This window comes from Micromesistius poutassou (genome assembly GCF_964030765.1).
Source record: "Micromesistius poutassou genome assembly, chromosome: 7".
Lineage (NCBI taxonomy): Eukaryota > Metazoa > Chordata > Actinopteri > Gadiformes > Gadidae > Micromesistius > Micromesistius poutassou.
In genome coordinates this window covers 11,336,331-11,480,509 of record NC_140277.1, presented here as the reverse complement: position 1 = coordinate 11,480,509, position 144,179 = coordinate 11,336,331, and the positions used below count along the sequence as shown (strand labels likewise).

General features: G+C 44.1%; 2 protein-coding genes across 2 annotated transcripts in view; one reads left to right on the top strand and one right to left on the bottom strand.

The window, feature by feature from the left end:
- The window catches only part of valopa (vertebrate ancient long opsin a), a gene marked incomplete at both ends in the record, with an annotated part of 12,690 nt that extends 5,841 nt beyond the window's left edge, over window positions 1-6,849 (top strand). The window contains 2 exons of the mRNA XM_084470500.1: window positions 151-384; window positions 6,613-6,849. Coding sequence (XP_084326626.1) covers window positions 151-384; window positions 6,613-6,849 — 471 coding nt within the window. The remainder of the gene's footprint in view (window positions 1-150; window positions 385-6,612) is intronic.
- A 43,312-nt stretch (window positions 6,850-50,161) lies between these two features.
- Window positions 50,162-139,924, bottom strand: cfap46 (cilia and flagella associated protein 46; the record flags this gene model as incomplete). The annotated part of the gene is made up of 56 exons (XM_084470203.1): window positions 50,162-50,178; window positions 56,525-56,614; window positions 56,769-56,905; window positions 57,353-57,434; window positions 61,231-61,343; window positions 61,830-61,933; window positions 64,421-64,500; window positions 67,674-67,847; window positions 69,647-69,744; window positions 69,991-70,100; window positions 75,230-75,388; window positions 79,013-79,195; window positions 79,554-79,703; window positions 80,312-80,515; window positions 83,209-83,406; window positions 85,744-85,855; window positions 86,588-86,770; window positions 88,042-88,148; window positions 88,381-88,581; window positions 89,001-89,159; window positions 90,048-90,108; window positions 90,201-90,299; window positions 90,917-91,065; window positions 91,710-91,877; window positions 92,337-92,486; window positions 92,922-93,145; window positions 94,329-94,488; window positions 95,214-95,397; window positions 96,137-96,278; window positions 97,199-97,341; window positions 97,683-97,814; window positions 98,083-98,255; window positions 98,599-98,715; window positions 100,351-100,500; window positions 102,132-102,324; window positions 102,918-103,130; window positions 103,637-103,743; window positions 104,753-104,853; window positions 105,583-105,695; window positions 106,876-106,996; window positions 107,981-108,098; window positions 108,704-108,929; window positions 113,069-113,274; window positions 113,436-113,534; window positions 113,936-114,035; window positions 117,092-117,256; window positions 118,275-118,339; window positions 118,739-118,870; window positions 121,092-121,213; window positions 122,572-122,588; window positions 136,493-136,727; window positions 136,860-137,298; window positions 137,778-138,050; window positions 138,538-138,678; window positions 139,391-139,516; window positions 139,742-139,924. 56 exons carry the CDS (start codon window positions 139,922-139,924, stop codon window positions 50,162-50,164), a joined length of 8,208 nt encoding a protein of 2,735 aa, XP_084326329.1.
- Between the last annotated feature and the right edge of the window lie 4,255 nt (window positions 139,925-144,179).

The window sequence follows — 144,179 nt, the reverse complement described above, 5'->3', positions numbered from 1 at the left end:
ATTGAAGTAGTTAAGAGCGACGCCTCTGTTTATCAAGGTAGGCCATAGAAATTCGGGATGGAGCCCACCCTTTGACCGAGGGTCCGTCCCCCTGACCCCCACACTGCCTTGTCCCCGGCCCACCCTGCTTGTGTCACGCCCTCCCCCCAGGTGTCCCACGGTCGCCTGGCCACGGCCCGGAAGCCGGAGCGGCAGGTGACGCGCATGGTGGTGGTGATGATCGTGGCGTTCATGGTGGGCTGGACGCCGTACGCCGCCTTCTCCATCGTGGTGACGGCGTGCCCCACCATCCAGCTGGACCCCCGCGTGGGCGCCATCCCCGCCTTCTTCTCCAAGACGGCGGCCGTCTACAACCCCGTCATCTACGTCTACATGAACAAACAGGTAGCTGGGGCCCGGGCGCCCGCGCTCTGTGCTGTGTCCCTGTGTATGTGGGTCTGTGCAGGTGTGTGTGTGTGTGTGTGTGTGTGTGTGTGTGTGTGTGTGTGTGTGTGTGTGTGTGTGTGTGTGTGTGTGTGTGTGTGTGTGTGTGTGTGTGTGTGTGTGTGTGTGTGTGTGTGTGTGTGTGTGTGTGTGTCGGAGGGGGCGTTAGGGGATTGCGTGTGTGGTGGTGTGGGTGGCAAATGTCATCTATCTGCCTGAGTAAACAAACCTGTAGCGTTGGGGTTAGTTGTTGTCTCTCTGTTTAGTTAGTATGTGTGTATGTACCTGTGTGTGTGTGTGTGTGTGTGTGTGTGTGTGTTCCTGTGTGTGTGTGTGTGTCAGAGACAGTGGAGGGAATCTGTGTCCTACATCCTGAAAATGAAAGGACTGGAATGAGGTGGGCTGGTGAGGATGCCGTGTGGCCCTAACCCCTGGCTCCACAGCTGGTCACGTGATGTCTGTTCATTAAAGGATGGAAATGTGCTTTGCCCCTTGTCCATGACACCATCCACTGTGTGGATCGGTGCACACGTACACACCAACAAACTAGTTTACACATGTGTGCCAGATAGAGAGAACGAGCGAAATGCTGACCCAAGGGAGGCACGGTACCGCTGTTTGTACGGACCACATTAAAAGGCCTGTATTGAAGGTGTCGGTTGATGGAGTTTCTTTTACGGTTGTCGCTGAGTTTTAGGTTGTTTCTCAATAATGCATGGTGTATGAATAAATTTAATATGAAATCCAGAGAGTACAATTGTCCAAGCCTAGTGCTTTAATAATATATTAGCTCCCTCTGGTTTGCCGCGGAGGTTTGGAAATTGTAGAGAAGAATTGGTGCTCGTGGTCTGGTTTGTTAATTACTGTGCACTATTTGAGTCAGGACGCCAAATTACTCTGAACATTTAAATTGGGGGAATTGAGTGCCCTGACAGAATCACCTGCAGTTCAGATTATGCTGAAATACAACCATGAAATGTTTTACCTCCAAACCATATAATTACTCATAGACATGACTTAATTATATCCTCAGAGGCATTTGCTTAAACAAATTCAAGGCATTAGTAAAGGGCACGCTATTGAAACAGGCTTTGTCAAGGCAGCACAGCATACGGGACAAAGTCATGTATTTTCCTCCTTAAAACCACATCAAGGGTCTATAAAAGACTTCTGTGCAAATACTGTGGATTTGGAACATATTTAATCTTTTTTTTTTTTAATATTTAATCCCACTGTCTACTAGTGGTGCTCACTTTTTATCCCAGAAGGCTCCCAGATGTCCTTATTAAGGAGCCAATGGAATTATTTCAGAATTCAAACAGGCATTAGGATGTCTAGACAACACTTCAGTGACAGGGGAAGTCCCATGTCCAGGTGCAGTGTCCTTGAGAAAACATCCTTAAATAAGGCCACTTCTGCTTTGAAGCGCTGCCATGTAGACCCTGACCCACAGGGTAAAAACACACAGACACTCACACACATGCACTCACTCAAGCATGTCTCAAGGACGAAGCAACACTACTAGAGAGCACAGTGCTCACGTGTCGACGCGTGTATTTCAGCCAGTTTGAACACTGCTCCCCGGTTGTGAGGCGTGTGTGCATTGCACGGCTCTCTGTTTCATTTATGAGCATCCATTATAGGCTTCCCTGTGTGTGCAGTCACCAACCTGTCAGAGTTGTTTATCAGAATCTAGCGAGAGCCCCACACATCCCATAGGAGGGTAGAGCAGGGTCACAGGGTTGCCGCTGCTTGTTCTATTTCCTCTTTATTGGACGTGTGCGTGTGAGGGGTAGAGTGGGTGCTATGTGAACGGATTAAGTAACCTCTACATTCAGAAATGGGGTGCCGCTGAGTTGATTTAAACAATAAGGCCAGCAGGAGGGAGGAAGGTCTGGGGCTTCTAAGCGCAGTCAGAGCTGGCTCAACTACTTACCACAGTCAAAGGACGTCAATTCACTCTTTCTTTTTCTTTTTCTCCGCTCTCCTCTTATCTATACTGCATCTCTATCCAGTGCTCCGCTTCTCGTTCTCTACACTGATCGAGTATAGGGCTGTCAAGTTCTGGTCGATTGGTCGATTTTTTGGGTCAAAGTTTCATTGATCAGACAATCGCTGGTGTTACTTTCACAAGGAGAAAAATGCTTCTTAATCCATTATTTTTCTGTGGCGGGAGAGACATACCTGATATTTAGGGTTCCCTAACGCCCGTATTCCACCGGGGACGTAAGCGCCGCGGAACGGTTGCGTCGCGGAACGGCTGCGTCCTGTGCCCTGCGTCAATCCCCACCGGGCGCGTAACGGCAGCGTGCGCTGCCTTGCGAGCCAGCCGTATTCATGCGAGATCACGAGATCACGCGATAATCTTGAACGTTTTAACTGTGTGGATAAAGGAAATCCTTTCTCACATTGTCTTTATAAAAAGGATGATTGATTTCGTAAATGATTTTATGTATGCTCCACTTAGATAATAAGTCTCTCGTCGTCCATGTTGCCGACCCTCTGAGACCCTTTGATTGATTGACTGCTGACCTGGTGCCACCGGTCATGACATAATGTTGATGTGAAGTTGTATAGGCTACATGAGCGGAGTATTGTGTTTTATTTTGAAAATTGACCGGGTGCTCTATGGCTTTTATTATTTCACTTCCTGCCCGGCTCGATCTGCTCTGTGGAAATTGACGCGGTTCAGCAGCGGCTCGCGTCAAAATAGAAGTGCTGCGTAAAGATAGCGCTGCGGCGCGGTGCGCCGCTCCTGGGACGCCGCTGAGACGCGCCGCGGCGCGCCCGGTGGGGATGGTTTCATTGATTAGAGTGGCAGCGATCAGCAGCGGTGACCGCGGCGCAGCCGTTCCGCGGCGCTTACGTCCCCGGTGGAATACGGGCGTAAAGGGTTACCATAGGTAGATGGCACCATGGCCAATTAAGTTAAACTACAGATAATGTGCAGATTCTTTATTTTCTTTGGTTGACTCCAGCCCAGTTATGTACCAAGACTGGGGGTGGGCAGGAGGGGGTTACTCTACATGCTGTGATTGTCCCGAGGGTTTCCATGTTGTTTTGCTCACCCCACCCCCAACTACAGTTGTTATTTACTCCAGAATCTAGCCGACCACACACACACGTGCACACAAACACACACAGCAGGACATCTACCTGGTGTCACACTGATGTCAGCATGACAGGAGCCCAGATGGAAAAATGAGGCCTGCTCCTGAAAAAATGTATTTGGGTCAATTCTGTATATGCTTCAGGGAGGAGGCCAGGAGCTGCAGAATAATGCTAGGAGATCTGCTAGTGCCTTGCTCAATTTGCCTTTGCATAGGTGATTATGTTGTGCTTGGCTGGGGAGGCTCAGTGGAAGACGTACTGCTAATCTGGGGCAGGGCTGAATGGTTCCGCATTCACCTGATGCCAGAGTTTTTCTCGCTTACCTCAGAAGAGCAACCCATGCATATTTTCCACTTGCTTTATTTAACATGCTTAGTTTAAAAGTCATTTGCATACTTCTGTATGCACAGAGAATTTCTGATGTGTTTCTCTTGGTTTGTATTAAGTTTAAGTAAGGTTTTTATGCATTTTTGCATTCATCATTGTTCTATCTTTGTCTACGAAATCCATTTGAACCATTTAAATAGGTTTCCTTTAAAAAGCGAACGCTGTACCTGAAACAGAACCAGATCCTCATTTATCAATTATCTGTGTGTTCACGACAAAGCTTTGAATTGATCAATTTGTTCAATTTGTTCTGTTCAAATAATGCTTTTCAACCAACTTATAGAAATACAATTTCCTGGAAGTAACGAGATTTATAATACAATGGCGAAGTCCTATTCATCAAGTAGGCTTGTACAACAATTGAATCAATGAGATTGATAATTTCCCCTTAATTAGATGATTTGACTATGCTCAATTTTAAGTTGTGTTTGGTTATGGGTGTGTGTCTGGGTGTGTGCGGATGCTGTGTGTGATTGAATTAATATTGTATCGAATGAGAGCAGTTGTAGGAGATGTGTGCGTCAAAAGGCCGATCTAGCATTGTGCTGGGAGGTGGTGGGGGCTGCAGGCTGCATACAGAGGAGAATGGGGTCACACACACATTTTGGTGGTGTCCAAATCCTCCTCACCCTCAGGATTTTGGCCACCCTTAAGTCTCAGTGGAGTTAAGAGATATAAACAGGAGTATCCCAGCCCTCCCTAAGCTGTTTTGGGCCTGCAGTCCTTGATGGGATCATCACTCAGCTGACTCAGCACACAGTCGTTCAACTTATTTCCACACACCATTGCACAACAGAGCAATATAAAGAGTGACTTCCAAGCCAACACACCTTATAGAAGCGAAAGAGTGCAATAACCATCCGACAAACTACTCACCAATGATGCTGGCGATGCACGTCTCTGAGTTTAGAAGACTGGGCAGCCTCACTCCTACCCCCAAGAGTGTGGCCAGTGTCCCGCTAATAAGTAAACACTCATTTTATAGTGCTTTATTTTAGGTCAAAGTACCTTTAACCTCTGATACGCTACTGTGTGTGGTAGAGAGACACTCTCCTTATTGCAAAACGCACTGACCTTGACCACTGACTTCAGCTTTGATGGAGCATGGCAGAGAGTGTACCAAGAATTGTCCTCCACTTTCACAATAACTTATATCACACTCTGTGATAAATGTATTTTCTATATTTATTATTTGCATTTTACCGTCCACATCCATTCAACCAATCAACAATTGAAGAGTCTATTTCCATTTTGGTCATATTTATTCACACATTTCCCATGACGTTTAATGACCATTAACGGTCATTTATAACAGTCATTAGCAATCTTGTATAAAGTACTTGAAAGTGATACTTGAGTAAAAGTACAAGTATCTTACCAGAAAATGACTTTAGTAGAAGTTAAAGTCACCTTTTAAAATATTACTTGAGTAAAAGTCTTAAAGTACCTGACATTTAGTGTACTTAAGTATCAAAAGTAATTGTCTGATATAAAATGTACTTAAGTATTAAAAGTAAGAGTAAAAGTAAAGGTATTAAAAAAAAATGAGTTAGAGGGTTATATATGGGTTAAAATATTTCTTGCAAATACGGCCACGGGTGTTTAACGTTATCTTCGTCACCACCACAGAGTCTGAGTTCACCAAGTTCGCCACTGTAGTCGAGATGCTCGTCATCTGCTACCGGAGTGGTAACGTTAGCAGCAGAGCCTGCGGCAGGTGCTTCCATGGTGGCATCAATAATGTGACATGCCCGGACAAGCAGGACTTCTTCTTCTTCGCGCTTGGCGGTTGACATGACAACAAACGGACATTACGTCACCACTTCTTCTGATTTTAATTTGTAGTAACGAGTAACGAAGATGGTTAGGAGAAATGTATCGGAGTAAAAGTACACATTTTATTTAGGAAATGTAGTGGAGTAAAAGTGAAAGTTGTCAGAAATATAAATAACGAAGTAAAGTACAGATATGTGAAAATTGTACTTAAGTACAGTAACGAAGTATTTGTACTTCGTTACATTACAACACTGGTCATTAGTCATGAATGTATTATGGTAATGAGCTAAGCCGGGCACGAGCGATTAACGATTAATATAGCAAGGGAAGTTGTGCAAGCATAAGAACGCCTCATGAAAGCCAACTTTTTAGTGCGTACGAACATTCCTAGTTTAGGGATTTAGAACTTCTTATACAAACCATTGATAAATGGGGTCCCAGATTTGGTCAGATCCTAGTTTGGAAGTGTCGTTATGCAATTGTGTGCCATTTCTAGAATGCTGTTTTTCCTGGCGATGTGAGTAGTGTTTTATGTGTTATTGGCTTCAGGTTCTAAAACAGAAATGTTGGGAGAAGGACAGGTCATAATAGTAGAAAATTTTGATTCAAACTGTTTTAGTTTATGCATGTGTAGTTTGTGTCAGAGAAACATACTTGCCTTTTTTTACATTGTAATTGATGTAGCCTACTAAAAAGTGGTTGAAATTGACTCCCTATTATTCTTTTAACATAATATATTGATGAAGACTTTTATACAAATGTTGTGCTGTAGAGATATAATGACTACTTACAGACTAGACTTGATATCTTTGTTTTGTTTTTTCTACATGATAAATTGTCAGGCATTTGTGTTCTAACGTCATCATCTTAGTGCGTTAGATGTTAACGTTCTAAATGTTCCCTCTCTCAATCCAGTTCAGAAAATGCCTCATCCAGCTGTTTACCGGCAAGGGAACCATCCCGGAGAACAACATCAACCAGACCTCGGAGCGGCCCGGCTTCACTGCCGAGAGCCAGACTGGAGAGATGTCGGCCATCGCTGCCCAAATCCCGGTGGGGGGCCGGGCTGGGTCCTCCGGCGAAGACCCGCCGAGCCCCTGCAGCTCCTTCGCTCAGCTGCCCATCCCGGAGAACAAAGTGTGCCCCATGTAACGGTCATCCCCACGGGCGCACCTGGGTCTGTGTGTCTTATGTGTGTGTGCACCCCTCCATTGTTAACCCCATTGTTGCCCCTGCCTTGCCAATGTTCTCTGAACCCCCCCCCCAAGTTAGCCGCCACCATTCGTACACTGCACTGTTAGCCTAGTCTACCTAGTCGTACCCGTAGCCTTAGCGTGTCATCGTTAGCAGAGAGCCGCGCAATGGTACAGAGTGGTTGCTTTAAGTCAGGGAATAAGAAAGCAAAATCGACAAAGCAAACACGTTCTGCTCACCCTGCCCACCATCCCCTCAAACCCATCACAGACTCTTTAACAGCTGGGCTGCGTGTTGAGAATTGAGTTTATGTACTAACCAACACACAAAGGAAACATAGATAAGCTTTGATTCAGCATGCCAACACTGTTGATGGCTTGTCCTACTTGATGTGTGGGTACGCGGGGCCTGTGGGGTGTAGGGGCAACCGCTTTAAACAGAAGGATTTAAGGATCTATCAACAAAACTCCAGGGATAATTGGGCCTTTTCTGGGTTCTGTGTTTGCGTCGTTTCAGATCAGATGTGAGTAACAATCATTATCAAACATGAATGTGGCAGTTGATCCTTTAGTGGCTGTGCTGGGCTCCTCCAATGCAAAGGACACTGGCAGATGTGACATAACCCAGTTCATTAAGTTGGGAAAAGGTGACAGACACACGACATAGCAGGTGTTACATGCTGACATGTCAGAGTTCTTCATTGAGTGTGTGACACAGTGGCTGGTCTATACTGTATGCCTCGATTATTCTATGCACCACAGGTGTGCAGTCTCACCAGGTGAGGCTGCTTTAACCAACCATAAACCACACACTACACTACACAAGGAAGGATGGTTGGGGAACTTTAGTATACAGAAGCACCCACTGTAAATAGTTGCCTGCCAGCATGAGGAAGAGAGAGGGAGACAGAGTTCTTGTTCTTGTTGTAAGGGCACCAGCGTTCTTGCACATCACCTCACCAAGCTCTCCCTGCCCAGCATCAATCTGCAGTTATCTAGTGTTCTTCAAATGTCTGCAACCGCACTTTTATCTCACCACGCCTTCTCCTTTGAAAAATCTTCTCCATCCCCTGGCCTTAACAATGGCAGTGGCAGAGGGAGGCATTGTTTTGCTATGCTCTTTCAGTAACCCCTGCCTCACCAGAGTTTGCTTATAAATCTCAGAAGAGCCCCAAGGCGGAAGGAGGTCACTTGTGTGAATCCGGAATGAGGCGATGAGTTCTGGAAATGTCCTCTACCTGACTGTGTGCTATATGTGCTCCCTGGATGTCTGTGCACACATGACTCCTTGTCAAATCCTCTATACGCGGTGATTAGAAGATGTTTTGAATATGTAACACTGTTGTTTCTGCGTCATACCAAGACCCCCCTCCAACTGTGTGCGAATCTAGGGATACTTTGACGTGTAACTTTGGGAAATTGCAAGTATGTGTGTTCTGGGGAGATGTCTGATCAGGCCGGTCTTGCTCACAGAGTAAGTCAACTTAGTCATGGATTTCTGTGTTCTTGCCGTGCTGAAATATGTCTGTGTAGCATGTGTTGTCTTCTTTTCAACAAAAACTGTTTTTTTGTGGACCCTCACCTCAATTCCATCTGCTACCATTTGGGAACCCAGGTTTAAAGAAATGTATGTTGATTGATTGGTTGATTGAATGATTCTCCTATTGGTTCATTCAGAAAGAAAAGCTTTGCCATGAAAGTGTTAGACGATGCAAAATGTATCTATAATGGAGACGACTCGTATTCATCAACTAGAAAAAGAACAGCCTGACAAACCAGCCTGTCAGCCAACCTGCGAGTACATACATTATTGTATTCTCCCCATATTACTTTAGAAAGGAACACATCAGAAACGCGTCAAAAGTTGAATCTTTTAGCCATTACAGGACATACAGAAAATAACCAAATAGCACTTTGGTGTCCCAAATAACCTTTCAATACACAGTGTTACTGTCTATAAATGTACCCATTATCCAAAACCTAAATGCACAGTGCACTTACAAACACGCATACGCAATGCAGACCCACACACACGCGCACACACACACACACACAATGAGACTTAAGTCAGGGGGAGAGTGTGTTAAGGGGCAGGAGTGTAGAAAGATTACAGATTGCACTGCATGCTGATAAGTGGAGGCAGAAAATCCAATATGTACAGATAGGTAGAGTTCCCATAATTCTCCCATTCCTTGCCCTGCATATCAACTTCCTCTGAAAACTCCTTGTTGTGCTGTACTTACAAAGGTATGTTAAGACTTGTTCTGCTGTACGTTTTTGTATGTATGTATGCACGTTTTGTTTAGTTTTTTCTTTGTGTAAAGAGTATTTCTTACCATGAGATTTATTTACAGTTCCTAAATGCACGCTGGTGATGATGAACATGTCAGTATTAAAGTATATACATGTATAGATATATTTTTAAAAAAACAATTGTGCTCTGTGATTTCCTTTTGTAGTTGGAGAGTTGGATACAAACCTAGCAGTGTCAACTGAGCTAATATGTTGCCCTCACAATATATATTAACATCAGGGGAGGTGAGCTAATGTGTAGCCCTCACAATATATATTAACATCAGGGGAGGGTTGTACATTGAGCTAATGTGTAGCTAAATTTGCCAGTTTAATATTCTGGTAACACACAATTGTGTTCGGGCCAAATTTTACCCATTTCAAGTTTATATATTTCCTAAATATTAACAAGGCATTTTCTTTGGGAACAAGGCTTCAAAACAATTACAGGCTATAATCATAAAAAAAACCCATTGTTTATCAATAATTTGATAATGAATATCTGAATTAAATATTAAAGAGTGGGTGGATCTAAGGATCAAATGTTCCTCAAACCTAACCTCTTGGGTTGGATTAGAATGTTATATTGCTGCATGCCGTACTATTCCAAAAAAATATAAGTAAATATCGGTAATTATGTAAATACCAAATTACGTGCATAATTTGTAGATTACTGTAGATTCCCATGCTTACACATTCGAGTCAAAGGCTACCGTCCCCTGGGAACACTGTGCGGTACATAGGACCCTGATAACAGGACTTTGGGAAAACACACATGTAGTACAGGGGAACATAAGACCCTGGATACGTAGGAACGTCTACCTGATCCCTCTGTAACCAAAATATATAACGTTAGGGGGAGGGGTGACCATCGATCGAACCAGACGACCATCGATGGGACCAGTGTAAAGAGCTGAAGCAGGGCTGTCCGTCTCCATTTGTACACAGTGCTTATCCCCTCCCAAACAGTCCCCAGATCAATACCCGGTCATATGATGTATGTTCAGCCTTGTTGAGGGCGTCGCTGAGATACACATCACACAGAGATCGAGGGAGGTGTCGTAGTCTGTACCTTTACGTCACAATATCAGCCTTGACTGGAGAGCATATTTTGGTTGTCTCTATTACTTCATAACGTTGTTTTTTTTGCACTGAGTTTGTGAGGCTAAATAAACATTATTGCATTTTGCATTTCAGCACCTGATTTGAGAGTCGAACAATTGTCTTTATATGGACCACTTTGATGTCCTGACATTCTAAAATAAACAAATTCTACATACGTATACATAATCAATAACCCTAAGTATATAATTTCCATGTTATAACTTATACTTCTGTTCTCTGCATCCTTAAATGAGGGCTAAAATGTTAATTTCATTCAGCGAGCATTGCCAACAACATAAAATATGAATTCACACTTCATGGCTCAGCCTTCAAAGTGATCGGATGGATTAACTAGAACTGCATCTCGGGGTCATAACAAGTACAACTAGCAGCACTGGTGTCCTTGTAACTAATAAGCATTAGCCAGCGTTGTGGTTGTATACAGTCCACCATACAGCTGTGTGTATTACAGGTCTCTTAATACGCTGGGCTTGTAGAAGTGTGTGTGTAGAAAAACCACCAGTAGCCACACCATCATGTGAACAAACGAGATGCCGAAACATACAAAGATCACTAGACATAGACAAAACAAAAGCAGGGGTCAAACATAGAAGTCAGGGGTCAAACATGAGCTGAAACAGAAGACAGTTATTTCATCCCCTTCAAAAAGCCTATTACAGTTTCTCACAATTGCTTAAACACATTTCCTGATAGACTACCTTTCCCAAAACCCTAAACACAAATCTTAAAACTAATACACAAAATGCTAAATCCTACACTTCTCTTGCAAAAGCACACTTTGCCCTCAAAACAGTGTTAACTCTTCACTAAATGGTATTTTCTTTTCAAATGACAAACACATACATCATATGAGTAGACATTTCTAAGCACCCATTGAACACTGGTGTGCAGAATGGAAAACACTATAGTATGAATGGAAAACACAATATGAATGCTTCATCAGTATTATGCTGTTGCATGTTCAGTGTTACACTGTCACCCGTTGGATGTAGAATATTACCATATAATGTTTTTACGTATACTCAAATAGAAAACAACACACAATGCTTTACAGTAACAACAAATACTGTATTTGTACCCAAAATGTGCAGTCTACTGTAAATCACAGCAAACAGGATGAAAACGGGATGATATGAAAGAGATAACAGAAAATAGACAATACTGTAAACAAAACATCTGAATGAATGAATGAATGAATGATAGAATGAATGCATTTTTATTGGTCGTAACCAAAGGGTAGGGGCAGAAGCTTCAGCTTCACATTTTTAAGAGTAACAAACAAATGTCATACATACAGTGTGTTTGCATATACATGCATACAGTTACCTGCATAAATATATACATACATACATGCCTACACATACCCATAAGGTTAAATACTTATATCCAGTACATTTCCACCATAAGATGGATAAAATCCTAAATAATGATGATAACCATAATGGTGATGATGATGAACATTGTTATTCTCATTATGGTTATCATCATCACCATTATCAACATTCTCATAGAGCGATACTACTCAATGTCTGTACTTTAGTGTCATGTCTTTCTTCTGTGACCCTTCTATAGCAAATTGCAGATTTCAGGAAGAGTGTGCAAGATAGAGAATTGTGTGCAGTGTTGAAAAATGAAAAATGTGTGGTTTGGAATGGGAATCTGAGTCTAAAGAAGAAAATGTGCTTGGAGTTCTCCAGAATTGGTTTTGCAGTTGGTACATGAGTTTCAGGTTGTGCACATTGTGTCTGATGTTCCAATTAATGTGTTTAAACAATTGTGAAAAACTGTAAACTCAATTTAGTTTGAGCTGAACATTGAGGCAGTGAGGGGAAAGTACAGAGACATCCTCGGAATAGTCCTTGGATAGGAAGAAAGGAAACTGCCAAGGCTGAAGTCCACGCAACGGAATAGTTCGTTTGACATGTAGGCCTATGTATAAAATGTTAAAAAACACAATTCAGAACGGAAAGGTGGAGAGATTTGATCTTGAAGATGCAACCGAACAGAGACTGAAGCGTCAAAGCAGCCACCAAGTATTCCATGGCTCTCCCAGGGCCTCATGACGCACTCATGAACCCACGGCTGACACCACTCACTTCATCCAGCGACCGTTAGTACACAACCGTTAGAACTGTGTTTGGGATTAGGCAACGACCTAGAAGACATTTCTTGAGAGCTAATCAGATGTATGGCCTCTGAGGTGAGGTCCCAGCCTAAAATATCTGAAATCTAAAACATATTGCCTGCCCTAGCTTAAATAAGTAATGAGAATCTAAAATGCAGGTGAAGAGATTTAGGATAGGGGAGGAGGCTACCTGTGCAGATAAGTGATCTCAGGTAAACTCGAGGCACCTGCTGTGAAGAAACGAAAGTATGCGGCGTACCGCTGGTGACTGGGCCGGCCGAAGATCCCAACAGTGGATTAGTAGGACTGTGTTGTGTAAATCAATTGTTTTCAGAGTCTTCATCTTCCAGGGAAACCTTTTCATATTTAACTTTATAAACATTTTCAAAACATCAAAATTATTTTTGCTGAGATTTAAAGCTCTGAGTTGCCCCACACATTTAAAAATTTCAATAAAATAATCAAACAGTTACGTAAAATAACACATAACAGCACAGATAACCACACAACGCAATGACAATGATTCAAACAACTTGCAAGCTGCAGGGTTTCATCTGAAGCATCATTCACTATGGAAACGATAGAAAATGTTGCATTAACTAACAACCTCAACAGGTCTTCGACCTGTCAATGAGCACTGAGTACTAAATCTAAACAGGAAAACTTACATTTCAATCAGAAACTTCTCGAACAATCTGCACCAATTAGATCTGGAACCAAGAAAGTACATGAATTAATTTGAAGGATGATCGAGCAGTCATGATACTAGCATGTCTGGATGGAATTGCCATGTCGCCCCCTCCCTCCCTCCCCCCCTCCTATAGCTATCCTATTTTCTGGTTGGAGATATGCATTATGTGTGATTACCTCATTGTAATGTCAGTGTTATGACCATGGCTATGTATAATTTATCCCTTCCTGTTAGACGTCTATCTGTGTCTGTTTTAGGCCTGGGCTGAAGAAGTGTTAGCCAACTTTTGCCTTGGGTCACTCTAATTGGGTCTTCTAATATCATGAAGCTTTTGGTGATGTAGGAGAAGAACAAGCCAATCGTATTTATATCGCAGTATATGTCCTAAAGGTCAGTGCCAGGATCGGTTCTTCATGTTGCTCGAGTGGATACGGTGGATTATGGCTGTCTTCATCATGGCCCTGTCTGTATGCGTGTGCACGCATTCCTCCATAGTGACTGCTAACACGATGCCTTCTATTTGCACGTGTGGACAGTTGGTGAAGCAGTGGAAAAGGATTAAGAAAATCCACCCCTCAGGCTCCTTGCGCTTAATAATGTATCTCACCGTTGCTGACCTTCTCATAAATCACAGTGGATGTCCGGACTCTTATTTATTCAAAGTAGTGACAGGTGCCGTCCATCAACCCAGAGTGGCTTATTACCATGGCAACGGTGTGGTTATGCGACGATGGTGAGAGCTTATTGACAGCACTCAGCAGAAGGAGTGACTGAATAATGAGCCGCCACAAGCATCTATCAACTTCCACCCTCTCAGCCCCATGGCCCTCAGTAAGGACCAACACAAACATCCGCTCCGGGGGGGGTGGATGAAGGTCTGAGCCTTAACACCGACGTTGTGGAACTGAACATCTCCACACGCACTCACACACACGAGATGGGTGTGTGTTCAGAGAGAATTTATGCCGGCTTCTGGCAAGATTTCCCGACAACAACAAGCCTGATAAACCAATGGTCTGGTCTACCCTCCCTTGTCTGTTTGGATGAAAGCGGAACATGTTAATTTCATATTAACATGTTCCGCCCGGCTCGTCCAAGTTTACTTGGTTTACTTAGTTTACTTTCACATGAATACACATCAACACTCCTCCTCTTCCTCTCGCCCCTCCGTGGCTCCTCTGTGTGTGAGGCAGCGAGTAGGCGTGACCTGAAGGACTTGAGGGTAAGACGGTAGTGCTCCAAGGTGCACTTATTCTTACTGGGGGAAAGATGATGAAAGTCAAATAGGAGGGAAAGCCTTGTAAATACCAGTTCATATTATTTATTATGTAAGGTAAGAATCTGAATAGATATTTGACCTCGCTCTATTTCCAAAAAAAGTGATTGTTTTTTCCAATTTTATTAGGGCAAATATTTAAAAAAATCCATCATGGTGAGTTACGCAAAAAAGTTTGGCTTCAAAACGCACTTTGAGGATCCTATGGTTAAGTGTTTGTATGTTGTGTAGATTATCTATACACAACTTCCTTTCTAAGGTGGGAGATGATCAAGCCCTTTGTTGTTGATCATGTAGTAGAAGGTTACCAAGTGTTGTCCTTAAAAGCCAGTCTCAGGTAATCACATACATATAAATACAAAGTACCTCTAATCTTTATTTTAATTTGCTGGAGGAAATATTACAGGAGGGGATGTATTTAAGGTGGCATTTAAGGCCTGCAATGTTCTTATTGTGTTATTGAATTTCAATCACTGAAACAGTATTATGTGGCCCAGTACTGTAACCAGGATTAAATCAGCCTTCAACCCCGCCTCTATAGGCTTTCTCATACACATGACGTGTTTGTTCCCGTTATAGATCTTGGATGAAGCCTGGACCCTCCAATTTGGGCAAATTAATAATGTATACTTTTTTTTTTTTGTTCACTCACCCTGCCCCCTGGTGACTCATACCCCCCGGTCACTTAACCCTGGGTTTGGTCACAATGTACAATACCTACATTTATATTTACATTTATGACATTTAGCAGATGCTTTTATCAAAAGCGACTTAAAACAATATATCACTGTCGGTACAGTAAGGATGATCATAGAAACAAGTGCCAAGCACTTACAATCTCCAGGTTAACCCATTCCCCGTACAACAAAGATTGCTAGGATAAGATGCTACACAACTAAGTACTATAACTAAGTATGAAACGATATTAGACGTTATCATTCCTGGCACAAGAGCACTTTGTTAGTTGCGCTTGAAAAGTGCATCTTTAAAATGCATGTCATTATTCTGCCACAACAGTCCGACTCAGTGCGAGAGAAAGTCCTTCAGAACAGGTTTCTCCTTCTACTCATATACTCCCTCCATGGCCCTTTCAAGGTGCCAAACAGGCCGCCCTTCCCGTTGATAAACTCACTCTGTTGATTTGGGGATACTTCTTCAACAGCTATTCGTTTCCGGTCATCACCGTCAAAGTCAAACCTACTGGTGTGTCGGGGCGTATCATGATAATGACACGACTGCGGCCCAACGGCAGATGTGTGTCGCTTGGTAGAGACGATTCCTCACTGCCAGGCAACACTGCCAGGGATGTTGTGAGCAAGCAGACAGCGACCCAGGAATCAGCGGGTGGGAGAACGTTTACCGCAGTGATGTGTCCTATAGGCCGAGTAGCAGGCCATGGATTGTATTGCGTACCTGGTCTACAGTATCGCAATTTCAGTTCTCTTACTTCCGATGAGGGTTGTACATCCGTTAGCAGTCCACAGAGCGAGAGGAACAAGAACTTGAATAAGAATTTGACAAGGCAATGCCGAAACATGGAATGAAAACGGATATCCCTCTATTGAAAGTCATAAATTCAAATCCCATCAACTGCCGGATTAAGTTGGGTGGCACGCAGGGTGATTTGTCACCCCGTTACATGTGAAAGACAGAGTCACTTGGTACAGGGTGGGAGATATGGACCAAGACGTATGAAAAGTGTCAAGAATCATCCATCATCCAGTTCCCTGATCAATGAAAATTGCCACGTGATGATTTGCTTTGAATGTAGCAGCGCAGATGGGATGACATGCTCATCTGATCACACAGTATTTCATGTGTCAAGAGAGCAAGGCTGGGTCGAAAGGAAAATAGATGCATGCTTAATGGTTGTTGAAGATTTAGATTTAGCCTCTTTAAAGAAAAGGTAAGGCACGTTTATATTTACAGCCGCTTTTCAAACACACATTTTAAAAGTATTTCAAAGTAACAGCCAACAAAAGACAATGAAATCGATGACATTGCAATGCAAAAAAAAATTTCAATTTGACAATGTTAAAATACTAAATATGCCAATGCAGATTTGCAGGTTTGGAGCTCTGATTGAAAAGTCAATAGTGTGGAGGTAGACCTCATCATGTTCCAGAAGTTTGTCCCAGATATTTGATGCATCAAATCTACCATATGTTCCGAAATGAGAGCTCTAGTGAGTGACAATATCCAGGATGTTTTACAAAGACTAAAGGAGCTCTGCCTGTGATACTTTGATTACTGAACATTTGATCTCCAAACCCTAGGGTTAAACTAGCATGATGAATAGATGTTTCAATTCATTTTCTCAAAAAGCAGAACCAAAAGATGTTGCTGCTTGTGTGGTTGTTCATAATCATCAGTATCAGCGGTGTTTGAACATAGACATCTCGGAAACCTTTCAGTAGATGGCAGATAACCGAGGGGAAAAAAGAGGAAATGATGGTGGTTATGTTATAATCATACTGATTATGTAATTGCTGAACAAGTGCCCTGGTTTTCTGTGGATTAAGGATTCATAATATCCTTCAGTATAGATTAAACAAAAATGAGAGCCAGAAATAATCTTCTCTGATCAAACCATAAATGATGTACATTAAACCCATCAGTGTCCAACTATTTGTATGACTGCGGCCTCCAAAGACTGTGAGCAAAGTGAACAAAGCCATAGAAAAAAGCCCAGCACAGCCATTTTTTCCATCTCCATTAATTTGACAGCTACAGATATCCTCTCCCCCAGTCCGCAGCATCCAAGAACATAATGGCTTTTCATCTCCCTGGCACTTTTAAAAACATCATTAATAGATAGGATGTCATCAGTTGTTTTTTTTTGTCAGGACTTGTTTTAATATTTTATCTTGGAGGCGTAACATAAAGTGACAGAGCAATTTTTTTTTTTTTACTAAATGGGTGCCAGGCTGTAAGGCAGATGACACACACACACACACACACACACGCATGACACACGCACACACACACACACACACACACACACACTTGCATCACACACACACACACACATGCGCGCAGTCCCCCTATTCACTGTTGCATTAGTGGGATTCAGTCATAGGACTAAAATTAAACAAGGTGATGTCTGTGATGAATTTGTCCAGGAATAAGTTCTGAGTTTAACTACCTGTCTGATGAATTGGGCTCTAAAGTAATGAGTCCTTAAGGGTCATTACAGGAACATCCTCCTCACCCACACAGGGCTGAGGAGGTGGCATTAGTCAGTCTTCCTCATCTTTCATGGACTATATTTTTCCCTGTGCAGTTCCTCCCCTTGTTTCAGTCATCTCATCATCTTAGTTTTCAATAGAATTGCTCGTACTAATCCTTGGATTACATAATCAGATTACAAAATACCCTGATCCCCTTCTGTGCCGCAAATCCTTCTGCAGCAGTTTTCATTATGTGCATAATATAACAACGTTTGTTTGCATAAGAGAAAAAGTCAGTCGGAGCAAGATTAGCTACATTATAATGGGTTTTAATAGAGACATATGCATATTGAATGAAGCTAAGTGATAGACTCCACCTAGGGTAATAGGTCTTTATATATAAAGTCGATGAAGATGTATCACCATAACCTGGACCGAAATAGTCCCACCCTTCAGATCGTCCCTTCCTCCTAACAATAGCCCCAGTCTAATAGTTGTTTCCTAAAAATACCCCAGAACTCACTTTTAATCTGTCTCAGATTCCATTCATTCTTTAACTTTAGTATATCATCAGATTGGCTTAATCCATATTTTATTTATTTCCACAATCAAATATGTAGGCTCACTGCGACAAAACCTCACAAGGAAATTGAAAAGACTGTCGGGCTCTAGAGTTCTATTTGTTATGTTCGGAGCAAGGATTCTATCAACTCTATATCTGGGGACAAAATGCAGAATTGCAATGTGTCCACTGATCATAGAAACCGCCATAATGGTGGCTGACGACTGACCTTCTATCTCCCCTCTCCCCCCTCCATGCCACATACTAGCACCCGATCACCTGTCACTGAGCCCGACAAACCAAACCTGACCTGACACACATCTGGTGGGGGAGTACTTCTGAAACAAATCGTCTTCGTCGTTGACACCTTCACAAACAACCACCAGTGGGGAGAGAGAGAGAGAGAGAGAGAGAGAGAGAGAGAGAGAGAGAGAGAGAGAGAGAGAGAGAGAGAGAGAGAGAGCACATGCGAGAGAGAGAGAGAGAGAGAGAGAGAGAGAGAGAGAGAGAGAGAGAGAGAGCACATGCGAGAGAGAGAGAGAGAGAGAGAGAGAGCACATGCAAGAGAGAGAGAGAGAGAGAGAGAGAGAGAGAGAGAGAGAGAGAGAGGGGGGGGGGGGGTTACAAGGTGTGACCTGTGGCCGCTCAGAGCCAAAAAGAAATCAATCAGAAAGCCCGGCGAGTGCTCCAGTCGATTAGCAGAGAGGCCGTGCCGCCTGGCTCGCTGACTGGCGCTCGCTGCTGAGTGTAGGGCACTGCCAAGATAGGCAGCCGATGTAGTATATCACACCACCGCCTCGGTCACAATGTGGTGTCCTTGTGACTTCCTCCCCTCTCCCTCCCAGAGCTCTCCTGGGAGCCCGCATAGAGGAAACGTGACCACACAGCATGTAAATCATACGGCCAACATCATACACACAAAATACAGTTTGTGAGCTCAGGGCTGGGGACCATCGATACACCCTTGCCAAACAGTGCGCTATACCGGCCCAGGGATCTGTCTCTGTTTGGGGCCAGGTGGGGGTTAGGGGGGAGGGAGCGTGAGGCACCTGGTCAAGTGCATAGCTGGGATCACCTATTATAGTGTGAGTGCTGGGATTGATGGCTGTGACGATAAGGACTGGCAGGTTGGGGGGTGGGGAGAAGATGGTATTTGGAGCTCGACTCTCCGATGGTTTCGTTCAATCACAGGACTGGGGCCTGGATGGAAGAGTGTTCTGGTCCCTATTAATATCACTGATTCACTGTGGAGGCCTTTGAGACTGAGTCTTAAATATAGTGTGGAAGGGAAAGGTCAGAAAAGTTGAAGAAATTACAGAGAGATGATCTACAATGTTTGGACATTTTAAGTATTTTCTTGGCTCCAAGTTACAAATCCTCAATGAAAATTTGTCTTACATATCCGAAACCACCGAACAAAATGTAATCTGATATGATTTAAGTATCAAGGCATGATTACATTTAGCCCATTTCTCTTTTCCGGCTGTCTGTCTCCTCTCTTTCTCTCTCAGTCAGTCTCTCTCTCTCTCTCTCTCTGTCAGTCAGTCAGTCTCTCTCTCTCTCTCTGTCAGTCAGTCTCTCTCTCTGTCAGTCTCTCTCTCTCTCTCTCTCTCTCTTAGGCACCTGGTGACAGATGCAGGCAAATGAAAGGCATCTGTTCAATCGGCTGGCGAGAAGAGAGCAAGAGAGCAATGACCACTTACATTGCAATTATTTCCATGAATCACCTGCAACCACGCAGCAAGAGCCATGAGCATCAGAACCATGAACATCAGAGCGAGCGTGTTGCATCTGAACGGCCACAGAGGAAAACTTATTGCTGGAACTGAAATCATTGACAGATCAATATCTTTTGTTTGGATACCGGGCCGCAGAGTACGTTGCTATGCCTATGTACACTAGCTCATCAGTGATGCAGTCAGTTATAGCTTTGTTCTATTGTGCTGAAATCCATGTTTTATGCCTGAGTGATGTTGTGGTCTGTCTGTGGGTGTCATTGATTAGTGTCAAACGTTGAAGAAAAGGTTGCTTTAGAATGGATGAAGTTTAGCAATATTTTAATAATAGTTATAATAATCATAACAACAGCAATGTCTATGTGGAGTAAATCTTTAATGTATTTTTTTGACCACAGTAGTAGCACACAAATACAGACAGATTGTCATGGTCTGACTATTACTTTTGTTATTTCGATTCCATTCACCTGTCCACCAGATGCCCTTTTGTTCCTGCTGCCCCGCCAGCACTGTAATTCTGCTGTCAGGTAGTAAATATCATTGTCTGAGTACAAGCCGTCGTAAACTAAAGCCTGAGCATATTTGTTCGGGATCCCAATTGCTGATTGGATAAATACATTTACTTTTAAATGGGTGTCCCCTAGTACAGATAGGAGAGATCTTAGAGACGACCACCTTAGACTACATACTGCTTATCCGTGCACCAGAGTGCCCAACCAGGTGATCAAAGTTAAAGGTCCCATGGCATGCTATTTTATGGATGCTTTAAAATAGGTATTAGTGGGCCCCTAATACAGTACTTCAAGAAATTCAGCCTTGGTGCAGAGTTACAGCCACTACGAGCCAGTCCCACAATGAGCGCTCCACAAACGCGCCGTTTTTAGAGGCGGGTCAAGGTGGAGGGTGGGGGTGTGGCCCTGAGCAGCTTGCGGCCACGGTACCATGTGCTAGTGTTTACAGTGGAACACTGAAAACTCTGGGTGCTCCGGCGGGAGTCCTGGAGCTCTATATCTAAATAATATCATATTATATTTAGATATCTATATAATATAATATATATTATCATGGTCAAAAGCTGTTTGCGCCTCCAGATTATATTATGAATCTCAAACAACTGCGTCGGGTTCTCAGACGCCTCTGGTTCTTCTACTTCCACATCAGTATTAAGTACAGACTGAACCGCGAAATGGAGGAGACGGGGATTGTTGCCCACGATTGTTGCCCGGGGTTGTCTGCGTCGGGTTGGTTGAGAATGAATTGGGAACCGCGACATGGAGGAGAAAAGGATTGTTGCCCAGGATTGTCCGTCGGAGCCCCGCTGGCCGCCCCCGGGGCTGCCCGCCCAGCCCCACTGCCGCAGCAGCTGTCCGTCGGAGCCCCGCTGGCCGCTGACCACCCCCGGGGCTGCCCGCTGAACGCTGGCCGCCCCCGGGGCTGCCCGCCCAGCCCCGCCCCCGGGGCTGCCCGCTGCCCGCTGAACGCTGGCCGCCCCTGGGGCTGCCCGGCTCCGACGGACAATCCTGGGCAACAATCCTTTTCTCCTCCATGTTGCGGTTCCCAATTCCTTCTCAACCAACCCGACGCAGTCTAGTCTTTTCACCAAATGGGAGCTTTATGCAAGCTTGCGTTATTGTGTTGCGTGTTATGAGCCATAACACCAACAGCAGAACGGTTATCCAAATAACAAAGAACACTTGTGTTACAGTGTGTGTATTCACACACACACACGTGGCCCTCGCACGGTCCTAGCTCATTGTCTCATTGGCGGGCCAAATTCTCTGGGCGGGCCAAGCAGAGAAAGGGGAGGTAACCTGGTCCCGTATGACGTCATACGGGACCGGAAGCCAAATCGAAGTGTTTCAGCGATCCTTTTTTCAAAGACGGAGTAAAATAGCTACTTCTTGGTTTACACCTAATGCAATTGTTAGCTACTGGGGGACCATAGGGAGGCTAGAGGAACTCAAATTAATGTTAGAAAACCTCATGAAGTGAAGTTTTCATGCCATGGGACCTTTAATATAAAAGTGGACTAAAACCCCTTTATCACCTTCACAAAAACATAGGAACAACCTTTATCTTGACTTCTTATAGATTGGAGCTTAAGCTATATTCAAGTTGTACCAATCATTGTTATTGGTCCCAGAAGAGTAGAAGCAGGAGAGCCCGTCTTTTAAGGCTTTAAATGATCTATGGTCTGTCTGGATGAGTGGCGGTGGAAGAAAGGAGCATTCAGTGAATGTCCTTAAGTGCTTCAGGAACTCTTCTTGGCCAAAGGAGTGACAATGCCAAAGGTTTTGTCACATAATTTTAGCAAATAATAAAAATGAGATCATGGTGAATAATGCAAAGTAGCTTGGCTACAAAACATACTTTTAAAGATCCTATGGTTGGCAGCAGCTTCCAAGTGTTTGTATGTTCTGAATAGTATCTATGGTGTTTTTTGTGCGCATGGATTGAAAATATTTGGTGCAAGGCAAGTCCTTCCTAAGGTGGGAGATGATCAACCCCTTTGTTGTTGATCATCTAGTAGAAGGTTACCAAAAGTTGTCCTTAAAAGCCAGTCTCAGTTAGTCACATACATATAAATATAAAGTACTTAACATCTACTCTTTATTTTCATTTGCTGGAGGAAATGTTACAGGAGGGGGGGTATTAAAGGTAGCGATTATGGAGTGCGATGTTCTTATTGTGTTATTGAATTTACTATAACCAGGATTAAATCTGCCTTCAACCCCGCCTGTACGTGTTTGTTCCCGTTATAGATCTTGGCTAATGGCTTCACCACAATTTCATGAATGGTTTTAGCTGCTTTATTATGTTTGACCTTTCCATTCATCACCTACACAAAAACACCTCAGATTCCCAAAGGAGGGACAACCTTTCTCTTGACTGCTTATAGATTGGTGCTTGAATAGCCATATTCAATTTCATCAATCATTGTTAATGGTCCCAGAAACGTAGAAGCAGGAGAGCCCTCCCTCCGGCCTTTTAAGAAATACAAGGCTTTAAATTATCCTTTTGAAGGTTCAGAGTGAGCTCCTAAGATCTGTTTTGTGTCTGATTTGGTCTTGCTGGATGAATGGCTATGGAAGATAGGAGCATTCAGGGAATGTCCTTCAGTGCTTCAGGTACTTCTTTGGCCAAAGTAATGACAAAGGTCACATTTTCCCTCTTAAACGTTTTCTGAACTGTCTGCTTTAGGTACAATTGGATTAGTGTGTCAGCGAGCCGCTCAATGCCCTGGGCCCAGAACCCTCACAGCAATGGTTAATTCAGATCAACCTCTACAATTGCTCCTAAGGTATACTCACTGTTTACCTCCCAGTTCTGTAACATTCTGTAACATTCTGCAACACATTCTTGGGGCGAGGGGGTGGTTGTTCTTAACCATGTGTTTAGCTTTCTACATCATCAAGACACGCTTATTCTCTAAAAAGCATAAAACCAAACCAAAAGCTCTGTGTTCCATGAGGAACCTGACCCAGGAGGGTCAGGTTAAAAAAGAAAAAAGGAAACTTCTCTTAGCCAAACAATCTTATCATACATTTTCCCTCAAATCATTGACGGATCAAAATCTTTTGTTTGGATACCGGGCCGCAGAGTACGTTGCTATGCCTGTGTACACTAGCTCATCAGTGATGCAGCCAGTTATAGCATTGTTCTATTGTGCTGAAATCCTTGTGTTATGCCTGAGTGATGTTGTGGCCTGTCTGTGGGTGTCATTGATTAGTGTTGAGTATGGAAGCATATATGTAGTAAAATTCAAATGGCAATTCAAGTCATTACATTATGCAATTGACAATTCATTATGCAATTTAATAATGTAATTTGTAAATACGTTATTCAAAGTGTATTTTAATATGCAAAGTGACAATGAAATCCTCAATAAAATTTGCAAAAGTTATAACAATAAAAATAGAATAACATTTTGTCAAATTTTTTGAGTTCCTTTATTCAAATTGAAAAGCTATAGCGTCCCCGTGATTGCAATGCACTTCGCCACGCTCCGTGTGTTGCAAAATTCAAATGTCATTTCAATCCGCAAAACACTTTGCAAATCGTTTTGCAAAACGTTTTGCAAAACGTATCAGCCAATCGCGTCTGGGCGGGAACTACGTCACTTGCTCGTCAGACCAGCTGATCATCCACGCACGTTGCAATTTATTTTCTATGCCTAGCATTGTGCCAGATTGGACTCTTAATAGGTCTATGGTTTGACTGAGTTTATGTAATTATAACTGAAAATGGCGGAAAAGACGGTCTGGCAGCTGCTGCGGGAGGTCGCTACAGCTCTAGAAGAGCAGGGTTAGCTGCTCTGGTTAGCTGCTGCTCTCTAAGCTGGTCTGACGAGCAAGTGACGTAGTTCCCGCCCAGACGCGATTGGCTGATACGTTTTGCAAAACGTTTTGCAAAACGATTTGCAAAGTGTTTTGCGGATTGAAATATCATTTGAATTTTGCAACACACAGAGCGTCAGACCATTAAGACCCTGATAGGCCATTAAAACCCTGACACAGACCATGAAGACCCTGATTGACCATTAAGACCGTGACACAGACCATGAAGACCCTGATGAAGACAATTAAGACCTCTTTTGTTTGCATATGGCTGACAACGCAGGAATAGCCTCAGCTTGGATCTGTTGATGGGCAAACAAACTTTCATGACCGTACGTCAAAAGGCTGAGGAGGTATGAGTCTTTAAAGTTTTCAATTGATCGCTTTAGCGCCCCCTATTTTCCTATTTTGATGAACTTTAGCCTGGTTAACCTTGACCTATGCTTCTTTAAGTACACCAAGTTTGGTGATGATTGACTCTAGTCACCTAACATCGATTGGGCTAATTTGGACATCCAGCCGCCATTTTGTTACAGGTTTTGTTACAAATTTGGAGAGGTTGCATTTTCTGTTAATTGTTTTACCGCTCCCTATAGCCCGATTTAGATACAATTTGGAGAGTTTCATCTTGACCCATGTGCCTTTGACTATACCAAGTTTGATGATGATTTGGTTAAGTTAACCTTGCCTTTTGGCATTAAGTTAATTTTGGATGATTTTGAGCCTCTGGCGGCCATGTTGTTTTGTCAATCAACTTAATTTTAGTTGAGCAGTTGGAACTTTGGTCCCTAACAGCCAATAAGTTGGTCCCGCTCAAATCAAATATTCCGTCTATGAACTGTGGTGACTTTAGTCACAGGCCACGCCCATTTCGATACCACGCCCTATTTCAAAATATGTTATCTTGTTTAGAATTTGATTCTGAACAACTTTTGTAGTGGACTCAAGATCATAGGAGTCCAATTTGATGTTGATATGAGCATTTAACTCTTTTCGCGTTTAAACCACACCCCTTTTAAAAGTCAATGGCTCCTGGATGCTTTATTCTTTTTTTTTTTTTAAGAGATTGGTCCATAGATTATATGTGCCAAAAGATTTTTGTCTAAGTAAAAAAACCGGAAGTCATAGGTTCTTGAGGCATATTTGTTCACCATGAGAATATGTATGTGACGTCAAAGTTTCATGACTAAGTTAAAGCATTTACGAGATATGCTTGTTCAAATTTTGCAATTTTGGACTGTTGCTATAGCGCCACCTTTAGGCCAATCAGTGTGATATTTGCTCTCTGTTAATCTTGACTCAGCCTCTACAGCTGTAGTAAGTTTCAGCTGTGCCTCTACAGCTGTGTAAGTCAAACGTGGCAGAATAATAAAACTAACAATTACAATAGGTTGCCTTCGCACTTTGTGCTTGGCACCCTAATTATAACAACAGCAATGTCTATGTGGAGTAAATCTTTAATGTATTTCTTTGACCACAGTAGTAGCACACAAATACAGACAGATTGTTATGGTCTGACTATTACTTTTGTTATTTAGATTCCATTACCCACCTGTCCACCAGATGCTCTTTTGTTCCTGCTTCCCCGCCAGTACTGAAATTCTACTGTCAGGTAGTAAATATTGTCTATTGAGTACATTGAGTACTATATTGACTATAATATCCCAAGCGAAAAAAAAAAGTACTTTATTGTATTTCAAGTATATTTATATTTCCGATAGTATGTTGAAAATGTACACTTTTAACACACTTTAAAATAATTATACTATATTATACTTTATAGAAATATATTATACTAAAATATACTTTAAGTGAAATTAATGTGTACTTTCTAAAGTGTACTTATTTGAAATTTGTTTTTACACATTTTTGATCAATTGTATGCTCAAAATTGTCATTGTAACATACACTGAAAGCATATTTTAAAAGTACACATTTTAATATCAACACTGTAATATTAAGTTTGAGTGTATTTTAAGTTACATTTGAGTCTAATTATGAAGTGAAGTTATTCACGCTAGTACTTCAGGACATTCTTTTAGAAAGTGTTCAATAGTATTACTATGAAAATGCACTTAACCCATTTATGAAATTTTGTGCTGTGTGTAAAGTACACAGATAGCAATTATTGCAGCTGTTCTGTAATGTTTAATCAGTTTGGTGAAAAAAATATGATACAATACATCTTACACACAAAATGACATTAAACAAAACATTAAATGCACACTTCAAAAGTACATGTGCACAAAAAATGTGTGTTCTGCTGAAAAGCAAGTGGTTTAAAGTTGGTGCAGTGCTACATTATGATTTAACAGATAGCATCACCCATATTGCAACAGACAATACTGGCTAAATTATAAGCAAAAAAATGAAGTTCACTCACACTGTGTTAACTTAACATTGTCACAAGTGTTAAAAAAAAGAACATTTCATTGGTATTGTTTAATGGAGAAAAAGCAGGGCTACTGCAAACAAGACCAATTGGAGAGTGTACAGATCAAAAAGTCACTGACAGTATTCATGCGTATAGGAGTGATATGTAGAGGTCGTTTTGGCGTTGATGTCTGTAAAGTAGTAGCTCCCCAAGAATTTTAGTCTCTTTCAACATTGTTGGGAAGTGGAATGACATACATTTTGTCCTTGGACTTAACCATTACACATTTACGCTTGAGTGATTGGGGATGCACGGCAAATACATTATGGGTGTGAGACACCTCATTTATAAATGTGGAAGATATATTTAACTGAGCATCTCTACACACCTTTCCTCCACTCTTGGCAAGCTCTTTTACTAAAATACAGAAGTTGGTGGATGTGGATGAGGCCCCATCATCAGATGTAAAAGCCACCAGGGTCATAACTTTGCAGAATGTTCCATCATTTAACTGTACAACTGAATTATTTCTTTTTTTTAAGAGTTGTGTTATTATATGAATGATAAACCACACTGCTACAAATGAAACGGTCATAAAATAAACCTGAATGAACGGTCACTCCTATTAAACTTTCAATAGCCATCCTCTGCAACACAGATGTGCTAACTTTCTTTGGGCAGCCAAAACCTCTGACATTATGTTGAAACTCCTTTGATTTCTTTCTTAAGCTAGAGGTACTTTGAAGTTTGTCAAATAATGTCTTTATGCTGTCATTAGCATTTGCCATTGTAGTGCCTGCTTTTTTTGAGAGACCCCTCCACCGAAGGAATCTATTCACTATTTGTGTTGGCACATGTGTTGTTCCAATGAAAAACCTAAGCAAAGTCCCATTAAATGATTCAAATGGAAATGTGGATGTTGCCCACAGTGGTCCCCAGTTACGCACGCCTGCTGTCAAGTGCATTAATAAATGCACATTAAAAGAAGCATTAGCAGCACCATACAGTTTCTCAAAGTTGAGCACAAATTTTCGCAGAGCTTGTTCTGCCACATCCACATGTCTCACTTTGATGGCATCCTGAAGAAGAGTGTCTATCGCAAAAACGAATAAAAAAAGATGATTCCAATACTTCTTTTTCAGAATGCCATTCAAAACAGGCAATGCATAAAACAACAAAAATGACCTCCACTCAGATGCTTTCCAGAATTTTCTGTCCTTCACTGATCTTGGTGCCCTTGTGACCTCCACAGGTGGTTTAATGGCCAGCAATTCCTGGTCTATATCACTGACCTTGCTGCCCAAGTACCAGTCTTCATTATGGTGCTTACTGTCTAGCCACAGAGATGTAATCTGTTTAGTGACACCCAGGCAGACACTGTGTTGGTACTCAGGAATGAATCCAGTGATCATCTTGAAGCTCTCAAGTTCCATCAAAGGGGATGGGCCTTTCACACCCATTACTGGATTAGCAGGTGTTGCCAGCATAGCATGCTGAAAATGATCCATCTCTGTCCGTAAAGGTGGTTCTGGGGCTTCCCAGACATATGGACCACCACCAGTGTGAAGGCAGAAGTCACACCCATATTTGCCATTGAACTGTTTTGTGTTTCTCAGGAGGGGGCGAGCAATTGAATCTGAGGAGCACAGGAGTAAATGAACTTTGCTTGTATGCTCTACATTTTCAGAGTCCATCCATTTAATTCCAGTCTGTTCCAGTTCCTTGAGCTCTGCCACAAAAGCAGTTAAAAATGTGATCATATTTGGCTTGCTTTTACCAAACCATAAGCATGGTATACATATGTTGGCTTGGCGATCTTTTGGTGACAGCTCTATGATTTGACACTGAATTGGCCATATCTGAAAATTGCTGTTGAAAACTGGAATTCCATCACAATTCCACATTAGTGATATGTCATCAGCCCCTATTTGTCCACTCTTCTTGAGTTTTTCATATTCAGCCCCACACTGAATATCTGAAATAATGCCTGGAATTGATTGTCTTTCATTTAAATGCATCCCAGATTTTTCCAGAATGTCCACTATTTGGGTTGATAGACTAAGTACAAGAAAGTAAGACCCAACCCTTAAGTTTCTCTCAATGTCAAATTCAGCATTACAAGAAGAACAATCTTTTGGAGCTGTCTCACTGGGTCCCATATAGCTTTCACAGTTGATACAATAGAAATGGGGCACATAGTGGCCAAACTGTCCATACGCTTTATGAAAAAGATATGAGGTTGCTGGCACCAAGCCAGGGAAATGTTCATTAAACATTGTAAGAAGATCCTGAAGAGCTACTCCTGTCAAATTGTGCCTCAGTACATATGACATGAGTAAGAGCAGACTCTGTCCTTTTGTGAGGGGAGCACCTGGGTATACAGGATCGTCATCATGGTGTTTCTGTAATACAAGACAAGATTGCTCACATTCATACCTAAAACACAATAAGAAAACATAAGCCAAACTGACAGTGTTGTCCTATTAAGAGAGATGTCGCTTACATGTAATGTAAAATAACCAATATACAGATCATCTGTAATTAAATGGTAGTACCTTCCATTGGTTTGAATCTTGATTTCCGGCTTGGCTCCTCTCTTCCTCTCTGTGTTCTTGTCCACTTCTGTCATCTTCCTCTCTGTGTTCTTGTCCACTTCTGTCATCTTCCTCTCTGTGTTCTTGTCCACTTCCATCATCTTCCTCTCTGTCCTCTTGTCCACTTCCATCATCTTCCTCTCTGTGTTCTTGTCCACTTCCGTCATCTTCCTCTCTGTGTTCTTGTCCACTTCCATCATCTTCCTCTCTGTCCTCTTGTCCACTTCCGTCATCTTCCTCTCTGTGTTCTTGTCCACTTCCATCATCTTCCTCTCTGTCCTCTTGTCCACTTCCGTCATCTTCCTCTCTGTGTTCTTGTCCACTTCCGTCATCTTCCTCTCTGTCCTCCTGTCTCTCTCTATCCACTTCTTGGTAAGTATCTGCATTACTATGATCTGTAAGACAATTCTGAGACAAATATAGAGGAATTAAATGCAGCTTCAGTGTGGTTGAACATTGGAATATAAATATACATTTACTACTGTAGCATTTATTTCTCCTGAACTTACCTTTTCAGTAACTTTTCTTCTGTAAAGGGATGTTCTTGGAACTGAAGATGTACTGAGAAATCTCTTGTAGAACAATTTACTCTTTTTCTGTGGATACAGTAAAAACAAAGATAATAGGAAACCTGAACACGACTAGTGCTTTATCCACTAGCTAGCAGTAGTGTTGATGCATTACCCTTGATGACTTACAGTGGATTTGGGCAAACATTTTAGGATGAAGATACTGGAAGGAATATTGTCTTTTAGAAATATGTTAACCATCAGATAGGCTGATCTTATAGCTAGGATATTATGATATAGGCTACCAAAGATAAATATTGTTGTTTTTGAAAAGATGATGACAAGTTTATATCCTATTTTTTCTGCAGATGTCACAGACATAAGATATATATATATATTTTTAAGTGTATGGGGTCTGCAGTGCGGAAGTCTTTGACGTGAAGTCAATAACAAGATGATTTTGACGTATTTTTACCTCATTGCTAATAACACTTTAACAATAATGTTTTGATAGGGTAGGCCTACTATTTATCTTGAAACGTTTCACTTCATAATGTCATACAGAATACAGAATTAGGCGGGAGAGTAAAATTTAAATTTTCGTTGTAGCCCACAGCATTTCACCAATTTTTTTTTTCTTTACCTGGTTCGGTTGAAGTCTTCTGTATTGTGTTGTTCTTGGCGTCCCTGGTTGAGTCTCATCAGAATTCAAATGTCTCTTCAAGTTTCGTTTTTCTGGCATGATGATTTTGTAACTGTATTATGACAGTGTCTGACCATCAACTGCATCAGTTTCGTTTTTCACTTTCAGCCAATCAGAGCTGCGGACGTTCTCAACCGACGTCCGTTGCATCTGAGCTAGGTCAGATGCAACAGGTTGCAGGTTAGGTCAGTCGCGTGAAAGCAGGTTTGCAGGTGTTACAATGTTCAAATTCGCCGTCTACTACTTGTTTGATAAAACACTTAAAGTGGAAAGTACGTCGCTCATTCTTGGTAGCGACCAGTTCACCCAAGTGGCATCCCAGCCGGACTTAAATGACGATGCGAACTGGATTGAAATAAAATGGCCCACGAGAAAAGAACCAAACAGGACGGTGCCTGCTAAGGTGCTGTTATTTGGAGGCAAGTATGGAGAATACGGTAATGGGTAATAAGTATTCTGAATACCTATTATTATTTTTCCAACTCGGTCAGCTAGCTAGCAGTTAACTGTTTAATTTGGTCGTTGTTAGGAAAACTATCTAGGCTGAACTTATTTTTTGTACGCTTCTCGTTATATCAGATTCCTACAAAGAACTTGTGTCGAAGAAGAATTTATTACTTCTCGGTAATGATATCTGGGCCAAGGAAGAAAGCAGGGGTGTGCGCATGAAAAAGAAGATGTGTGAGACCGACGTAGTGAAGCCTAAAACGTCCAAACAGGTGAGTGCACGCAACGTTCCTTAATGCTGCGCTAGCTGACATGCTGTCTCCAATACTTTGGCTAGCTACACATCCAGGTGCATTTTCGTAGAGGTCTTGACAAAATTCAAATCATTTACCTAAGTAAAAAAACAAAACAGTTAAGCAATGCTAAAATTCTCCATTACAAATCATGCATGAACAATCCCACTCAAGTTAAAGTGCATAATTATGTGCAGTAAAATGTAGGTAAACTATCAAAGTAAATGCACTGATTTGCTCCCTCTGACTGATTTATTGTTATATATGACAACATTAGATGAATAATACTGAAACATCTCGATGTAGCAGTATTTTGTTGTTGTGGCTGCCAGAGGTCTACAGATTCAACTACTACGTGCATTTTTATGTACAGAGACACCAAATATGCTATATCTGAGGGGTGGTGAGATAATTAAGGGAACTTTAAATAAGAAGACATCTAAAATGTGAACTTGATTACACAAAGCTTTCTGTAGGAAGCCAACATTTTTACATCATAAACATTTTTGACAGGCAGAGCAAACCAGGATTAAAGAGGCAGCCAGGGACCAGGTGTTACAAAACCTGAAGACTTGCCTGTCTCAGAAGAGGGCCCTGGACACACAAGATCACCTCTACAGTTCTGAGAATGAATCTCCACAACGTGTTCATGGGGTAAGGCATGCTTCTTTCTTGAGCAGGGGGCTACAAAGTTTACAACAGCTGTGGTGTCCCTCAGACACTTCACTAAAAGGTCTTGATTTGAGGAATATTGGACAGAATCTTTTAGTCCTGCGAAACACCTATTCTATATATTCTATTATAACAACTCAAATTTCACGATATAACTAATCATTTTCCTACTTTTACCATATAAATGTTTATCTTCAGGGAAAGCGAGCAAAGAAGGCAGCAAGACGTGTGCTTTTACCCCTGGCATCCAGTCCAACTTCTGATGACACATGCATAGGAAGTCCACAACGGCATGACATTGTAAGTCATACTTCTTTCCCAGCTGTTGTGTACTCTCACACAAAAATTCTTTCTCTGTTGTATTGCTTTTCACAGCTATTTTCTCTTTTCACTTTTTAAAGTTTCAAGACCATGCCTCAGATGATGAGTTGGGTTTCTCCCCAGCCCAGAGAATGGCAAGTACATTTACATTGAATATTATATTATTACGGTAAAATTATATTATATTGAATGAATAGGTCAGGCAAAGGACAGAGATCTTACACCCAACTGCATGGAAAACTTAATCTCACAATTGTTACATATCTTATTTTCACATATAAACTCCTTTTGGCTGTCATGTGCATGCCAACTAAGCATAATGAATTTAATTTACTTTTATTTAATATATTCAACAATATAATCATTTTCAAACACCTTTCATTAATGTTTGTCCCACACGGTAGTGTGGATTAGAAGAGTGTCTTTTAAACATACTGTATTTCCTGTTGTGTTTATTGGGATCCAGAAAAACATAAAATAATCACAATTTCTAACATACAAAATGAACACAACATTTTATCTGCTGCTATTTCCTCCCATGATTCCGCACATCAGGTTCTGTAAAAGTCTATTGTACCTTAATGAAGTTTAATGTGATTCTAATCTCTCATTCTCTCTTGAAGAAGCTGACGGATGATAATGGTATGGCACCTGGAATTAATGAAATCATGTCATGCCTTCATGGTGGGTGTTCAGATTGGAATTAGAGGGGTTGACATGTCAGAACACAGTATGTTTATTAAACAATGGTGTTTCCACATTATTTATTGTCCTGTACTGAGTTTAAGTACCATTATTTTTACTAACTAACAAACCAAATGTTTTCCCACTTATTATTACATTCATCTAGACCTGCCAGAAATGATTAAATTAATGAGGGAGTGTGTGGAGTGTGTCCGGGCATTGATGTCCTCTAGAGAGACCCCTTCATTTGCAGCGTCATCATCTTCTGTGGACAGTGAAATTGAAATGGTATGTTATAATTGAGGGTTGAACGTATGTATTCATTACTTGACAGTTCATTCATAAAGAATTCTATATTTGCACTATGGACCTTTTGTCTTTGGCAGCCTCATCTTGTTGGTAATTGGATCAGCAATAAAGTGATGGGATTAATAAATTATATGTTTCACAAGTCTTATGAATTATCTTGCTGTCAGTGGGAACATCAACACCACTGGTCATAGCACTCCCTCCCTAGTGGTCTATATATACTAGCAGTGTTTCCAAGTAAAGATTGAATTAACATTTTTTAATGTTTGGATAATGTCTGTTCATTCCTCATAAGTAGGGAGAGATAATCTGTCCAATTTATCCTCTCTTTCTCTCCCATGCAGCACCCCTTGGCAGGCAGCACAGTGACCGTTTCAAAGAGGGCTTTCCTGCGGCTGAATAGATCTCGCATGACCATTTTTGCCCAGGAGCTGGCTGTCCTGGTATTCACAAAGGAGGGCCTTGCACAGTCCACCCTAACTGGAAAGTCTGGGAAGGGGGGGCCGCCAAAAACACAGCTTGATATTGAGAAAGTGCAGGCTATTACAGGTATGTAATTGTTTTGAGTTACATGTAGTCTATTTAAAAGCTTCTGTGATTTCTATAGCAGCGAGATCACACGGAAACTGACCACCACTAATTACTAAATACATGTTGGACTATTTACTGGTAGCAGTATTGGTATACCATACTGATAAAATTTCTCAAGAGTTTCCAGTGGTATGTGGTATGAGTGGTATTCCAGAAAGCAGGTTATGTGAAAACATAAGTGAACCCTGAGATGAGGGAAACTCTGTGTTTTTTTTTCCTGAATGAGAGGTATCTTGAACTCTGTCAGTCACCATGGTAGCTGACTCTGGGAACCTAACCTGCTCGCTGGCAGGTTTACTTGAAGAAACCCTGAGTCTGGCGGGGAATAATTCACATAGTTTTACAACAGGGGGATTATTTAGATTTGTTTAGATGAGCTCTCATTCCCTGAGCCGAACGGTACCACTTCCCATCAGTCCGTCATTTATCGGAACAATATTCTCAGTCTGGCTGCACATCGAATATCAGGCTACACGTCACCGCTGACGTGCTCTCAGATCTGGACCTCTTAATTTTTATCACTTTGCAGGTTAATCAATCACCTTCCAGCAGTCAGAAAAAGAGGAATTATTCACATTTCATTTGGCTTTCTTTATTTCCCACAGATAGCTACAAAAGTAGGAAAACCATCATCACACCATTGCCTCCAACAATGCAATTTCAAAGTACATGTTTCTAATTTGCCGCTGCATTTAGGATAATATTAAATAACTTCTAGTACTATCTGTAGATAAAAGTGTGTGTCTGCCTCTTGGGTCCTGGGGGTGAGTGACGCCCTCAGCCTCTGGTCACCCAGCGACCTGACCCAGGACCACCTCCTCTGCCTCTGTCAGACGTGGTGGAGGTGACCACCACCTCTGCCTTCTTCCACATGTTCATTTACTCAGCAGGATGTTAAGAGACAGGATGTGTGTTAATCAGGAGGTATCTGTTTGTGGTAAAAGCTGCTACAAGCTGAAATATCCACTGAATAAACTTTTACCTTGTTTAATATGCAGAATATGACTAAAACCAGAGTGAGGAGTAATCACAAGACTGTTTTTATAGCCTATATTAGGTTACGAGTTTGTTGAACCTCCTTTCTGGAATACCCCTTTGATGTACTGTTCAAAATACTATGAATATGCTGCGTGACTTACATTATCCCTTGTCTATTTGGTCAACAGATGCTGTTCTTCTGGAATTCCGACAGACAACTGTCTCTGATGTGCGCGCGGCCATCAGACGAAAATGTAACAATGAGCAGTTCAGCCAAAAAAAGGGAACATAATGTGTGGTGTGTGTTTCTGTATGGTGGGAGGGGTTAGGCAGGAATGTTAAGGAATTAAGGAATGTTGTCTTTCATTGTTATTTTTGTTGTGTTCTGTTAAGTTTATGTGAAATGTTTAGGTCTGCTGAAATGTTTAGGTCTGGTCTGCTGCCATAATGTAAGTGTTCATACATTCGTTGTATGTTTTTTGTATGTACTATATGGTACAAATACATAAAAATATATTTTTTCACCTGGAAGTAGTCCCACAAGTCTTTCAGCCTTTAGTACCCTGGTAATACATTTGCAAGTATGTGCAAGGTAAAAAGTAATATAGCAAAGTAATGATAAAGTATATTGACTATTAACTGCAAAGTATGCTTTTTTAGTAATTGGAATAAGCCAAAAGTATAATTAAGCATACTATTAGCACAGTAAGAATATATTGAAAGTATAAAGCTTATATATTTTTAAGACACTAACAAATAATGTTTTATGTACTTATAATACAAACAAAGTACACTTTAATTTTAATAATTAAGCATATATTAGTACATATAAAGCCATATGCTTAAAGTATACAAAATATACTTTGAGTTGTTCCACTTTAGCACATAAAAGTACACTAAATACACTTCAAGTTGAGCTTTTCTACAATTTAATTACAATTAAAATATATTTAGTACAAAATTAGTTGTTCCAAAATAGCATGCTTCAAGTTAACTAATCATGAAAACACTTGAAGTATAATGATGATTAGTGTGGCTTCAAGTATACAAAAGTATGCTAAATTTTAGTACACTTAGCACATTTATTTTTCAGCTGGGATTGAGTACAAGCCAGTCATGAACTAAAGCCTGAGCACATTTGTTCGAGAAAAACCCTGCTGCGCAGGCGTCCAAAAGATGATGAGGCTTTATTGATCCGTATTGTGTATTTCTGTGTCAATGGAGCAGCAAAGGTCAAGGTAAGTGACGTGATCCACTCTTTTAAGTGGAACACTGTGTATGTGAAAACTGGGGGGGGGGGGGGGGGGGGGGGTTGGGGGGCAAATTAAAAAAGGACATATCTAAATTGTTGCAAAGAAGTTGTAGAAGAATTGAAGAATAGTTAAAGGAGAGTTCTAAGGAGAGCAATGAGAGGATCCGTCGTTTGCCTATATTGAGATGAGACTTGGATGAGACTGAGAGACTATGGATGCCGCTTTACCTGTATAACAAGGGCTGACCCTGCATTTCACGGCATCTATAGTGCAGTTGTCAAGACTCTGTGAGTCTGTGAACACTGGCAGGTCCGAATGGACACCCTCTTCCTCTGTTCCTCTGTCCTCTTCCTCTTGCCTCTTACAATGCCCCCACTTGTCAGACACACAATCACACAGAACTTCGAAAATTAGTGCAACTTCACCCCTTCCGACTCACACACATTTAGACTGAAAGATAATAGGACTTAGACCTACTATCTTGGATAGTCCATCTCAAATGGGGTAGAAGGAATGTGGTGACCCAGCGTGTACAGATAATGTAATCCTGTAATATTTACCAGGATTAATCAGGGTTTCAGGACAGGGGGTAGAGTATGACACAGGGCTATGTAGCTCATATTGAACTCTTTATTGGCCCTAACATCCAAGACAGGCCGTGTGAAGCTAAAGCTAAAGCTGTACGAGAAACTATTGAAAACTATTTAGATTATAGAATACCCATTCATCTTTTAACTTTTAACTTTCATGGAGAAAACCTTACCATTAACGGAAAAATATATATCTCAAACCAAAAATAAATATCATATCTAACATTTTTCTCTCACAATCAATTCAATCGGAATGGCCTCATTTCAAATGACGAGAACAATTTAATCAATCACTTTTGATTATAAAAGTGGGAGGGTCATAAAAGTGCAAACTACTGCCCCACAACTTTACCGTAAAATACCAAAACAAACCAATGTATGAAGCATAATGATTATGACACACACCGGTACCTCTGTTGATCGCATGATTCATGAAACAGAGATAAGAGAAATTACTCCACTGACCTTCTTGTCCAACTCCTTTTTATTATTATTTTTTTCCACAAATAAAGTCCATGTGACCACGTGATGTCCAAGTCATCTTAACAAATGCATGTCCATGTTTCCGTATGTCAGTAGCTGAGTGTGTGTGTTCAAAGCATGAGAAGAGCAAAAGCAGTCTGTTTGTTCAGGTGCAAAAAAAAAAAAGGGAAGGTTTGTGTGTGTATGATTGCCTGTGGGCATGTAAGATAGAAGGGAAAGTCTGGCTCGCTTGGAAATGAGACCCTATGTCCAAAAAACTACCCCTTTAAGCATTTTGTCCATATGTATGAAAAGCTCCACTAAACGGCAGATTTCTCAGCGAGGATCAATGGAATCCTCAGCCCAATAATTGCTTATGGACATGCAACTTCTCCCTTCTCACCATCCAACGATTGCATGAGAGTGTGTGTGTGTGTGTGTGTGTGTGTTTGTGTGCACCATTGTGCAGGGGGCTTTTCCAGCGTAAGCATGCGATAAGATAAATCAATGGACATGGCAGGTAATTTCAGTGCTCAATTGTGCTAATTTCGATTTCCGATCAATGCCCCAACAGGGCTTTTCGCTTGGCACAGAAGCGTTCAAAGAGCTGTATGTATTCAGCTGTATGTATACATCAGACCACTGTCCAACACTGCGGAAACATTGTGCTTAAAAAGCTACAGGCTCCCTTAGTGCATCATTAAATCAGTGCTTTGTTGTAGCAACTTCTCGCATAAGGGATCAGTAAGAATATTGTTGCCCATGTAACATCCAAGGAGATGTCTAGAAGGCTGAATGTGAAGTCTGGTCAACACATTATAATGCTGCAATTTGTGATATTTGTGATATGTAAAGGCTGGAGGGACTATATATTCCTTACAAAGCATTTAGAATTGACATATAAAGGCTTGATTGATCAATTCAGGTAGTTAGAAAGCATTACTTATGACTTGTGTGAGATCTAAAGTAAGGAAGTGAATTTGCGGCATGAAAAGTCAAGGTAAACAACGCCTACTAATATGAATGCTCTGGAACCGGTTTTGCCCTTGTGTTGTGTTCACACTTGCAGATTGCAGATTGTCTGCATCTTCACCTCATATCTCCTGAGCCATACATTACGAGGAAGCCTTCAGTGTTCCCCTGGCCTGCAGGCTAGGGGAACTCATATTAATGTTAGAAAACCTCATAAAGTGAAAATTTCATGCCATGGTACCTTTAATAATGCTCTATGAACAAGCAATAATGCTACCATTTGTGATTAGTTCATTAGAAAGCATTAGTTAAGACTTTGTGGGAGCTTAAGTGAGAACTTTATATGCCCTACTAAGCATTTATAATTGACATGTAAAGGCTGGATCAGTCAATTGATGCTAGTTAGAAAGCATTATTCATGACTTTTGACTGAGCTCGTCTGAGTCGAGAATTCAAGTGTCATTGCAGCAGTACCAATGCTGACATAAGTCTCCCCTAAATTATTATTATGTAATTTCTGGGGGCCCAGTCATTAATATAAAAATAAAACGTAGTTTGATGACGTTTGATGATGTTCCCTCTGGGCTTGGCCATTTACAGATGACCAAATGAAATGCAACGTTCCCTCGAATAAAACCAATGATTTCTCGGGGTTTGAACATTGAAAACAAAATATATACCATAGGTCTAGTAATTTTTTTCAATATTTTTATGCAGAATTGTGACATAATATACCGCTAATGTCGCTAACTACCTAAGCACACCAATGTGCATAGTGTAGAGCGCAAGAGCGCCTGCCTGCAGAGCATCTGCCCCCATAATCAATGAGCACTTCCACGCCACGGTAGGAGCTCCAGCCCACCACAGGTCTATTTATGCCGCCTCCACCTGCCGTCGTAGAAAAATCGATTATCTTTGAAATCCCGCCAAGCATGCTCTCCTCGGAAACATGACATTTTCAAAAACCGTGCCATGTGAATTGTTATGTCAATTATTATCTCTGACCACAACATGAAGCATCTCACAGAGACCAAATGAGAATGTAGGAAAATGTTACATATTGTCACAATGCCAATTGACAACTGTGACCAGGTTGTAGCAAGCAGTTCTTTGGCACAGCAGAGACAGTTGTTGGTTACCATCTCTGCAGAGCTAGATTCCAATCCTGCAAGTGGTGATATGCATGGAAACCTATGTGAATAGTAATGTCAATGCCCAAAAAAGCTTTCTGTTTATATGTAAATATTTTTTGACATTTCAATATCCTTAAATACCAGGTTCCTGAAATTGCCGAAGGATCTCTTCGTACAGACCCAATAAAGCCTTTTGGAAAACAGTATTCACATAACATGGTCAACAATGACAACATTGCAATGAAATAATTGAGAAATGTAACGTCATGTGCATTATAACGCCAATTACAACCTCTGACCAGGTTGTAGCCAGCGACTTGTTAGCACAGTGGAGATGATTGGTTATCCTTTCTGACCTGGGATCAACTCCAGTGGTGACCATGTAATTTAGGAAATGTAACAATGTCACATGAATTCTAATATAAATTTTAATTATAATGCAGCTGTCAATATTTTTTTATGTGAACTGCCAATTACAACCTCTGATCAGGTAATGGCCAGTGCCTTTGTGGGACAACGATGATAGTGGTTGGTCATCATCCCTGTTGACCTGGATTCAACTCTCCATGTAAAACAAATGTAATTTTAGAAACGTAACAATGTCATATTAATTGTAAGGTCAACTATAAACGCTGAGCAGAGCATAGCTGGTTGCCCAGTTTCAGCAGAGGGCTCCATCCAATGGAAATGTAATGTAGCGTTTTAATCAATTATTTCTTGATTAACGTAGCACTAAGGATATCGCAAGAGGTATCATCATATCGGGGGGGGGGGGGGGGGGGGGGGTGGTGTCTACCGGCTATGGAGGTCAACCACAGATTCCATCAGGTAGTACTGGGAATAGATCCCTGAGGCTTTCGGTTTGATCCCCCATACCCTCGGCCGTCCTGTCAGTGTACGGTAGCGAGGTGCTGCGCCCCTACCTGCCCCTGAATTCCATGAATCTCCGCTCCCATTAGGACGCTTTGGTGAAATGCATCAAAGTGTTTAATAGGAAGATGTTGTACCTTTCAATTAATTAAATTAAATTGAGGAGGTGGAAGAGGCGAGGGCATGTGCAGTGTGTGATGAACAATGTCAAACACAAAATTAAGGAGTCCTGGTGTATCCGCCAAAACACTATATTCACACCATCTTCCTCTCTAATCCATGCACAAATACACACACACACACAAATCGAAGCAAGTCTTCTTCTAGCCTTCGATGCATCTTCAATGTAAATTAACAAACACACTTCTTTACCAGAATAAATGTTTCCAAGAAGCACATTGTTTGTTTCAAACACATCTGTCACTCAAGACAAACACACTGCTGTCTCTCTCTCTCTCTCTTGGTCATCCTAGGGGCAGTATGCGTAGTGCTCACACATAAAGATACACTCACGCAGTTTTGCTGTCCTGTTTTTACGGTTTCCTAGGGTAGAGAGAGAGAGAGAGAGAGAGAGAGAGCCTGCAGTCAATCCTCCTTCTACTGCCAGCTTTCAGCTGAACAACTTGGGGAGGGAGAGAGAGAAAGTGGGAGGTGGGGAGAGGGGGGAGAGAGAAAGAAAGTGAGAGGGAGAAAATCAGGGACGCACTTGCCATCTGCTGATCAGGAAGAGTCCCGAATGGCCACTCCATTCCAGACAGCACTGGCCGATGGACAAAATGACATGTTATGACATGTAACAGTCAGACGTGTTCATTTACGATTTCCAAGGGGTGCTTTGAATGGCCGCAGACAAAGTACTGTTTCCTAATTCATAAGAATGCAGTTAGCACTTTTAAAATCTGTTTAACTGTCACCCGTTAGGACGTTGTTTTAGGTGAAATATGATAAATGGCAAATACAACTTAAGAATGATACTGATTCACATAGTATATGTGTACAGCACAAAGATTATGCCTTTTCATGTCAAAAATAAATGTCACACTTTCTTATTATTGGTGACCACATCCTATGCTAGACCACTCTGTTTTAGCATTGAGTAGATAGAAAATAAAAAAGAAACACCTTTACACACACTTTTATAATTGTCAACATTTTGACAATTTTAATTAATATTCATATTGTGGCTGCAAAACACCCAGAGGATTAATTTAAGTTTTCAATAAACAAAAAGCGACTGCATAAAATTAAAACCTAATAAAATTAGGTTAATAAATAAAATAAACCCATAAAATTATCGGTTTAACAATCTGCCTGATAATGGATGGGGACAGAAAAATAAACACAGATTGTGATTTTCAAGTAATGAGTAAACAGGTTTACTTTGATTCAAAGTGTATTTTATACAGCCTAGACTCTATTGTCTACACTCCAGGTAGCTCCACATCTGCTTGATTTGTATATTCCTTCTCAGAAATGCATTATACAGTCCTCATTCAAACAATTCACCACCTGAAAAAACATACATATAAAACCAGCAGCCAGCAGCATCCACAAGTATTAACTGTTATCTGATTGTTACATTGATTGCTTATAAACCTTTTTCCAATTTTAAGTTCTAAGTTATATTATATAAGACACAGCTATATTGTAAAAGTGCACTTGCTCCTGAAAAGTTTGTATTTTATTTCCCTCCTTACAGCCTGGGTGTTTTGAAAGCCCAAACAAGACCTGCTCCATTTCCTGAAGCCCCCTTCCTGTCCCCCCCCGCCCTCCTCAACACAGCGAGGGCCATTGAGAGAGAAAAAGAGAAAGGTATTTATAAAGTAAGAGATTGGCGAGACATAGAAAGAGAGAGATCAACAGAGAGAGAGGCATCAACAGAGAGAGAGAGAGAGAGAGAGAGAGAGATCAACAGAGAGAGATCAACAGATAGAGAGAGATCAACAGGGTGAGAGAGAGAGAAAGAAAGAGGGCAGGGAAGAGAGACATGGGCACCTGGCGTCTGACACCCCCCAGGGGTGTCCCCTAGTGCAGCTTTTCGCCGCAGGCCACTCCTCCATCCCAATTGTGTCAACCGCGATGTCAGCCGGATTCCTTCGCAGACATGAGTGACAGGCGGTCGGCCAGCCAGCACCCCCAGGCGGTCTCTCCTCCACCACTCACATGGGTCGGATACAGTCTGCTGATGGAGTGCTCCTCGCTCTTGGAGGACATTCTATATAGCCTCGGATGAAGACTGCAGTTTATTTGCAAAAAAAACGATAAACATGGGAAAAAGAAAAAAAAGAAAACTGTCCAACGCCAGTGCTGTTCTTGAACACAACCTGATAACTCAGCGCACGTTATTCAGGTCAGGTGACGCAACATGGCTGCAAGGAGCTGAACAGGCTAAAACTTGTGTTGTTATAGTTTGATAGAATAGCGTACTTCAACATTTGCCATCTGGCAAGCTGTATGAATATGCACTTTTTGTTACGCAACAGTATCCCTGTTCAGTTCAATAGGTTAGTGTAGGATATAGAAGGTTATAAGCTATTAGCTTTTAGCCCGATTTTTCAGTCGCCGACAAGTATTTCAAATTGCAGACACAAGAATTATCTAGCTAGCACATTGGTTCTCAAACTGGTGGTACGCGTACCATTGTTTGAGTACTACATGGAGGAATCTCAGATTTAAAAAAAAAAAAACAATTATGATTTACAATTTATTTTAAAATATAATACTATTACGATTTTACTACAAATGAAAATACCTGAACCATGGCTCTCATTGAAATGGCATTTAAGATAGGTTAAGCCTTTCCTGTAATATTTTCAGCCTGTTACATAGTCAGGTTATAGCGCTCACAAACCTCCACGATTACAAGCTAAACTGTGACGGCAAGATATAAGAGCTAAAATTATGAATGGTTCAGAAAGGCTTCTCTTCGCTTGCCGTCATAAAACTAAATACAGGATGGATGCTGAGCCAGACCTGAGACTGAAGCTGACCTTGATTGATCCAGACATCACAGGACTGTGTTCGCAGAGGCAGGCACAGCCTTCTCATTAGGCTTATGGATGTGGAAGCTGTCAACATGCTGGCCAACTTTTAATATTATTTGTATTTAGCCTAAGATTTTTGGTATATTTGTTATTCATAATGTTCTCCCATGCTGTGTGTGTGTGTGTGAATGAAACATAGTTGTTATTCTTAATGTTCTCCCATGCTGTGTGTGTGTGCGAGAATGAAATATAGTTGTTTTTCTTAATGTTCTAACTTGCTTTGTGTGTATGTGTGTGTGTAAATGAAATACAGTTGTGATATTTAATGATCTCACTTGCTGTGTGTGTGTGTGTGTGTGTGTGTGTGCCTCCTGCGTGCACTGTGTGTGTTACTGAATAGGGCAGGCCTACTGCATTTTAAAATCGGTCATAAGTGTGGTAACACACACTGTCTAAAAAGAGGGAATCCGGAGAGGCACCACAACACCAATCAACAGAAATTCAAAGACAGCTACCACCTTTTGGCTGAACACCAGAAGCCTTTTACAGACTTATTTTTGAATAAGGATTTATTCAAGGAAGCAATGGCCGTTGACCCAGATACTGTGTTCAGCGACCTCAAAACAAAGACAAAGTCCAAAGCGCACTCTGTGGTGAACTGCTTGGCCCTGCAACGGTGACGCGGAGGGCGGAGCCACTGTCAGAGGACGTGGATGGACAAGTGTTGAAGGGCTTGTCACTCTGTGAATATTTTTAACTACAGTTCCACGAATCCCTGGACGTAATGGACACAGCTCAGCTGCTGCTTGTATTTGTCAGAATGGCCTTCCAGGCCACACTGGTGGTGAAAGTGGTCAACTCGATTCAAAACACTCATTGAATAAGCTAGATGCCGCTTGATCAAATCAAAGAAACAGAAACCCCAAAGACGGTCTCAGTATGTAGCTATAAGCCAAACTACAGAGCACTCACAGACCGTTCAGTCACAGCCATCACACTGACTTGAGAGAGTTACATGACGGCAACAGGTTTGGCATTCTGATGGCATTGTGGAAAGTGATGTTGCAAGATGGGACATAAAACTTCATTAATTATTAATTAATTGCACTGATCATTTTGCTAGCACACATCACAAATCTACTTTCTAAAATGCTAATGGTAAATAAGTATGTTGATTTTTGTTGTGTTTTGCTACAATGAACACAATTATTTCCTCACACAAATGGAAAATAGGCCACATTTTGTGTTGGAATCAAATTACATAATGAAACTCAGAATTTGAGGTATATTGTAGAATTCTTTAAGCAAAACAGTTATGGCCTGTTTGATATGCTAGTTAGTGTTTTCTTGGTTGCATCAATTTGACCATCCTTTACAAAAGGCTAGGTGCTTGCTACATATTCGGGTGTATTCCCGGTAGAAGCTAAAGGCTAACAACAATGCTTCCCTGTCCAATAGTAATTAGGGGAGAGGGAGGGCCATCAGTACAAGTACAATATTTCCACATAGAGTTGAAGTCCACATAAATGTAAGATCATTTTATGCATAACTACTTTGAGGGTTGTTTTATTTTAGCTCATGTTCCAAACATACATTTTCTGTGGCTGTATCCCTGCCCACAGAGCGTGTGTGTGCAGCGTGTGTTTCCCAAAGGCAGACCCACATCATTGGGATTCCCTTAGCAACAGTCATCAGGTCCTTATGCATTCTCCTTCACGTCTTTCCTTGACCTCGGTTTTCGGTTAGAAAAGGACACAGAGTGTGATTCTTTTGAGCGTGAGACTGGGACCTCATGGGGGCCATGTATTGTGAAACCCACGATGACTACAAGATACCTTATTACAAGACCGAAAGCGCGGACACAAGGAGGTTTTTGATCGTGACAAGAATAATGATCTTGTCTGGTAACCACGGTAGTAGCTCTTTAAAAAAAGGACAGCTTTGGTCTTTAATGAATCTTTCTATCAGATTTTCCATGATATGATCTTATAAATGTTTAACAATGCCCATGAATGGGCTTTTATGTTGCAATCTTGAGCAAACTTTGCCTACTTGTTTTATATTAAAGCGGGATTGAACCCAAAGTTTTTAAATTTGTCTTATGCGTGTTTACATGTTTTATTCATCAACACAAAAGTAATCTTTGCCATTTTATCAGGGTTACTTTAAAAAAGGAGAAAAGTGCGATGAATGCAAAGCTTAACTACCCTGACAACGTGTCCTGTGACACTTCTCCAATGAAGTCTCTGAGATGGCATGCTTCTTGTGTGTCCGGTTGAATTGAAAGCTTACAATTCAAATGAACCAACTCCTCCTGCAGTCCATTGGGATGCAAAGCGAAGCAAATCTCCGGACAAAATGAACTATTCACCAGCGTAAAAGCACAGTACATTTGAATACAATGGCTGACTAGACGTATGCTCCCCTATTAAGCTGTGTCCTGCGCTGTGCTCCTGTTTGGACAAAGCTTTAGAGATACAGCATAGCAAGCCCTGACAAACAAACCTCGCATCGCAGGCCCGTGTGACCCCGTTGAGCACCACACTCATTTGCGTCCTTCAGAGGAGTCAACAAAGAATCCCAACACTGTAGATACAACATACATTCAGGAAGACCAGGTGCTTTTGAGATTTAGGTTGGTTAAAAGGCGTGGGAGGTCTGATCTGGACTGAGAATAGCATAATCAACGGAATAATGAAGCCGTAAGTTCATCCAGAGCACCGGAGGAGAGCTTGGCCAATTAACACATTTCCTTTCTCCATTGATTTGAAGTTGTGCCACACAGTCTAGCCATTTAGTAGGAGCCTTCCAATCAGCCTCAGACAGCCACGAGTGGTCAGAGCAGTAGAACTGCTGTGCAAGCTGAGTGCTATCAAGGATGCCGATGGCGATAATGGTGGATTAGAAGGCATGGGCCAATCGCCTTGAGGCTTACACTATAAAAGTGTAGAGTATACACAGCAGAATGTGTTATAGAGTAGAACGAAGAATCCCATTAAGCAGAATTGAGAAGCATCCAAAGAGGCATATTGAGGCCTCCCTTGTGTCAATTTGCCGGAAATATGGCCGGCTGTCATCTGTGCTATGTGGGCTATGATTATCCCTAAGATTGTCACAATTGTGGTTCCAAATAAACGTCAGTTTATGTGTATAAAGTTAAACATATGTGTATTTCGGTTTAGGGTGTCTATTATATGTTGCGTCTCTAAAGAAAGCTGCATGAAGTAACGGTGGATTCCATAGCGGGGCCTTATGTCCCATCAGGGATGAATAGAAGTAATTGAGTCAAGCATCGAACATGCTTCAAAAAGGCAGCAACAAATCAACTACAATGCCCAATGAGTCAACTGTGTTCAGACTTGCGTCTCTTTACTTTTGTTTGCATGCCATCATCAAGCAGTGCACTGTCCATTTGGTCCTAGAAATGGAATAAAGACCAACCGATTTGTTCCAAATATTGTCAAACCGAGAATTGGACATTCTCTGATGAACAACAGTGGACATTCTCTGATAAACAACAATGATTGTGTGTCATTTGTATTCAGTTCCAACATTTCGGGATTTGCCCACATTGTTATCTTGCATCATTTGCTCAATCTGTCTCTATGTGATTCAGTGATGGACTTTGAACACTATTACCACTACGGTAACTATTACATTATTCGGGAAAAAACCCACCAAGACTCATCATACTCATCCTACTAGTGTCAGATGTATACACAAGTGTATGCATGACATGACCAGAGCTCTTTTTTTCGTAAACCTGCCAACATTTAAGGAGACGATTATAACTTCAAAAGGAAATGGTAATTATGTTTTTCAATTTTCCGGTTGTTGTTGTTAGGGGCCAAGGACCGCCTAATGGCAGGATGTAGATATGTGGCTGAACATGTCAAAAGGAAGATGACTCTATTATAACATACACTTGATTTGTCCTTGAAACATCAAATATACAGTGGTGGATTGTTTGGTCCATGCTCTCCTCTATTGATATACATGATTATGGAAATTGGGCGTTTAGGGTTTAAAGGAAAAAATATTTATTTTGAATAATTTAGCTCCTTGTATTGATACAGTGTCTGGCACGCCATGTTCCCTTCGCAGCACTTAGAAGTGACAAAAGGCCAGTAAGCCTTTACAGCCATAGAGTCCTTTACAGCGAAAATGAAAGCACATGTATGTCATCAGCCACCTGGATGTGTCTAGAAGCTTTAATTTTTAATGTGTGCTGGGTGTAAAATGTAAAATGTGCGCTGGGTGTAAAACAGAGGGCAGGCTTGACCCCTGCCTACATTGATATGGTGATGACAGATTAAATACAAAATATATTCACACTCGAAATACTATCAATGTTTAAAAGAGGCCAAAGGATACCAAAGAGCCCTAGCTACTATTTAGAACAGGTTGGTATTTTATTAAACATGAATGTAACAGGTAGCAATGTTTTTAGGCCAGCCTCCAACTTAATCAGCTGAAATTAAAAGATTTGTCGGCACGTTGAGCATATTGTTTTTGCATTAGTTGCGTGAGTCGATAGTTGTATTTGACCGTTTTTGTTGGATCGTGCGCATTGAATCGTAGCGCATTGATTCGTAACTGTTTGAACTGTTTGAGTGCCCTGTTGTTGCAAAATATGCACACCCCTGGAGCGTTATTGAGAATCAATTATTGAACAACACTGTGGTATAATGAAGATTTTTGGATGAGAATAGGGAATGTGAAGTGGAGGTGTATGGTGGTCTTGCAATAGAGATGGCGGCAGTTTCAGTAGTATTTGGCTGGAGTGAACCTTAAAAGCCATGGAAAGAAGTACAAATATGATGTACTTGGAACTTGAAAGTAGTCTTTAAACCTATGAAAAAGATGAGGGTCCACCCGTCTTCCTATCAAACTTCCAATAACAGGAAACAGTTATTTTCGCCATTGTTGTTAGTTACAACAATTTACAACGGCGCGTCCCAAACTCAATAAAAGACGTTTGTATCGCGGATACATTACCTTTTCTGTCTGCAAACAAACAACAGCCAAAGTGGCCAGCTTCACCGCAGCAAAGGCGGTCCTCAGAGGAAGTGTTCCGATAAATCAGGGCTGCGTTCCACCGCCACAGACACAGGCCTTGAATTGTGAAGAGGCTGTGGTTCTCCGTGGACGTTTCACACGGGCCGCATCAATCAGCCCCGCCTGTACCCCCGCCTCTGGGCTCCAGTGATGTCGCCTGACATTGGGAAATTCACAGTGGGGGGGAGGGGGGCGGGGGTTATGAATGCAGAAGTCCCCAGACCTGCGATGACCGAGTCTGACCCGAGCCAGCCAGAGGGGCGGGGGTGGGGGCATGAAGTGTTACGTCCAGCTCTGCCAGAAGGTGAGTCCCATCGGGAGAGGAAGTCACGTACAGATTGATGTTGGGCCTAACACTGTTAATGGGTATGGTTATTTAAGACTGGTTACACTGTTACATTGTTGCACACTGAAGAAGGCACACGCCGAAACGTGTCTGTGCAAATAAAAGTAGATTTATGCATTAGTGCGGCCTCCCTCCTACCTCTTTACCTGGGCCTATCACTGTGGTCATCTGTGCATGCATGAAACTGTGTAAAAAACGCTGCAAAATGAGGAATATCGTTAGTAAACATGCTACAAGATAAAGAGCAACTACAGCACTACAGATACTGACTGAGACACTTTATTGTTATTTGTTCTTCTTTGTTACTCTTTTTACTCTTATCTTATACTTTTTTTTTTTTTTTCATTGTTAAGGAGAGCTTGGGAGGAAACAAAAATGACGTCCATGAAAAGCGAAAGAGCACCGATCATGGACACAGGTTCATAACTGACTCAAGTTCCGGCCAGGAAGGGATACTGTTGCTGTACCTTCACAGGGAATCATTCCCTGGAACTCTTTACACTCATCTTTCCCCTGAACGGCTATCCTTACTAGATCAACTTCCTGGAAGTCATACAGTGCAATTCAATTAGCAAGTCTAGATGGTTGACACTAAATAGTTGACAAACCAGATGCCCTCGTGAACTTTGACGTTCCGGCTGTGTAAACAACATAAGAGGGTGTTTGGCTGTGTTTTTCCCCCTTAAGGCCTACAGAACAGCAATTTAGTGAGAGCGACATCTGTTTGCTGGCCAGAGGGCATTTAATACCATGTGCTAAGAGAGAGAGAGAGAGAGAGAGAGAGAGAGAGAGAGAGAGAGAGAGAGAGAGAGAGAGAGAGAGAGACCTAAGTAAGATAAGATAAGATGAGGTGAGAACACAGAAGGTGAGCTGACACCAATGAACACAGAGACATATAAATAAATATAGGCTAACTGTACCCGCCCACTCCACACCGCCCCACCGATACTCCTGCAACCCACAGTTAATATTGCATAATCTGCATTACACACAGCCCTATTCTAAACACACACTGCATCATAACACTATTGTAATATTCCACATATTACAATAGAGACCTATAGTTTATATTGCACACTTCACTATTCTAAACACTTCAGCAATGTAGACAGTTCATGATAATAAATAATCAATAAATAGATACCCCCCTTACATACCCACCCACCCACCCACTCAATATATAGTCATTCGGTGCTTGTAAAAACAGAATATATGGAACATAATGAACATAGTCATTGTGCAGGGAAATAAACAAGCCTAACTGAGGGATTGTTTACTTAGTGTCTACATGTAATACAGATGAATGACATCACATAACATCCATGAGCAAAGATAGAGCACCTATCATTGACATGTGTTAATGGTGTGACGTCAAAACTGACTCAAGTTCTGGCCATTCGGACGGAGGTAGGGTTGTTAGGGTGTTACGAAGGTCCCTTAAACACCCAACACAATAAAGCAGAATCCTATATTACTGTCCTTTGTATCTGTGTGCACCATGCCCATTAGAAGACATTAGTGTAATGCAGTGTTGTAGGCCTACCTTTCATAGGTAAACGCCATGTAACCAAGGCAACATAATGGGTTAAACAAAGAACAGTGATAGTAATACAAAATATAAATAAAAAAACGTGCTTATTGATGAATAAATATAATTCTTCTTAATTAAATTAGAGATGTCTGTTCAGCCAATTAGAAGACTAGCCTGGGAACCAGACGTGAGCTCATATTTCTTTTTGGTCTGCGCCCGTTGGTGACGCTCCATGGAAATTGAAAATGAACAGAGATGCATTGTATTTTTGTTAAAGTTGGAATCAGATCACGTTCACACCTGGTGCGAAGCGAATCAAACAAGAGAGCGGAACGAGACCGCAGTTTTCAAGCGGACCAGAATTTGTTTGTTTGGTTGTCATCGGAGTCCAAATGAGTGTCACACCACCCAAAGCCAACCTGGGGAGACTCCACAGGGTTTGGTTAAAAGTGTTCCAACTTGGTGCTCATCGTTCCCCTGGAAGTCTATCCTGGCTACATCATCCCACCCATCTTGGCTCATGGAAAAATAGCTTAATGCAATAAGCACGTCTAGATAGCACAACGTCCTTGACAATTTAAAAGGACCAATCTATATTATATACTTATATTCTGCTGCATTTTCGAGCATTCGCAGTTCTCCGTCGGGATGTTGGATACGCAATGCAATTCGCCGCCCCCTTATATGCTGGCTACTAACCATGTAACCATGTACTTCCAAAGCTTTCCAAATCTTATTTGGTGTTTTATTAGTCCTTAATGTGCAAAGTTAACAATGTACAAGGTAGGGTTAGGGTTAGGGAAATGATTTTGTTAGAGGACCAATCCCAGCCCTTGCCATTTCAGTCTGTCTCCGTCCATCTCCGTTGCCCTGACGGATAGTTAAAAAATATTGGATGCGCACGTAAAGATACGGAGAGGGTCTCCGACAGGCTCTCTGACGACGGAGAAGGCTCTCCGTGTCTACGTACAGCACTTTACGGAGTAGTATAAATCCACCTTTAGCGTTATTCAGTGTCAAGAGGACTGTGGGGGGTTCTGAGTGTTGGCTGTAGTGTTGTTGGTTGAAAGGTTCTGTGACACAGACCATTATAAACTGAAGGACCGACTGATTGAATGACGATGTAGTTGCGACGCAGACAATTGTGTTTCAATCTGAATACTGTGTTAATGAGCTGTTTGTGTGTGTCAAAATAAACGTCCCTCCTGGGGTTACACGGTGTATTTGATGCAGGTTTGACATTGTCAAAAGCATTACTCATAGCAAGTGGCTTGATAATCAGCAGTTAGTTTGGAGGCAGCCGGCTGGGCTTCAATCATAAGCAGCACGGAAGAACTTTGTAATCACAGAACAAAGGGCTCCACAATCTCATTGTTGATATCTGAGGATGGCAACATCTGGCGTTGGGAATGAATTAAACAGACCAGCCCTCTGCATCTATGCCGCTATATGGCACACACACCTTTCTCAGACTCTTTCGAAAAGCTGAGGAGACGTAACAAATTGTGATCCGATCGAAGACAAAGTGGAGATTGCAAATATCAATTGGCATTCATCCGCCCGGCGGGAGTGTTGTTTACCTTAGAGCAGGGATGCCAGGGTTACGGCCCACGGGCTGGAAACGGCCCGACTGTGCCTCACATCCGGCCCGCGGGTGATAAGGGGAATATATATATTTTTATTTTTATCTAATTTTTTTAATTTTATTTTTATTTAATTTTCGGTGGAATCCGTCAGTTGGTTTGTTGCTGCTGTTGCTGTGACATTGATCATGGTCTTCTCTATCACACCGATGTGCGTTGGTTAAGCCGAGGCGCAGTGCTCAAACATTTTTACAGATTACACACAGAGATAGCCGAGTTCATGCAGGGTAAAGGGAAGCCTGTGGTGAAATTGGACGACCCAGAATGGACCGGGGATCTTTACTTTTTAGTCGACATTATGGAACACCTAAAAGTGTTGAATGTTACTATGCAGGGCCGCAACAAACTCGTCACAGAGTATTATGATAATGTTCGTGCTTTTCAAAGTAAACTGGCGTTGGAAGACGCAGCTCTCCAAGCGCAATGCAGCCCACTTCCCCTGTCTAAAATCTCAGCCTGTCAATCATCAGAGTATGGACAAGTACGCAAACTTGCTTTCCGGACTCAGGCATGAGTTTGACAATTGATTCACGGTTTTTACTGAACTGGAAAAGGACTTTGCGCTTTTTCGCTCTCCATTCACGATTGACGCTTCCGAGGTCCCAGAGGCGATCCAAATGGAACTGATAGAACTGCAGTGTTGCGCACCGTTGAAGGATAACTACGCATCTGTTGCAATGGAATCATTCTATCAATCCTTCCCACCACAGTACCCAATGCTCACAGCCTTTGCAGGTAAAATACTTTGTATGCTTGGGACAACATATTTATGTGAGCAGGCCTTTTCCATGATGAATATTAATAAATCGCAAGTGCGCAATCGCCTGACACACGGACATCTGAATGATGTAATGAAAATAGCCACTGCCCAGAAACTGTCCCCCGATATGGATAAGCTGGTGAAAGTTAAAAGGTGTCTGGCTTCGACAAGTAAAATGTAGCTGAAGTAGGCTGGTCCCCCCATTTATCATAATCCAGTGTGATATGGGTGGGAGGGAATAAAAGGGGTTGGGGTTGACTGGTGATGACTGGCAAAGTTAATGTGCCTCATCTGTTGAGCCAATTTAATGTTTTTAGATAGCTCATATTTGGCTATTTTTTCAAAAACCTTTTTGTTTTACTAATTCCTACTGGATATTCAATCACATGGCCTATTGTTGGACTACTTTATTCTGGTGCTTACTTTCTGTGACTCGTTGTTTAGGCCTACTTGGCCTGGCCTTCTTTTAATTGGCCTAATTATGCATTGACGTGTTTTCATGTGCAAGCCTTCAATAAATATAATAAAAGTAATTAACAGTTTACACTTGTGTTAGGGTTAGGGTTATTATTTAAAGGAAATGTATTTTGTTGGCACTTAGTCTATTTTGTTGCATTTCTAATTTATAAATGTAGGCTACTTGCATGGATAGGAAAATGTTACGTTTTTAGGGTAACTGTCTCCTGCTTTAGGCTATGTAATTGTAGGCCTCATTGTGAGGCTATTTTGGTGTCAATGCAATTTCTTTTTGATGTGTAGGCCTTCATGAATAATTTCAAATAGCCTACCTATCCATGTGTTGAGTCAGTGTTTGGCCTTTTCAGTCCGAAAGTGAGGACCCTGAGGTCTCACTTGAAAAAAATCAGGCCCCCTGTCCAATATCACCCCGGCATCCCTGCCTTAGAGGTACAGAGGTCTTCCTCAGTTGTCCTTACTGAGCCCAGTCACTCCAATGCCTCACGGTGGTGTCCATTGTCACCAATAGGATGTAATATACTCAAGAATTACGACAATAAATAATAAAATACTAGGATCTAAGGCCGATCCCCCTTCCCCCACCGAATCATATTCCTCAGCCCCAAAATCCCATCCATACGATATGTGAGAATCTGCCTCTCCTTACCGCCCCTGAGCAAACGGCCAGCTCCAAGATTCTCCATACGTGACATCATCAGGATTCACACCTCACCCGCACCATTATTGACAGTGGATTGGGATTTCTGTGGACTCAGAAAGGTTGGAAATTTCTTCCGCCCAAATGAGCTTAATTTTCCAGAAGTAAACCAGAAAAAGCAATTATCCAGCAAGAAATATCTATTTGCCGAGGGGATGACCTTTCAGACCCTCAACAGCTGAGGCGGGCCCGACTCCATTCCCTTCCCATTTGGAGACAGCTCTACAATAATCCTCCCCAAGGTGGAAACACACCGCTCAGGTACAGGTATTTAATGTATAAAGGTTGGAAATCGAAGCTCACTCTAATCCAGGGGTGTCAAACGTATGGCCCGGGGGCCTAATCCAGCCCGGAGAAGAATTTATTTATATCTAATGATTTTTGAATAATTTATTTATATCTAATGTCTATCAGAACTGGCCCACCGGCATATCGCATTTCAGTGTTAACACGTTGATGTGCGTCTCGGCGCGGTAACCCTGGCGCGTCAACTCCGGCAGCCCATACTCCCGTACTCCACCCCCCCCATCATCAATTCCGCCTGTGGACCCTGTTATAATGTAATGTCCCCGATTAATGTAAAGCAATTGGCCCGCCGGCATATCGCATTTCAGCGTTAATGCGTAACCCTGGTGCGTCAACTCCGACAGATCGCAATCCCGCAACCCCCCCCCCCCCCCATCAACAACTCCGGCCCGCGACTTGTCCAAGACTTCAATTTTGGCCCACTGTACAGTTTGAGTTTGACACCCCTGCTAATCGATTCGGTTGATTCGGTTGTTGTCATCAGTGTTGGGGACGAGTTACAAATAACGGATTACAGTAACAATATTACTTTTTTGGGTAACAAAGTAAAGTAACGAATTACACTAAAAATATCGGTAACTACACTACTTTACTAGACTAAAGGAACGTGCGTTCCTGCATTACCCAAGCCGTGTTTGCCTGTGTAAAGTTCTGCTGCCGGTTGCACCAGCAGAACGTAAAGCCGATCATAAGTTCGGGTGTAAAGCTCGCCTTAATCCTACGCTCGACGTAGCTAGTTTCAAACTAAAGGTGTTCTAAATTTTGGTTGCACCACCATAACTTAAGTTTTAACGTTACTAGTAGTGCGTAAATTGTACCAGTGTCGCATTTAATGACTGTGTGTGTGCTGCTTGCCTCGGCACGTTGCCATAGTGATCGATTTGAGTGACGTAGCTGCTGGTGCGAAGGAGAGAGGGAAATGGAGGTAGAGACAGAGACGAGCGCTAAATTGCGGTTGTGTTCCCCCCCCCACTCAACAATCCCGTATAAGAGCATTTCTGTTTTAATTGTAGGGGACAAAGTGACCTTTATTTTGATAATTTTTTTGGAAAGTAAAGTAATAAGTAGTGAAGTTACTTTTAGAATACAGTAACAGGTAAAGTAATCTCATTACAATTTACAAAACAAGTAACAAGTAATAAGTAACAAATTACTTTTTTGGAGTAACTACCCCAACACTGGTTGTCATGCATCGCTAGTCCTTGTCATCATCGATGAACAATGTGGCAACATATTTTACCACTGGGAGAATGTCTTTGATTAAAACTCAGTGAGGATAATACCTCCGCCATTAGAATATAGAGGATTATAAGACTATGTTTGGAATTACATACTCCGATAACCCCACACCGTCCCCCCAAATGAAAAAAATTAACAAATCGACTTAATGGAATTAAAGTGAGCCATGTCTAATTCCAGTGATGCACCGCGCTTTGAACCGGGTGTGCAGTGAGCGAGTTGACACCGTGTGATACGACTGGCCCTGTTTAGGAGGGTTGCAACACAAGTAACAACATTAAGAAAGGTATGAGTTAAATATGACAAAGTGAATAGCATTTGAACTGAGGCTGGGGTTTATCTGATCCCCCCCTGGGCTGTGGGTGGACCACCAAACACAACACACCTGCTTTGCGTTCAGCATTTTATTTCCCATCCATAAAAATAAAGGAAAATGAAACCATAATGTGGGCATTGTCCAAGTGGCCTGCTAATCGGTGGTTTGGAAAGGCCAGTGTGATCACTCTTTCACCCTGAACGCTCACCTCCAGCATCACACACCGCATCGGAGAAACAGACTTCCAATCTGGAACGCGTGTGACGTCTCCGATTTGGAAAAATAATTATACGGGAACTACAGAGGTGTCAAAGATCAAGTTAAATGTCACAGATGAACACAGGAAATTACAATCATAAAAGAGCTAAAAAGCGGTTTATTGAAACACTATAACTATATGTCACTTTGCATATCACTACAATCGTCACCTTCATTCCTGGAAGGCGGCCTACCCTTTAGGTAAGGGAAGGCCCCTGAGAATAGGACGGCTGCATCCTATCATCTTCTTACCTCTTTGGTAAATAACTACGCTCTTTGCATTTGGAATGTTATTGTCTTTTGTCACACACATTTTACATTTTTATATAAAATACCAACAAAAAACGTCAGACGTAAAAAGGACCATGAAAAACACGAGCTAAAATCAGCTAAATGCCATCTAAAAACTAAACTAACTAGTGAACGAATGTAACTATGAACCCTGTTATGCATCGGTAACACACACGTCTGTACAACATGTTGTTTTCATACAAAAACTTGGGGCACCTATTCCATAAATAAACACATGGATCTAGGGAGGAATTGAGAAAGTGTGTCATTCAATTACCAAGTTAGGAATCCCATACAGAATACAGTTAAAAGATGACCTCGAAACATCTGCCTTTTGGTCCACACCAACCAAACTGCCACTGGCTGTAGACTCTGAGAGCGCCAGAGAGAGGGAGGCCCAGAAAGAGGGGGACAGTGGACATAAATAGATATTATAATAATATTTGATACATTATAATGATATTAATATCATATTTTTGTGCATGATGTGTTTGGGTAGTACTCGATATTGGAAAATATTGATTTATTATTTTTGGTTGGCTTACTACTACGGGCTCGTACACCACTACTAAACGGACAGCTCCAGTGAATGTGTTCTGTTATGTGGTACACTACACGTGTGTGGAGCTGGGGTCTGCCCTGGAATAACTGGGACCTACCGTTAGACAGGGGAGCACCACAGGGACTTCTGTCCCCTTTCCTCAGGGCATGGAGCGCCTGGCCAGAGGAGAGCCCTGCCGCCAGGAGACCTGCAACACAGTGGGTCAGTCGACAGCCCGCAGTAGACCCACAGCCCTTGTTACGAAGAAAGTGTGATTCGGCCTCAACGTGAATCCCGCTAGACGTGACATTTTGAATGGGGCCAGTGCTTCGCTCGTACACGTGTACACGCTTCACACCCACCGTCCAACAGGGCGGCCACGTTGAGGGCGTGGGTCCGAGGGGTGCTGTGCCACTGGTGCAGGACGACACAGCGCACCCCGCACAGGCTCAGGAGCAGGGCCGTCTCCACGGGGCCCTCCAGCGCCAGCTGCCCTGCACTGATGGATCAGAGAAGGTACACCTTTATGAGTCACCGGAGGGCCGTTGAGGTGTCGGAAACCAGCAATGAAAAGGAAACACTCTCAAGGTACAAGCCAGGGGAAGAGTACAGACGCAGACCAAGATGTTTACGATACAAATATAATAGGAATACAAATAGAGATAAAGTAAGACCTTGAGCAGCTGCCCTTAGATACCTGCAATGCACTAGAGAGAGAGAGAGAGAGAGAGAGAGAGAGAGAGAGGCTGAGCAGTGTGCAGCAATAAAGAGGATGTATTGAAGCGAACATACAGGCCAAGGGTCTCCTTTCATTCCAAAAAGAGACACCACGCCCACAACTCAGCAAACCATCGGTGCCGTAAATTGTAGCCTTTGCAGGATCTCCGTTAAGGAAGGGAAAAGTGGGATGGCAACTCCTTGACTCCATTCAAATCACTGTCCTTACCTTTTCTGCAGGTCCAGGTTTGACTGGCGTGCGGCGCTGGCTCTGTTCTGGACCAGGTCAAAGATGAGAGCTAAGTGGCACTCTGGAGGAGAGAGAGGAAATATTAATATATTGGCAGACAGACTGACTGAAGACAGAAGAATGACTGCCGCCACTCCAATAGAGGTGGTGTTTTCGAAATAATTAAATTAGATTTGTTGTGATAGCTGACCTGGGGGTCTGAGGGGGGTCTGAGGTGGTGAATAGCTATCTAGCGGTGTATAGCTGTCCAGGAGACAGGGCTTCCAAGGGAAAGTGCCAGGAGCACTCCTATATACTGTAGCTAGCGTTTGGTGAATATTTTGACACAAAGTGAATAACAAAGTACCATGGCCTAAACAAAAGCCAAACTGAAGCTCAATTAAACTGGAGATGTCTCACGTTTCAAAGTGTTCCCGATGGCATGCTGTATTCTAAACATGGGAAAACCATTTCTTCTTCTGTTCAAGGTCATGGTCACGAGCATTGGTGACCTTGAAGGCAACACTGGGAATAGGGCACGTGTACAGTAGAAAGCAGCATGGAGGCCACTGAAAATATGGGCAGGACTCCGCTCAGAAGAAGGGGTTGCGATCTAGCCACATATGGGTCTGGGATTGCACAGCAGAACCACAAGTGGGGGGGTGTTGGCGTCTGCGACTGTGTCTGAGGACGACACTGGCGTGTATGCATGGAGCCAGGTGGTAACCATGGTGCACAGACATCCCCTGGGGCCGCTAGGGCTGGTGACCTGAGTTTCTCCCATGTTGGGTCATGTCCAGCTGGTGAGTGAATAGCAGAATGCCATTGGTCAGCTACAATCAGCCTCCCGCTGGGCAGGGGGGATAGTGGGGGAGGGGCAGCCGTCGGCCGCGGGGCTAATGTTTTGTTGTGCTATGAAGTACAGCTGGTATTCAGAACAGGGTGTCAGTCGCACTATAGTTAGCAGCGCTACCGGCAGGCGCATATGTCTGGCCTGGGGCCACCGCGGGTGAGGCCAGAGTGGTATCTCTGTCAGTCACATCAAATAAAGACCAGCTATCATGTGGAGCCCAGCTAACCTTGCTACACTACAGCATAGCGGTAATTGGCTCAGGAGACGGAGTGGGTTGTCCGGAAACCCAAGGTTGCTGGTTCGAACCCCTGAGCCAGACACCTATCCCCAGCTGCTCCTCACGAGCTAGCAGTTGCCATGCAGGGTTGACACCGTCGTCGCTGTTGGAAAGTGTGTGTGAATGAATGAATGAATGTGAGGCAATAATAGTAAAAGCATATTAAGTGGCCACACGTCTGAAGTGTGCTGTATAAATGCTGGCAGTTTACCAATTACAGACAGCCTCAATACATTATTGGAGTTGAGAGAAAAAATAAGAAATAAATCGAATTGTGCTCATAGAAACAAGTTTTGACCTTTGATCCACATACAGGCGACATGGAGTCTAGGTTGCAATTTGTGTTGGGTGTTGGTGGTGGTGTGTTGGTGTTAGCACTTTTTACTATCTCTTTACAATATTCTACTTAAAAACTATAATTTTGCTATTTTATTAACCTAACTAATTAGTCATCCGGGCTTAAAGTAGCTTCCACTTAAGAAGAGTTGAAACAATGGCGTTGGTTGCTAAAAAGGGCACTACTTCGCCTAAATGGCAATTTTTTGGATTTAGACGTGATGAGAGTGGACAGCCAAGGGACACAACTGACTTTGTGTGCAAGATCTGCTCATGTGTGATCCGTGCAAAAGACGGGCAGACGACCAATCTACATGACAACTTGCGTGTGCGCCACGCAGAAGTTAATAGAAATGATGATAAACAAAATATCACGGAGCATAGAGCAGGATTGTGAACATTTACAATGTCTCATCTGCAAAATGTGTCGGCGTTGGCCGACTTACTTTTTAAAATTAGAATATTGATGCTGAGTGCCTCCTCTTTGCAACGGAATTAGTTTAAGATATATAACCATTTAATTTAACATACACGCACAAAAACTGCTGTTTTTAAATAAATATTTGGAAACGAAAATTCATGTATTCCGCAGTGTGCCTCTCTGGTATTGAGCGGGTCTGCAGGATCGCACTCTGCACAACCCAGTCAGTGAAAAAGTGAATGGTCACGGTCACGTACGCCTCCGTAGTCAACACTGTCCAAGCATCGTTGGTGAAGGAAACTTTCTCCGCTAAGGACAGGAGCTCACGGAGCGAGGCTGCTGCTTCGCTGTACATTTTCTCCATCCGCACAGTCATAGTTTGGCAACATGGCACTGCGTAATCTGGCTCGAGAAATACAATCAGATCGCGGAAGTCACGCCTCTGGCATAGGCTACCGTATTTAAAAGAGCATGCATATGCATTAGTTATATTCTCAATTTAATTTACAGAGCAATCCCTGCAAAGTTTTTAGAAGAGACTAGGATTAGTGTGTGTCTGACAGGGGGGGGCCTGTCATCACGATGGTGGCTCTCCATCGTGATGTGGGTCAGCCATCACGGCATCATCAGTCCACAACCCTATCGCTCACCATAGATAAGATGGCATCCCTTACTGTGTCCTAGTGGATGAAAATACTAAATATGTTAGTGCTATCAGTTCAAAAGGAAATTTAATTAAATAATACAGTTGAAATGGAACATTCAAAACAAAGCAGTGATTCACGTCAGATCGTTACAAGACAAAGAATACACTGTAAAACACTACTTTCAATTTGATAGATGCCCTGTCGCCAAAAGAAAACATGCTTATATAGCTTCACAGGAAAAAGAGGTCAGTAGATTACCATAGTTTTACAATCAGTACTTCATATATTTTTTATGTTGTATATTTGTTTTATCTTATTATATTAAGAAATTATTTGAATGAGAAATCAAATGTATGTTGTTACTCTCAGTAGAAGATGATCAGATAATGGGAGGATCTGGGAAGTCTGATTAGTGCCGTTTAAAAAAACAGGCAGACTAGTAATCTTTTTGATTCTGTATTGACAATCTGCTTTAAATTGATACATTTATATAACTGAACTGAGTTGGATACTTTTAAAATCTAGCCTACTCTGGCTAGGATCTCCAAATTGCCTACCCTAGCTTTAAATTATGAGTATTTTCCACATAAATAAAATTCTCCATCGGATTCCATTAATATTGTTGCGAGAGTATAGTTCATCCAGAGTGCAACAGTGAGACCTTGTTGATAGTTCGGGTGCAATAAAATATTCAAGTCAAGTACGTTCTTTTTTTTTTTCTTTTACTCCATTGTATTCTTGTGCTGTGTCGCTCACATGTGAAGCACTTTGGCTCCTGAGGCGACACCGATCGAATACACCTACAATAACAACTGCGAGAGCACCTACAATAACAACTGCCATGTCCTTGACTGTCAGATGGCAAATGTATTTGGTGCTGTGAGACTGTGTGAGAAGGAAACCATTGAAATGTTGCGTTGGGAATTGTCCATAATGTGTTTTGACACAAAATCAAACAACGGAAGGTCAAAAGCAACACACTGCACCTACGCCATGGCAGCACTAAGTCTTTGGACAAGGCCCCTCGGCCTGATTGACCCTGTGCACATCATCTCTGTGGGAATGACAAATGTCATTACTCCATAAGTGCTTGGGAGTGGTATCAAAGGTTACAGAGGCACTGTATGAATGCATTCACAGGCTCTCGGGGTCACCAGTGGCGGGTTGTGTCACCTGAAAATGTTAGCAGGTGACATACAGTCACCGGATTTGACAGAGCTTTAGTTTTGGTATGCATATACAGAACTCAGGACGAAGAGAAGTGGTATGGCGTTCAGTTTGGTTGGTGAGTGAGTGGTGTGGTGTGAAGGATTCTGTGGGTGGAGTAAATGAGGGGTAGAGTACCGGAGAGATCTATGGCCGCCAGCTTGACGGGGGGAACGTTGGCCATGAAGCGCTCCGTCCCCAGGTAGATGAAGCCGCTGCACCCGCTAAGGAGCTGCTCCACCTGGGCCATACTGGAGCAGCAGACAGAGAGGAGACGTGGAGCGGACACAGGGAACATGGCATGTGAACATGTTGCAAAGTTGCCATTCAAAAAGTAGATCAAAAACACTTTGCATCCCTGAGTGAGGTGGGAGATCAGTGTTTATAGCTGATTTAAAATGACTGTGAGACCATCAGATAATCCAAATCATTTTGTCTTCTAACAAAATCATCAAAAACATCTTGCGGTGTTCATGCCATGGTCAAATGGAAAATAAAACTGAAACCCAGGTGCTTCAGTTCCCGTTGATGGAGGGAGGTGCGTCATGATGACATCATCGCAGACCCCTCACGTACATGCCCTTTATCTGGAGTGTTGTGACATCATGAGCAGGAAGGACGGTGAGCAATAAATTACTTGACACTCACCTTCCTCAAGAGTGGAACATCCTGGCGTGTGTGGTTTCTTATTTTAACCCACGACCTTTGACCCCCGAATACGTCTCTGTGTGCATTACCTTGGGGTGTGTTTGCTGCTGCCCATGAAGCCGTCCCAGAGAGAAGCACCCTGCTGGCTGTGGTCGTCCAGAGTTACCTGCATCCTCTCAGCCAGACTGCCGCCCTCTGTGTGCGCACGCACGCACGCACACACACACACACATGCATACATGCAACACACACACAGAATCATAAACATATACACACACGTTCATGAATAGATGCATACATATTAAACACACACATACACACAAACACACACACACACAGAGTGAGAGAGAGAGAGAGAGAGTAAGTATACATTATTAGTGTGTGTGTGTGTGTGTGTGGAGTGCTGAGTGAAGACCCTTGAAAAGAGTCACTAAACTTCAGGGACAAAAAGTACACAAATCTTGACCAGCAAATTACGTGAAGGATGCTTGGAGGGGCTTCTTGCAGAGTGTGGAGTGTAGGGGTGGGGGCGGTTGACATGTGGGGGAACTGACTCTCCCCACCCCTGCAGAACATTAATCACCTCACGGCTCTGTCCCCCCACTGGCCATCAGAAGGACTTCCTGCCTCTGCTCCCCCGGTGCAACGCATCGGCCCACTACTGCCACGCTGGCCCCTACCTCCACCCATCATTCTCCTCCCCTCCACCCATTCCTCCCGTCCACCTTCCCTCCCCTCCCCTCCGCCCACTTCTCCCCTCAACCTATTCCTTCCCTCTCCTCCACCCTTCCCTCCCCTCCACCCATCACTTTCCTTCCCTCCACCCGCTTCTCCAGTCCACCTTTTCATCGTGCGCTAAATCTGAGAATCTGAAGAAGGGTGGCTTCTTAAAAGTAGGCCATATGGATTCTACAGTCACATGCCCCCAGGGCAACAGCTGGAGCATATGACTTGGATGTTGAAAGTGTGCAAACTACACACTTCTACACACACACTTCCTCAAGCACACACACACACACACAGGGTTTTATTCAGTGTTATTTTGGTCCAGATCTTGTCAAAAAGCAGTGGCTGTCTCCACACTTTTCAACGTGAAACTTTCTTCGTCCAATGCAATACAAACACGTATAGGCACATAAAGGTGGCAGTGGAACTGTGTGCGTGTGTGTGTGTGTGTATGTGTGTAGTCTAAGTGTGAAGATGTCATTTGTGATAAGACCACACACTTTGGGGAGTTCTGCAACAGTGTTCCCTGTGGGATAACCTGGGAGAGATGCCATCTACTTCTCTAATAATGGAACTTTGGGTTTTAATTGCCTCACTGTCACTGTAATAAACTTAATTAATCTCTCACTGTGTGCGAGCGAGGTGATCTTCACAACACACTGGATAAAAGTACATTTTCTTTTATGAGATATATTCATTTTTACTCACCGTAGTTGCTGAAGTCATTGTAAGGGTCGACAATATCTGAGGTGGTGAGTTAAGAAGAATGTTCTATGGAAAGAAAAAGTATGCCTCTAGGGGGTGACTAAATAGATTGCACAGATCCAATCTTTTGTTACATTGTGGTAAAAGAGATGTTTGACCTTCAAGGGGGTTACGATAGCATGAGGCCCAAATGGCCTGTTGACATCCTTTAGGCTAAATACATAGATCAACCAAACACTCAATCTGTCTCTCTCCACCTGTCTCTCTCTGTCCATCTGTCTCTCTCTGTCCGTATGTCCGTCTGTCTGTCTCTCTCTGTCTGTCTGTCTCTCCCTGTCTGTCTGTCCATCCGTCTGTCTGTCTGTCCATCCGTCTGTCTGTCCATCCGTCTGCCTGTCCGTCCGTCCATCCGTCTCTCTCTGTCTGCCTGTCTCTCTCTGTCCGTCTCTCTCCGTCTGCCTGTCTCTCTCCGTCTGTCTGTCTGTCCGTCTTTCTCTCTGTCTGTCTGTCTGTCTCTCTCCGTCTGCCTGTCTCTCTCTGTCCGTCTGTCTCTCTCTGTCCGTCTGTCTGTCCATCTCTCTTCAAAGGTCATAGTGTTTACTCTCTTTCCTTTCACTTGAGCCGTTCAACAAGCATTTCACGACTGTAACTACACTCCACGGCCCTGCCCTGTGTTCCTGCATAAGATATGGTCTCCCTCTGGGTAAGTCAGACAACCAATTCTATATGAGGTCAAACAACCCATTATTAAACTATTAGCATTTTTTATGACAACTCGTTATCAACCGTTGAGCAAGTTTCTAAGTTATTGAAATGTTTCAAAGAGAGTGAGTGTGTGTGTGCCAGCGCAGTGAGGTCAGTAACACTGGGATCAGTGGAGGCTTTGATACTGATAAAGAAAACACACGCTATAACTTGCTCAAAGTTATAGTGTGTAATGAACAACACATAATAAGCAGAATATTATTTGAAATCGACAGCTCTTGAAAAAAAGAATACATTTAAAATCCCGTGCATCAACTGGGAAAGTGTGGGGAGGCAGCACGCGGTTTACTGGAGGCTGGGGGAAAACACAAAATTCACAAATATGTATTATTATATTAGTATACAGATCAGCACACAGAATAATAAACAACATTATGTCATTGATTAAAAAGCCATACTTAAAAGCGAGGCCAAGGGAAAGTTTAATAGTTTCCGGTGCAGCCAGCAGGTATCTGGCGGAGGCAGATTAATTGACTGAACTCACCACTTTGATGGCTCTGCTTTGATCTCCCTTCCCCTTGGCCGCCTTCGCCCCTTTGGTCTCCTTTTTATTGTCACCTTCAACTGCCACAAACAGGACGCAGAAACAAATTAAGCACACACACAATTCTGGGCGAGACTTGGTTTACAGGGTGGAATTTATGACTAACTGACCTCCAGCTCTGTTTATTCTATCCGATGAGACAGTATGATGACCTGGCATTAAAGTTACATTTCTTCTTCGGGTACACTTTCGGAAGGTCCACTGTTCAAGGGGAAGGAAAATGGTGTGATCTCCTCATTTAGAACCAAACACTCCTTACTCATTGGACTGCTTGAGGGGACAGACGGAGTAAGACGCAGGACTTGCTCTGGGACACTGGGTCCCAGAAGATCGAGGTTGTGACAAAACATACGGCATACGGCAAAAAGTAAGCATTTGCACATGTTTGGGGGTAAGCTTCCCATCGCAAGCTCTCATTCCTCTAGGGCATGTTTCATGCAAAGTGCCGCGCGGAATAACAAATAGCACCTTCGGAAGTGGCCTGGGGTAGTACATCTTCTTGACACAATGGTAAAGTGTAGACGTCAGAATGATGGTAATGCTTTGTTGGAGAGGACAGGAGGGGAGGGATTCGTTTTTGTTGGTTTTCCATTGTTATCCTTGCTTTGGGACGATGGGTGATAAGGTGCCATATTTCTGCTCTCTCTCTCTGCGGTTGTGTAATATATGCAAACAAAAGTCCAAATATGTGCATTTGAGCTTGCACACTCGCAGACAGACACAGACACACACACACACACCCGTGCCCACGTGCTGAAAGATGGACACAGAGCACAGAGCGCGCACACACACACACACACACACACACAGGAGCAGACCAACCACGCAGACAGACAGACAAACACACAGTACCTAATTTACCTGTAACCTTTGAAAGCGCATCAAAGTTATGCAAATTATACAACCTTTAAAAAGGTAACGCCGTCTGCAAATCCAAATAGTGTTCACGTCATTAATAGTGTTCTGCCCGTTCTAAAATCTCAATCAGGAGAGGAGAAATGATTTGCCATGCGGCTGCGCCAGTCCAGACTCTTAGAAGAACTAATAATCAAGTCATCAAGTGGACTTGGTAATTGCCACACGGAAACCAGACGGACATGCTGTCATTTATTGTGAATGGTAATCTGCTGTTTAATTGACGACCGGATACACTGTAAGTAGGAGGCGGGAATTCATGTAAACTTACACAAAGCCTTTACATGACTCAAGAGAAACGAATGATTGCGCCAGTCCACAGCTCCTTTCTTGAATAACGAGGCGCTAGAGGAACATGCATTTTCTCTGGCCCCATGGTCGGTGATTCCTCCCAAAGTGGGACTTTTTGATTATTGTGTGCTATACTCTCTCCATTCACGTATTTATGTTCACTACTATATGAGGTGTACTACTGAATCCATCAGGGGAGATGTAGAAACACTTTTGGAGAAAAAGTAGAACATACATTAAACAATGATTAAAATGCATTTAAGTCATTGGGATCTCTCTCTCCGCATCTCTCTCTCAGTAGTTGTTCAGCAAAACACCCGATCAAAGCGGGTGCCGCCAGCCCTAACAGCATTGGGTCGGAAGGAAAGTTATCTGCTCTTGTAGATAGAGCACAGAGGTTTATGTTATAGGACAACAGAAGTACAATAGCCAAGTGAAAAAAGTGAATCATTTATGCTGATCAAGGCAACAGGACAGCTCTTGGACTTGTTTCATTGCCTATAAGTATCCAAAACAGATGTCTTCCCAAACCAAGCCGAACGATCAGAAACAAATGATTGTAACTTGTGAAGTAGGATATGGAATGGATACAGACAGAACAGCCCAATCCTTTCATATTGATTAAAGGAATCCAAAGAAAGTGAATTTCAAAGAAGCATTTCTTACTGTGCATTCTCACCAAAAGACCAACTTTTCGCCTGTTCACGCGAACAGGCGAATGTTGCTGCGTGACAAATCTAAATCTGTCGCTGTGCAGTTATGTGTGCAGTTATGTCAGGCGAACTTGTCACGCAGCAAATTTTGTCAGACAACATCTTTTGCCCGCCAACGGTGCTTTATTCCAATTCAGTCTCATCAACCATGGCCGAGATAACAACCATTGCATGTCTTTACCTGTTGTGGAAGAGGAAGAGACGTCGGAATGCCCGTCATTCATGGGTTCATAATATAAACCGGAGGCGCACACCGCTTTGTGGCGTGATATTATATATATTGTATATATTATATTATATATATATATATATATATATATTATATGATATTTCTATATTATATATATAATATCATAATATTATATATAGAGCTCCGGGAGTCGCAAATGGCAACAATCACTTTCTCCTCCAAGCTGCGGTTCACTGCGGAGTGCAGGGAACGGTTGGCCCAGCCAGTTGAACGCTGATTGGCTGTTTTATGTTACTTCACCCACGTTACCCACAGGGAGTGAACGCTTATTGGCTGTCTCACGCGAATGCCGCGGAAAAGTTGAAATATTTCAACTTCAGCAAATTTGTTGCGCTGCAAATCCTCGTGAACACACTCGCCGTTCACGTGGAAAAATGTTGCGCCGTCGCGTTTGGTGTGAACACAGTCAGACTCAAAGCTGGGAAATAAGTCTTTAAGCAATAATTGAAGTGTATTATTCTTTGAGTTAGCAATGAATATGTGAATGATTGAAATAAGGAGAAATAAGGTCAAATAAATGTAGAGCAGCAAGCGCACTCAACCGTTTTTAATGTGACAGAAATACCTCGTGGCCGACAGCCAAGCAATTTGGAGAGCTTATTTGCTCTCCCACATTTTAGAGTTTACAAACACTGCACACGTAATAGGCACCGAGTCACATGGGCATTCTAATTCATGCTCAAAGCTAGTGTGAGCTTGTTTGTCAATGATTGTAGACAGTGTTTCTGTGTGTGTGCTGCCTAAAGTTAGTGGCTGTGTTGACCAAACTATAGTTACATTGTTTTTATTTTAATATCTGTGTGTTTATAGTGAGTGTAGAGAGTGAGTGTGTGTGTGTATGTGAGAGAGAGAAAGAAAAAGAGAAAGAGAAAGAGAGAGAGAGAGAGAGAATGAACTATCTGTGAATATATGATTGTTTGTGTGTCTCAATAAAGAGCTGTTGGTCGAGTGCATATGTGTTTATTGCTGTATGTGTACTTTGTGTGTATATGACTGTGTGTGTATGTGTGTGTGCCTAAATTACCTTTCTCGGGCTGGTCCCGGTGCAACCGAGCGTGGAGGAGCTGCAGGGAGAAGTCCCGGGACATGGAGCCGACCCCCCGGCCCTGCAGGACAGACAGGGCCTCCAGCGGCAGCTCCTGCAGCCACTGGTCAGCCAGGACCACCACACACTCCCCCGGGGCCTGGGGAAGGCAGGCTGCTCCACACACACACACACATACATAAAGATACACACACATAGATATGTATACACGCCCACACACACACACACACACACACACATACATAAAGATACACACACATAGATATGTATACACACCCACACACACACACACACACACATACATAAAGATACACACACATAGATATGTATACACGCCCACACACACACACACACACACACACACACACACACACACACACACACACACACACACACCCACACACACACACACATATATATTTATACACAAACACACACACATGCCCCCACACACACACACACACACATAGATATGTACAGTAAACACGCCCACACACACACACACACACATTTCCCTTTTAATGTCAAATTTCTGATTGTGTATTTATTTGAGTACAACCTTCTCTGGCATGATAATGATAGTCTTTCAAAGAAAATTCAGGTTACCCAACATCAGACAGCGGTCACACCATATTCCCTGAGCACCGACAACATGTAATCTTCGTCCCTGACTGACAGCCACACAGGCTTTGAGCTATGGGGCTTTGTATGCAAGTGGTCCGGAAATTATAATGACGGCATCGAACGGCAAAGAAGACCTTGGTATAAATTTTGTGTATGACAAATTTACTTTAATATGCGAAGGTTGGGTGGCTTGGGGAGGCGGGGGTTACCTTCCTGATCCATACAGTGTATGAGGTATAGATTGCTGCAGAGTCTCAAAGGAGAGGGGCTGTTCGACGAGTGTGTGTGTGTGTGTGTGTGTGTGTGTGTGTGTGTGTGTGTGTGTGTGTGTACATAACTGTGTGTGTGTGTGTGTGTGTGTGTGTGTGTGTGTGATTGTTGATTGTGGCAACCCGGCCCCGTCGCAATCAACATGATGCAGAGCACCTGAGGAGCCGGGAGGAAGCCTGCTCAAAAGGCAGGCTTCCACAGCCATTCAGGGCTCTCTCGTGGCTGGGGTGGACGGAGAGTCCAGCTGTTGTGGCTGCGCCACGCAATCATCTTTTAGTTCTTTTATACTTATTCTTCTTTTATACTTATTATAAACGTGCCGTTGTGGCTTAACACCCAAGCGATTTGTGTGCTGTTTCGAGTAAGGCGGGTTCACTCCCCGAGGCGGGTTGCCACATATGGTGGAGAATGCGGGCAACTCGACCAAGCTACGGACAACTTTCGGGAGTGAACGACGCCGCCAGGGATGACGCCGCCAGAGACGAAGCCGCCGGAGACGAAGCCGCGAGAAACGAAGCTGCGAGAGATGCGGCTGGAGACGAGGCCGCGGGAGACGAGGCTGCGGGAGACGAGGCCGCAGGAGACGAGGCTGTGGGAGACGAGGCCGCGGAGACGAGGCAGGCCGGCAGCAGAAACAGCAACGCTACGTGACGCACAGGACCGCCGCACCTCCAAGAGGCCACCCGAGGCTTCAGCAAAGGGTGGAGGAGTGTGGCAACCCGGCCCCGTCGCAATCAACATGATGCAGAGCACCTGAGGAGCCGGGAGGAAGCCTGCTCAAAAGGCAGGCTTCCACAGCCATTCAGGGCTCTCTCGTGGCTGGGGTGGACGGAGAGTCCAGCCATTGTGGCTGCGCCACGCAATCATCTTTTAGTTCTTTTATAAGAAAGACTTATTATTTGATTAAACGTGCCGTTGTGGCTTAACACCCAAGGGGGGTGTGTGTGTGTGTGTGTGTGTGTGTGTGTGTGTGTGTGTGTGTGTGTGTGTGTGTGTGTGTGTGTGTGTGTGTGTGTGTGTGTGTGTGTGTGTGTGTGTGTGTGTGTGTGAACATATACCAGGTTGATCTTTAGCCAATCCCTTCTGTTTCTCCTCCTTCTCTCCAGGTCTCTCTGACTCCTGGGCGGACCCAGGAGGAGACTGCTTCCTAGGGTTACTGGAGTCAGAGCGGGGTACATTAAGACTAGGGGAGTGGTCCCCTATGGTGCAAGGCATGAAAACAGTAAAGATGAAGGGTTTCAGATGACAACCTTAAAACGTGCAATTTACATTACTCAAGTAAACGAAAACTACACTTAGTGACATGTTGCAGAGTCGTGCTTTGTTTTGCATGGATTATTTTTCAGAACAGAAATTGGTCAGCCGGCCAGGGATAGTTGTGTCGGCTGACTACATCACACACCTGATGCGGGAGCAGTCCAACTGAGAGAGGATGGGATGCAGATAGTTCTCCATCTCCTCCACGACAGCTCTGAACTGAGCCGCCCGCGCCTGTTCGCCGCTCAAGGTTTTCTGTGGGGTCACAGAGACTCGCTTCAGAAAGGCTGCTTATGGCAAGATAGAGAGAGAACTAAATAGGAAGAAATTTTTCGAAACCTTACTCATGGCCATTGCGGACTCAAGAGTTTTCTTTTAAATAATTAAATTAAACCTACTGCTCCGGAAGATTGGGGACCGTGCCCTGTCTCGTTGCCTTGCCGACGGGCCTCGTCCAAGAGGGACTCTCCGGTCTGTCCGGCGAAGGCCCGAACGTTTCCCTGCAAAGCCAGCAGCATCCCTGGGCTGACGAGCACCTTAGCCACCCTAGTGCATGTAAGCACTGCTGCTGTGACAGCGCGCGTACACACACACACACACACACACACACACACACACACACACACACACACACACACACACACACACACACACACACACACACACACACACACACACACACACACACACACACACACACACCCCCCACGTAATTATCCCTCGCTCAATCCCAGAAGAATCGCTCTTTTCTGTGGTCAGCATTGTGTAGCGCACGTACTGAGCAGTTAAGCAGCCCTCTTATAAGCACCTACCTCATGAGGACCTAATTTAGGGGATCCTAATCATAGAGCACATGAGAGCACATGCAAGACCTCATTTCTGACATATGAGCACCTGTCAAGAGTGGCACTTGATTTCAGCGGCATCAAAAACAAGCGGAAAACGTGAAAAGATGTCCATATTCGGCACCGCATTCATTATTTTATCCCTCTGTTTCAGAGCACAACACTGAATAAATCAGCACAGCTGCAATCCAGGGAGTACCAGCAGACTGCTTATTGGATTCCATGGACAGGCAATTTGGTGGTACAGCGAGAGGTGCTATAGAGAATGGCATGCCTTAGTGCTCTCACAGTTCATCCCAAGGACCTTGTGTCTTCATTAGGAGTGAACTCTCCTCTTAACACATCTCAGGCAGGCAGAAATGCAGGGCATGCTAATCTCCTCTCCTTCTATTCCAATGCTGTGAACAGCTTTGGCATGCAGGGCATTCGTTGGTTTGTGGTCACAAAAGTGAAAGCACAACCTGAACCATATGCACACACATACATGTGAAACAATTGACGGAAGTGCTCCTTAAAGTGCTGCTTTGTGCTGACCAACTTGCAGGCAAATGACAAACGCCATGGAGAGAATGATGTAATGTGTGATGTCTCACCTGTAGATTGCGCTGCCTTGCCTTTTTGATGATCAACCTTTTCATACAGTGCTCCATACAGTTTGGACCTCAAACACATACAAACAGAGAGGTTTTTTTTGACTATACACACACACACACACACACGTGCATTGTTTGATAATTAATTCCAAATACAGTTGCACAGTGCAAGGCTGTCTAATGATGTCTGTACCAGTGTAGCTATAGTAGCGCTATAGTATATAGCTCTATAGTGTGTGTGTGTGTGTGTGTGTGTGTGTGTGTGTGTGTGTGTGTGTGTGTGTGTGTGTGTGTGTGTGTGTGTGTGTGTGTGTGTGTGTGTAAGAGAAACAGTTGTCTGTAAGGAGAATGTTTGTGTGTGTGTGTGTGTATGAAAGAGAAACAGTTGTGTCTGTAAGGTGTGTGTGTGTGAGTGTGTTTGTGTGTGGGGATATGGAAGAGAATCAGTTGTGTCTGTAAGGTTTTTGTTTGTGTGTGTGTGTGTGTGTGTGTGTGCATGCGTGTGTGTGAAAGAGAAACAGTTGTGTCTGTGAGGAGTATGTGTGTGTATAAGTGTGTATGGAAGGTAAAAGAGAGAAAGAGCCTGAGCGAGAGTGAGAGAGAGAGAAAAAGTTAGAGAGAGAGAAAGAGCAAGAGAATGATAGAGAGAGCGAGCAAGACGGAGCGAGCAAAGAGAGCAAGAGAGGGAGTGTGTATTGTGTTTCTACTGTATGTGTGGAGGGCAAGAGAGAGAGAGGAAGAGTGTGTGTATCTCCGCTAGAGTGAGAGAGTGAGACGGACAGTACCTGTCCTGGTTGTGCTGCAGCAGCAGCAGAGTGAGGTTTGGCGGCAGCTCTCCCAGAATGCTTAGGTGGTTTGGGTTAATGGCCAGGTGGCGGTATGCCTGTGCACAATAGCAGTCGTCAGGGAAATACATTTCTGACTTAATATGACATCACAATCTTTTACCACAATTATTTAACTACAGTGGTGCTTTACAAGAGAAGCAGTGGCGGCTGGTCAATAGAGGGCGCTAGGGCGCCGCCCCTCCGTGAAATATTCACTCGAATATATCTGCCAACTTTGAATAAACTATTATACATATGAAATAAATCAACAAAAATACATAGAGTTTATCCTTGTTTAATTATGTGATAGACCGTACTTGCAACTGCCAGCAACCATTTAAATGCGTCTCAACGTCAATGATTTGGGCTAGGCTTGTTATTGGTCATTCGAAATAAAGCCCTCCTTCAGATCAGGGGCGCCGGCCAAGTTGAAGTCAATGTAAGCTCACAAACTTTTTGCTGTCTATCAAGCAGAGGCGGCTTTTCATTGGCGCAAAAAAAATCGCCATCGGGGCGCACCAGTGTGTGCCCCAGGCCAATGGCATGGCTTTTCTGTTTTTTTTATCACCACACGATTGGACAATTCAGCGAATCAATCAAATAGACTACCTCCCTCAGCAACACTCACGTAACACAACTACAGCATAGAAGAGATGGATCGCTAACTAGCATAGAGTTGTAAAAGCACTTTCCACCCATTTCAGTGGAGGAATTGGACTCCCCAAGCAATGTTATACTTAAAAGGAGCAAGTAAGTTACATATTAATTTAGTCTTTCGGCCTGTAGCATATAAACAATATAAAGCAACTGTGCCATATTTCTAACTGCATTTGAAATAGCCATTGAGACACAAAAATGGACGCTATAGGACAGTGATCATGATTTGCCTCAATATCATAATAACAACAATGGGTAAGCTTGTAAGCTTGCCCAGGCCCTGCAAGTCAGGATGTAGGCTATGAATCTGAATGAATAGTAGGTAATAGGTAATAGGTAGTGGCCATCTCCAAAATGCACCAGAATACAGGAAATCAAATCTACCAAATTATTTTTTTTCTATTACTGCGCCCCACCAACAATTTTTATCACCAGCCGCCACTGAAGACAATTACAAAAAGATTAGATATTCATTATTAAAGTAACTATTTTGAAGTCCCGGTAAAAAGATTTGTCAAGTCAAAGAGGTGAAACGCAAGACAGTTGAGTCTTCTGTAATGGATGACTCAAGTGTCTTCCATAGCTTGAGTCATGTGTAATGCAAAAAACACTTTTTTTTTTGTTTTAAACGTGGTCATTTGTCGTATATGATCGTCAACATAGTAATTTATGCCATTTTATCACTGTTACTGAAGTCCCCAATTTAAAGAAAAATATGGCATTCTGTACGTGACATCAGACTTTTCCGAAGTAGTCTGACATCATGAACCAAGGGGCACCGGTGTCCGTGAGAAAGTTGGGCTTTTCAGACACCTACTTTATAACGCCACGGTGTGTGTGGATTGTGACACTCCCTCTGAGCAGAGATGTATTTTATACCCGCGTTCGAGGGTAAGGCTTCCCGGACACATGAAGTATAACACTACGGTGTGTGGCGGATTTCATATACAACATTGTTTATTATAAGGTTCATAACAGTTACACAACGACGGGATGAATAAAGCATCATAAAGTTTGAGTGGGTCAGACTCATGACCATTGAGATAACATGCCCCCCTCTTTCCTCAAAATCTCAGCCCAAAATACATTTTTGAAAAATCATATAGTGTTTGAATTCCATCTGAAACAGTTGGCACACTGGCTCTCAAACATAACTTAGGTCATGATGCAATGAAACGTCATAACACAACCTGCCATAATTGTCTTATGCAAGGTAGATAATGTGGTATTACGTGAGTAAATCTAGAGTTACGTAAGAAAGAGAAAGAGTATAAGGCTAATTAGTTATTAGCTGTGCATGTAGGAAATGATTGGTCAGGGTTAGGGTTTAAAGGGCACTGTTTTTGTTTTGGAATGTATTTATAGTGTGACCAGGACTTGCCAGTAAAATATGGTTATGTTTACATTTACATTTAGGGCATTTAGCAGACGCTTTTATCCAAAGTGACTTACAATAAGTACATTTGTCATAAGAAAGTGAAACAATATATCGCTGTCGGTACAATAAGGATGTTCAAAGTACCAACTTGTTTTTTTATATATGTGTGTGTGTGTGTGTGTGTGTGTGTGTGTGTGTGTGTGTGTGTGTGTGTGTGTGTGTGTGTGTGTGTGTGTGTACGGCACTCATTATGCATACGCATACGCACGGGTCTCCTGGTGACCATGTTGTACTGTGTTATTACTACGCAGCAGAAGCATACTGGATCCCAGCAGGTGTTGTCCCAAGCCAGTGAGGTGCTGGCCCGGGCCATAGGCCTCTGTCTGCAGCAGAGCCTGTCCTCCCTCACCAACAATCGGTAGGTTAACCCATTCCCCGTATTCAACATAGATAGCTATGATAAGATGCTACATAACTAAGTACTATAACTAAATACGACATATAATAAGTGCGTACATTAAGTGCCAGGACTTACAACATACAACAAGTAGGAGGGGAGGGATTTAAGACCGCTCTGCATAGCCACCTGGCTATGCAGAGTCTAGGTGAACTCTGAACAGGTGAGTCTTGAGTCTTGTTATAAACTGAAGCAAGAGGGAGATCAAAGTTGGATGCATGGGGCCCTAAAGGAATGATTCCAGCCTGGAGCAACAGGTGAGTCTTGAGTCTTTTGCGGAAGCTGCTGAGGGACTCTGCGGTCCTTACATCGGCAGGGAGCTCGTACCACCACTGCAATGCCAAAACTAGACATATGTGTTCTTCTATGTCCACAAGAATCCACCGCACATTAGATATCTAAGTGGTAACCTGAACAAACTAGCTAAAGCTAAAGAAGTGTTATTGCATTCTAGTATCTTCAATGGCTAACCTAAACTCACAGGGGAGGTAAAAGCCAGAATTTACCCAGAAGTCCAGAAAATCACACAGTCCTACAACAGGTTAAATTGGCCCCCTGGCTCAATAATATTCAGAAATACAGAGTGCTTTAAGAGGAGGTGTGTGTATCATGGGAGAGGGAGCGTACTTGGGAGAGAGTGGCGAGATGATCCTTCAGTGCTCCCAGCCTGCTGCAGGGGGTCTCCTCCTGGGAGTGCTGCAGGTGCCCCAGGAGGGAGGAGAGACGTGAGGCCCTGGAACACGCTGAGCCCAGGACTTGAGCCATGGCAGCACTGTTGCGGCAGCTCTGGGAAACACAGAGCCCAACAAGCTTTATTTATCACTATTCGTGCAAAACCACAATACCAAGTGTTTAAACGGAGTGAAACACAACAGGAACACATGGGTTGAAGAATACAAATGAGTGGATACAAAGCATACACTCCCTGAGTTGATGGCCTACACTGATTTGTTTTTAAATCAAGTTAGAAGATACAGACCGTGGTAGAGGACTCCAGAATGAAGTTTGGTTTTCACACAGGCTACCAAAAGGAAGTGTAACGGAAAACAGTTGCACATCGTGTGACGCCTAGGCCTAACACTGGTCACTGCCGACGCACAGGAGAATCAAACCCCAGTTAAAACCATCAACATCAAAAGCATCGATAGAGCCAACCCTAAAAGGGGCAGGGCTAGTGGCAGACTTCCTGACTCAGGGGAACCTCCTGTCATGTACAACAGAGTTGTAATGGAGTGATGATTAGCAAGCAAAAAGAGGGGTTTTAAGAATGTGGCTACAAACAACCTTTTTACGATTTTACTGTCTCTGATGCTCTGTACGCCAATATATAACCTATTTCATAATAGCATACTCATGTATCATATAATCCTGATACAAGCAAATAATGTATATACAATTCATGTCAATATCTGAACACTTTTCATACAATATTTTGTAATTTATTTTTCCCTTTTATCGTATACAAATGAAGTCTTAAAGTTGTGCAACAGGTTTCAAATAGGGATGTGAATAACTAAAATTTTTCATGGTCGAATAATCAGTGGGTGGTATGAACGAATAATTGATTATTCGATTGTGCCGACATTCACAAAGGCAGCCATGGATCATCGGCAAGAAATCACTCAATATCTTTAACGCAAAAACACAAACTTTAACAGTGATCAGTGTTTGTGTTGTATGCATATATATTAATATTTATGCTTGTGTATTGTGTATATTGTTTTTCTGTACATGATTAATAATAATTTAAAAAAAAACTAATAGTTCTACAGAACCAACATTAGTTCCGTCCGTTAATTCTTGTTTATTTGAATGGGAAAAAATGTTAACGGTCCAAATGTTGAAAATCGGCTTTGACCCTCGGGAACGAATAATCGAATAATCGAATATTCTGACCTATCCCTAGCTTCAAATGTATGTTTTTGTTAAAAACTGAAGCAAGAGGGAGATCAAAGTTGGATGCATGGGGCCCTGAAGGGATGATTCCGGCCTGGAGCAACACACGCCCACATTAGGACCCACCAGGTTGGCCGAGCTAGAACAATGGAAATGCAGACTTATTGATATATATTGGAATATGCTCTTGCATTGCCCTATAAAAGGAGGGGAATCTAAGGAAGCGCTGAGGAAACGATTTTTCAATGAAGGAAGAAAGGACAAAGGAGGCATGCTGCAAGCTCCCTCCATCAGAAGATAAACGGTTGGAGGAGCTGATTTTTGCTTCTTCATATAAGACATTCAAATTAACCTCTTTTTGATTTTATACTGTTATTCAAATAAATAAATCCAGTCTCCAAAGGGCTTTGTCTAAAGTCATTACTGCTTTCTCCTGAGCTTACCCACCCTCGCTAAAGTAGACATACCCAACAAACAAGCTGTAAAGGTAAAATAACAAATAGACCTCATCTTTACCATAGGGAAGAAACTTCAGTCTGGATAAACTATGAGCTTCATTAAGAACAATTTTCCAAAAGCCTTGAAAAATCCACTATTAAACCCCTTTTAAAAAAGCAGAACAATTAAAAACAATATCAAATCAACCGTTCATAAGTATAACCATAGAGAAAGTTTTCCTCCAGCAATGATTTTGTGGCCTCAACAACTTCCAGTCAGGATTTCGACCCTTCATAGCACGGAAACTGCTGCTATTAAAGTGGTAAATAATATTCGCCATCACACAGACAAAATCCTAATATTGATGCTTTGGACCTTAGTGCTGCATTCAACACTGTTGACCACTCCATGCTTTTAGATGGATTGGAAAATTGAGTTTGGCTCTTCGTCACAGTCTGAAACTGGTTCTGGCAGGAACTACTTTGTCTCCATTAGTAATTATGTATCTGAACTAACTAAAGGCTGCCCCACACTACACGATTTTTTTATCTTATGCGATTTTTGAGTCGGAGTACACCCCACACTTAACGAGAATCGCAGCCGATTTTTGCTCTCTGATCCGACATAAGATTAGAACACAAGACGGAACACCCCACACTACAGGATAATCTTATCCGATTCTCGGCCGTGTAGGCTACGTCATCCAGCACGAGACAAGAGATCGAGAGACAAGAGATGGTAGATCTAGAGCAGCGGTTCCCAAACTTTTATTCCTGCGCACCCCCTTTACGTCCCAACCGGGTTGGCGCACCCCCGATCCCCACTTCAAAAAGAAGGAAAAAAAACGCAACAAAGCTTTGTTTTATCGCCATATAAAGACTCATGTTTAATCATGCGCAAATAACCAGAACACGCATGACAATAACAACATCAACAAATATACAACAAATAGGACAGCCAAGGGACACGACTGACGTTGTGTGCAAGATCTGCTCATGTGTGATACGCGCAATAGACGGGCAGACGACCGATCTACATGACCACTTTATGCGCCTCGCAGAAGTTAATAGAAATGATGATAAACAAAATATCACAGAGCATAGAGCAGGATTGTGAACGTTTACAATGTATCATGTCAATTTACAATCTGCAAAATGTGTCTGTGTTAGGATATTGATGCTGCGCGCCTCCTATTTGCAACGGAATTTGTTTAGGATATAAAAACATTTAATTTAACACACACGCACTAAAACAGATATTTTCGTTTTTAAATAAATATTTGGAAACGAAAATTTAAAAGTGAGAATTGAATGCGCTTTGGCATGATGGAGCACCTTCGGGTCAGCGTGTGTGTGTGTTTTGCGTGTGTGTTTGTGTGTGCGTGCGTCGCTATTATGTTGACTACACACTCAACATGCCGAAAATATCTAACATGTTGGATAACCCCGATTTTGAGATCGGGAGGTCTTAAGTTTATGAGATTCTATCTTAGAACACTACGGCAGACAGGATAATCTTGGCCGATTTTCGTCCCGATTCGGCTGCCATGGGAACGCCACCCCGATTCTCGTAAGGGGCAAATCGGCCCCGATATCGGGACATTTATCTTGTAGTGTGGGGTCAGCTTAAGGTGACGTGTGGCGTCCCCCAAGGTTCAATCCTAGCACCATCTTTTTTTCAATCTCTACATGCTCCCACTAGGCCTAGTTAGGCAAAATAACAACATTTCTTACCACTATTACATGGACGACACACAAATCTATATAGCCCTATCCCCAACTGACTATTGTCCTCTAGATCTGCTGTACCAGTGCATTGAGCCGGCCAATGACTGGATGTTCCAGAATTTCCAACAACAGGACAAAACTGATATAATTATTTTCGGTGCTAAAGATGAGAGACTGAAAGGTAGCCCACACCTTGAGTCCCTCTCCTTAAAAGAGATATTGGAGAGAGGGCGTAGGTTAACCGGTGACCGTTATGTCAGAGGAAAGCAAGAGTGATGGAAAACTCTGGGATCACGCTACTGTTACTGCACGACGCCGTACCGAAGACAGGATGAGCGAAGGCACATACCTGGTAGAGCGCTAGGTATTGACCCGTCATGGCTGGGTCCAGCTGGCCGTGACACTCCAGCATGTTGAGGGAGGCTTCGGCCAGGATGGGGGAGGGCAGGCCGTGCTGCAGACAGAGGCCTATGGCCCGGGCCAGCGCCTCACTGGCTTGGGACAACACCTGCTGGGAACCAGTATGCTTCCGCTGCGTAGTAATAACACAGCACAACATGGTCACCAGGAGACCCGTGCGTATGCATATGCGTGCACACACACACACACACACACACACACACACACACACACACACACACACACACACACACACACACACACACACACACACACACACACACACACGTAAAAAAAAAAGAAGATGTTTGTCTGGATACTGTTCCAAGGACAGTTGATCCGTTGATCCAACCTTGGAAGAAACAACAGTGTGCTCAGAGGGTGGGCTGAGACGTTCCTTCTTTCCTTGAGAAATAAGGATGTTTCCCTATGATGGCTATCAGAGAGCCTGGATCTGTACAAGCTGGAGGGTGGGGGGGGGAAGCACATACCTGCAGATCTCCACTGCTGGCAGAGCGGCCTCCTCCGCCTCCCTTCAAATCTCTCCTCTGAACGGAGGTGGCTTTACTGTGCTCCTTCTCCTCCCCCTCGCTGCCTGACCGCCCTCCTCGCTCTCTCTCCATCTGCACGTCGGGGTTTGCCTACAAGATCACAGAGTAATGAACATGATTTGCTGGCAATCCCCCCCTCCCTCCCACCCCCACCATCACTGTGATCTCCGACCGTGAAGAAAACCAGCCTCTCGCTCTTTGAATCCAATCAGCCCTTTCTAATCGTTAATACATTCCAGCGGCTTTCCTGTCCGTGTTGGGACTCCCTTATCATGTGCTGGAGACTGCCAGTTGTACACTACAACAGGGCTGGAATGGTTCGTTGATTCATCGATCAGCGGACCTCATCAAATCTGATTTGGATTATTGCTTAATCGTTTTTGTCATTTATGAAGTACATATAACAAAACAAGCTCAATTCAATTATTTGTTTCATGGATTATTATAAAAGATAATAAATAAATAGTTAGGTTTTTCTTGGCTGCTTTTCAGATAAAGCAGGCACATTCAACACATCAGATCATGTCATGGCATTTACCATTATTTTTTACATTTTATGGACCAAATGATTCAACAAAATGCATCTATGAAAGTAATCGTTAGTTGCAGCCCTACACTACACACCACGGTAATGTGTGCCACCGTGTCCCTTATTCTTGTCCCTAGCTCCGGGCGTATGTGGTTTGGCACCGACTTGCCTGGCTCGGCAGATCCCATTGGTCAGAGGGGTGGAGGGGGTGTTTCCGGGCGGCCAACAGCCTCAGGCACTTCCCCGTCAGGGCCGAGCAGAGGGCCCCGTCGGCCCCGTCACCACCGGCCCCGGTGTCAGCGCACTGAGAGTGGACGGCTGCCAGCTGGCCCAGGGCCACCTGCGCCAGGGCGGGCCCTGAACTGGCCCATTCCTGGACGCAGGGGGGCAGGGTGGATCCAATGAGGTTGATAGGAGAGGAAGAAGAGAAAGAGTTGGATATGAAGAGGCACACATTATATATGCGTATTAGTACAGAGCCTCTCATTTTTCGATTTCCAAGGTTTGTTATCAACAGGTGCAGACCCAAATTTATCTGGACGCAATTGGATAGAGCTACAATCAATCAGCGAAATGACCCAATAGGGCGCTCCTCTGGTCATTGTAATGAAAGCCGTCCCACATTAGATAAACGTCTGCTGTCTGCTGAAGTCTGAAGTCTGCTGGCAAAACAAATAAAACATGGGCTCTCAGATACATCTAGAAAAGGCCTAGAGGCAGAGATGTTTCGGTGGTGATTTGCACTACTGCCTCACCGCAGTCTGTTAGCTAAATACTCCTGCCATGGATGAGTGAGAGGGGAAATATCCTCGTGAGGATCAATAAGAGATGTACGACATACCTCACTTACTTTTGAATGATGCACCCAATTATTCCTGGATGTGATATTAGCAAGAGTTGCATGATGCAGTTTTTATAGATTCTCTCTGGAAATTCAATTTTAATCTCAGCATCGAGCGGTTGAAAGAAAAAAAAAAATAGAAACATAGAATTTTATTTTTTCATGTACAGGAGATATTCCTCCTTTATTCGCCCATGCACTCTCTCCGTTTGGTTGCCAGAGCATGTCTTTCATCCCTGGCCAAACACACTGTGCCAAATGGAAGGGTGACATCAGATTTTATTTTCTAGATAAAACATAAATAAATAAAAGATAAAACATCCATCAGCGCACCTGATAAGTGACATCAAAAGGGATCAGCCCGCCCCACCTCCCTCAACTTGCAAACAAGTTAGTCGATTGAGTGTACATCTTTCGCTTTGAACAATTGGACGCAGCCTCCATTGATATCCAAGCTCATAAAGAGGAACATGATTTAATTACATAAGCCCAACCGTGCCACGGGTGACAAATAAAGTATTGGCAGATCTGGTGGTTTTCTTCTGTTTGTAGGGCCATGTATTTTCTGTCAGCAATAACAGATGGAGGTATGGGCAGATGGCAGGGTGCGAATCACGGGTAACAACATCAAAGTGAGGACTTGGGTTTCATGTTGCATCGGCTCAATTATCGATCACTTCAGTGTGGCTCTGAAAGATAGAATATGTTGAGGGAAAGGGAGGAAAATACAGAGAGAGAAAGAAGGAGAAAGTGCACCTGAAGATCAAATATATTTCTTTTTCACTGTTATATGCAACACCCTGGGTGTTTTTTTTAATGCAGTTACTCATATTCCTGGACCCCCTCGAAAACCAAATGGTTAAACTCAAGGGGTGTTCCTTCAATACTTCAAGGTTTTATTTTAAGCCAAGCCTTGCTTGTAAACATCTGCAATGTGCATTCAATTTATACAGAAAAAAGGGAAAAGGGGATAGAGAGAGCGAGAGAAAGAGACAGAGAGAAAGACAGAGAAAAATAGAGAGAGAGAGAGAAAGCAAGAGAGCGAGATAGCGATAGAGAGCGAGAGAGATGTGGGGAAAGATACAGAAGTAGGTCATGGAGTGGCATGTACAGGTGTAACAGAAAGCTCAAGCTCATCAAACAGATGTAACAGGTGGAGGCTTAAACAAGGTGGAGGTGTAGGAGGAGCAGGTGACAAGGAGCGAGTGAAACGTGTGCTTACAGAGAAGCAAGGAGCAAGTAGTGTCCAAAGAGGAAAAGAGATCATGGGAACAGATGGAAAGACATCATGCTTTCAGACCGTTAGCCATCTGCCATACATGATTTAGCAACTGGCGATGGGGTTGTGGGGGGGGGGGGATAGGCAGGATGGGTGCTGGTGTTCTCCAAGCCATGTACAAAAGAAAGACCATTTCCCCCTTCATCATAGAGCCCCATCCATATTAGATGAGCACATTTCAAATTCACAGAGCGAGGGAATCGCTCAAGTCACCAATATAGATGTTTCTATCCAAACACGGGTCTACTTGCAAGACGCCGCTCAAAATGAAAGAAACCATTGTGAAACTCCCTTTGTTTTTTTTTGTAATAACGTTCTCTTGATAGGTGATTTAAAAAAATAAATGAGGTTATTCAAATCCTGTCAGATCCATCAAACACTGAATCAACTAAAATGACACTGACCTCTGGAGAGGTTCCTGCAAGATATACTGATTTATCCGACTCTGTCCTGCCTAATTTATAGCTCTTTTTATATTGCAGTTGTCTGCTTTGAAAAGAGTGTAAACTCTATCTCACATACCCTGAAATATACCCCATTCGGGCTATACCCAAATAGCCCGAATGGTCGAGAGTTGGGGGTTCACATTAGTTAATAAAGTCACCAGTCAAAAGTAAAAAAAAAAACATAATAATCAACTAATCCGTTATCAGAAAGAGAATGCATATCCATGTATGGTTAAGCTTGATGTAAAATATCCTCCATTTAACATATAAAAAAATATTAAATGAATCAATATGCTGTTTCATCCTCCCTGTGGGGAGGGCTGACCGTACCGCAAACTGCCAGTGGTACAAACAGTTGGCCTCCTTACAGAAACAATGCTGTGTGGGCGCCCACGCGTGCTTGCGTGCGTTCTTGCGTGCGTGCTCGCGTGCGTGCTCGACTACGTCACAGTCGGGGCAAGCTCAGCGTGGATTGGGGGGGGGGGTCTGGGGAGTCTGACCTGGTCTAGGCAGCCCGGCTCCGGTGTGTGACAGGTGAAGTCCTCCAGCGCTCTCTGTGCGGAGGTCTTGGCTCGGCAGGCGTGGGCCTGGTCCTCCTCCTCCTCGTGCAGCTGCTCAAGCGTGGCCAGACACAGCTCTGCCAGAGATAGCCGCAGGCGCCGCAGCCGTCGCACGGACACCAATGTCAGGCCGGGACTCTGGCAAGGGCAGAGCACGGCGCATTGGGGCACACACACACGCACACGCACACACACATACGGTTAAGATACACATGCAAGAAGGCATGCATGTGAACGCAAAGACATCCAGGCCAGAACGGAGCTCAGCACCCATACCCACACATTCCACCACACACACACAGAAGAAGAAAGTCAGGTAAGAAATTCTGTGTGTCAGACGTTTGAGACGTTTTAAGCGACAGTATGAATATTTATATCAGGAGCAAGACAATCGTCGTGGTTTGTAACTTTGGGATATGTTTTATCCTCAATGTCCACAGCCTAGATGCCTGACCATTACTTACATGCGACTGAATTCACAGTCAGAAATGTTGGTGGTAATCATTGACTAAAAACCCAATAAACCCAAAGTTAACCTGGGATCCAGCGTTCCTACTACACTCAAGCAGAACCTCTGCAGGGAGACGGTAAGGAGCCGGGGCTGGAACTAGAACCCGCACTGTGCCGAGTAACGACTTGTTTTCTGTTTAGTTGCGGAGAAGGGGATTTTTTAGAAGTGTATTTCTACAGTGGCCAGTCTATACAGTGCTGACTCGAAACTTTACATTCACTTTTTTACAGTTTACTACTGCTGGCCGAGTTTGTGTTCGCCAACCACATGCTAACAGATCCCCGCCTCCAGCCACTTGGTTTGACGACAAAAACAATTAGAAGCAGAAGAAACTGAAATGCCCCATTCACCCAGATTGGCAAACTCCTGCCATCAGTCATTTGAATGTTAAAGTAAACAGACGAGTCCAAAATAAGAAAACAGGCAGGTGACAGACAGGGAAGGGGAGGGAGGGGAGGCATGTGCTGGACTACTGCAGTGCACCGGCTCGCTCACTAACTAACTGGGCAGCAGCACCATCTGCTGAGACAACAAGGTTACAGATACATGCCCTCTGACAGTGTGCCAAGAGGCAGCGCGACATAACACCGCTTTCTTCAAAGCGATCTCATCAGAGAAGTCAGACAGGGTTCAGACAGCTTCAAAAAGAGAATGCCATGGTAGAGAGCCAGTCTGGTAGTGACCTCCACACTCCAGAGGCACCAGAGTCTGTCCCTGGGTGTCCTGCCATCCCTTGGTTCCGTCTCTAGCTGCAAACAAACATGAACCATGGGGGGCACGTTCTCGGTGATCACACAGATTAGAAGATGAAGCTACTGCACATTTAATGGGCCAGGGGCTTGCTCTCCGGGCTCGCCATGGTCTCTCGGCCTGTGGGTTTGCATAATGTTCTAGAGTGCGTTGAAAAGGTGTGTGTGTGTGTGTGTGTATGTGTGTGTGAAATCTAACCGCTGCAGCCATCTGCTGTTGACAGGTTAATCATGGCTTTATCTGGCTCTGTCAGAACAGTGCAGAGATCGGGAAAAGAAAGGCACAATTGATGCACACGCACAGACACACGTGCGCACACTCACACGTGCGCACACTCACACGTGCATACAAACACACACACGTGCATATAAACACGCACACACACACACACACACACGCGCGCACACACACACGCACACACACACACACACACACACACACACACACACACACACACACACACACACAGATGTGCCCAAAAACACACACACATGCAAAATAAACATAAACACGCACACATACACACTGTCACAGACAAAACATCAATTTGGCTTACTCCCCTGCATTCAATTAGAGGCAGTCAGATTATAACACTGGCAGAGTACATGCGAAACCTCATGAACCCACTTAATCCTCAGCTGTTCACTATTTTTGGCTGTGGCAACCAAATTAAGCCTTTAATATGATTGTCTGAGGGGGGAACAAAATCGCAAAACAGAGCAAATGCACACATGGCTGAAGAGAACTAATGTGTGCGCAGGTAAACAAAGGTGTTGGGTGCACTCACTCACAGCCTGGACCGCAGTTCCATGCCACGCTGCCAATACCAGCCCTACTCGACAGCCCTGAAAACACTCCCAGATATGTCATGTCCATCTGTACTACGCCCGGTCCTGCCCAACAATGGGAGACGGGAGGTTTGGAGGAGGTAAAGACCGAGATACCACACTGGCTGAGGAGGGATTCCGTCATGAGGAGAACCAGATGTGTTTTTTGTAACTGTAAACCATATCTGCAGATTGACTTTGCAACAAAATGCAGTTCTTTGGGTAACTGGGTTACGGTCTAATACCAGTGTGAATGATAGACAGCAGAACACAGCCGGTCCCAGTTTACCCAAGCACACGCGTGCACACACACCCTGGGGCCTCGGCTTCAGTTTTCACGCGCTCCACAGGGGGCTGGGGAAGCAGACACTTGTTTGTCTGACCTACCTCCTGCGAGGGGGCCCAGCTCCGGGCCCTCAGCAGAGCATGCTCCTGCAAGGACACTGCCTCCTGCAGCCTGCCTATGCTGTCCAGCAGGTGGCGCTTCTCCTCGTCAACACTGCCAGCATGCCTGGCCAAGACCCTGAGAGAAAATAAGGATATATATATATATATATATATTAGGGATGTAACGATACGCGTATTCGTACCGAAATTTTTTGTCTAACGGTTCGATGCACATTTCATTTCGGTACGTAGCGGAAAAAATTTTTTTTATTGATTATCACACACTCTGTGACTGTCTTGTCTTGTCCTGATGTTTTGTGTTGAGGACCACAATGGAAATAAGTCCTGGACTTTATTGTGTTTTTATCCTCAATTGTATTTGATGTCTTTTCATTTGTGTAAGGCATTTGTTTGATACAATTTAATAAATCAAATCCAAAATCGATTCCAAAAAAAACAAAAAACTGCTGTACCGAAAAACATACCGAACTGTGACTTAAAAACCGAGGTACGTACCGAATTGTGACTTTTGTGTATCGTTACACCCCTAATATATATGTAAAACAGTTTGTGATACTATGCCATAGAACTTTGCAAGAGGTCAGGAGAAAAATACAAACTATGTGTAAGAAATAACATAAGCAACATATATTTATTTTGTGTTTTAACACCTTTATTTACAGCTTAAACTAAATTAACATTACAAAAATTGTCCATGTTGTTGAACAGTAAGAATGTTCCTCACTGGTCAGAATATCAGTCCAATCAATCACAGGCACTAAGTCAACTTCAGCTCTCCTCCTCCCAGCATGTACAGATGCATTACAGTCCACTGAGTACCAACCTGAGTCCCGTGGCGTGCTCCAGATGGGCCTGCGCAGCCTGCTCCTCGTGGCCCAGTTCAGTGCTCTCCCGGGCAGCCTCTCCGAGAGCGCGGCAGGCCTGGGTCAGCCTGAGGGTTTCCCCGGCTGAGAGGGTCTCTCCGGGCCCGCGGTGGCTCATGAGGCGGATGCACTCCGCTGCACGTCTGGGAGCAGGAAGTACAGCACCCACACATGAGACACAAGGACTTGAAAATCCTCCTGGCCAGAACATGGCCAAAGAAGATTAAAAAGATGCAATCTGAGGCATAAAAAAAGGTTGTAGAGGGTTGTAGGGATTGTTCTCTCCCGGGCCGCCTAGTTTTCCACATGGGCAAGTGGGAGCAAGTGTGAAGGGAAATGTCAAATGGTTAAAAAACTCACACCACACTTGCTTGAGCAAGGGTGCGCAGCCACTAACACCAAGTGTTTAGTTGGAACACTGGTATTTTATTTAGAATTTACTGTTTAAAAACGTTATACCGTTCAGGTAAAAATAGCTGTGTTCACCGACACTTCTTCAGACCCATGGCTAAAGAAGGCCTGGGTCTATATGATCCATGGCATCGCCTTTGCGATTGCTGAGGTGCCTGATAATGCCCCAGGGTTATAAAAGGCCTTACAGTGAATTGGTAATTGATTGGGTTTGCTTTCCTTTTTCGTGACGTCCCTGTAGCGACCTCTGGTGGCCTGGCTGTGTCATGGGTGTGGAAGGCCGTTAAATGTCTATACCTGCTACTGAAGATGAGCAAGGAGCAAACCACTCTCAATGGAGGCGATAGTGTTTTATGGGCTGCTATTGCTTTGGTTCCGGCTATACGTGCGACATACCTCAACACTACTTTTCACCATCACCATCACTATTCAGCCATACTGTTCATCACACGGCAACGATAACACACACTTCCACAGGTGTCCTGGTGTACTGATTTAAAAATACGCTGACCTTAAATGAAAGGTAAATTAAGTTGCATCATGTCGGTCCCCCCCTTTTGCTGTCCAGCCATAGACCCCTTTTCACAGAGTCACTTGAGGACAAATACAGGTGTCATAACACTTATGGGTCTGCTCAAGCCATTAATAGACAGAGTAGACTATTAACCGTACCCTGGTTCATTCAAAAAATAGATCAATAATTAATTTTAAGAGCGACACCTGTGTTTATCCTACAATGATGCCTCTGTTTAAAGGGTCTATTGAGCCGGGTTGTGAGACATGCAGAACCCTGACTGACTTCTTGATCAAATTGATCAAAGCGTTTCTCATTGTGTAGGAAAAAATTGGAGAAATCATGAACAATGCTTGATAATGTTACAAGAACCGTTTTCAAAAACCAATCTGTGTCCACTTGAGTTTTAAAGGAGGCAAGTGTGAGACCCCCCTCCACCCTACTCCCCCCACCTCCAGGAGACGGGGGGCCTGGTTAGACGTGTGGTACCTTGTCTCCAGGGATGCGATCCAGAAGCGCAGCCTTGGAGCGCGGTTGGGTCGCTGGCCCAGAACGGAGCGGAGAGCTCCACAGCCCTGCTGTATAACCACGTCAACCTACGGAGGAAAGCCTAGTGTTACTATGATGGGATGGGGACGTATTAATCAAGGAAGAGAAAAATAAACAATAGCACCTACAACACAATCACTATCACATATCATATTGCTTTTCTTACCAGTTGTGCTACTTTGATTCTGATTGTATGTTCTGATGGTCCCTAACTTGTGAGTTTCCTTGGATAAAATCCTGACTTAATATCAATGTCTTTTAAAGGGGGTTATTCCAGACCTTTGCGCCCGCCTCCTGGCCTCCCAGGCCGGCCGTGGCTCGGACCCGGGTCAGTGTGAGCTGGTACCAGAACTCCTCGTCCCCTCCCAGGTCCTGAGCCCGGACCAGGAGCTGCAGGGCCTGGCCATGTTCCCCCTCCTCACAGGCCAGAGCCGCCAGACCCAGTAGAGCCCTGGCCTCGGTCTCCTGGTGACCCACTTCCTGGGAGGAGAAAGAGGAAAGATACTGTGAGCAAAATGGGCTAAATAATACAAATCATGTAAGTTTTGTCATATTTCACTGTTCATCATTGTTTGATTGTAAGCATGATATTACAACATATGTATATTATACGAATATATCTGCAATCTTTAAGAGTTTATTTGGCCTATATTATTATTTAGACCTATAATATATGAACTGAAAGTAAATTATGAAATTAAGAAATAAAAGTTTATCCCTAGAAATAACACATGTTCAGTGCAGCTCTAACCCTTTCTCTTCATCGCTTAATTCCTCAAAGTAATTAGCTCAAGTTAAAAATCGTTTAAGGCGCAGAAGCCCATGGACAAGGCATCCCCTTCTGGACCAGCCTGAATAATGGCTTTCTCCTCCCTGTCTCCAGTATGTTGTGGCGGTACCTTGGCCAGCAGGTGGGCCTCAGCCAGAAGCCATCTGGCTGATGGATAGAGCCCGATGCTGAGGCACACCTCGGCCTTCTCCAGCCATATGCCCTCAGAGCTCAGGTCAGCTCTCCGCTGGTGGACCCGCACCTCCGCCTTGGGCTCCGCTGAGGAACCCTGAAAAGAATGGAAGACTCTTGTGTCATATGGCTTTCATTTGAGACATAGCTTGTGGCTTAAAGATTAACTAAATACTTCAGGGATGGCACTGTCGTTGATTAAATCAACGATTGTAGTGGCAGCTTCTGATTGGCTCAATTAACTTTCCATTAAACTAATTTCTGAAACTCAGTCACACCCAAGCGTTGGTTGATGTTTGGTTATTATGAAAATAACACATTCAGTCTCTTAGTAGATTCTGATGTTTGTGTCCTCATTCAACAGACATCTGCTTGATTATGGCTGTTGGCTGGCATCATATTGCTCCGAGTTGCCCTTGTTTTTTAGTTGATTTGTTTATTTAATGTCAGAAGCAGTACATTTTTTTATTGTATTTTATATCACATTAATTTATATATTTTACAGTATTATTCTATTTATATTGGTTATATTTATCTATACAAATCAAAAGCCCATTTAGTTTCAGTGTGGGACATGGATCAATGTTAGCCAAGCTATCCCTCTCCTTGTCATTTGACATTGGCTTTCTGAATGGATTTTAGGTGACAAAGTCTTCCGATAATACATAAAGTCATAAAGCAATCCAGATGGTCTATAAAAACGTAATACTAATTCTTGAATTGAGCTGTGGAAATATTTCCATTTTTCTATCATTCCAGGGAAAAGTTGTCAGTGTTTCTAGACACATGTCTGAAAGATGCCAACTGCATTCAATATGCCTTGCATGTCTCAGCCTCTGCACGTTTGATCGGTTCTCATATTAAAATGTCCATCCCCTTTTTCTCTCTCATTTTACAGATGATAGACTGGTTTTAAAAGCCACTAGCAACTTAAGAAGAAGCACAGAACAATGCAAGCATTCAGCTTTGAAGTTTTTGTACTGACCTGTTTTGGAAGAATGTTTTGGCTCTTCCTCTGCCGGGCTATGAAAATGTTCTTGCGACACCTGGAACCATGTTGAATCATAACTGTTATATATAGCTTCAAAACGACACATATCAAGTAGTGTTCTCTTCATTACCATGGGGCTCAACCTACTCAATTAGTTCCTGTTCCCGGAGGCTACTGAGGTCCAACAGCTCATCCTGGTAAGGAGAATGGGCCTCCATACCCAGTTGACAAGAGGTCCTCACAATCCTGGATTAGAGGGGACATTGTAGATCAAGCATGGGAAGGCCTTAAGTTATCATTCCTTTCACTGTCATACACACTCTCAGACCCAACTGGTACAGAAAGCATTTTACTTTGGTTCTAATGGCCATTATTATTATATTAAGCATTATTTTTCAATGCCTGCTCTTTAATCAGCCCCTTTATCTAGATACAACTCTGGGTGTTGGATTATCATTGTGGGGATGTCCATAGCAATACCATCTTTCAGGCCTGCATCAAATCTGATATATATATGTTGGTGTATGACACACACAATAGTGAGATGAAGAAGGGATATGTGGGAGTGAGTTGGAAGAGTGAACTGTACGAGTAACATTTAGGAGTGAGACAAAAGAGTGAGACCTAGAATGAATGAGCGCAAGGAACGAGACAGGGGAGTACGTCAGGGGAGTGAGACAGAACAGTGAGACCAAGAGGCAAGGCAGAAAACTGAGACTAAGGAGGGAGCCAGAGGAATGAGAGTGAGGAGTGAGGAGTGCAGAGTGCGAGTGAGACAGATGAGTGGGACTGAAAAATGAGACTGAGCAGTGCCACAAAGGAATGAGACAGACAGAGACCGAAGGACTGCTGCTGAGGAGCACCTGAGGCGGTAGAGGTCAGACAGGCCCTTCCTGTCCAGTAGGTCGTGGGCGATGGTCTCGGCCAGGTGCAGCACAGGAAGGCTCAGTTGGGGCATGGAGAGGGAGGTCAGCTCCTTGACCAGGAGATCCAGGTAGAACAGACTCTGGGCCTGCAGTAAAACACACACACACACACACACACACACACACACAAAATGTAGGAGAGCAAGACACTCTGGATACAGCTTTGGAATAAACTATAATAATCATTATTATGGTAGAAGCCTGGGGACTGCTTTTGAGTAAATTACAAAATGCATCTTGAATGGGCGGTGTGCAGCACTCAAATTGGCCTATTTCCTCACCCTGCTTTCCCAACTTCCAAGGCTTTTGAAACAGGACTAACTAATTATATCATAAAAAGTTTCCCATCATGCCGAGGTGAAGGGACATAAATTAATACCAATCCAATTGATTTATAATCAGATTCTGTCTTCCGCCCATCCCCCCCAAACCACCCCCCCCCCAATCTCAAGTCATTGGATTATTTGAAATTCAAGGTCAGCATTAAAAAGTATACACGTCCTGTCATGTTTCTAACTGAATTAACCGAGTAGATATTCTGGACAGGGGGAGTGTGCTGATTAGCACAGACACAAGGTTACCTGAAAATTGCACCTGAAAAAATTACCTGAAAAAAAAAACCTGAATAATTTGTGGACCCCTTAAGCACATCCCATAGTTAAAAAAGGAAAGACGGGAAATGGACAGGTAGAGCATGTACTTTACATTCAGACATTGTCACAGCACTTGCCTGTTTGGGGAAGCTGTGTGTGCTGATGCAGTGGTGGGCGCCACTGGTCCGGAAGGTGTCCCGCGCCGCGTCGGGACAGACGTAGCGCGCCCACCCCTCCGTCGTGGAAGGGAGGACTAGCTCCTCCTCCTGGAACACTTGTTTAGGTTTCTCCTCTGTGGGGGGGTGCTGGTAATGTCCAGAGGAGGAAAACAGGGCGGGATGGTTTGTACTCTTTTGTTCCCGATAATTATACCGTTTGTTTACAAGTTTGATTATGGCATCCTATTTTGTCAGGTGATAATTATCAAGTATCAAGTTATTTATTAGTTATATTTTTTTCTTATTCATAGAAATATAATGATTTACATTGTAAAATGTATGAAAATGAAGAAATGTAAAATATAGCTGGGCTACTACTGTTAATGTTGAGGCTAATACAAAAAGGGTTAGTGAGAATTACACGTAGAGAATTACATCTATCTTTTGAAATGCCTCAACATCTCTGAAACTACAAAATGAGGGTACTGCTGTACTGCTATGTACTTGATGGAACCACACGCATGGTTTGTGTGCAGAGGGACCGGTGTGTTGTGTGTTGTGACGTATACAGAGCAGGCGTAGTAAGGGACACGTAAGAAAACATACGGGGGCCTGCTGTGCCTCTTTGGTCTTCTTCCCCTTGCCCTTATCTCGCACCACACTCTTCTCCTTCCTGGAGGTAGCAGAGCTGGGAGGCTCCACCGGCGGTGCCTTCGCCATCTCGTTAAGGACCTCACGCACCGTTGCCATGGACACCTGGGGTGACACATGCATACACACACACACACAGACAACCGAAGCGTTTTTATGCTGACTTGGTTTGTGTGTGGAGATAGCACCCCCTGCCTCTTCTCTCCACAGCATGCATTTTTCTAACACGCTGGTGTGTTCAGAGGTCAGTCTAAAACTGCCTTAGTTGAGGGAATTTGACAGTCAAATAGGATAAACACACTGACACACATCACTCATAATTTTAGTTGGTGACATTGATGTGTATGATATGTGACGTGATATTCATTGTATCACTACTGTAGAATTAAAAATGATGTTGAAACACAGTAAACAGTGGCTCTTAAAATGAAATGCAATGCAAATAAAATGTAAAGAAAAAATACTTGAAACCAAAAAAAGACGAGAGGATTGGAAATCCGACAGCTGGTAGAGAGTTCCAAGGGTCACGAGCTTCCTTACGTTCCAGGTGCGCAGGACGAAGACGTAGGCCCGGAGCAGGTTCTCCTGGTGGCCCGGGGAGGTCCTGGGCTCCATGAAGCCCAGCAGGGTGTGCGCTCTGATCAGCCCGTACAGACGCCTCACCTCCCGCAGCGCCGACAGACTGGAGGCCCCCTTGACCTCCGCTGGTAAGGGGGGCTCCGGACCCAAGGGGTCAGCGGGGCCCCTGTCCTTGGATGGGTCGTCTAGACGGGGCAAAACACATGCAATGACGTAAACCTGCGGTCGGTTTTACTGTGTGGCGTAGGATACAGCTGGCCGCGCCGATCGAGTCTGATGTCTTTTTTTAACATTGTAACAATGATTATATTTACATTTAGCTATTTATTTATGTAGCTATTGCTAACAAAGCAGAACTGCTCCTGTTCTTAAATGGAAGCATTAATTGCCACAATTAAATGTTGATTTGCATTTGCAATTTTAATTGGATGGCTGATACGGCATTTGCATTATTTTGGTATATGCTTTGGACCCATTGGATTCATTACTTCACCCGTTTGTGCTCAAGGTCACAATCTCTACACGTATGCCAGGAGAATCCCAGGAATCAAACTGGCACCCCTATTTATTTGCCCGCTCTATACCACCTGGGATATCAAAGTGTCTGTAGGCTGTAACTCTCAAAGGAGGGGGGAGGGGGGGATGCTGGTTCAGGACCAGCCTGACCAACCCCTCCTAGTAAAGCTCAGAGAGCTGCATGCTTCTTTGAATTGGCACTGGTGTGTTTAGTGAGGTGGTTCGCCCCTCAGAAACATTAGTACAGTACAGCCTACAGTATTTTCAGGAAACAACAACGACAACAACAAAAGCAACCTTGCTGTCTCAGCTCTCAGCAGGGTGCTCCCTGATCACCTACTTAGAACCCCTTGTTTTGGTGTCATAGCCGTGGTGTGGTACTAGTTCCTCGGAGCAACCGCGGCGCGTTCCGTTTAGCACAGCGGGGTTACTGTGAGAGACAATGGGGTTCATTGATGGTGTGGGGCGGTCTTAGTCTAAAACGCTTCCCCTCCCCCTGAACAACACAGAGCAATTATGATCAAAGGCAGCGCTGCTCGCTAGCCTGGAGTTAACTAATGGATTGCATGTTCCAACACAAGAGCAAATGGGGTTATGTTGCCAGGATTAAACAATATGATAAACAACAAAAAAAAACAACGAATTAAAATATGTAAAACAAGTGTTCGGCCCGTGCCAACATTCTTTCCTAACAAAGCTGTTAAAATGCGTGTGAGGGACTGGCCCACGAAAAAACAGCAATGATGGATATGTGCATTGAAAAGAGCATTCAGCCAATAACACAAAGTGAATAGTTGCCCTTCACCATTGAACACAAGGGGACAGTGTGATACAGATTAGTGCTATGGGTACCTGTCTCCTGGGCCGGTTCAGGGTCCAGCTGCAGGAGTAGGTCTATGGCCCAGTGGAGGTGGTGCTGGGTCGCCTGGAGAGGCTGGTTCTGACCGTACAGCCACTCCGCAAAATCCAGTAGGAGGTCTGCTTTCTGCCACCGGCCCTCCGCACCCTGCTCCTGGACACACACGGGAGTCACAGATATCTTGATCTGGGATTGAGTAGTGTACTATGTCATAGTGGGCCTGAAACCAAAATCTGAAAGGGGCAGAGTTAAGCCTTGTTTGCTGTTTAGTTACACAGATTTATACCGAACAGAAACCAATTAATTATACCAATTACAAGCTTACAGATCGGTCAGATTGGTCAAAACAAACATGAAGTGAAGGCAATTGAAATACCGTGTTCGCTAAGATTCAAGCTTCAGACTTTATATCATGAATAGGCACGTGCGTGAACACACGCACGCATGCATTATTCTCTCTGCTTTATGTAATAAAAATGTTTTCAGTGAGTGGTAAATATAGCTGTAATAAATGGATTCATCCAAAAGATGGTGCTACAGTTGCTATAATTGTTGGCAAGAACAACTGCAAGAAGTAGCCTAATCTTGTTCATATTTGACATATTTAAAGAATAGAGTGTGGGTTGAAGCAATGACGTTACACAAAGCTGGACAAAAGCATCTCTTCAACCCAATTAATTAAAGAGTAATAATAGTGGTATTACTGAGAGAGTGGCCATGGATCAGGAAGCATCTCCTAAATGAATGACTAAAAATTATTATGACTAAAGAGTCATAATAAACAGTGGTGTTACTGCTAGAGCTGCTGCCCCCGCGACCCGACCCCGGACAAGCGGTTGAAGATGAGATGAGATGCGGTGAGATGTGAGTTGTATTACTGAGAGTGTGGCCATGGAGCTCTGGAAGCCGGCCAGCTGCTGCTGGGTGTCGGGGGAACACAGTGCCACCTGGTGCCACACAGAGGAACAGACATGCCCCCCCTCTTCCTGGAACCTCTGCATGTCCGTCCCAACCCTCTGGCCCAGCCGTGCACGGACCAGCGTGCGCTGCTGCAACAGGAGCCTAGGGGGCAGTAGAAGCACACTTTCTCAGACGCGTGGAGAGTGTGTGAGTGAAACACTGAGGGTGTAGAGCGCAACCCCCTGCAGAGTGGGACTAGTGATAATGACGTCTGTGTAGCTACAAACTGAGTCACGGAGCAGCACTGTAAAAAGAGTGCTTCACTATCAGCAGGCTGGAAGGAAACTGGCGCTGTGAATTATCATTCATTCCTTACTTCCTCCATCGTTTCTTTCTTTCCCCATTCTGTATTTCTAATTCCCTTCTCTCCTCCATGCCTCTTTTATTTCTTTCCTCCCCCTCCGTTACTTCATTACCCATTGCTAGGACCACTACCCTTCCTTCTCCTCCCCCACCCCCTCTCTCCCTCTAAGGCAGGCCTATTCAACTAGTGGCCTGTGGGCCGAATACGGCCCTCCTTAATTTTTTTCTAGCCCGCAAGAGGTTGCCTGCAAACCCCAAATAAAAAAAATTAAGATTAAGATTAAGATTAAAAGTGAACAAGAAAGGAATGCGTCTGACAAGTTTATTCCATGTAGTAGTACTATTAGTACTAGTATCTATTAAGTTAACACTACTTTAAGTACAATTTATTTGTAGCGATTCATTGACATAGTTTTACTCTATGTGTGGCCCATGAACCCCCAGTGGTTTTCCTTTTTGGCCTACTTGTTAAGGAGGTTGAATAGCCCTGCTCTAAGGGATCCTCCTCCTCGTCCGTGCGTCCAGGCTTAACACTCACAGTCTGTGTTGGGTCCGAGGCAGCTCTCTGATAGCCTTGTCCAGCACCTTCAGAGCTCTCTCCCAATCGCCTTGATCGCCGTGGATACGAAACAGCATCTGGTACATGCCCGCTCGTAAGCCTATTTCATCATCACCATCATCTAAGCACGCACAGACACATAGAAAACACTTTCACATACTTAACACACACACACACGCAAAACAAGATGGGTAAAGCACATAAAGCCAGGGTGCATAAAGTTGATGATGATGATTTGAATTACATAAAGCCTGTGTGAGCAGAGAGGATGTGAGATTAACGCTATGAATATGGGACAGCAATGCAATCATTGGTCTGCTCTAAAGGAGCTCATCCAAGGGAGAAGTCTAAGTCCTACTTCATGTATGTTCATTTGTTATACACAGCTTAGCCTTGACACAGGGATCGCTGTCCACATCCGGTGAAATTATTCTTTAAACATCTTCATAGAAAAGTTCACAGGAGAGAGAGAGAGAGAGAGAGAAAAGGGATTATTTATTTTCTGTTGCAGAACTCACTTGTCAATTCTTCAGATTTAGCCGTGGTTGTCCCGGCAACCCTGCCCTTTGCCTCACCCTGCTTTAAGGCGAAGAAGAGAGGAAGAAAAGGAGAAGGCTTGTACAGTTCAACAATAGCATGGTGGGCAGGCAACATGAGAAGGAGAGGAAGGCTACAGAAGATCCTATGGCTAAGCATTGCTCACACACTTCCAGGACCATACGTACCACAGAACAGAGATTACAATGGACTATATGGCCAGACTTTGCAAAATTATAATGACACATGTATCTTACTGCCTTGAGTTTAGGTAAAATAACGTACTTATACATTATGCTATCAATAGTGTTGTTTTATGGATTTAAGGATTGCAAAGAGAAAAAGGTTCAATTTCAAATAAATCAATTATTATTAGGACGTAGAACATTTTTGCACATCTGATTTCTGTGATCTGTAATATATTTATCACACATTTAGTAAAACAAAAAAAGCCTTTATCTTCCCTATGTATGATTAGCACCTTAGTCTTTCGGGGCCCGGTACGACACAGGGCACTCAGGATCTTCTCCAGGGGTCCCTGGAGCTGCTGTCTGTCTGCGGGGGCCCCGGCCAGCGGCAGGCAGGTGTTCCAGTAATGTCTGGCCGCCGCCCTGCACAGGGGCAGGCTCTGAGCCTTTTCTGCATAGCTGTGTTGAAAACAACAGAGACAGAGACAAGAGCCGTGAAGACTCCCAACGGATATTTGCCTGAAATCACGACAGGGAGGAAACCAAAGACCTAGAGGCATCACATATAGTGTAGAGGCTAGGGCGTTCGACTCCCAGCATGAAGGTACTCTGCTCCATCTCCCTTGTACGCGTGACGCTTTTCATAAAAGTGTCTGCTAAATTATTAAATAGCAAAGAGTAGGAAAAGAGGTAAGAGATGGTTGAGGGAACTGAGAGCAACAGCGAGTTTTCCTCAAAGAATCTCCTGAACTGTGGAGCTTTTTCTTCCAAACATGATGATGATGATTCAGAGGGAGCACCTGACGCTGGACAGCAGGACCTGCAGAGCCTCTTTGTATTTGTGGAGGTCTCCGCTGGACTGGTGTGCCAGGCTCAGGCCCCTCAGACAGGCCACACTGCTCAGCATCTCATTCACTGCATGGGGCCCGTAACTGTAAAGAGTAGAATCAGATAGCAATCCACTCAATCAGTCAATCAATGATCAATAAATGAATATACAAAAATCACGAAATGAAATCACAGGATGTGTAGGATCTACTGAAGCTAAGCTTACGGTGCTTTGCATTAACTGTCATACTTAAGGGTTGCCACTAGATGTCAGCAGTTTCTTACATAGCTTAAAAAAGTCACGGTATTCGTCCGCCCACACACATACGCGCACACACACAAGCACGCCTTAACACAGACACACACACTCACAGGGAACCACTGATGCCTCTAGACACGGCGCCCTCCAGCAGCAGCGCAGCCTGGGTGCAGTGGACCACCAGGTTGTGGTCGTCACCATGGCGACAGAGCAACGCCAGCTGGCTCCACACCTGCAGCTCCGTCTCCGCGTCGCTCCACGCACAGTCGGACGCGGCGCGCACAAGCTAGGGGCAAGACGGTGGTTGGGGGGTGGGGGTACATAAAGATACGACAGGGACACGTTCTGAGGAAGACAGATGATGATGAGCAACAGAAGGGATGTAGTGAGGCGCTGTGCAGATGGTGAGAGAGTAGTGGAGAGTATTGAAGGCAAACCACATTTTAAGTGAAAGTAAGAAGAAATGTTTCTTGCAAGGAACCATGGTGTGATGAGCCTTCCATCATTGCACTGGTGAACTTGGCTAGTCTGTTTTTATCTTCTGTTATGTCTGTGGTGTGCACGGACGCAGGTGGAGCGGAAAGTAGGTGGGTTTGGGGGGGGGGAGACGGACTGACGGAGGTACTCACTGACGAGAGGCCGGGCACCGTGGGCTCCGCCTGCACACCGTCTCTGTTGCAACACAGGTGCATCTCCACGGCAACCAGCACACGTGTCATGGCCGCCACGGACTCGTCTCCCTTACACTGTCGGTGGACACAGTTGGACGATCATAAATACGCACACACACACAAACTTAAGTAGGCATGGGATGACAAATAGCCTGTGGTGCTAAAATCACCTGCGTTAAATATTACATAGTCCCTTCACTGCAGGGTGCGGCGTTATTGGAGGCACAGAGTTGTTGTTGCACTGATTTACTTGCAAGTAAATCATGCATATAGCTCCTGTAATGTTTAATCACCATAGAGTGTGTGTGTGTGTTTGTGCGCTCCAGATATAGCCTTGATGCTCTCCTCGATAATAAATGACTTTCCATTATGAAGGAAATGAGATGATGAATGATTTAGCGATCCTAATGAGATATAAGTCGTAGCTATATTAACTGTGGCCTTTTAGCGGGAGGGGGTCGGTGTGGATTTGCGTGTGTGTATGCATAACAATGTGCAGTGTGTCAACTACCCGACCCAAACTTCAGTGTGAGGCCTGATATGTCAACTGTTCAATATCCCCTCAATTTTTGTGAATTGTGCACTATCTCAGCTCAATAGACAGGATAAGTACAAGTTAATGGACCACCACACACACACACACACACACACACACACACACACACACACACACACACACACACACACACACACACACACACACACACACACACACACACACACGTTTTAATTCTTTATTTGAATCCACCAATCACATTACAACGGACAGGATTCAAATATTTTCAGAGATGAGATACTGCTTTGTTCAAGGGTACAAAAAACATCTCCTGCGCCACACTGCAAGGCTGCCTATCACTGCTGATATGGAGCATGTCCCAAGCTGCCAAAAATCAACAACACTAGCTTGCATTGAAAGCCGAGGTCCCTTAGTTTTTCCAGAATGGACTGGTACTTAACAAACCATTCTTATTTCCTAAAGTGGACAGGAAATGAGTCGTCTAAAGGCTTAAAGGGTTGTGCTCTAATCGAAAGGCCAAGCCGGAGGCTTTGCTATACATATGCTCCCATTATTATGACAACTCTCTCTGCTGGGGAATAACCTGCACCAGGAGAAGGTCTATTTAAAAAATGTCATGGCCTGATGAGTGTACAGGCTACGCCCCCAGTGAACGCACCGTGAGCCTGACATAACACGTTACAGCCCATTAAAAGCCCATGTTGCGGTGACACTGAGCCAGAGAGGTTTCCGCGTGACTGGATTTTACTGCTTGCTCCGGCGAGCGATTAAAGGGATTCCAGCAGGGCTTTCCCCCTATTTTTATTAGCTTGTCACAGAAGAAGTCATTTGTGTGGACAGAAATACGTTCATGATATCATGGTAATGCAGATTCATAGTAATGTATGGGCGTGTGACAAATTGAATATGGAAATCAGTAATGTGTTGCTGTGTTAACATGTCGCCTATTGAATCTCATGTACAGATTACCCTGTGCATGAATAGCGGCATTGTATATAATAATAACTGTTCAGTGTTCATTTAGCTTTAATACGTTGAAAATAAATACCAATGTTTAGATATTTATCACATCCAAACCATTCCTCGATCAGAATTCAATATATCGTATTCATTGTCACTTAGGGGTGTCCTAGAGCAAAATAAACCATCGGGCCCTGGCCAACGACAAGTAAATATGAGGGCGGGGTGGGTACCTCTACCCCAATGTCCTTCATCTGGCTGACAGGTTGCTGCAGGAGCCTCTTGATCTGAACCCAGGTGGCCAGCACCTGTTTCCTGGTTGCCATGGACACAGTCCCTCCAGGGACCGCAATGCTGGACAGATGCAGGGCGAATTCACACAGCTGAAAAGACACAGAGGAAACGTAGGATTAATTCCCTTACTAACGGGGGGCCATGATTAATAGACTGATTAGGGCGGCGACTCTAAGCCAGAAGGTTCTCAGTTCGATCTCCCATGTCCGCAGCCTACCTGTGTGCACCTTTCACAGGCCTGACACCAACCCGTTTACCCCGTATGACACGTGTTCATGAGGTCACTTGTCCAAAGTCGCTTTGGATAAAAGTGTCTTTTGAAATGAACAGTGAATGTGAACCCAGCATGTTAGCGTGTTCTCCGGTCTCCTCCTGTTAGTCCCAAGACCACCCGCCCACCTGTCACCCCAGCACCACTACGACAACATGACAACATCCTCAGCATGCTATGTGAGGCTCAGCGGGCGGCCGTGGTAGAGGCTTACAGCTGGGAGGAGACCAAACCCTACATGTTATTACTACAGTTGGCACAATTTTGCTAAAATCAATTTAGATAATTATTATTATGCCAGTATTTTTACATTTCATGAATGATAATTCACAGATGAAGAGGTTGATTAGCACATGTAAGCTTCTCTATAGCCGCGTGCGTGTGTGCTGTTGTGTGTGATTTTGGAAATGTGTGTGGGTGATGTGACGACCCTGGTGAGTCTTTGACTCCACCCTGGCTGTTTGGTTTGCCTGTCCTCTCTCTCTCCCTTAATAGGTGATGCAGTTCAGGTGTGCCTGATTGGCAGCAGGATAAAAGCCCTGCATTCACAACAGTCAAGGCGGCTCCCTCCTCCTGGCTTTCTTTGTCCTTCGTTTGGTTACACATAGACTGACTTTGCATGACACTTTTGGTTACTTACATTTAACTGACTTACACCACACTTCTTTATCTTTATTCACTTTAATTCTGTTAAAATTATCTTCTTACTTTAATAAATTCTTTATTATTGTAAAACGGCGTGGTCTCCCCCATTTCATGTTTCATGCTACAGAGCCAGCATGTCACATATGGGGGCTCGTCTGGGATTTGAACCCGGGACCTCTCGCACCCCAAGCGAGAATCATACCCCTGTGTATAGGGGGGTTTTCCCCCATATGTGACATGCTGGCTCTATAGCATGAAACATGAAATGGGGGAGACCACGCTGTTTTACAATAATAAAGAATTTATTAAAGTAAGAAGATAATTTTAACAGAATTAAAGTGAATAAAGATATAGAAGTGTGGTGTAAGTCAGTTAAATGTAAGTAACCAAAAGTGTCATGCAAAGTCAGTCTGTGTAACCAACCGAAGGACAAAGAAAGCCAACACGCCAGGAGGAGGGAGCCGCCTCGACTGTTGTGAATGCAGGGCTTTTATCCTGCTGCCAATCAGGCACACCTGAACTGCATCACCTATTAAGGGGGAGAGAGAGAGGACAGGCAAACCAAACAGCCAGGGTGGAGTCAAAGCAAGGGTGGAGTCAAAGACTCACCAGGGTCGTCACAGTGAGTGTTCCCCTAGTTTGGCGTACAGAAATTTCAACTGAACGGACTCAAATGGGCTGATTTGTGTATTCTGCTGTTGGAAAATAGGTACACACACACACACACACACATATATACCCCCCCCCAACACACACACATGTATATATATATATATATATATATATATACATATAAACACATACCTCCAGAGCCTTGTTCAGGTCCTTTAGGGCGGCCGGCTCCATCACCAGGGCTCCCCCAACATGGCTGGTGGAGCCTGCCTTGTCCAGGGTCCTCCCCGCTCCCTTCTTAGTCCTGACTCCGTCTCGGCCCAGCAGAGGCTGCAGCAGCCCGCGGGCCACGCAGTCACACAGCAGCACGCACAGCGCTTGATCCCTGTGCAACACAACACAGCAGATGTTCCCCGCTGTCACTATCTGGCGGTGGAACTCGTCGTGAAAGTGAAAGTGAAACTCTCTGGCCCAGGGACCGAGAGTTTGAGCTGTTGTTGTTGTTGTTGTTATCGCTGCGTTTTTGGGGAAAACTCCAGAGCCTTGGGATCATTTGATCTTTGTTTTGTGGTGAATACTCCACAAGTGCTTGCCAAATCATTTTAAAGTAAGTTTGTTTCTGGCCGTGCTAAAGTTGCTGTTGGTTTGGACTAGTAAACACACCAGGGTATTAAAGTCAAATGTTGTTAAAAACATGAATTCCAATCCTTTCATTTCTTTAATGATCCATGTATCTGCTGGGGACTAAATGACCCAGTACTAAATGACCCAGTATCCTGAGTTTAAAAGCAGGGTTTGTTTTGCACCAAACTGACGAAAGGGAATTTTTCTTCATAATTTCTTATGAAAAAAATAAAACAAAATCAAGATATAAATTGTATTAATTAGATGCAAATCATTAATTCATTACAATTGTAAAAGTTGCAATGTTTGCAAGACCCCGTCACATGCCTGCTCCCAACTCCTCCCAGAACCTACCCACAGTGTTCAGTGCGTCTAAGCATGTCTACTAGCGTTTGGAAGGTGGGAAGGAGGGTGCGGTACTCGCAGGCCGCCAGCAGGGGGCGGCTGTAGTTCCACAGGTACACGGCCGCATTGTCCACCATCCACCACTCGCCAAGCTCCGCCCCCAGCTCCGCCCCCCGCAGGAAGCCAGCGGTGGCATAGGCTGATAGAGACTGGATCCAGTCCCTAAGAGTAAGATAAGAGAGGAGAGAGAAGAGAGAAAGAGCGCGCGAGAGCGAGAGAGAGAGGGATTCAATGGATACATTTAGTTTAAATTATCTAACGACACACTTAGAAAGATGCTCAGAAACACTTTAAGGGGTTACATAACACTTTTTAACAGCTGGGGGGCAGCAATTTTGCAATTGGAAAGCCATGGGAACCCAGCAACCCATATGCTTGGTTTGCATTGCGTCCAACATCGTTGTATTGTTTAGGTTTAGACATTATATGGTTGCAACAGAAAGATGGCACAACACGCTGCTCTGCTTCTTTCTAGGCTTTAACAAAAGAGGCACTGCTGGGGGCCCCAAAGAGTCTGAAGCTTTAGGTTTGTGAGTGTGAGTGTGAGCGTGCAAACGTGTGTGTGTGTGTGTGTGTGTGTGTGTGTGTGTGTGTGTGTGTGTGTGTGTGTGTGTGTGTGTGTGTGTGTGTGTGTGTGTGTGAGTGTGTGAGCGTGTGCGTGTGACTACCTGTAGACCACCCAGTGGTCCTCAGAGGCGGGGCCCCCTCTGTCCTGGGGCAGGACAACGGGACAGTTAAGCTCCACCCCCTTTGATTGCAGCTTCTGCACGGTGGCCTATGAGGGAAGGGGAAATCTCTCCATCACAGACTGAAGAAGGCTTTTTTTTTACCTTCAGATGAAGTCATCAAAACAAAGGAGGTATTAATATTTTAAATGAGTTTAGCTGTGGCACATCAAAGGTTGTTGAGGAAAGATTGGCAGTGGCTTTTGCTTTGTGAGATTCTGAAATAACATTTTGGCTTTTTTTTTTTTCACCAATTTGGTGCATCCCTTTTGATTCCCTTGACTTGTGTTCAAAGCAAAGGGAAGCCGACTGTCACAGAACAAAGGAAAGAACACACTGGAGACAGAGGCGCCTCCAGGGCTCCTGCAAGGTCACGAGGTGAGGATCTGTTGTCACTGCCTTTCTTCAAAGTGCTTTCGAGCTAATCTCCTTGAGTCTGGGGGGGGCTTAATAAAGGCTTGATGGGAGGTGGATTACACACAGCACCGCAAACAAGCCCAGGACTCCACCCAATCAGCTTCCTCCCCCATGGCCACTCGTTAAGAAAATCCCATAAAGCTAATTTTCTGATGCCGGCGGCGGAGAGCTTTGTAATTGTTTTATCTCCTATCTCAATAAGAGAAGTCTACCTGGTTCAAAAAATTTTATAAATTAAAAAAATTCTCATATAAAACCTCCATTAACTTTTTAACAAGCTTTCTTTGAAACTGTTTAAGAAGGTTTTGCATGAAAGTAAACAATATATAGATGAAACCATGACATAAACAGCGTCACGAATCCCAGAAAAATATGTGCCCAATCACTGAGAATATCAAACAAAGGTTTCTCTGTTCACTGCTGATTCAACGTCCATCTTCAGTTAATAGCTTGTGATTAGGTTCACCTTGGATCAGTCCACAGTCCACTTCAAATAAAGTATGTTTTCAGCTGGGTTGTTTGTATTTTGATTGTGTGTGCGTGTGTGTGTGTGTGTGTGTGTGTGTGTGTGTGTGTGTGTGTGTGTGTGTGCGTGCGTGCATGCGTGTAGGGGGTGAAGGCCTAGTGATGAAGACAACACACCTCGGCATTGATAAAGTAAATTTCGGCCAGCAGACGAAGCACGTCCCTGGAGGCGGCGTTGACCTGGGCAGAACCTTGCTCTTCCTTTAGAATCTGAGTCTCTGCAACAGAGAATAGCAACCATTTTAAAGCGATGGCAGAAGTCAATGTCCCTTTCATTTCCCACAGGGTTCCAACTTATCTTATATAGATGACAAATGACTCGTAATTAGAAAACTACACATTTAAAAGGTAAATGCCATCGTTATCATGGAGCGCACCACAGTGGGAAATGTAACACCCCTAAAGCCAAATGGTGAAGCGATTCACCTGCACAAGACATTACAGCAAATAAAACCGATTCAGACAATGAAACATGAATTTGAGGTAACCTGACAGTTAGAAGGGAAACTGTCAGAATACCCTACATAATTCCCTTTGAGGGAGTGTGAGTGACACAGGGAATGTTATTCTACTCAACTCATTTTAACCCCTTTGTGCCGTTCACTGGTAGCAGTTGTGATATCTGTTATCATCCGTCAATTCAAGCTGAACACTTTGTATATACTGTATGATGAGAAACTAGGCATTTCAAAAATAATGATAATAATAAAATAAAATGAATAAATGCAGTTTATTAACATTTTCTACATTCAACATTTTTATAATACATGTAATAAGCATTCGGCCAAGCACACAAACCATTATCTCCACACTACTATTGCATCCAAAGTTAGGATTATCATTTTGACTGCGGTCTGTTTCTTGTCAGGAAAGAAAATGGTCTTTTGCCATGCTGGCCACACCGGACAGCTAATTAAAAAGCCCTCAAGATCCCTTCCAAGACCTACTCTCAGTCCATCTGCCATCGTCGTAGAGCAGACAGAAGCGGCAAGCAGCTCGGCATACATCCCACACCTCATGTCCCCTGGCAGCCTTCACCAGCATTGCCCACACATGCACCCTGGAAACACACAGTAGGAAATATGAACCATAGTGACAACAATAGTCCAAGTAGAGCTACTTATGCTAATGAAGATAATAATAGGATGCAAGGTACAATATGCAAGATTTGCAATCTAGCCACACTCCTCACCTCTTCCTACTCTCTTCAATCCCCGTCCAGCCTCAAAAAACGAGGCACACTTTGAGAGATTTAACATGAGATGTCTCTATGCTGCTGCAGAGTCATAGACTTCACCTTGGTCCCTGTAGCCTTAAATTTATGTCTATACATAACAGGAGGTCTTTGAGTGTTTTGTTTTCGTTGCATATCGTACCTTTAAGATTAATAATGAAAATAATTGCACGCTGAGATTGTGGATTTCCTTAGCGGTGAAGGCTGCCTTGTGTGTAGTAAAGCATACAGTTGAAGACACACTGCAAATGTTATTTTGTTTGGGTGGTCATCAATAATAAATGGTACCATTGGGGAAGGCCTCTTTCAGCAGCAAAAGCAATGTTTTCCCTCCCTATCATGAACGCAGCCTATCCCTCTGTTTATTTATTTATCCTAGCGTTAATCATTTTCGGAGGGATCGGGGGCAGCTCCAGCGTGGAGCAGGCGAATAAAAGTGAGAGACGGAAGAAGAAGCACTGGCAAACATGGATTAGTGCCTCACTCGGGATATCGGAGAATAAGAAGCTCATAATACACACGGCTGGGTGATCCTTGGTGGACCAGGGAGAAGCTGAGGGGGATGATTGAGAGACCTTGAGAGGAAATGGAAAGGCGCAGATAGAATATAGCAGCGTCTAAGGCTCATAGACCACAGGCCCTGAGGCACTTAGCTGGTCAGTAATATCCATTGATTATTTTGATTTCAGATAAAGTCTGATGGCTGACCAGCTGGGAGTATGGGGCGTTTCACTTCACCTTTGCTGCATATTTGTTTCGACCAATCATGCAACTCAGCCAGCCATAGTGAACTGATAACAAGCCCTGTAACGTTTTCAAATCAACAGAGTAGACTGGCCCCCTTGGAAATGCACTCCTTCTGAAAGCTTCCTCCACTTGTGCAAAGTAGTTTTATTTTGTAGAATATCTCTGTAACAAGGCGTAACTCCGCCCCATGCAGTTTATGGTTTCCGGCCGAGGCTCCGTGCCAGAACAAAGTAGGACTACTGGACCCCCCCATGCGCACCTCTCTGTGGCGTTGCTGTCATCTGCCAGTCTCTCCAGGTGTCCCTTCACCCCCTGGACCGACAGAGAGTGATGCTGGGCCTGGGCAGACAGCTGATCTGCAGGTACAGTCCCATCAGTGCCTAAACAAAAGACCAGATAACCCACATATAATAATATTCACACAATAAACCCCACCCCCACAAAACCCCACCTCCCGCCATTAAACGCGGTCAATTAAATAAGCTAAACAGTTTGCCCTGCACTTCAGTAATGTTCCGGAACCAATTGAGTGTATGCCTCTATAATGTATGCAACATGGAAGGAATGTGCACTCATGTGCACAGATACCCTGGGAGGGGGTATCCATTTGGGTCAGGGATGCTTATGCAACCACCCCTATTATGCCAACCACAGGCATTGAACATAAAAAAATGGGCTTTTACAGTGACACAAAAATGTGTTCCAACCCTTTTTATGCATGAATGCAAAGCCACCTAATCTGGTTATATAAACAATGGCGGTGCAGGATATAACGTATATGCCTTATTGCTGAACAGCTGCCCATGGCTGCTCCGGAGGGAGCCGGACATGTCCTCTCTGAGATCACGAGATGATGAGCCGGGCTCTGCACCAATCACCATGGTCCTTTTAAGAGCAGAGAAATATTCACTCCCCGTTGAAAAAGGTACGCGGGCAAAGCCGGGCATGCATGTGTTTTGCCCCTGTGGCGAAGGAATCTGAATGGATTTTTCGGCCTGGTCCCTGGTGAGTTATGGCTTTGAATGGTTGGTTAATCCGGAGCAGTAGAGAGCACTGGAGGGGCTCACGCACATCAAAACCAGGAGCCACGACCAAAAAAACCAACCCCCCCACCCACCCTACTGGCGTCACCAGAAGGCTGCCCTGTCCTGTTGATGTTGATGTTGATGTTGATGTTGTTGTTATTACAATATACACCCCGGCCTAAGTGTCTTACGTTCACCATAAAAAGATATTTGAGACCCACTTCCATTTCAATCCAGACTTTCCGTTGACCCGGGGACATCAAGGTCTATTTGTTCAGTGAGCAATGTGTCGGGGAGGTGTTTGGACACAAACAAGAGGAGGTAGAATGGAAGTCGTACTTTCAGGGGTGCAGTCCGCATCCAGCACTATCTGGAAAGCATCAGGGGCCAGGAGTAGACCCGCTTGGACCAGCGTGGAACGAATATCAGTGCTGTCCTGTGGGGACTTGTCCTTTGCCTGCAAGCAGAGGGGGAATAGAGCAAGAGAGAAATATTATTCTATTCTTCTAGTACAGCATGAACCACTCTTGGACATTGCAACCTTTGACCCCTGCTTCCCCACCGCCACATCCCAAAGACTAGCAGCCCCCGATTTGTTAATGGCCCAGTCAAACATTTTTAATCAGGCTTTTGTCACCAGAGATTAGAGATGATACATTTAGATGCATAATGACTAAAGCCCCATTTTCTTGATTTTGTTACATGCAGACATAATAAACTGATTATGGAGGGTTTGTCTGGAAATCTCCATGGACCTAATGTATTAAGCACGGCCTTAAGGCAATGCCATGTCCATGACATGTGTCATGGGCACATTTCCAGTAGATTGGCTGCTGACGGAATATCAGAGGGAACATTAACACAATGGAAAAATCCCCATAACTTCCGTCAGTCAGTTATGTTCGGTCTGGTTCTGAGTGGTTCTCCGAAGACGGGCTAGGGATTCTCCAGCTGGTGTAGCGCAGGGTAGAGCCATGGGTCCATCATCAAGGTATCACACACGGGAAAAGTACCAAAGCAAGAAACACTCATCTGGAATATTTGTGGGAAAGATAAAGGAACCTGTTGGAGCAGCATGGCGGCCCTGTCCTCCGGCCTGCTGGGGGCGCTGTACAGGGTGGCTCTGAGGCGCAGCCGGTGAACCGTGGCCAGCAGGCGCTCCCTGCGTGGCCCGTCGGCCAGCAGCACGGCTCTATCCAGGTGCCCCAGGGAGGCCTCCAGGTGGCCCTCCTCCTCCTCCAGGGAGGCCAGCTCCTGGTGCACCTCACAGCGGGTCTCCAGCAGCAGGCTGGGGCAGGGAGGCAGGTTCGGGGGTTTCAAGGGGGGCGCCTACGCAGAGATAACCACACTCCTCTAGGCGGTTTTGGTCTGGCCTGAGCCCCGTTGAGAAGCAAAGCGAGGTGTGTGTTTTTTTTTCTCTGGTTGCCTGAAAAACGTTCAGTTATGACGGAAGAGCGATTATGTTGAGTAGTAGCCCGAGTTATACGACCAAAACTCAGATACAGTCCAGATACATGTCGAAAACCACTCTGTAGTGAACAGAGCATTTACATTTTTCTTCCTTAATCGAAGACTTTAATTAAATTTCTTTCCTTTTTTTTGTTATATATTTGATGGGCTTTTTCTTAAGGACATGAAAATGAAGAAAGACAGGAAAGTGGGTTGAAGAATTTCTCGTGTCGGTTCAGACTAATGTGATGAGTCAATGAGAATACAGGTATTCGCTACAGGAGCTTGTTAGAAGAAGTAACCCAGTGAGAATACCCTCACGCACATCAACAGTGGATGCACTTAAATTAGGCAATCGCTGGAAGATGGATAATAATTACAGTGAGGAATTATTTAATCAAAAAAGCTGTAATGAGTTTTAGAAGCAACAATTTAGAACAACTCTAGGGATCTTTGTTGTGATGATCTTAATTCCTGTTCTCTAAAATGATTGACTATCAAGTCAGAGATTACCATCTGGCTGCAGATTGCCTGCTGTTGCAATGATGATCAAGTGCTTGTGATATACATTTTTTCAATGGCAATTTTAAGACAAATTCTGACAAAAGCCTCCTCTGTGGGTGACAGGTTTGTGTTATTTATGACACACACTCAAACTTGTACCGAGATATCAAATGATAACCATCGCAAAGCAGTTTCGTCATTTGAACTGAGCAATAGTTTGAAATGGAGAAGATGTAGACGTGTCTAGTGATGGCCAATATGAAGCGAAGCTTTGGAGCATGTATCGAGCAAAAGGGGGAGTTCCAAATGAAGCTTGTGTCGAGCCTTGTGTCGTTCCCATAAAAAAACACGTGACTAATGACAAATGAAGCCTCGGTTTATGAGTGTGACGTTTGAAGCTTCGTTTAGGACCCACGCGAGTCGACCCTCTCGACTCGGATACGACTGTTTCGGAACGCAGTATCAGAGTCTGGTTCACAAACCAAAACGTTTGTGTTACAAAATCACAACTTCAATTTAGTATGTTTCTAAGAGGTATCTAAAGGGCTTGAAAGTAGCCTACCTGAGTTTGATAGGGCCTACATCAAAATCAATGGCAGAATCCTTCTATTTAATGGCGCCCCGGTGGCACACAGGGTTAAAGCGTGTACCATGTAGGCAGTCCTGAACGCAGCGACCCGCGTTCGAATCCTGCTCGTAGTAATTTGCTGCATGTCCTCCCCTCTGTCTCCCATACCATCCTCTCTATCTCATTCTATAAAAAAAGTAAATCTATATAAAAAAAGAATAGTTCTATTTTCCATTCTTGATATCTAGATTTATGAATGAAGTACTGCATAATCTTATAGTACATCAATCAAATCAAAACAAACCCTAGGATGGGAGACCATTCAGTGTCTTCATGGGTTTTGTGTAATCAGACCAAAGGTAGACTATTATTTTTCTTGTTTTTTTATTGACCACTAGGTGTCCCTAGTGAGCATCCGAAGCTTCGAGAAATGAACCTCTTTTGGCTGGAAGGCTTCAAGGTGTTATGAAGCTTCATCTCGCCATCACTAGACGTGTCATTTGTAAGGGACAGCAGTCAACAAAACCGACAAATACTTTCCGTTCTGTACTGAATTCAGTCGAGGAGATCTGGGAGAAGATCCTAATAGGGTCTATACAGGAGTGCCAGAGTGCCAAACCCTAATCATGCACAGCTGGTCTAATTACAGACACAGAGCCTCTTGGGCCAGCTGATAACAATCTCCTCATTAGCAGAGCAGTTAAAGGACAAGCGTGGAGACACCAGAAGAGCGCTGTTATTTGCTGCCAGGGTGACGCAGCGCTCGCATTGACCCACTAGCGCTTATTTTAGTGGCTGGTCATCTGTTTCCTAATTAACCTTCCTGACCTAAAATTATGCACACTGTTGTGCATTGAAGTTGACAGAGGGCCAATCCCAAAGTCCGGACTCACAGACTTTGCTGCGCGTTCTAGTAAAATTAGTAAGGCCTTAGGGCTGTCCCAATGTCGAATTTCAAAGGGCGTGAGGGTTTGAGTCCACACTTACCGAGCCCTTTCCCTGAGTCTGCATCAGTGCAGATTTCATATATGGGAATTACCCACAGTACAGAGTGTTGTGACGTTTACCGCAGAGACCATAGGGAAATCCGGAAATTAGGAAGGTAAACAATAACAAACAAATGATTAACAATTAAGAAATTTGTATGTATTGAAAAATATGTTAAATGAGGCAGCCATCTCGTGTGCCTTGGCCGTGTGGAAAGCAACAAACTTAAAATGAAAATTCCCAGACCGGCAACCAGCAACTGTCAGCAACATCTTTGTCATTAAAAGTTGCCAAGGTAGCATGTTCTCTCGTGAAGTGCTGTCCCAATCACATTTTTACCTATCTGAGCCCATGTGGCCTCACACACTCACTCACTAAGTTAATTAGCACCTGAGATCAATTAAGTCTGTGAGTCCTAAGTCCTTATGGTGCCTTCACTTGCTATGGAAATTATGGTAAATACCAAAAGCCAACGTGAAAATTGCACATGAATACTATACCCCCTTATGTCGTAATTTCCACTGGAGAGCTCATAGAATATTTTGATACACGAGCTGCCGAGATGAGATAACCTTTGACCTTTTCAACAGTAACAGGTCAGGATCTGTTGGTCCGCCATTTTTCATTTCACTACGACAACAAAAGCACGAACACAACACACTCATAATTTCCAGTTCACAAATGGAAAGGATTCTTTTCCATAGCATGTGAAGGCAGCAAAGTCCTCAGGGCTCACTTGGGATTGGCGCTTATTATACCACCAGTGGGGTAAACTATGAACCTCACTGAACATACCCAGGCTTTCTTGGAAAAACCTGGATTGACAGAGACGCAACTCGCAATCAGAGTTAAATGGTACTACGACGCTCACTTAGGATTTGATTTGTCAATCCAGGTTTTCCGCCTTAGGGTCAATGCGCGTTCACATAAAAGGGGAGTTTATCGATTTTACTCACCTTTACAAAATGGATAGAGCAAGAGCAGTCTATTTCACTCAAGAGGAACAGATAGTCAACATGAACTCCTATGAGGAGTTCACGAATCAGATAACAGCTAGGGGCAACACGGTTGCACATAATAAGGCTAGGGAGGCGTGCTGGCAAAAAACAGCCAATAGTGAAAATTCCTAAGTGAAAAGATTCTGCATATTGTCTAAAAAATAACTGCCAAATGCAGAATTGTTCACCATTATGAGGATTTGATGAGGATTTCAAAATGCAAAAGCAACGTCCAAACTGCTTTATTCTATAATCTAGGGATTTGCATTTAAATACACCCTATGTAAGAAATGTATAGCATATGTTTTCAACCACTGAGATGTAGTGGCGGTGGCATAGTGGATTACTATAAGACCCGAATGCCAGTGACTGGGGTTCAAATCTTGCAGGTCCATCATCATTACTTTTACCCCCATAGATGTGGTGCCACGTGAAAGCACGGCCTTGTGAACATGGGTTCAAGTTCGAAATAAGCACAAAAATATAATTCCATAACCAGTATTCCATATGACATAAGAATTGGGACTTTGTAAGCTACACATAAATGCGCATCACTTGGGAGACAAACCCTGCATGCAGAAATTCAAGACTGACGCGCTACCTCCACTCTACCACTCTCTCACGGAGACACACTGCGCAACAGTAAGCATTGCCTAATGCCTACATAAGGTCCAACAACTTCACTACCCAGTGAAGTGTAGCAAACGTTGCTCATCTATCCGTCTCACATCTAGGCGGACACGCCCACTTGTGATGTCAGACGAGGCAGATTTCAGAACGGCTTGTAACGGCTCATCACACTCACAACTGGTAGTATAATACGTCACCTTTAAATCCCCCGTACTTTCTCTTTCTAAACAAACGTCCTGCTCCTGCTTTTCCACACCACAAACACAAAACCCTGCAGGGCGTGCAAGGCACCTGTGGATGTCCTCCAGGGCCTGGGCCACCCTCTGCAGCTCGGCCCGGATCCGTTTCCTGAGGTTGCGCTGCAGCAGGGGCAGGCAGACGCTCCACTGGGTGGCACACACTGCCTGCACCGCTCCGGGGTCCGCCTCGCCTGCCGCCACCGCCGCCGCCACGCGCCTCAGCAGCCGATCCAGCTTCCCTATCTCCTTCAGTCGCGCCTGTCAGGGAGCAGAACCAGATAAGCTATCTCGCAGAAAAACCATGACAGAAGCTGAATATAGAATGGGGTTGGGGTGTGGTTAGAGATACGGACTGTGTAACATAATGGGGACGGGGATGGGGGTCATGGATGCGATTTTGGTGGTGCGTGATAAAGCACCTCAATGCCAGCTTTGGAATAGACGCCCATCTTCTCTTGCTTCCTCAGAACGTTGAGTTCACACTGGACGCACTCCAGCATGACGTGTTGGCTGGCCGTCTAGCGTAGAGAAGCACAGACCTGATCTCAGCCGTGGGTCATGGTACATACATCACGGTAATACTCATATCAGCGATACACACAGGCGCTGATGACGCATTATCAAAAGAGTTGATGATTTTCAGGTAAATCATGGTTGCTTTTTATCTTAAGTATAGCTGTGACATTCTAGAAGAGCTCATCATTGCGGGCATACCATAGATAAATCCCTTAATTCATGAACATTGAGCTAATGCATAATTTTTCAACGAATATGCACCCGGCGGCTTCCCAGCATGTGCCCCGCTGAGCGCAAGCTCTTCAGATCGCATTCATGTAATTCTTTATCGCGCGGGGCCATGCCAATCAACGTGCGGAGACGCGCGGTGCTGCTTTGCATATTTTATTCCTGGATATCTCACTGTTTCCTTTGCTGAGCTCAGCTCCTTTAAGCAGACGGCGACCACCTCCTGTTGCTTCCACTGCAGGCCCAGCAGAGCCAGCTCCAGCAGCAGCACAACTCTGCAGAGCACAGATTCAAGCGGCCTGAGATTCTGGTGGAGTATTCATAATATTCACAATACGATAGGATACTGCTTTATTGTCCGACATGTCTGATATGTTTTTTGCATCCCAGCAGCATCGCTAAAAATATTAATTAAAAACATAAAAACACAGATGCATACTTTTAAATCATTATGAACACAGAAGACAATATTCGAGAACTTTCAGCCTACATCTGATCTGGGATTACGCTTCAGTCTGTCTAACCCTATTACATTATTGACCCCTTTATCTCCGGTTTGTTGGCAACAACGTTGTTAAAATGCATGACGTGTTAACATGAATAAATATGAGGCCCACAGCAATTATTCCTGCACGGGTCATGCAACATAGACTATGGGGTCCTCAAGTCTCTCAGAGCCTGCAGTGCATACAGAAAGACTCATTTAAAAGTGTTTTTGTGTGACTCATATACTTACTATGGAGGATGAAATCGTTGCCCTAGGGGCAATAATTGGAAATTATTCATATCTGGAATATAATTCTGATGGCATTAGCCTGGAGACCCTCCTGATCACATGACATCACATCCTGTGTCACTGCATGGATCAGTCTGAACCTCTTGCCGCCCGCATGGATTTCTTGTGCAAGGACTGTGTCGTAGTTGTTGGTGTAAAATACAGGCATAACATAAGCAGGCTCAACACATCCCTAATTTCAGTTATTGCAGAAACAGACTAAATAACAACTGTTGAACAAGAACAAGAGCATGCACTAGCGGAGTTTCTCAGCGGAAAAGAGGTTTCCGGCATTCTGAACAGCACACGTTTATGGCGTCACTTGTTTTGTTACGCTGATTGGCTGAAGCAGTTTGTCTTGTCAAGGTAACTACTCCCGCCCACATCCACCAGGATGGTCTTCAAGCTATTAGGTATGTGCCCTGGCACAGAATATGCATAATATCTTTGTGATCTCAAGGGGTATTTATTTATTTATTTGTTTAATTTATTGAGAGGTTTGAGAAGCAACATAGAATGGTCTTTGCTTTTTATGGATCAGGGGCAGAGGGGGGCAGGGGGGGCACCCACCTCTCAGCAGGGGGGATGGTTTCAGAGGTCTGGCTTGTGCTAGTTGGAGTCTCCCCCGGCATCACAGCATGGGGTCCTACGTCGTGGTCAGCCAGCAGACTGAAAACCTCTTTGAGTTCCACGACATCCTCCTCGCTGAGGAGACACGACTCTCGCTCTCCTCCCTCCACCCTGCTGACGATGATGAAGATGTGAAAAGTGTGTGTGTGTGTGTGTGTGTGTGTGTGTGTGTGTGTGTGTGTGTGTGTGTGTGTGAAAAAAGGAAAGTGAGTTAGAGAAGATACATTTGGAAACATGCATAGATCAACTCTCCATCCCTCCCTCCACCCATCCATCCAAACAACCACCATTGCCCGCCCTTGCTCTGTGCACACACACACACACACACACAGAGCAAACATTGGACGGACCCGGGTTGGTACAACTTATAAAGATATGGACAACACAGCTGGGGGCTCTTGGTGAATCACCATGCCTTTTCTGCTGTGGCCTATAGCGGAGCTACTGCACCATAATTAGCTGTGACACATCGGGTACATGATCGCATTGTGGGTCATCCTACCATCTGCGAGACTGCAAGCTAATGCCCCCGACCAGGCAACCTGCCCGGACGGAATGACTTCCTGACCCTCCAGCTTGTTACTGGGCGCCAGTAGGTCGTTGACCCAGTGATCTTGGTCGAGCCAGTGGGTAGCAGAATGGTGTCCCCCAAAGTACAATAATACAATAGTAGCTTATATATACAATAATACAAGCTTTATGATCGAGAGAAGCAGGGAGTGACGAAACAAGCCTTACACACGAGCAGTGTGGTACTGTGTATAGCTGTGTGTGGGTACTAGTCTCTGTAATAGAGGACCTACCATGACTCCGGGTGGAGTGAAGAGTCTGGGACTAAGCCGGATCAAACAGGTTCAGTATCAGCATGAAAATACAAATGCACTTGGTAATAATAAACTGTGATGGCATTGGAGAACAATGCTCTTGAGAAGGAATCGCTGCCAATCGTCTGCCATGACCGCTCTGCGTTTGAAATGAAAGTACTTATTTGTCTAACTTTTCAAAACTGTTTTTTAAAACCCTTGTGCCTCAAAACAGTTGAAGCGCTTGCTGAAAGAGCAAACATTAACCAAAGCTGATCAAGCCTTCCCCACCCGAAGACTGCTTTAGGAAACAAGATATTGACTGAAGTACGGCTTGTTTTGGAGTGCTGGGGGGAAGAGGCCTTCGTCTCAGGAGGATAAGAAAGAAAACGAATGTTCTCACAGAGCTGAATCCTTCAACCATTTGAAAGCATCTTTCATCCTTTTTAAAGCAATAGAAATGCATCTGAAATGAGTATAAATAGATTGTTTTATTTTTTCACATTAAAAATAACTTACTTTTTAAGCTTGAGTATTTTGTGAAGAACTGCCCCACTGGGACAATGCGTGGTGGTCATATCTGGGCTACTGTCCCCCAGCAGCTTGTACTGAACCTATGGAAAGCAGATAAGCATTAGCAGACCGCCAATGTCACTCCCTACAGTTAGATGGTTCAAGGCTTTATGTTACCATGAGGGTGATGACTTTTGGATACAGATGTGGGGCGTGCGACGTGACAAATTCTGATGTAACGGTGGAATATCTGCAAGCATCCTCCCTCCTCCCAGCATCCACAAGGCATTCCACCAGATGTCTGTAGACAGATAACCAGCGGCATGAGGTCATATGTAAATGTCAATGCTAGAGGAAGAATTACACTATGGCTGGTTGGAGGGATAGGACAAGGGCAGGTCAAAGAGCATTGAGGCGACTGGGTTGGGATGGGCACTGTTCGTTGGTGTGCCAGGTGGAGACGGCGATGACAGCTGGATAGAGATAGAGTCGAGTGTGTGTGCGTGTGTGTGTGTGTGTGTGTGTGCGTGCGCGTGTTTGCATGCCTGTATGTGCGTGTGTGTGTAGTGTGCGAGTGTGTGTGCGTGTGCGTGTGTGTGCGCATGCTTGCATCATGAGCTCCGCCCTCCAGCTGTGGTCGGGCTCCGCCGCCTCCTCCAACGCCGAGACCACCAGCGCCAGCGTGGGCGCCAGGCGGCCCCGCAGGCCCCGCCGCAGGAGCGGGCGCATGGCCTGGAGGAAGCGCAGCGAAGTGTTGAAAACCAGGAAGTGGTATCTGGTCACAAAATCAATCAGTCAGAGGATTGATTAAACACAATGAGGGGCCGCCAGGGGGCCCCAACAGCGCGAGCAGAAAGAGGACGAAAAGAGACATGAATAATTCACACGGCATGTGCACATATCTTCCGTCTCATACTACATCTCAATTAAGGCCCACTGTCGAGTAGGGAGGGAATACACGCCAAAATATGGATCCATGGAAACTTATGAATTGCTAATGAGTGTGCATTTAATGAGAACATATTAATAGTGCATCACAGGGGAATAGGAAGCATTTCTATACGAGAGAAAGTGTTTAGGAATCGGAGAGGGGGGGGTGGGGGATGACAGCGCAGTGCTGCTTTTATTAACCAGAGACCGTGTCTGAGCTTGGCGCTATTGGATGGGTTAAGTCTTTGGTGTTTACTGGGACCATTGATTTGCGCTCCACGATGGAGCGCTTATGAGATCATAAGCGACACAGGGAGCGTCATGTCTCCAGACGCGTCTTCTTAAGAGAGTAAGCTGCCGAAGAGAAAGAGACAACCCTTCTGATCCTTTGTTTATCATCTACTACATGCTATACCCTTTTCACCCCAATGAGGGTCCTTTGTGCAGTCTAACGCTAAGGGGGCATAATCAGTCTGGTGTGAACACGGGGGGGAATAGAGAGGGGTGAGTGGGGTGGGCTAGGTGAGTGGGCTGGTTGTGAATGATCCAATATGAATTACGTTTCAACCAGTGTCATTGCCATATTTCACATTTTTTAAAGAAGATCATGGGTATTTTTGGGATGCAACCCAGCATGAGCTCCTACTGAGTGCCACGCAGTCGCCTCCTCAGCCTTAATATTTCCCTTTCATACTGGCTGTGTACAGGCTGGCATTGGTACTTTTGTGCTTACTGCCATACAATATTAAATGTTAATGATGATATACATAATCATAAATGATTCCCATTCCACGCCACTTAAAGAGAAAAGCAAACTGAAAGCGGGTGGAAGGGCAGGGGCAAACTTCAGACTGATTTCATACCTCGGATTGTTCTTTGATATCTCAATGGCCTTCTGAAAATACAGCAGCGCACTTTCAAAGTCGTCCTGAAAGTAAAGGGATGTTGAAGGAGACAGTGGGGAAGATGATGATGTCACTTGACAAGGTCAACATGTAAATCAATCCAGGCTACTGTTTAATGAGAAATCAAGTGTATTATGCCTACAGCTAATGATGGTGGATGAGGGTGCCACTAACCAGTAATTATTGGCAAATGTCAAATAGCTAGTGGTTGTCTATGAAGCTGGCTGAGTCTATCTATAACAAGTGTAAGATATATCTGTACATCACTTTTTTTCTGTGTGTGTTGTGATAGACTGAGTACACACACATACACTTACACTCGCGCACGCACACGCACACACACACACACACACACACACACACACACACACACACACACACAAAAGTCTTGCGAGCCCTTGAGACCAATTTGCTGTCTTTACCACGTTCCCGGTGGTTGCTGGAGACCTCAGCTGGCCCTGGCAGAGGTAGGCTCGACACAGGAACTGATTAGTTGCCGGGTTCCCTTCAAAGTACGACTTTAGACACGCCGCACTTATCTCCAAGCAACCCAGCTGTAAAGGCGGAGCACATGTGACAAAATATAGATTTCACCTCTCCACCTTCAATTCTTTGTAGTTCTCTAACACATTATACAAATGTTTGAGAAAGACATGATGTTTTTCTGTTTTCATCTCTCTGAGCGTTGTTTCATCTTTTTTAATATACAATTGTGTCTCAAAAAGATATCAAGTTATGAAATTAAGTCTGTTAATGATTATAATGATCATAATTATATTGCTAAAAGGTGATGTATGCTAAAATTGTTTCTCAACAATTGAGAGGTGTTGCATTCACACTTGTGATTGACAAGCAAGAGGGATTCCCCAAACCAAAAAGATGCCCCAATGGGTCTGAATTGTGCCAGGAGCTGTCTAAAATCAAAATAGTTTCATCCAGAGGCCGCTGCACAGTCAACCAGAACAGATATTATCACAGTGCATACTCACTAATAACTTCAAGATGGTTATCTCGGTTCAAACACATAAGACTGAAATTATAGCTCCTAAATCGTATAAATGTATTATTACAAATTGTATAATACTCTTTTGGGCCTCACACAAGACTAAGGAATTGCATAGGACTGTGGTTATACAATAGCTTTCAATTTGGCTTACATAACTTTTTAATAGAGACATGAATGAATCTCATTGTATGTTTGTTTTTTGATGATACACGCTTGATGAAAGCAACGAGTGCATTAATAGTGAATGAATAAGATCCACTCATCCATGACTCGAGTGTGTATCCCTCTTAAAACCCAGCTTCTCAAGTGGGTCAAGGAAACGATGGCTAAAACAAAGCAGGAAACTAAGCTACATAGGATATGTGGTGACGAACATGGGATTCTAAGGATAAAAGACTATGTATTGCTGTCTGGATGCTAATTATTTTTGGCTTGGCATTTCCCTATACTGTTTCACAGCAACGCCCAGTTAATATACTGTACAGTCAACCTCCTTTTTTTCTATACAGGAAGATAATGCAGCGTTAAAAATAGCATACACTCATGGATGGTGAGAAAATATGAAAAAGGGAACCGCATCTCCTTTATAATGTTATTGTGTTCAGGAATCCCAAATAGGCCTACGTTTTATCCTTTCCTTATGAGTTCACTCTGTGTGGAACAATATGCATGACTGGTCTAATGTGATGTGTTAAATCGAATTAGACAAGCTACAATCTACAGTCAGACTTTGCTGTAGTTATTCAAAGAATACAAGGGAGGAACTAAGAGCAGGGCTCTTACTCTTTCTTTAACCACTCAAATGTTACATTTGCATATATTATATAATAGATTCATAACACACAATCTGCATGATGGTTGTATTTTCTGTGTACATGGGAGCTCTTTGAGTGAGTGTGTGCTTATTGCTACAGCCTGGTTTGAACACAATGATGGCAAGCTTTGACTGTATCCCACATTCACTAAGAGGCTCAGTTTGCATGATGTGTAGTGGGATGCTAATCTCTCTAAGACTGCTTAAAATTTCATACCAGACCACAGACACTCAAAACACCAGCATTCCTCAAATCCCTTCACTGGCAGCTATTCACTAACTCATCTATGATATAACTGTTTCAGTGGGAGCAATTGATTAATTATCCAGTCTAATTGTGGTTCTCCTTGCGATTCAGTGAATGTGTTACTAGTGCTATGTAGGCTACATAGCACTAGTAAGTAGTAACACATTCACTGAATAACATCACATATTAAAGGGATAACCTCCCTAATGTAGGTTGTTATCCCTTAAATGCCTCTCTTTCTCTAATCATTGGTATACAGCAGAGCTGCCAACTCTCACGGGTTGCCTGCTTACGCTCACACGCCACACATCCAATCCAGTTGGCAGCCCTGATACAGTTCACGTTCAAGGTCTAGCTAGCCTAAAGTTCAGTTCACCGAAGTTAACTTTCAGGGCTGCCAACTTTTGGGTTTTCGCTGGCGTGAGATTCTGTAGAATCTTGTAATGCATACCTTATAGCAGGGTCCGCGGGTGTAAATGTTGGCTGTGGGGGAGGCGATGGGGATTGTTGACGGGGGGGGGGGAGATGTGTCGTGAGAAAGTGGATGTGTGGGCGTGTGAGCGTGTGTAAGCAGGCAAAAACGTGTGTCACGCGGTGAAACCGTGAGAGTTGGCAGCTCTGAACTTTGTTCGGCTGATTCAACGCCGTGATAAAACCCAAGGTGATGATACGGTTTACATGGCTTTCTCCGTGAGGTCGCCAGCTCACCTGTAGAGCCTCCTCTGCACACAGCACGTGCAGCTCCGGGGCGCAGCAGGGCCGACGCGCGCCTCCTCCGTCGGGGCGTGCGTCCGTGATTAGCTGGTATGCTTGCCGCAGAGCCTTCACATCTACACGCACGCACGCACGCACGCAAAAACACACACACACACACACACACACACACACACACACACACAGGTCAGTCTACGTCAGGTCATGACTTCAAAAACATCTATTAAAAAGGTATTAACGTGTTTTAAACGACCCTACATTTTCAATAAAAACGTGAAATTGACATTATATCGAAATACCTTTGTGTTCCTTAGCCCTGTTCAGATATTTTATAATATCCAGATCCATGCCCTGTGCCGTGGACAGTTTGATATTAGTTCGTTCTCGCTGTTTAAAGGTGGTTCTACCTGTATTTTTAACGACTCATATTCAGGTAGGGTTTTTCAGCTACCTTTCTTGACGTCTTGACTTCTCACACAATGTTGTATGGTCTTGGAATATATCATCAAATACGTTTAGACATCGGGCAAATTCAAATAAGGTACTTAACAGCCCTCTGGTTTGTCAGTGTGAGCGTCACTTAGCAACGGGAAGCAAAGGACGCTCACACAATGTTGTATGGTCTTGGAATATATCATCAAATACGTTTAGACATCGGGCAAATTCAAATAAGGTACTTAACAGCCCTCTGGTTTGTCAGTGTGAGCGTCACTTAGCAACGGGAAGCAAAGGACGGCAAGCAGAAAGGTTCAACTTTGGTACCACGTTTGTACACCTGACACCGTATTATCTCTATGGATGCCGAATAAATACGCTTGTGATGTGTTGTAGAGAAATATTTGCGCAGTAAAAGTAAGTAAGGTACACAATAGGTAAAACGAACTGAACTGAAACACAACACACGACACACAACAAACTTTCAAACCGAGTTTCCCAAAGGCCTAAACTAATTGTGGTAAAGCCTGAACAGGTTTTCAGCAACCACCGAAAATATAGGATGCATACATATACTTGATAGCCCATGGCCCTAGAGGCTTCCGCAGTATTGTAATCATATTGGTAGCTAAATAGTTTAGTTCAAACAATGAGTAACATTTATAGGCTGCCTACAACACAACCAGATTTATTGGTGACATTAAAATGTTGAGTGACATTAAAGAGTGATTTCTAGTCGCCTACCGCTAGTTCCCATCACATTCAAACCCTTTCCCCTGTAAAATAATATGAAAAGAGCAAGCCTGGATTATGAAGAGATTTAGTTTAAATGTAATCCATTTAAAGTGGATTAAAAACTATAACTCAATTTGGTGGACTGAATATATATACAAGCATATATGTAATTTCTGGCTATGATTAGTATACATACACATTTGTTTCAAAGGTACGTTATATATTTTTTATATATTTAAATATTTTATAATACTTTTCCTATTAATAACACACATCTAATATTCATTCTTATCCAGATCATTGCCTGCAGCATTAGTGCACCTGTAGGAGAGCAAAGGTAACATTGCACCTGACACAACAACACATGAATCACCTCAACATCATTCACAGGAGTGTCAACAATGCTAACGACTCACCCAGACTAGGTACAAACAATGCAATAGAATAGCATGCTGGGATAGGATAGCATACAGTTGCATTAGCCTACCTGTAGCCTACCTATTTAATATGTTAAATTAATTTACTATATTCACAAATGATCGGAAACTCTTGCAGCCTAAGTTTTAACCAAATGAATATCGCAGAGGCCCTGCTGCCCCCAACATACTGTCTGTGTCGAAGAGCATTGGCACAGTGGCCTGAAGAATCTGGGAAAATTTGGCTGCGTGATAAAGTAATAAAAAGTAATAAAGTTTTCTTTCTTTCCATTTCACCCTCTCCTTGGAGGAGGGTGTAGTAGACTGAAAGGCTAGGCAGACTGAGTCCTTAAGTTAGTGAGCGAGTCGCGTGTTTGGGGAATTGCCTTTTGAGGGAGATCTCAAGGGGGGTCGTCCGATTTTTTGGTTGGATGCTTTAAAATCTAGCTTACTCCGCTGGTTTCTCCAAATTGCCTACCATTCCTTTGAGTAAAATCAATTTCAGCTACTTTAGGACTTTATCAACTGATTGACCTTTACCAGAGGCACTAAGATATCGTTATTTGATTTGGTCACTTAACATGAGTAAAATCAATTGATAGCATATAAAGCAATACGGTTCATGGGATGGCTACATGGTTTGTGAATCTGAATCACTATCGTTAAGAGTCATTCCTGGAACAAGCATTTTCATCAGAGCAAATTATTGATGTGATTCACTAACTTGGTTCATTTGTAAGCTTTTCTCATTACTCATCCATCCGCCTTGTTAGCCAGTGGCTTACACACGCAGACATACATGTCTTTTCATGACAAATGTTGACTAATGATGGGCAATGCAGTTTTCTTTCTGGGTTTTTTTAAGCATGTACTTGTACTTAGTCCCCGGGAGATTTCTCTAATCCAAATCTTTCAAGATGTGTATAAAGGTTGTGCGTTGTTGTAAAGCCATGTGACAAGAAGACTCACGAATACAGAAGGTGACAGCACTGACTTTCCAGATGGTTCAGTTTGCCAATCCAAAAGCTTATAGTGCCGTCTCTGAAATAGATCTGGACTGCCAGGAGAGCTGGACTGTGTTGGAGCCACATTATCTCTTATCTAAATAAGCATGTGTTCTGAACACTGACAGCCTTTGAAGACTCTCCCAAGATCTTATTGTAGGTGACGGATGGTGACAGTGATCCTTCTTAAACGGCATTGAGAAGCGAGCTCGAACGTCATCGCAACCTGGCTGTGTGCTCAGCACTGAAGCCGAACCCAATGCTTTAAATCATGCATGTCCGCCATCACTGAAGACATTGGTAGATATTTCTGTGACGTCATGGGTTTCTTAACTTTCATATAGTTTCATAACGATTGTTATCAGATTGCCGGCTCCACAGAGGACATGGCCCACACAGTAAAGCACCGGTCCTTCCAACTCCTGGATTGAATCGGAAGTGAAAAGCTTTCAAGTGCATAGCCAAATTACTGCAGCCATTCGGGTTTGAGATTCAGGCATTCATAAGGTTTGCAGTGCCCATCACTCACTACCTCGGCTCCACTCACCTCTTGTAAAGCTTACTACAAATTCAGGTCACGGCCCCAATGTGCAGGTATAGTCCTAACACTCGCTCGCACACATGCCAGGGGTTCAAACCTGCGGCTAGTTAGCGTGCTCACTGCAGTGAGTCTATTTGGCAATTATTGCCTCGCGGAGTAAGGTTTGCACTGTTTTATGCTAATTAGGGGCTACATTTAATTTGTGTAAAGTGGATGTATTCTTGTACTTAGAGATAAGAGCCCAAATAAAGTGTGAGATGAATGGATATGCTAACAAGATAAACGTGTCTCATCCACACAACACTTTGATAAACTACCGTGTGGTTTAGTGTGTGTGTGTGTGTGTTTGCGTGTGTGTGTGTGTGTGTGTGTGTGTGTGTTTGTGTTTGTATGTGCGTGTGATTTCTTGCAATCTCAAATGACCGCAAGAGCAAATAACAAAAACTGATCAAGAACAATGTCTGTTCTGATACACTTGACTTAGCTCGGAGGCGTTTAAAGACTTTGATTAGTTTAACTGTAATTACTCTAGAGCTTTTAATTAAAACACTCTAATGTATCTGATCTGGGGTTGAGCCGCTCTTCAACACTTATTAATCAATGGCGTGGCCATGTGCGTGGATGATAAACGACTGTGTTCCTTCGCAGGCCGTGTTCTACTTTACTTTTTGGAGATGGCCCAGGGGGATACACTTTGATTGGTCTGCTTCTGTCGCCACGGCGTGCCCCTCCTCTGTCCTAGCACGCTTAATTAGATATGCTCACTTCCCTCCATTGACGAGCATCAAAAAACACTTTGCTGCCGAGATCCCATACCCGTGAGTTGCTCTTAGTCATTGAGCGCTTACCTCACGTTGAACCTTCTGTTCATTAACGTGTGCCGTGTTTTTTCATGCACATAATGCACATCAAGCACGTAGCGAGCAGTATAACTCGGACAGCCCCCTCAAGATATTTGTTTCATCAATGGTTCTGATTCCCCACGGTGCAAACAATCAATATCAGCAGATTTCAAGTCTCTTGGCTGTACTCTTGTATCTGGCCTAATTGATTTAAACACAGGGAGATCATATTCCTGACAAAGGCACTAAACTTGGGTATGATTATCGAAGCCGGTGAGCCCCCTCCTCATGAATTGAAAATAAGTTCTGTGTCCATTTTCAGTCCTAGAAGTTGAACATACTTACATTTACACAATAAGTGCTATATATTCCATATTTATTGCATGTGCATGTTGTTTATCAGTAATAACGAGTAAGACACAACATTAGTGTGTGCGTGTTGTGGCAACCCGCCTGGTTGAGTGTTCCGCCTCCTCCCCAAACAGGACACAATTTAAAGGGGAAAAGCCAAAACAGGACGTTTATTCCAAATCATACATAGTCTCTCACTGAAAAACACAAAAGAACGAAAAAGCTTGGAGGAATCGACGGTCCTAACCAGTCTCTCCGTACACTAGCCACATGCTGGGAGAGCCCTGAAGGAGTGGAGAAGCAAGCTATTTCAGCCCTACATGGCTGGGCGAGCACTGCAGGAGTGGAGAAGCAGGCTATTTCAGCCCTGCTGCCGCACCTGCTCCACAGGTTGGGCTTCCAGGGGTGCTGTCCCGGAGCCGGGTTGCCACAGTGTGTGATAACTGCTGTGTGTGTGTGTGTGAGTGTGTGTGTGTGTGTGTGTGTGTGTGTGTGTGTGTGTGTGTGTGTGTGTGTGTGTGTGTGTGTGTGTGTGTGTGTGTGCGTGTGCATGTGTGTGCGTGCGGGTGCCTATGTGTGTTTGAGACAGCAGATTGTAGAGGCGGAGCAATGTCTAGTAGCCACGGATCAAAAGCTTGACCTGGCGATATCGCTGAACCTTCCTCCCTTCTTCTCCTCTTCCTCACTGCTCCTCTGCCTTTGATTTTAACAATCAGGTTGACAGGAATGCAACCTATTAATGAATAAATAAATATATAGTCAGACAGACTGACAGACTGACAGACTGAAAAAATCGCACAAAGGAGATCAAATTATGTAATAGTGTCAGCAACTAAAAGTTCATATTACGGTCACAGTGAGAGGACAGGCCACGTCTCTCTCACTCTCTCTCTCTCCTTCTGTCTCGCTAACGCATGCATGCTTTAATTTAATTCCTGTTGGGCTACACCCTTTGATATGAAAAACAGCATGCCTTAGGGAGAAAATTAAAGCTGCGTTCACTCATCTATAGAAGACGTATAGAAGACGTGTTTTTTTCAAAGCATATGAAAAGGGGTGAATTAGTCCCACACCTCTTTTTTTTTTTTTTTGTAATTGCACAGTGAAAGAAAGAAAAAATGTAAGAACGGCCCCTTAGAGCTGCTTGAAACAGATTATTTTCTATTGGCCTGCGTCACGTACAAAAACCAACAAGATTGCAATATTCTCAGTGGAAAATCCAATAGTTTGATATAGATTCTGCATTAAAATTGGTATTGACAACATAATAAGAACATAATATTCATTCAGTGATTGTATATGACGATTAGTTTGTTAGATTTTATGAAAATTCTTTCAAGTCTCGCAAGAGCATTGTTGGAATACAACGTTTTGGTTGATATGGACGCTGCCAGTGCCGAAAACCAAAAATGGCTGACATTCATTTGAATCTCAGTGGAAAATGCAATATTAACATTGTTTCGCATTAAAATGCTTTTTGATAACAGTTCTAGTTAGAAATGTGCTTTTTATTATCGTGAATGTTTACTCTTTACTCTTACTCTTTACTCTTGCTTTTTGGGGGACTCAAATCGCTAGGGTATATTCTCATTAAGAAATAGCCCCAAAAAAAAATGTATCAACCAAAAATCAACAAAATTTTATATTGGATCAAATATGTGGAGTAATGAGGTACGTTTTGGTCCAGAATCCCCCCGGGCCCACAGTTATCGTACATATCCATATGTGCTTGATGACGTCCTAAGACCATTATTATATTTTTCGTACAAGCTTGCGTATATCCTGTAATACATGAACATGTTATGTGAACACAATTTTCTGAACAAGTCCCGAACATATGATTCTAGATTCCTGTGATAGGAGCCTGACGCTGTGATTGTGAACATTAATGTACACAATGTAAGCACCGTTCACGTTGCTTAGAAGTTCTATGTATAGTGTAATTTACACAAACCTAGATGAAGATGGACCACCTTAAAAATGCACTTCAGTCCTTTACAAATTTAAAGATAAATGATTTTGCCAGCTTTAACTCCAAACCACAATGCACATGTTGCCATAACAACTTTACATGTGGCAGCTGAGCTGCAATGGTTTTGTTTTTACGCTGGCTAGGAAATATACTCATATTCTAAGGTGCCTATGGTGCATATTCTTACCTGCAGTTAACAGAGTTTAGTTAGTAATTAATAAATCACTTTTTTTTTTCAACGCGCCTTGTTTTGTCTTAGGGCTAGTTATGCCACTCTAGAGATGTATTAGCACGGATAGATTTGGTAGTGACACAGCCAATAACCTATTTGGGAAAGCAAAACACCAAGCTCATTGATTAAATTAGTTATTTGATACAATTCATTAATTTATCATGTGTGGGAGGTCATTCCTCATCCTGAGTGTGTATTGACTATTTCTGTTGTTGTGTGAAATGCTCATTGCAAGCTTCCTATTTAAGTATGGTGTACCCCTATTTTCCACAAGCCCTCATTCATATAAAAGTGGTAAATAGGAGTACTAAGGGCTAACAAACCATAGCACACTTATTGCCATAACAATATTATGTGTGACAGTTGAGCTTCCAATTTAGTTTTTGGCGTAAACGCGGTTCAGCTAGCTAGTTAAATGACAGATATTCTAAGGTGCGCCAGACAGAAAAGCACCTGATTGCCTGTTATGTTACGCTGATTGGCATTGTGGGAGTTGCTGTCTTCAATCCACAAGTGCCAAATAGTCACTGTCTGCCTTTTCCTCCCGCCAGACAATCACCCTCCTGTGTGAGGATATTCCTCATGCTCAGTGTGTATTGACTATTTCTGTTGTTGAGTGCAATGTTCATGGCAGGCTGCATACGAATAGGAATAAGTAATAGAGAACCAGATGAATAGCTGTGGAATGTGGAATCTACCTGAATCTCAATTATCAACCACATTATTGAGTGTGTGAGAAGACGGAAGGTGTAGTATGCTCTTAAATACATACATAGGAAGGAATATGTCATTTGGGTAATTTTTTAAAGACAATATAGCCCCGTTTCTAGTTCCTCAAAACCCCAAACAAGCATACAAAACGCCACAAGCACTTTAACTGACTGACTAAATGACAAGAGTCACGTGACGCCGCGTTCACACTACCTCCATCCATTGACCGATGGAGGCTTTTTGACGAGTCCATGTGTTTTCCCGGGGTTGTATTACAAAGGCGATTTCATTGGACAGTGTATTTGCGTATATTTGCATAACACAATCTGATTGGCCTACGGATCCGTCGCTGCCTGAAAAGTTGAACATTTCTCAACTGTTTGACGCAGGCAACAGAGCCGACAGAACGGACAAACCCACAATGCATTTCGAGAGCGCCCCATGCAAAGACAAGAGATCCGTCAACGGACGGATGTAGTGTGAAGGCGGCGTAATGGGTTAAAAAAAAACCAAAATAGCGTAGGCATCTCACAATTTTAGAGCCGTTGTGAAACGACTATATTTTCCATTGTGGACCAACTTCGCTATACTATATTTTTGTGTGGGACTGGGTTGACGCCTCAAGGCATGCATCTGACAGACACAGCCCGCTGGTCTTCATGTCACAGTGTGTTGAACACAGAGCCTCTCTGTCCTGCCCAAGGAATTGAGAGCATGAAAGTAAATATATGATCAACACGTTCCTCAACATGTTTTTAAAGTCCTCTTTGTCGTTCATTTCTTTGTGACCAATGATGTTTTTGGCCACAATGTTGTTAATAGTGAGTGAATGTAGGTGTGTGTGTGTGTGTGTGTGTGTGTGTGTGTGTGTGTGTGTGTGTGTGTGTGTGCGCAGTCAAGGATGTTTGTAAATGTATATATTGAGATTTGCGAGTAAGTCAGAGCACTTTGATATTTCCCTTTTACATTGAGGTTAAACATTTTACATTTGTTCCAGTGGCTTTTCATTTTGACATAGAACACATCGGCAAGATAGACAAGGAGGGGGAGAGAGAGAGAGAGAGAGAGATGGAGAAGGAACGCTGCCTGTCATCGCATGCCCTACAGGGTGGTTGAGGCTTTTTCACGGTTCACCTGGCTTTGCTTTTCACTAGACTGGGTGGCAGGAAGCAGGGCCTCCCCCTCTCCATGCGTAATCACACTTTTACATAAGGGTGGCACAGATGGGACGTTATTCTGAATAACAGCCCCATGAGCTTAAGATATGAAACGCAAAATGTGTTCACGTTGCCCAAATACGGGGGGATTCGCAGCGCGATTCTGACACACCTTATCTGTTCTTGTGGAATTTCTTTCTATCCTGTCGTCGCACTCTTTTAATTTCGAACCGATCTTTCTGTATAAAGGTACAGTCAGAGTTATATGGTGAAAGAAAATCTAAGGGAATATGTACAGTATGTGGCCACGCTGTATCGGTTAGGGCATGTGTCAAATAAACGTGTGTAAGCGGCAGCAACTCAAAGTTTGCGTTGCGGTCATGTAAGAAAAAAAGCTCTTTCCGCGAGGGAAATCTTTCTTCACACTCTCGCTGTTCTCTCACTCTCTTTTTCGCCTTTTTTCATGTGCACTTTTCATAACGTAATACCATAACCCCTAACCACATAACCTTCTTAATCCCTGCAAGCTCAACTGCATCCCAGTGGAGGTTTTTTTTATTTTTTCTGCATCTCTCATACGCCCCCCCCAGCCCTCCCCCCTCTGATGTGGTCAGCCTCCGCTGCGCGTCGGGACAAACAACGGCCCTTAACTGTGGTATAATGAGAACATTCCACAGCCTGTCGTGATCTATTGCTTAATTATATAGATACCTATATATTATATAATATTATATATTGTTATATATAATTAAAATATTTAAAAAAATTTAAAATTATATTATTTCGATTATTTAGAGCTCCCAGAGTCCGCAAACTGAACTTCTTCTCATGCTGCGATTCACTCTGGACGGCAGGAAGTGAACTGCTAATTGGCTGTTATGTTACGCTGATTGGCATTGTGGGAGTTGCTGTCTTCAATCCACAAGTGCCAAATAGTCACTGTCTGCCTTTTCTCGGTCAAGAAGGCACCAAATAAGAAATTTATGTTACTATTCGACTACATATATGACCCACATTCATGTCTCCACCGGTGAAATGCTCCTTTAATAGTTTCAATTGCTTGCAATCATAGATCTACATATCAACCGCCGAACACAAAAACATGAATATAGTTTTGGACTGCATGCTTTCACCATAATGTGGTAGCACATCATCACTTAGTTATAGTGACAGAAATGTGGCTCTGTTTATGTTGTGTTGTTGTCAAATGGAGAAATATAATATTACGAGGAATAAGTACTATCTAAATAGATAACATCTCAGCCATCTGGGATTATCAGTGCTGAAGTAGGTGGCAGGAGGCAACCATAAACTCCCATAATGGCCCGGGTACAGACATGTTGAAATTATTAGCAGTAAAGATGTTATGTTTTTTTAGTTGCTGAATTCTCCTCAGAATCAGAATAAAAAAGAGGCGGCAGACTATGCCCTCTGGTATCTGTCTTCTTGTTTATTCACAGCACCCAGCAGGCAGTAATCACTTCCTGAGTCACACATTCTTGGACGTCCTACTGCGTCAGAGTGTGTTATTAAATGTGTGTGTGTGTGTGTGTGTGTGTGTGTGTCTAGTGCAAACCTCTTGTTTTGTGCAGCATCCTTCCATATTTATATAAACCGTGATATTCCTTGAACCAATGGACCACCTCCTGATCAACCTAGTAAACAAGTATTTTCGATCACCACAGACACCTCCAATCTAGACGTATTTTAAGAGGTTGTTTTTTTTAAGAGGAGCTTGTTACAAGCTGTGACAAACAATGCTTAATTTTATTCAGTCATGAAACTTTTATCTCTTGGATGTTATGGTTGCCTCACACCCAGTCCCTTGCTAAAACTCCAGTTCGCTTTAATTGAGTGTCAGACACCTAAAGCTGTTACGTGTTTTGCCTTAAAGGTCCCATGACATGCCACCAATGTGTGTGTGTGATTAGCCGCTACAAGCCGTTTTGAAAATCTGTTACATTCACACCTGGTGGCATGTCATGGGACCTTTAAATGAAGTTCCCAGTCTCTGCTCTAAGCTGTGGTTTCCTCATTATGTCCTGGGCAGAAGCTGAATGGGTCACGACTGCATCACTGGCCACTGGCGCCTTCCAAATATGGTTATTTTTACAGCTTGTTTCCCGAAGCTTCTGACAGGCACTTCATGGCAGCTGTGACAGAGTGTGTGTGTGTGTGTGTGTGTGTGTGTGTGTGTGTGTGTGTGTGTGTGTGTGTGTGTGTGTGTGTGGTGTGTCTGTATGGTGTGTGCGTTGGCAGCTATAGTTACTGAAGGACCCCATGGTAACTGGGGACGACATGATCATTTCTGCAGTGGCCACTGGCTCCCCATCCCCCTCTCCCTCGCTCTCTCCCTGCTGCTGAATAAGTCACACTGCAGGCAGACGATGCCTCTGTGTACATCCATGTTAAAAATGTACTCTACTTACTCACACACTTAGGACCAAATGTATGTAGGGCTGTTGTATCACATGTAATGGTGTGTGCTTGTGCTTGCAGCACTATGTACTTACACATTTCACATACCCGTGTCGCAAGTGCAAAGATGATGCCCTTAATGCTATTACGATCACATGAAACGGGCTTCACACGGAGGGCTGCCGAAGTCATCTTTGTGTTATCGGGAGAATTGAAGCACTTATTTTGTCTGACTTCTATATTTGAGGGAGATCTTTATTGACGACGGAAGCTACGTTTAGTTTTTGTAGCAAAGTGGGGTTGGAGATGTCCTCAGCTGTCCTCCTCCTCCTGAGAGCGTATTATCCTCCCGCACATCCATTAATCATCCGTCACAGAGTAGGAGAAGCACTAGGTCTTAAACCACGGGTACTTTCAGACTGCTAGTCTGGCTTGTAGCCCTTTAACTTTGAATAAGTGCAAGATATAATAAAATTGGGCACACACACTAAATAAAAATAAAAAAGTAGGATATAGAGTTAAGCTTGAATGAGGAAACTTAAGATATTTTGGAGATGTTTGCTGTGTATTAGCTTTGATTAGGCTGCATTTTCTGTGGAAAATTATTTTGTGTCAGTACTGCAATCCCACCCAAAACAAAACATTGAACATCAAGCCTGGAAAAGTGTGCAAAACCGAGGTGTGCTGCTCGGGAGACAGCTCGAAGAAGATGAGAAGATGTGTCTCTCATGGCAGATCAATACGCCCATACCCATACTTTCTGCCTAAGCACCATCTGGGAATTGAGGCAGGCAGGAATAGACAATGAGAGTACCTGTAACTGATGTTCTCCTTTCTTACTTTCCCATCGACAGACTCATGTTTAGCAATGGGAGCCAATGTGATCAATACGAAAGTTAGGAATACTGGTCAGCCAGCCAGATTCTCTCTACCCCTACCACCGCTCCGATAACTCTTTCCTCTAGTCTAAATCACATCTCCACTCCACAAGCCCATCCACGCCGCCTCCCCGCTGCGCGTGCTCTGCGTGAGTCACTCCCTCTATTTAGGTCGGGCGACATTGACACAAACATGCTTCACGCAATATGTCACATGGTGGTGGCTGTTCAGATGAGAGGTACGTCTTTCACAAACGTCCCCACATACACACACATATATACACGCACGCACACACACACCAACACACAAACATACACACACAAACATTGCTCCCTGCTGTTCCCTCCTCCTCCTACTCTGTTTGGGTGGAGGCACAGCGGAGAAACAGCTGGCATGTCCCGCGGCGGAGTATGGGAGAACACACAGCGCTTCTCTCTCTCTCTCTCTCTCTCTCTCTCTCTCTCTCTCTCTCACTCTCTGATGCTCGATTGTGTGGAGGGTGTAGAAACAGGCTAATGTGTGAAGAGATACTTGTTACAGGTTCTTGTGCAATGTCACCTTGCAATGTTGCAGGCAATATGCCGAAGTTCCAAAATGACAATACTTCAGACAGACAGTCACACACACAAATACACACACACACACACGCACACACAGTTACACAGTCACTTTAAAACACACAGAGACTCACAAAAACAAGCACACATACACATACATTTGTATTGTATAGATTTGTATTTGGAAGTTCAAAAAATATGATTTCTATGGCATAACCAATAGATTTTTCTATTTGGAGTTTTAACCCTGGGAAATAAGGAAATATACAGGAACTGTAAATGCAGATTAGAAATAATTTTTAATTCATCTTCCTTTTGACAGAGCTGGCCTGGCTGCCTTCCAGATTTCCCCAACACGAGACATACAGCTCAGTCAGAATAACTGCTTCTCAAACACTCTCCTCTCCTCTCTTCTCCTCTCCTCTTCTCCTCTCCTCTCTTTACTTCACATCTCCTCTCCTTTCCTTCACTCTCCTCTCTTCTCTTTCCTCCTCTCTTCTCTCCCCCCCCCCCCCCCCCCCCACACACACACACACACACACACACATCAGCCATTCAAGGTGGGGAAAATGAGTTGAAGCCCAGGAGGGTTAGGCAATGGTGCATAAGTGGCCACACTGGAAGAGTTTTTTGCTGCTAATAGTGATAATTAAGTTGTCAATTTTACCCAGCAGGTTGGGTCAATGGGTTAGTTCATGCATGGTGAATTTCTTGATTACTATTTTTTAAATGTAATACTGTGGTCTGAAGTAAAAGCAGCAACGTTCCCTCACACGTCATACTGGATATCTTTTTTAGTTCCTTGATTGTCTTAATGTGTGGGAGCTATTGTGGTCAGCACCAAATGTTTGTGAATCAGATTAACTAAAACTGCTCTTTAGTTTACAACGAGAACTTTTGGCAATTTGTGAGGACGCAGTTATCCTTGAAGTGCAATCAAAATCTGTATTGACCCAAACTTTCAGAACTTAGTGCTCATTATGTAATAATAGCCCTTTACAAGTACCCCTGCTTGACCCTAATGAAGGAAAATGAGTTGTTCCAGTTGAATGTAGATGTGGTATTCCATTCTGCAGGCCGTGTAATCACATGCAACGTAGACATAGACCATGTAGCCCCCGGTGATAACCCCAACAAGGTCTCTCCTCCCCTCTCTGTGTTCACACACGGGTTATTACTCACTATGCACAGACAAGAGCCCAATTGCATACCAGATGCTTTGTCCTTGACACAAACACACCAATCCACATTAACACATACACATTCACGCAAATACAAGCAAACACACACACACACACACACACACACACACACACACACACACACACACACAAAACAAACGCATATACACACACCACACAAGCACCCACACTACAGACTTTTAACACCTGCTACAGTTGCTTTGATTCCCATCTCTCGGGCAGCATTGACTGTACGGCACTTTGATCAATAGTGTGTGTTTAGGCGATGAGCCGTTCACAGCACACCGTAATGAGAGCTCATTTGTTTCCCATTACTCATTGATGCAATTCAAAACTGAATGTAAAATACCCCTATTTGTGCAATCCCAAAGTATCTGTATCTGCACATATCTGTACCGGCTGACATTTTACCTACTCCCCCGCCTCTGTGGACGACCCACGAACGCTGCTTGCTTGTGCCGTTCCCCAGAGCTGCTGCTGTGCCCCTGTCACTAAGTGCCCTTTTATGCAAAAAGCAAACCAGCCCTCTAAGTACACCCCGAGCGGTTGTGGCTATCCATGTGTGGGGAGCCAATGAGATCCCAGGAAATACTAGCGGTCCCCCCCTAGTCATAGTGATAACTATGAATAAATCTAAAGTCCATTCATCACTCAACAAACAGCCCTGTTTGCCACACCTTTTACATTCTGACTCATAGTGCTGACTAGCACTGCTTTGAAATTGCCCCCTTTGATTTCAGTTGCAGCCGTGACCGTGTTGACTGGTGACACTAAATGGTGTACGTTAGCCATTTTTGGATGTTTTGACGACTTTAGTGTGGCTCCCCTGCTGTGGTTGCTGGAGCTCCATCATGTCACAGGAGGATTTAAACAAGTGTAACAAGGTGATTGTGATGACGAGTTACAGCAGTTTGTGTTTCACTCAAGGGCCCTTCATGGGATCACTGAGGCTGTTGTATTGGATGTTACTAATTGAAGCTATCTCACCACAGCAAGATAAAGAATTAGCATTTTGAATAAGTGAAAAGATCATATATTAATAAACAAATTATGGAGACAGGGGCTTGTGTGTGTGTGTGTCTGTCTGTCTGTCTGTCTGTCTGTCTGTCTGTCTGGAAGGAAGGAAGGAAGGAAGGAAGGAAGGAAGGAAGGAAGGAAGGAATCTGGAGTTGGGCCAAAAAGCATATTCCTTCCTGCTGGTGTGTGTATGTTTGTACACGCTCTAACACGTGTGTGTCAAAGAGAGCGTGTCTGCCATTAAGTATAAGATATTTGTATACATCTAAAAACAAACACAGGATGACAAGTTTTCTCAAATAATTTTTTATTAGATTTTATTGTCATCTAATAAAATACTACAGTTGAATACAAAAGTACAATGTACAGTATGACAGGCAGTTCTTGTATTTTCTTCTGGAAACACACTCTGTTGGTTCTTCCAGCTTGAGCGCAGCCTGTTGTACTGTGGAAGACGTCCTGAGAAGATGGGGATACCGCGGCCATGGGAGATTGGTCCATAGAGCCATGCTGTCTTTGAGTCTTTGAGTTTCATTTCTCTTTTTTCAAGCTCATTATTGCGACACAGACTTTGGATTTTGTCCCTTGACCTAGGACGTGCACACTTTGTCCTAGCCCAGGTCAATTTCAAAATGGCTGCGGTTTCAGTCCATTGTGTCCCCACAACAAAGACCAAAAGGGGTCTTGTAGTTTCTTCTTTCTTCTGCTTCTTGTATTCTTCTGTATGTCTTTGAGTTTTATTGTGGTGCTTTGTATATGTACGTACAGGTGACCCGCACCGGGGTTGGCCGAGTGGAGGGGATCGGACTATCGGTACAGGGAGACCAATCTGGGAAAGCACCTGAAACAAGGTGGAAAAAAAATCACTTTTTTGTTCACACTGAAGCCTCATATCTTCTCATAGTAAGAATTAAACAGTAACTCACCCCAAAGCCACCTTCTCCAATCTGGTCATCCTTTTCTTAGGCCCATCTGCTGGCCCCTCTCCTGCATCACTCAGGCCCACCTCAGCAGCCCATTGCTCATGGCGCTGCTCCTCCTTCAGCCTCTGAGCCTCCTTCTGCTCCCGGCGCTCAGCCCGGTAGATCTTCATCCTCAGGTCTGCTTGCTCGTTCATTGAGAGCGTTGTACAGTGCAAAGCTGTGTAACGTTTATAAGCTTCTGTGGAACAACATGGACATGTCAAAAGATTTAAAAGAATGCAAGAGCATGTGCAACACACCACAACATCATGAGTGGCGTCATGAAATGCGTTGGATTGCACAATTAGCCGAGGTTATCTGATGGACTCACTGCTGGAGATGAGGTGTTTCTCAGTAGCCTCCTTAAGACAGGTCCTGGTGTTCCTCTTTGGGGTGGGCACCTTCTGCTCGCCCTCACTGAGCCAATTGAGGAATCTCCAACAGCAGCTCCTTTCTCTGGGCTCCTGTACGGGTTCCTCCCCTTCGTCGTCGGTCATCTCCGAGATTTCAGACTCCTGATGGAGGCCCTCCAGTTGGGGTCCCTCCTGGTGGATACTCACCTGGGGGAGGCCCTCCTGGGGGAGGCCCTCCTGGTGGATACTCACCTGGGGGAGGCCCTCCTGGGGGAGGCCCTCCTGGTGGATACTCACCTGGGGGAGGCCCTCCTGGAGGAGGCCCTCCGGTTGGAGGCCCTCCGGTTGGAGGCCCTCCAGTTGGAGGCCCTCCGGTTGGGGTCCCTCCTGATGGAGACCCTCTTGGTGTAGGCCCTCCTAGGGGAGGCCCTCCGGTTGGAGGCCCTCCGGTTGGGGTCCCTCCTGATGGAGACCCTCTTGGTGTAGACCCTCCTGGGGGAGGCCCTCCGGTTGGGGTCCCTCCTGTTGGGGTCCCTCCTGGGGGAGACCCTCTTGGTGTAGACCCTCCTGGGGGAGGCCCTCCGGTTGGGGTCCCTCCTGGGGGAGGCCCTCCGGTTGGGGTCCCTCCTGGGGGAGGCCCTCCGGTTGGGGTCCCTCCGGTTGGGGTCCCTCGAAGTAAATGTAGACCATGACCCTCCGCATCTGGGACACAACACACCGCGTCAGGAACTCGTCCAGTTAAAACAGGATGCTGCACTGAAGATTAGGGATGCACCTGTATCAACCCACACGTGCATACGTGTGTGTATTTGTGTGTGTGTGTGTGTGTGTATGTGTGTGCGTGCGCCTTTGCAAGTGTGTACGTATGTGTATGTGCCCTCCTGGTGGAGACTCACCTGGCGGGGGCCCTGCGGTTGGGGTCCCTCCTGGGGGAGGCCCTCTGGTTGGGGTCCCTCCGGTTGGGGTCCCTCCTGATGGAGACCCTCTTGGTGTAGACCCTCCTGGGGGAGGTCCTCCGGTTGGGGTCCCTCCTGGGGGAGGCCCTCCGGTTGGGGTCCCTCCTGGGGGAGGCCCTCCGGTTGGGGTCCCTCCTGCTGGTCACCGTCACTGCGGCCAGTTGGCATCTCCATATTTGGTTCGAGGTAAATGAAGATGATCATCCTCTGCACCTGGGACACAACACACCGCGTCAGGAACTCGTCCAGTTAAAACAGGATGCTACACTGAAGATTAGGGATGCACCTGTATCAACCCACACGTGCATACGTGTGTGTATTTGTGTGTGTGTGTGTGTGTGTGTGTGTGTGTGTTTTGTGTACATTCTTTTGAAAACTGCAAAACTATGCTGAAGTCATTTGGATGTTTTATCAGTAGAAAAATGTAAGGAAATGTGCATGAACATATTCATATAGACATTTTTTTTGATAAAGTACTGATGGGAAATGTGTTCAATTGTGTGTGTGTGTGTGTGTGTGTGTGCGTGCGCCTTTGCAAGTGTGTACGTATGTGTGTGTGCCAGCACTTCTTTAAAAAAAGTCTGTTTGACCTTAACGTAACTTAATTATGTACAAGCACAAGTTTATAAGAATAAAAAAGTGCATCAGCACACTTAAAGTTTGCGTGTGCCGTTCGTACCCGTGTCCTTTTCCTACTCACCCGTTGACCTCCTTCTGGTTGTGGACTCACGTCGATTCCCTCCTGATCGAGAGTCTCCAGGTGGCGAAGGTGTTGGATACCGTCACCGCGGTCAACTGGCATCTCCATATCCGCTCTAAGGACACCGATGATGATCTGCACCTGGGACACAACACACCGCGTCAGGAACTCGTCCAGTTAAAACAGGATGCTACACTGAAGATTAGGGATGCACCTGTTTCAACCCACACGTGCATACGTGTGTGTATTTGTGTGTGTGTGTGTGTGTGTGTGTGTGTGTGTGTGTGTGTGTGTGTGCATGTGTGTGTGTGTGTGTGTGTGTGTGTGTGTGAGTGTGTGTATGAGTGCAGGTGTATGATTGAGAAATTGTGTGTGACATTATGTAAATACAATAAAGTACAAGTAACTGAGAAGCGCTGCCTTATATAGAGGAGCAGGGCCTCATGATGTCATAGACGTTCCGCTGGCCAGAGATGTCACATGATGTAGTCGTGGTTACCAGATTGTTTTGTGTACATTCTTTTGAAAACTGCAAAAATAGTCTAGATCAGTGATTTACATGTTTGTGGAAAACGTTTAAGGAAATGTGCATGAACAAATGTATATATATATATATATATATATATATTTTTTTATAAAGTACTGATAGGAAATGTGTTCAATCGTGTGTGTGTGTGCGTGCGCCTTTGCACGTGTGTACGTATGTGTGTGTGCCAGCACTTCTTTAAAAAAGTCTGTTTGACCTTAACTTAACTTAATTATGTACAAGCACAAGTTTATAAGAATAAAAAAGTGCATCTGCACACTTAAAGTTTGTGTGTGCGGTTCGTACCCGTGTCCTCTCCCTACTCACCTGCTCCGGTTCTGGTCCCTCCTGGTGGGGGCCGTCCTGCTGGAGGCCCTCCTGCTGGAGGTCCTCCGGTTGAGGTCCCTCCTGCTGGAGGTCCTCCTGCTGGAGGCCCTCCTGGGGGAGGCCCTCCTGGTGGAGGTCCTCCTGCTGGAGGCCCTCCTGGGGGAGGCCCTCCTGGTGGAGGCCCTCCTGGTGGAGGTCCTCCTGCTGGAGGCCCTCCTGGGGGAGGCCCTCCTGGTGGAGGTCCTCCGGTTGAGGTCCCTCCTGGTGGAGGTCCTCCTGCTGGAGGCCCTCCTGGGGGAGGCCCTCCTGGTGGAGGCCCTCCTGCTGGAGGTCCTCCTGGTGGACAATCACCTGGTGGAGGACCTCCTGCTGGAGGCCCTCCTGGTGGACAATCACCTGGTGGAGGCCCTCCTGGTGGACAATCACCTGGTGGAGGACCTCCTGCTGGAGGCCCTCCGGTTGGGGTCCCTCCTCGTGGAGACCCTCGTGGTGGGTGAGGTCCTCACGGTTCCTCACCCGGTTCCTCCTCCCCATCGTTTGCCCCATGGTTTCTAACAAAAGCTACCTGGGTAAACGCTGCTGTACTTGCTCAGTGATAACGAGGTAATGCTTACCGTTCGACTCTCTGATCAGCACTGAGCACTGGACTGAGGAGCAGTGACTTATATAGGGAAGCGGGCATTGTGATGTCATAGAGGTCCGCTGAAGTTCCGCTGTCTTGTCAATCAAAACAGACACTCTTGAAGAAGCCTATAATGTTAAATGACTAAAATAAAACTATTACTTTATACAAAAAGTGTATAAACACACACAATATGAATAGGTTCACACAAGTCCATGAGCTGTTTCTAAGTCAATGTTTTATACCCAAAACATGTGCATAAGCACACACTGTGTGGCTAGGAAAGACTAGTCAGGCTATCAGTTTGTCTTTTATCAACTTTTATGATATTGATATTTAAACATAAGTTGAAAACTGTCATTCTTGTAGATTAACTGGAAGACACACCACACACACACACACACGGTGGATTAAGGTAGTCATTGGCCCTTAGGCTACTACTTGTTTGAGGCCCCCTTACTGATCACGCAGAAAGAATATTTAGTGCCATGTATAAAACCATTGAGACACCTATAACTAAAAAAGCATTGCTTAGGCAAGGCCGTGTCTACACACACACACACACACACATACACACAAACTCTCTATCGTAGGTTCAGTGAGAGAATGAGAAAAATATTTATTGTAGAAGGATTAGAAGCAGTTGCTATACTCGGACAGGAGACATGTTGATAAAATGTATTTAATTTGTTTCCATGTATTCCATTTTCCATTTTACAGTTATCCCCCATAGATCAGCAAACATAAATTCAGAATGTTACCATGGAAACAGATCTCACACATATTGCAGGGGGGGAATGAATAGGGTTTATTGGTTATGCATTGGATATTCTCTGCTTTGTTTTGGTATAACTACCAATGTATCAACCAAGTGTGATTAATTATGTAGGCCACCCTGGATGGCAGAGCTTGTAAATGCATGGCTTGGTAACAGACAATTGGTAACACAACAGGACCATTCTGAAACTGCTGTGTCTGATATAATGCAACAATGATATGAGTAAAACAAATGTACAAGGTGGACACACAGTCTATTTGTAGCGGGTTCAAGGAGTGGGCGGACACAGGCTTGGCGTTTTGAACACGCGGTTCGCTTTATTGCTCAAAAAGCGAACAACAAGTAAATCATAGAACGCACGAAAAGTGCACAGTAGGGTCCACAAACACTGTGGCCAGGCTCTCTGCCCTTTCTCCCCTGTCGATCTGTCCACGTGCGCGTCTGCCGCTCTCTGTGTTCTCTCCCCTACTGAAAGGCAAAGCAGGCACATAAATACACACTTCCTGATTGGGTCTGATTGCGGACACCTGTCGGCAATCAGACCCAATCGCCCCAGCCGACCTGGTGCTCCATACTCCCCCTACCGGCCAGACTCCGCCCCCCTCCACATACCCCCACCGCCCGACACAGGCCGGGGACCCATCCGGCCGTAGCCTACTCCCCCCCCCCGGAACGGGAGAGGAAGTCAGCCACGACCATCTGCGACCCCGGCCTGTGGGCCACCCGGAAATGGAAGGGCTGCAACGCGAGGTACCACCGGGTGATCCTCGCGTTGGCATCCTTCATCCGGTGGAGCCACTGGAGGGGGGCGTGGTCGGAATAGAGGGTGAACTGGCGACCCAGCAGGTAGTAGCGGAGGGCGCCGACCGCCCATCGGATGGCGAGACACTCCTTCTCGATGGTGCTGTACCGACCCTCCCGGTCCGATAGTTTCCGGCTCAGGTACAGCACCGGTCGGTCGGCCCCCCCCACCTGCTGGGTCAGGACCGCGCCCAACCCCCTATCCGACGCGTCTGCCTGCACGGAGAAAGGGAGAGCAAAATTAGGAGCACACAGGACGGCTTCCCCGGAGAGGGCTGTTTTAATAGCATCAAACGACACCTGACATGGCTCCGACCACTGGACCGTATCTGGGGCCCTCTTCCGGGTGAGGTCGGTCAAGGGGCTGGCCAGGTCGGAGAAGTTTGGGACAAACTGCCGATAGTACCCCGCCAGCCCCAGGAACCGCCTCACCTCTTTCTTGGTCCTGGGGCGGGGGGCTGCAGCGACCGCCGCGGTCTTACCGACCTGCGGCCGGACCTTCCCCCGCCCCAGGTGGAACCCCAGATACTGGATCTCCCTCCGCCCGATCACGCACTTCTTCGGGTTGGCCGTGAGCCCCGCCCGTCTCAGCGACTGAAGGACGGCCGCCACCCGCTGCATATGCTGCCCCCAGTCGTCTCCATAGATGACTATGTCGTCGAGGTAGGCGGCAGCATATGCAGCATGAGGTCGCAGCACCCGGTCCATCAGCCGCTGGAACGTGGCTGGGGCCCCGAACAACCCGAACGGAAGTACCTTGAATTGGTACAGACCGAGCGGAGTGGAGAACGCCGTTTTCTCTCGGGCTGCTGGAGACAACGGAATCTGCCAGTAGCCCTTCGTGCAGTCCAGGGTCGTGTAGTAGGTGGCCATGCCAAGCCGGTCCACAAGCTCGTCGATCCGAGGCATCGGGTAGGCGTCGAACTTAGACACCGCATTCACCCTACGGTAATCCACACAGAACCGGACAGACCCGTCCGGCTTTCCCACAAGCACGACGGGGCTGCACCAGTCGCTGTGGGACTCCTCGACGACGCCCAAGTCTAGCATTGCTGCCAATTCGCGCCGTACCACGTCTTGCTTGTGTACGGGCAGCCTGTAGGGGCGTGTCCGCACCGTTAACCCCGGTTGCGTCTCGATGTCATGAGTTATTAACGGGGTGCGACCGGGCAGGGGCGAAAAGACGTCGGCGAACTGGAGCTGTAGAGAGACCACGTCCGCCGCCTGACTCTCCGACAGATCCTCTCCTCGGCCGACCGGAGGGATGGGCCCCGGGGCAGGGACTTCCGGTCCAAGCTCCTCTCCCTCCGGTAGCGTCGTGGCGAATGCGACCGGGACCACATCATTCCACCTTTTCAGGAGGTTGATGTGGTAGATCTGTCGGGCGTCGCCCCTGTCCGACCGCACTACCTCGTAATCCACGTCCCCGACTCGCCGTGTGACCACAAAGGGACCTTGCCACTTCGCGAGTAATTTGGTGCTAGAGGTGGGCAACAGAACAAGGACCTTGTCCCCCGGCGTGAGATCGCGTAATCTAGTCCCTCTGTCGTACAGGCGTTTCTGATTCTCCTGGGCTTGGCGCAAATGCTCACGTGACATTACCCCGAGTGAGTGGAGCTTTGCACGCAAGTCCATGACGTACTGGATTTCGCTTTTGCTGTCGCTGGACCCCTCCTCCCAGTTTTCTTTAATGAGGTCCAGGACGCCCCTGGGCCTGCGCCCATAGAGCAACTCAAACGGGGAAAACCCTGTGGAAGCCTGAGGCACTTCCCGCACCGCAAACAACAGAGGGTCTAGCCATTGATGCCAATTTCGAGCATCCTCCAGTACAAACTTCCGGATCATGGACTTTAACGTCCGGTTAAACCTCTCACACAAGCCGTCTGTGGCTGGGTGATAGACGCTCGTGCGGATGGCCTTGACCTTCAACAACCCGTAAAGTTCCTTGATCGTGCGTGACATGAAATTGGTGCCCTGGTCAGTGAGAATCTCCTTTGGGATTCCCACCCGCGATATGACGTGAAACAACGCCTGCGCAACACTCCTCGCGGAGATATTGCGCAACGGAATTGCTTCCGGGTATCGGGTTGCGTAGTCGATCAGGACTAACACAAATCGATACCCTTGTGCGGAACGTTCTAATGGCCCGATAATGTCCATGCCCACGCGATCGAATGGGACCTCCACCAGGGGAAGGGGCCGCAAGGGAGCCCTGGGGATGGCCGGGGGATTCACCAACTGGCACTCGGGGCAGGAGGCGCACCAGCGGCGCACTTCCGCCCGAATTCCCGGCCAATAGAACCGAGCCATTATCCGGTTCAGTGTTTTGTCGTACCCCAAATGGCCCGCCATTGGGTTGTAATGCGCCGCCTGGAAAATCATTTCCCGGCGGCTCCTGGGTACCAGCAACTGGGTAACAACCTCCTCACTCTGGGTGTCACGACTCACCCGATAAAGCCTGTCCCTAATCACCACAAAGTGTGGGTAAGTCAGCACTGCGTCTGGCTGTACCCGAAGACCATCAATGGAAATCACTTGGTCGAAGGCGGAGCGTAGAGTAGCGTCACGAGACTGCTCAAGGGGGAAAT